Source organism: Miniopterus schreibersii (assembly GCF_964146895.1).
Source record: "Miniopterus schreibersii genome assembly, chromosome: 2".
In the NCBI taxonomy this organism is placed as follows: Eukaryota; Metazoa; Chordata; class Mammalia; order Chiroptera; family Miniopteridae; genus Miniopterus; species Miniopterus schreibersii.
In genome coordinates, this window is record NC_138102.1 from 141,867,571 (window position 1) to 142,009,753 (window position 142,183).

The 142,183-nt window shown below is 43.3% G+C and overlaps 5 protein-coding genes and 2 pseudogenes across 17 annotated transcripts; 5 read left to right on the forward strand and 2 right to left on the reverse strand.

Annotated features, from left to right (window-relative positions):
* The first annotated feature begins 4,395 nt into the window (after positions 1-4,395).
* Positions 4,396-33,561, forward strand: BIN2 (bridging integrator 2). Its single transcript, XM_081128855.1, has 13 exons — positions 4,396-4,577; positions 11,375-11,455; positions 19,284-19,338; positions 19,622-19,716; positions 20,500-20,595; positions 21,837-21,944; positions 22,205-22,290; positions 23,492-23,567; positions 24,394-24,476; positions 28,210-28,966; positions 30,579-30,659; positions 32,225-32,299; positions 33,083-33,561. Exons 1-13 carry the CDS (start codon positions 4,398-4,400, stop codon positions 33,110-33,112), a joined length of 1,803 nt encoding a protein of 600 aa, XP_080984981.1. The 5' UTR covers positions 4,396-4,397; the 3' UTR covers positions 33,113-33,561.
* On the forward strand, positions 16,608-17,160 carry LOC308553356 (large ribosomal subunit protein uL22 pseudogene; annotated as a pseudogene). The gene has a single exon. The product of its transcript is annotated as a large ribosomal subunit protein uL22 pseudogene (transcript).
* Positions 33,562-37,489: 3,928 nt separating the features above from the next.
* On the forward strand, positions 37,490-50,912 carry SMAGP (small cell adhesion glycoprotein). Of its 3 annotated transcripts, none has more exons than XM_081125776.1 (4): positions 37,490-38,302; positions 39,296-39,426; positions 49,334-49,408; positions 50,149-50,912. In XM_081125776.1, exons 2-4 carry the CDS (start codon positions 39,333-39,335, stop codon positions 50,325-50,327), a joined length of 348 nt encoding a protein of 115 aa, XP_080981902.1. In that variant the 5' UTR covers positions 37,490-38,302; positions 39,296-39,332; the 3' UTR covers positions 50,328-50,912. The 3 variants fall into 3 exon arrangements, with proteins under 3 accessions (XP_080981902.1, XP_080981901.1, XP_080981903.1); XM_081125775.1 differs by having other exon boundaries at positions 37,495-38,307; XM_081125777.1 differs by lacking the exon at positions 37,490-38,302 and adding an exon at positions 38,373-38,524.
* A 15-nt stretch (positions 50,913-50,927) lies between these two features.
* On the reverse strand, positions 50,928-51,250 carry LOC308551324 (small ribosomal subunit protein eS27 pseudogene; annotated as a pseudogene). The gene has a single exon. The product of its transcript is annotated as a small ribosomal subunit protein eS27 pseudogene (transcript).
* Positions 51,251-52,519: 1,269 nt separating this feature from the next.
* DAZAP2 (DAZ associated protein 2) lies at positions 52,520-57,583 on the reverse strand. The gene is made up of 4 exons (XM_081125767.1): positions 56,902-57,583; positions 55,783-55,901; positions 55,125-55,370; positions 52,520-53,963 (listed from the first exon to the last, which is right to left on the reverse strand). The coding sequence occupies exons 1-4, from the start codon at positions 56,912-56,914 to the stop codon at positions 53,835-53,837; spliced, it is 507 nt and encodes a 168-aa protein (XP_080981893.1). The 5' UTR covers positions 56,915-57,583; the 3' UTR covers positions 52,520-53,834.
* A 12,550-nt stretch (positions 57,584-70,133) lies between these two features.
* On the forward strand, positions 70,134-95,761 carry POU6F1 (POU class 6 homeobox 1). 5 transcript variants are annotated; one of them, XM_081129200.1, is made up of 12 exons: positions 73,350-73,706; positions 75,893-76,000; positions 78,316-78,410; positions 80,593-80,788; positions 84,796-84,917; positions 85,902-86,038; positions 86,566-86,819; positions 87,474-87,602; positions 88,221-88,424; positions 90,467-90,608; positions 91,135-91,303; positions 92,268-95,761. In XM_081129200.1, the coding sequence occupies exons 7-12, from the start codon at positions 86,688-86,690 to the stop codon at positions 92,611-92,613; spliced, it is 1,122 nt and encodes a 373-aa protein (XP_080985326.1). In that variant the 5' UTR covers positions 73,350-73,706; positions 75,893-76,000; positions 78,316-78,410; positions 80,593-80,788; positions 84,796-84,917; positions 85,902-86,038; positions 86,566-86,687; the 3' UTR covers positions 92,614-95,761. The 5 variants fall into 5 exon arrangements, with proteins under 5 accessions (XP_080985322.1, XP_080985324.1, XP_080985325.1 ...); XM_081129197.1 differs by having other exon boundaries at positions 73,516-73,706; positions 85,813-86,038; XM_081129196.1 differs by lacking the exons at positions 73,350-73,706; positions 75,893-76,000 and adding an exon at positions 70,134-70,366 and having other exon boundaries at positions 85,813-86,038.
* An 11,206-nt stretch (positions 95,762-106,967) lies between these two features.
* TFCP2 (transcription factor CP2) lies at positions 106,968-141,838 on the forward strand. 5 transcript variants are annotated; one of them, XM_081130791.1, is made up of 16 exons: positions 106,968-107,106; positions 107,637-107,786; positions 123,626-123,777; positions 125,612-125,688; positions 126,944-127,049; positions 128,300-128,406; positions 130,232-130,384; positions 131,112-131,222; positions 131,582-131,670; positions 133,600-133,648; positions 134,061-134,154; positions 134,916-135,006; positions 136,935-137,059; positions 137,486-137,628; positions 139,889-139,940; positions 140,352-141,838. In XM_081130791.1, the coding sequence occupies exons 1-16, from the start codon at positions 106,994-106,996 to the stop codon at positions 140,387-140,389; spliced, it is 1,650 nt and encodes a 549-aa protein (XP_080986917.1). In that variant the 5' UTR covers positions 106,968-106,993; the 3' UTR covers positions 140,390-141,838. The 5 variants fall into 5 exon arrangements, with proteins under 5 accessions (XP_080986917.1, XP_080986918.1, XP_080986916.1 ...); XM_081130792.1 differs by having other exon boundaries at positions 107,605-107,786; positions 140,355-141,836; XM_081130790.1 differs by having other exon boundaries at positions 107,631-107,786; positions 140,355-141,836.
* The last annotated feature ends 345 nt before the right edge of the window (positions 141,839-142,183 follow it).

A 142,183-nucleotide genomic window follows, 5' to 3' on the forward strand; every position in this document is an offset into this window, starting at 1 on the left:
GAACAAAGAAAAGAAAGAATTAAGTGGAAGAAGCAGAACAAAAAGGGAGAGGAGACAATAATATGGGGCCTCACATTTAGCCATGGCCACAGCCACAGCCACAAGCACCAGCAGCACTCAGGAGGCCAAGGTAATGCTGGTGGCATGCGCCATCACAGGATCAACTTCGACAACTATCAACCAGGTTACTAGGGGAAAGTTGGTATGAGGAATTACCACTTGAAGAGGAACCAGAGCTTCTGCCCAACTGTCAATCTTGATAAACTGTGGACCCTCGTCAGTGAGTAGACATGGGTAAATGCTGCCAAAAACAAGACTGGAGCTGCTATCATTGATGTGGTGGGACCTGGTTACTACAAAGTTCTGGGGAAGGGAAAGCTCCCAAAGCAGCCTGTCATCATGAAAGCCATATTTTTCAGCAGAAGAGCTGAGAAGATTAAGGGTGTTGGGAGTCCTGTGTCCTGGTAGCTTTAAGCCACACAGAGGGAAGTTCATTAAATGCTCACAAGTGCTTTTCAAAAAGAAAAATATATATATATCCTCAATCTAAGTATGAGTCAGCACTTCAAGGCTGGGACTAAAATAGGCAACCTAATCCAGGGTTCTATAAACCACAGAGAACTGGGAAGCTGATAATTTGCCTCATCCTGGCCAGGGCTCAGTCAGTTAGAGTGGTCTATGATAGAGTGGAGAAGAAACTGAGAGGAGAAGGCTAAGAGGAAGAAAAGCAACTATCTTTTTTTTTTTTTATGCCAGTCTTAAGTTTTATTGGCTGATAAAGAGCTGCCACAATTTCTTCCCAACTCATACTGCTATTGCTGAATTTAATTTGCAAAGGGAAGCAGAGACTAAAAACTTTATTTAACAAAATTTAAACAAGTGGGGGAAAATGCTTATGGTTAGAAAATAAAACTTATCTCTCAGAGAAAGTGTTTCTTTGTACATCATATTTTAAAATACAGTTTTGTTTTCTATTTAGGAACTGTGAAAAACACATATTTAAAATGTCTTTGGCCCTGGCCATTGTGGCTCAGTTGGTTGGAGCATTGTCCTGTACACTGAAAGGTGACAGGTTCAATTCCTGGTCAGGGCACATACCTAGGTTGCAGGTTCTATCCCAGGTTGAGTCGTGTTTGGGAAGTAACAGACTGATGTTTCTTTCTCTTTCTCTCTCTCTCCCCCTCACCCTTCTTCTCTCTCTAAAACCAATAAAAAGTATGTCCTCCATGAGGATTAAAATGTCTTTGGAAGGATGCCCTATCTTGCAATATGTGCTCTTCCAGATTCTTTTGGGCTACTGATGTTGAGAGATATTCATGTTCTCATTTCTTATGTCTATGATGCTTGGTAGAGTCTTCCATTATTCAGCTTTCTGACACCTTATCAAGAATTAGTGGAGGGAAAAGAATTCCTGCCCAATTTGATTCTACAATGCGGCCATTTAACACCAACCCATCTAAAATGATGTGTCTTTTATCCAAATTAAACAGTATATCAAATTCACTCAGCTGAAGTACTCATCTAAAACTTCCACAAAGTTATGGATGAATTCATAAATCGTCATCTCATTCTCAGTGTCCTTTAACTCCAACCACAATGAAGAGAGCTGCATACTGCCAATATATTAGCTTAAAACCCTTGTATTTGATGGAAGAGCACTGTGCGGCTCAGGGTGGCATTGGTCCTGGTCATGGTTCTTCCTAGAATACTCCTCCCCCTTTCCCACAGAAGTTTGTTCCTCAACCCTCACTAGCTGGTGGGGTTGTGTAGGCTTCCTTGGGGCATCCATTTTGAGAAGCAACTTTCCATAGCAGTCACTGAGGACCAGACAAGAGGGGCCAGGGTAGTTAACATATTAGCAGGAGAAACCAGCTAAGCCAGGTCCTGGAATTTGTAGGCTGCTATGTCAGCAGAGGCCTCTTGAACAGTGTACATACTATAAGAAGCTGGGCTGGAATCAGGATGCCTACATTCCCAATCTCAGTTCCACACTGAGGAATGGGTAACCTTGGGCAAGCCACCAGCCTTTCCTGTGATTCGATTTCCCTATCTAGTTAACTTCTAAAGACTGTTTGTGCTCTAATATTACATGATTTAGTGACCACCAATTTCAGTTCCTAAGAGATTATTACAGAAGAGAGAGTTTCCTAGGAGGCAGTGGCTGGACTGCATTGCTGAGGATGCTGTGGATTCCTGTGACACAGGTACTAGCCTCCTTCTGCTAGTGACACACCTGTTATCATCACCATCTTCTCTCAGGTATCCCCATAGCACCACTATTCTCTGGGCTTCTTCCCCACTTCTCCCCATCCAACATCAAGCCCTTCCATTTTCTTCATTCTGCTCCTTCTAGACCACCCTCACAACTAACATTCAGAATAAACTCTATTGATCTATTACCTGAAAATATTGTACCTATCTCTATAAATGAGTAACATATATAACATTATAATCATCTGATTACCAATCTTTCTCCATCTGCAGACATTAAGCATCTGAGATTAAAGATCACACATATATATATATATTTTATACCTTTATTGATTTCAGAGAGAGGAAGGGAGAGGGAGAGAGAGAGAGAAACATCAATGATGAGAGTCATTGATCAGCTGCCTCCTGCACGCCCCCCACTGGGGATCAAGTCCGAAACCCGGGCGGGTGCCCTGACTGGGAATTGAACAGTCTCCTGGATCATAGGTCGATGCTCAACCACTGAGCCACGCCCAGCTGGGCAAAAATCACATATTTTTCATTCATCTTTGGCTTCCCAACACTCAGCAATGCCTGTCACACAGCTGATCATCCATGCGGTACGTTTACTTTGAGGAATGACCTGGAAAAGATACTAGACAAGGGCCTCTAATTTTGTCTCAGGCCTCCAGCTTCCCTCTCCATTCCTTAGGAAGTGTATTTTGACCCTCTTCCCTTCCTTAAGGGAATTTTATCTGCACTGAAATATCCTTGAATAGCCCCGTTGGGCGTGGCTCAGCGGTTGAGCCTCAACCTAGGATCCAGGAGACTGTTCAATTCCCAGTCAGGGCACATGCCCGGGTTTCGGACTTGATCCCCAGTGGGGGGTGTGCAGGAGGCAGCCGATCAATGACTCTCATCATTGATGTTTCTCTCTCTCTCTCTCTCCCCTTTCCTCTCTCTGAAATCAATAAAGATATATTTAAAAAAGAAAGAAAGAAAGAAAGAAAGAAAGAAAGAAAGAAAGAAAGAAAGAAAGAAAGAAAGAAAGAAAGAAAGAAAGATCCTTGAATAAATGCTTCCTACAAACCTAGTGTCCTAATTTCCAGCTACCCCCTCAAACAGGTCAGAAAGTAACTTCCTTTTGGAGACCTTCTACCTAGAGAAGCAGCAGTTGTAATAGCAGCGTTCCACCCCAACTTTCACAATCTGTGTCTGCCTTCACATTCTGCTTCCTTCTAGTACACTGTACTAGTTTATCAAGCTAGAAAGGTTTGCTCTCCATCCCCGCCCAGCACAGGCTTCCATAGTCCCCTCATTCTTCTTTCAGCAAGATCCTCTCCTTTCCTAAGGACCCCCATTTCTATCTCAGTTGCTTGTCCCTTTCAAGTTCAGGTGTGGACTCCATCCCTTCCACTTCTAGGCTTGGAGCCAACCTCTCTGATAGAGGCTTTCCATTTTTAAAAACTGGAACCTGAGGTAAGAAGTACATTTTACTTGGCCACCCAGTATAAACACCCATATAACTGAAACGAGATTTCCTATACAATAAATACTCTTGCTGAGTGAAAATCACAATGTCTCCTACCCCACTGTTTCTGTGACTTTCCAGCGTGGATCGCTGTGGCTAACTGGCGTTCGGGGATGAGTGAGTCTGGGCCCGCATTTGCAAACTCTGTTCAGTGGCGCTGGTGCTCCTACACCTTAGGGCTGGAGAACTTTGAAGGCGGCCTTGAGCGAGCGGCGCCGAGCGCAGGCCCGAGCTTCCGGCCTCCCAACAGGAACAGCCAATACCCGGCGCTCCGGGAGTCCGCGCTTGGCCCCTCGGCCGCTGCTCTGGGCCGCACCCCCGGGCTGGGCCGTGGGGAGGGCCTCGGGGGTCAGTGCCGTCTGGGCTCAAGTGGGCCTCCACGTGAACCTCGCCGTGGGTCTCAGGCTCGCTGCACTGGATTTCGGGGTGGTCTGGGGGTGATCTTGGGGCGACCTCGGGATGGTCCTGAGGTGGCCTGGGGTGGTTTCGGGGCGACCTTGGGGTGGTCCTGGGGAAGCCAGGGGTGGTCCTGAGGTAGCCTCAGGATGGTCCTGGGACAGCCCCCGGTGCCCTCGGGCTGGCCTCGGGGCGGTCCTGAGGTGGCCTCTGGGCGGACAGGCCGAGGCTCGCAGGGGCAGCGGCGAGGGGAAGTAGGAGGCCCGCCCCCCGGGGCCGGATGCGAGGCATGCTGGGAAGGGCACTTCCTCCTCAGGAGGCTCCAGAAAACCACAGGTCTCTCTCGGTCAGGGTCTGCGACCCCCAGGGAACTGACAGGATGGCTGAGGGCAAGGCTGGGGGTGCCGCTGGCCTCTTTGCCAAGCAGATGCAGAAGAAGTTCAGCAGAGCCCAGGAGAAGGTAAGCGCCCGCCTCGCCGCCTGCCGCCCGCCGCCCGCCGCCCACCGGCCAGGAGCGGAGGCCCCGGGCAGGATGCTTCGAGAGGGGCTTACCGGGTGCTCAGGGGCCCCCCGAGGCCTGGGCTGGGCTGAAGAGAAGGGTCTCTGGCTTCCTCTGGGAAACGGGAGCGGGGAGTGAGTGTCCATGAAAACAGGCAGACGTGAATGGGAGAGCATCACCCGATCTTGGGTGAGGATGAGGGAAGCTGAGGAGACAGCAGCCTCCCTCAGGAACCCTAACGCTTGGACTCACCCAGAAAAGACGAAAGAAAGGAACTAACTTCGGCAATTGCCTCGCAGCAGTTTTGGTCCTAGCAAAACAGCAAGGATGGTGTTTTACAGATGGTGGCATGGAGAGTTCAAAGTAGGTAATTCCCCCAAAGTTATAAGACCGAAGTGCCCAGATGTGCTGCCCCCGAGTGCCGCCGGTTGGCTTGGACAGGGAGTCCAAGGACTGGAGTCATCCTGCATGATTCTCTGTACCTAACCCTGCCTGGCCTCTGGGTGTTGTTCAGCTGATGTAAGAGTAGCCCGTATCTGCTTCCTGTACCGATCCTGGGCGATGAAGGCGCTTCTCTCGTTACCTCATGCCCTTAGTTAGCTCTTGGTGGTCCTACTCTAGCACTAGCATTTAGGTAGACTGTCCATAACTTGCCTACCTATGTAGAATGTGTGGACACTTCTCTACATGTTTAATGACATTCTTGTTTCTACCTCTCCAGAGTATTTTCTTTGCCTCTAACCTGAACTTCTCTCTCCCTGTCAACATGCCAGTAGGTGAGAGGGTACAGGAAGATGGTTAAGCCAAAAGAAAAGGAGGAGGGAGAAATAAGAAGGACCTTACGTAGAATTGTGCTTTTCTAAGGGTTCATGGTCTTAGGAGCATTTGGATGGATACCACATGCTTAAGAATTGAAATATTTGTGTCATCTTCTAAAAGCAGAGCACTCCCCTAGCCGGTTTGGCTCAGTGATGAGAGCATCGACCTGCAGACGGAAGGGTCATGGGTCCCATTCTTGCCAAGGACACATACGTCAGTTGCAGGCTCCATCCCCAGCCCCTGTTGGGGTGTGTGTGGGAAGCAAGCAATCCATGTGTCTTTCTCACATTGATGTTTCTCTCTCTCTCTCCCCCTCCCTCCCTTTCTCTTCCCCTCTTCCACTCTCTCTGAAAAAAAAGCAAGGGAAAAATATCCTCAGGTCAGGATTAAATAAATAAATAAATAAATAAGTAAGTAAATGCAGAACACTGGCTTGGGTCCTGGAAGGATTAAAGGCAACCAGCTCTCCCAAGTGAGATTATCAACAGAGAACTGATATAGTTACGATCTTTAAGAGGCTCACAGTGGAAGAGAGGTGGAGGAGGGGGAAGAAGCCAGGTCACGTGAACAAGCAAAGGAAAAGGGACTTTGTGTGGCTAGACTTTGTTACTTCACCTTACCCTAACTTCACCTTGATCCTGGTTTCAGCCTTTCAAAAGCCTCTCTTGTTATAGATCTGATATGTAGATACTAGAGTCTATACTAGGCCCAGTTAGCAGCAGTGTGGAGAAACAGGAGGTACTAGAAAAGAGGGGAGGCTAACACTGTGGGTTAGAAAAACAAAGAAGAAACCCAAAAGATAAAACTTATAGATAATAGTTCTTTTTAAAAGACATAGAAATTGATTTTAACTCACTCTGTCACATTTTATCATCATCTAGCCTATCATCAACACGATGCCCTTGCTTTGGGATTTCTCTCCTTTTTTAAGCATGGACCCCTAAGCCTTGGCTAAATAACGTCCCTGCTCCACGCTTCAGATTCTGCATTTGTAAAATGAGAGATTGGGTGTTCAGGGATTTGGAAACTCGACATGGTAAGGACATGACACCAAAGTGAAAAGGGGAGAGGGCTCCTTGAAGCACAGAGTCAAATACTTCCCAAAGGGAGAACTAGCTGCCCTGGTACACCCTGTTTTTCCTGGTCTGAACCCTGAGAAGGCAAAGCAAGGAACAAACTCAAATCTGCCCTGGGGAATTCCCAAGTTGTTGTAGAAAACAAGAAAATACTCTGAACTCAGACTTAGACACAAGGGCAGGCAGAAGTTGAACCTGGATAGTTCAGCTGGCACCTTAAAGATAGTGGATGCTGCATGGATAGAGTGTGAATGGCCTAGGTTGTGGGGAGGAGCTCAGCTCAGCCTGCCAGAGTTCTTGAGTCTTGGGAAGTTTTTTTATTGTTGAATGGGAAGTTATTGAAGGCAAGATAAAGATGGTGAAAGTTATAGTCATAAGAAAGGACTCCCTGGGAAACTGCAATTTTTCCATAAGCAGTTGGCTATAATCTTCTGAGTAGTATGTAATAACTAATATGTCAAATAGTCAGATGTGTGAAATATCAAGTGCCCACTAAGAAAGACATGATTTTTCCCTTTATGGAGCCAACATACTCATGATATGATCTCACTTCATCTTTTCAATCCTTAAGCATGTTATTAGTATCCAATTTTGGAAATGAGGAAACAAGGCTCAAAAGAGATTGGTATGTGGCAGAACTATCACTGGAACCCAGGTGTCTTGCCTTTGAATGCCAAACTCAGGCTGCTCTCTTTACAAGGTTCCTGATAAACCACTTTGACATCTGTGCCTCTCCACTTCCTGCTCGCCTGCCCACTTCCTTCTGATCTTTTCTCAGGAGCAAAGCTGGGAGTGGGAACACCTTTTGCTCAGGCTGCCTCTGAAAAGCTAGGAGTGAAGGTTTGGTGACTGTTAAACACAATGGAGATGAAGCATTCTTGTTTTATCTTCCAGTTGCCACCCAGGCTCAACATGAGACAGTTCAAAGTGGCTTTATTGTGTTTTTACAATATGATACATTTTCACATTTCAAACTAATGCTTTCACCAACTGTTTGCCATAACTCTGTGGCAAACCTCTTAGATCTCTACACCCCCCCCCCCCCAAGAAAGGGCACTGTTTACCACTCCTATTTTGGTCTTTTGCTTTGTTGACTTTTATTCAACTTATTACCCAGATGGTTCAGTCAACAATATTTAGAGAAAACTCTTTTGTCCAGGATACCTGGCTGGACCCAGGATGGAATTTAGAGATGAGTAAGAAGCATTCTTGCCTGTCAGAAGCTTACAATCTAGTTTTGTTTTTTTATTAAAAAAAAAAAAAAAAAGGTAAAATAAGTGACCTGAGAGAGCTGCACCTCTCTGGGAATTCAGAGGACAGAAAGATTAAGGAGAATTGAGGGAGGTTTTGTAGTGGAGGCTGAATTTGAAGTAGGAATTATGGCTAATTAGCAGTTCCTCAGGCAAGGGGTGAGAGCATTCCAGCTGAGGAATGCCAGCATGAGCCAGGCATGGCATCTGGAAACCCTTTTAGGTAAGAAGTGGTGGGAGAAAAGGCTGAAAAGTATATTAGGGCCATATTAAGGAGAGCCTACTTTAGCATATATTATGAAACTAAAGATTTCTTACGTAACTACGGTATTTTTATCTCACCTAGAAAAAATTTTAACAAAATTTCACAGCATCTAATGCACAGGCCCTATTCAGGTTACCCCAATTGAAAGAATTAACTGAGATATAAATGATTATGGGGAAGGGTCATGGTGAGGAACTCTAAGTACCAAATATGTCTGCAGTGATTTTTTTTTTAAAGCTTTACCCTCCCACCTCAACCTACACAAAAGTTAAATCAATGAACACTGGAATATTCTTTACCTATTCACTAAGTGTTAACATTTTGCCACATTTACTTTATCTCTTTCCCCTACTCTTTCTCCCTAAATATCTATATTCTAATTTTCCAGCTGCTAAACCAGGCAAACTGGGTCAGAATTCTCAGTGCAGGACTTCAGGGATTAGCATTATGTGGGCCTTCAGTAGGAAGTGATCCTAAGGTAGAACTTACTCGTTCAACAAACATCTATGGAGCATCTGTACATCCTCTTCCCTCAAGGAACTCTAGTTGAGAAAGAACATCTACAGCATAGTATAAATGCTGGACACCTGGCCCCGTTGTTTATGGCAATAAATGACTTTGGGGCCAGGGCACTGGGTTATGTTTCCAGGGTGATAATACTCATCTTTTCAGTTTCAGAATTGAAGGTGGAGTGTTACCTCAGCACACACGCTCCCACACCTTCCAAGCCTTTTGGAGATTGGGAATATAAATCTGCTTTGGGGTATGCCACATTGATTCTAGACCCAGTTGACTTCTCTATCTTTTTGAGCCCCCTCTACCTAAGAAGAACTACGCCCCAAGCAAAGGAAGGGAGGGGTAGCAGGAAGGAAGTGAGAGCTGTGTTAACCACTGAACAAGGTGGTTTTGCAACTTTCTTGGTAGAAGACAGTGTTTCCATGGGGGAGAGGGTGGAGCCAAGGAAGATGGCAGACTCTGCACACCCAGGGCTAGATATTAAATAAAGTGGAGTTAGAGACACAGACAAACACATATGGTTAAACTGAAAAGGAAATAGGGGAGGGGTAGAACTAGACATAGTGATAGTGGGTTTGTATTGAAGTACTCACCTTAAGGCAGCACTGTGAAAGCAATTTACATGTATAATATCATTTAATTCTACCAACAACCCTAGGAGATACTATTGTCTTAATGGGGAGAAAGGAGTTTACAGAAACTGAGGCTCAAGAGTTTAAGTGATTTGCCCAAAGGCTTATAGCCAGTAAGTGGAAAGGCCAAGATGGGGGAATATATCTATCTCTCTGACTCCAGAGTCCTTGATCTTAACCATTATAGAGAGAGCTCCAGAAGTGAGAGATACTAACACCAGGATTAAGAATGGAGTCTTTCTCACTCCCAAGACCTGGGCAGTCTTGCATGCAATTCAAAGCCCAATCTCCCTCTCTAGCTTCCTTACACACATTCCCCATAACATACCCTAAACCAGCCATGCTGAACTATCTCATGAAGCTGCTGTAAACTTATATTCCCCCCCTGACTTTACTGATTTTGTCTGCATAGAAGCCTCTTTCCACCCTCACTGTTTATACTCTATTCTAATCTATCAAAATATTAATTCAAGGCCCAGCATTGGTCCTCTCCTGTATCAGTCCTATTCTCCTTCCTGTTATAAGTATTAAGTATCTATTTGCTGGATTCTGAGAAATCTAAATGAGTAAGGCAAGTACCCAATCCAAGGGACTCACAATTTAGAAAGAGACATGGATAGATAAATACAAATAATAAAACAGTAACAGAAGTGCATATAAGGTACAGAAGTTGTGCTTAGGAGGGAGTGATTAACTTGATAAATAAGATGAAGTAGGTGTAATTAAGTGTCACAAAGGATATAGATTATGAATTGGGGGTTTTTAGATAGTGGCCTGACAGCCAAGGTGGGGAAGAACATTCCAGAAACAGGGCACAGCATCTACAACAACCAGAAGTATAGCTTATTCAGGAAGCGAATAAAGTGTTGGGGGCGAGACCTACAGGAAGGAGGAACTATGAGAGCTGAGGCTAAATGAATAGTCAGATATTGAAACCTGTATGCATTCTAGAGCTTGCACTATAATTTACAGATACATAATGGGAATGTAATAAAAATTTGTTGAAAAGATAAATGGAGAATCATTAGGTTTTAAGTAGCAGCATGATAGGCCTATTATAGCAGACCAGGGCCTGGGCTGAAGCTATGGCAATGAGACTAGAAAGCATAGGATGATTTTCAGAGATGGACATAGTGAGGGATTCATTGAAGGAGGTGAGAGAGAAGGAATTGAGGGCAGGAAACTCCTGAGATTCCAACTTGGACCTGGGGGATGATGGTACCTCCTTCCAAAATGGGTTACAGATAGAAGAGGCAAGACTTCCTTATTTGTTGATGAGTGAATCTCCCCTGTGAAAACAGGTACTCTACCTTTTTCATTTCCATACCCTTTGCATTAGCACTGAGACTGGTATAATGTTTAGCTCTCGGGTTCCCAGTGGAAAGGAAATAGACATGGATAGCATTAATTTGTAGAGGAGTTTTAAATGCATTTTATCAGGGCTTCTTAAAGTTTTCCATAAGGGCCCTTATGAGAGAAGAGTCTCCTGCCCACCTCTCTAACCTCATCTATCTACAGGAACCTGCAGCTATGGCTGAAAGAGAGTCTCTCAAGTGAAAAATGTCTTTAAGGCTCATGTTATATCTTTTTTTAATTTTTAATATATCCTTATTGATTTCAGAAAGAGAAAGGGAGAGAGAGAGATAGAAACATCAATGATGAGAGAGTGATTGATCGGCTGCCTCCCGCACACCCCCGACTGGGGGGTCGAGCCCACAATCCAGGCATGTGCCCTGACCAGGAATCGAACCACGATCTCCTGGATCCTAGGTCAATGTTACACCACTGAGCCACGCCTAGCCGGGCCATGTTATATCTTTAAAAACCGTACACATTTTACATTCTTTTTATTAATTCTTGTTTTAATATAATGCTCTCCCCACTCCATCCCCACGAAAAAACACTGTAAATAACAATGTCATTCCAGGAATATATACCTTATTTATTATGGACTTTATATATATCATCTAGCACACTGCTGCATACCCCCAAGAGTACCCGATTTCAAAAGAGCCACAAAACATGATTGCTTATTCAGCAATGTGTTGTATTTCTAATTCTGTTGGGCTGATATGAGTACAGTGGCCCTTTAGTTGCATCTGAAACTCTGAGAGAAGCCAGAGTCATATGAAGCCAACAGATAAGAGAGACTTGACTATATGTGTATAACCTTATTGACCTCTCTGATTTATATCCCCAGGTACTGCAGAAGTTGGGGAAAACTGTGGAAACCAAAGATGAACGGTTTGAACAAAATGCCAACAACTTTTACCATCAACAGGTAATCTGGAGGGTGGGGAAGGGAAGCTTGGAGGAAGAAAGAAGACATGAGGGCTGAGTGGCAGAGGAATAGCACATTCTTCAAACCAGCAAGCATTCCTAGTAACCCATCTCCCCCCAGGGGTGAGGGCCTCCAGTGACCGCTGCTTATCCTTCCCCTGGAACCAGAGAAACTTACCTTTCCTGTTCCTGCTGACATGGGGGAGGCTGGGGGGTGCAGACAAGTGTTCTTTTCTCTTCCTGGTTCCTCCAGGATACAATGACATCACCAGGTCCTTGGACAAAATCAAACTGAGCCCCTGCAACCTTATTCACTTCCCAGGGTGCCTCTCTCCCACCCTAGGGCTCTTCTTATCTCAATAGGCCCATCTTTTCCTTGTGGCCTCTTCGTTCACTACATCTATATACCCCACCTAAGCCCTTTATTCTAAAGTATTACCTCCATCTTTTCCCCTGTCATTCTCACCAACATCTCCTATTCTCACTGTTCCTTCTGACCTCACTGGATAGTATGGGTAATTTTATGTACAAAATTTACATTAAGAAATGGATAACAGAGGTTTAACCTTCCATGGGATATTTGACTTTCCATCTCCATGTGCCAAACATTATACTCAGTGCTTTACATACATCCCATTTAATTCTTTTTTTTCATTTTTCTTTTTTAATATATCTTTATTTCAGAGAGAGGAAGAGAGAGGGAGAGAGAGAGAAAAACATCAAGGATGAGAGAGTCATTGATCAGCTGCCCCCTGCATGCCCCCAACTGGGGATCAAGCCCACAACCCGGGCATGTGCCCTGACCAGGAATCGAACCGTGATTCCCTGGATCCTACGTCGATGCTCAACCACTGAGCCATGCCCAGCTAGGCCCATTTAATTCTTACATAGGTCTTGGAGATTGTGATCCGCTCTTTATAATAATGGGAGTTGTTAACTTAAATGAATATCCAGTTGCATTGCAATTCTGACACAGACTACCCACAGTTAGGTCAAATTTCACAGGTTAAGTGCATAGTCCCCTACTACATTGCCTTACTCCAGACACCAGGCACAAACTCCAGAGTTCCCAGGCCACCTGCGTTCCTGACAAATTGGCTCTAAATTTGGGGCTTCCTACTAGCTGCTCAGCTTATGTAATTTGCTAGAATGACTCACAGAACTCAGGAAAGTGTTCTACGTACAATTACACTTTTATTATAAAGGATACAAGTCAAGACCAGCCAAATGAAGACATATAAGGAGGGTCCCAGATGTGAAACTTCTGTGTCCACAAGATATGTCACCCTCCCAGCACACTGATCTAGTATTACCAACCAAGGATGCTCACCTGAGCTTCAGGTGTCTAGAGTTTTTAATGTGATTTCATTGCATAGTGAATCATTGGCCACGTAATTGAACTTAATCTCTAGCTCCCCTTCCCTTCTCTCCCCTGGATGTTAGTTGGGCTGATATCACCTGTCTCAGAGCCATAATCCTCTAATCCCATGGTTCATCTTTTCAACCTGAACTGCCACCATCCTGAGGTATGGTCTGAGGGGTCCACCAGTAATAACAAAGACATTCCCATCACTTGGGAAATCCCAAATATCTGGGGCTTACTTCCCAGGAACCAGGGACAAAAACCAGCCAAAATCTTTATTGTTCAACATCAGTTAGTTGAATTATATGCAAAATAATTCTTTAGAATTATATTAAAAAGATATTAGCTATTATCTAACGCAGTAGTAGACTGTATCAAAATCATTTGGAAATTTTTAAAAATATATATCTTTATTGATTTCAGAGAGAGGAGGGGAAAGGGAGAGAGAGAGATAGAAACATCAATGATGTGAGAGTTGTCATTGATCGGCTGCCTCCTGCACGCCCCCAGCTGGGGATCGAGCCCACAACCGGGGCATGTGCCACAACCCGGAATCGAACCACGATCTCCTGGATCCTAGGTCGATGCTCAATCGCTGAGCCATGCCTGGCTGAGCAATATTATTATTATTTTTTTTTTTCTTAATCCATACCCAAGGATATTTTTTCCATTGCTTTTCAGAAAGAGAGAGGAAGAGAAACAATGATGTGAGAGAGACACATTGATTGGTTGCCTCCAGCACACACCCTGAGCAGGGCGGGGGATGGAGCCTGCAACAGAGATACATGCCTTTGGCCAGAATCAAACCCGGGACACTTCAGTCCTCAGACCGATGTTCCAACCACTGAGCAAAACTGGCTAGGGCTGGAAATATTTTTAAATGCAAGTTGATTGGTAGGAGGGCCTGGAAATTTTCCATTAAACTTGTGTAATGGAAAAACTTATATAATGAATCCATATATACCTATCACTCAGCTTCGATAATTTATCAACTCCTGGGAATCTTGTTTCATCTTTGTCTCCACTCACTTTCCTCATCCTTGATTATTATGAAGCTAATTCTAGGTGTCATATTATTTTGTCCATAAAAATTTCATTATCAATCCCTAAAGATAAGGCCTCTTTTAAAATATAATCACAAAACCATTATTGCACCTAAAAATATATTTCTAAAAAAAAAAATTTACTCATAACAAATCAAAAAATACATCAAGAGAAAAATTAAAAATAATTATTTTATGCCCTCCCATGCTACAACCACTGTGTTTTATATCCTGCAATTACTTTGTTATATATGTGCATCATCTTTAAATATATCCACTATAAATAATAGAGGTTTACAAAAGTGAAATTATTCATTCATAGGGTTTTATAACTTGTATTTTTCACTTAACAGAATAATACAAATATCTTTTCAGATATTTCATGTTAACTATCCCACTAAGACACATTTTAGTGATATCTAAAAATATTAGCAATAATTTCTTAATATAAAATATCCAGTCAATATTCACACACTCTTAATTGTGTCTTTTTTTATATACAGTTTGTTTACATCAGCAACTGGCTGACATGTTTAAATCTCGTAGAGTTAAGGCTAAATCTCTTCTTAATCTGTATGTTTCTAATCCTTCCTTTTGTAGTTTATTTGTTGATGATACTAGATTGTTTTCCTGCAGTTTCATGCAGTCTAAATTTTGCTGATTGGATCTCTGATATAATTTAACATGTTCCTCTATCTCTTGTATTTCCTGAAAATTAATAGTTAGATTTAGAGCCTTGATGAGATTCATATTTTTGTTTTTGTTTCTTTTGGCACAGAGAATATTTATTATGATAGGTGTTCTGTCCTTCCAGCTGGAGGCACATAATATCTGGTTGTCTCCTTTTTTGTGTGATATTAACAGCCATAGGTGATGATTAACTAGGGAATCTTTGTTTTACATTAAGCTTTCTAGGTAATTATGATGTAGCAGCTAGTCTGAAAACAACATTTGGCAAACACTGATCTAGTCTAACTCCTTTGAGGGGAAATAGGATCTGGTTGAGAGGGAAATTATTTCATCAAGTTAACATAGAGTAAGAGTTGCAGAGCTAGGATTCAGACTTAAACCCTATGCTTTGTTCCCTGTACCTCAATAGGAGGCCTCCCTGGGCCTTTTCTCAACTCTAGTTACTGTTCTACTTTCAACTCCAGTATAAAAAGAACAGGAATGAGTAAGCTGACACCCAGTTTGAAAGGTTTCCAGCTCTTGGCCCATTCTGTCCCTCAGTCCTTTCTCTCCCTCTCTGCCTTACAGGATGGCTCTACAATGGCAGGTGTGTGGCTAGAAAGGGTAAGAGATGGGGTCATCAAGAAGAAAAAGAGGATTAGATGGGACTGTTCCCTCAGAATTCTCTGTGTGAGCCCACCAACTAAACGTCACTTGATGGGGGGAAATATATTTGCTAAATGAAATGGAGTTAGATTAGGAACAAGGGAAAACTTTTCTCCTGAGAGAATGCTGCATCTGTAGTAACCCATGTTTGAACATGCTTGGAAAGTTCACTTATCAAACATTTCATGGTCGCCTGCTGCATGCGGGCACTGTGCTAGATGCTGGAACTTCACGAATAAGATAGCATACCTGCCCTCAAGCCTCTCAACAGTTTAAGAAGAAAGACGGTGATAATACAGTCAGGTCTGCGGCTGGACCTGGGGTGGCTAAGACGAACAGAAGGAAAAAGAACAAGGTCAGAGATTGAAAGTTGAGTATTTCAGAAATTGAACCAGTTAGTCATGTGTCCTATTCCTTACCCACAGTCAACTTGTAGGTAACCTTTTTGTTAATAAATAAATATTACTCCAGAACTTTCCAGCCTGATTTCAAGGCCTTGCACTTGCCTAGGTTCCTAATCCAATTTCCATAGGTAATTTTTCTGTGAGGGCTCTACTTACTCCCCTCTTTCTCTCTCTCCAAAACATATTACATAGGAAGAATTCTTTTTCTCAAGCAGTACTTTAATCTATTATTTCTGGTAGCGACAGCTGCTTCCAAATCATTGCCTTTAAAATCCAATGTTAACAATCTAGCTGCATCTTTCCTTTCTGGACCTCCATTAGATCAAACACATTTAGCACTTGCTCAAGGTTGGTAATGATATTTGTTTTGCTGAATGTTGGGTTTCTCTGAGTCTGTTTTTCTCCAGCAAGTGGGGTACCCCAAGACAGGGACCCTCTTCATCCCCTCTACCCCTGTCTCTTAGGACATAGCTCTGTCTACCTCCCTGAGTGCTTAGGATAAGCTTCCAGAGTGAGTGGTTCATGAACTGAGGGCTAGGACTGTTTGCGTAAGGGATGGGAGGGACTAACTCAGACTCTTTATAGTGCTGCCAAGAATCTGACAAGGCTTCAGAGAGCAGAAGTGACACAAAGATTTAGAGCTAGAAGTCGTCTTACCCGGCATTTATAGATGAAGGAATTAAAGCCAGAGAAGCGGAATAACTTGCTAGTTGGTGGCAAAGACAAGTGTTTGACTCCCAGACAAGTGGGAACCTAAGACTGTGAGAGTCACATCTGTCAGGAAAGAAGAAATGTTCTGGGGTGATTTAGCCTGGAGACATTTCAGGGAAGACAGGTCAGAGAAGTAAAATGACACCCAGTGTTTTTCCACCACCCCACGTCCCACTACCACCAGTTCATGTCCTCAAAGGAAAGAACAAGAGTATAAAAGAACTTTGACCAGGAAGCTTGATTCTAAAACATAGAAATGGAGCTCTTCCCAAAAGCGGCCAGAGGTGCCCTCTGAAAATGGTTCGTTATTCACTTGACCCAGAAAACCCCACAAAATCATGCAAATCAAGAGATTCAAATCTTCGTGTTAACTTTAAGAACACTCATGAAACTGCCCAGCCATCAAGGGTAGGCATATTCGAAAAGCTACCAAGCATCTGAAGGATGTCACTTTACAGAAGCAATGTGTGCCATTCCGTCGTTACAATGGTGGAGTTGGTAGGTGTGCCCAGGCCAAACAGTGGGGCTGGACACGGGGTCAGTGGCCCAAAAAGAGTGCTGATTTCTTGCTGCACATGCTTAAAAACACAGAGAGCAATGCTGAACTTAAGGGTTTAGATGTAGATTCTCTGGTCATTGAGCACATCCAGGTGAACAAAGCTCCCAAGATGCGATGTAAAACTTACAGAGCTCATTGGCCGATTAACCCAGACATGAGTTCTCCCTGCCCCACTGAGAGGATCCTACTAAAAAAGAGCAGATTTTTCCTAAGCCAGAAGAGGAGGTCGCACAGAAGAAAAAGATATCCCAGGAGAAACTGAAGAAACAAGAACTTGTGGCCTGGGAGTAAATTCAACATAAAATAAATACTAATAAAAGTATAAATAAATAAATAAATAAATACACAGAAATGGATCTGGACTTCTGTGAGGTGTAATGGAGGGCAGAAGGGATTCACATTTTATGGACTATGGTATAAATAGTTCCCATTCGTTTTGAACAGTGTACATACAACCTGCACCATCATACATAGTAGCCTTGATTATTGATCTGTTTTTTCAGGCCATATAATAGGATAAAATATTAAAATTTTTATTTCTAGAAATTATTAAAGACAGTTTAACAGCTTTTGTTCCTCAGATATGAATTTTTGAGACCAAATCTTCACAGTGAAGTAAAAAGTTGAGTCTGAGTTATTGTCTGTCAAAAAATAAATTGAAATCCTTGTTAATTTCTATAATCCCTAAAAGTCTTTCAAAACTCTTTAAAACCTTGGTTATTACATTTGCAAAACTCTCAAACTTATACCTACCTACCGTAGACACGTTTTAAAGATATTATGTACATTTAACATGTTAGACTATTTAAACTTTTTTTCTGTTAGTGAAAAAGCAAGGAGGAAGTGAGACATCATTTCTGGTGAATGCTGAGTGTTTCTGATGTTTTTTAACTGACTGAATTTGTCTCCATTACGCTATTGAAACACTTTCTCACGGTCAACAGTGACCTCCCACTACCAAGTCCAGTGACTTTTACTGACTCTTCCTGCAGTCTCACTTCTCTGTAGCATCCTACTCTTCTTTGGCCATTTCTCTGATGCTGCCTTGATTCTCACTCGCTGGGACACACTGGCTAAGCCCAGTCCTTCCCCTCTGCCAGTGCAGTAGACTACCTTGAGGCTATCTGTCTTCATGTTCCTTGAGCCCTGGTATTCAGCCCCTTGAGAAGGACTTTTAACATGAAGTATGGTCAGAAGTTTGCACTGGCTTAGAGGAGAGCTCTGGAGGCAAGAAGATGAATGAAATAATCAGTAAAAAGTTGAGTCAGGGTTATTTTCTGTCAAAAAATAAATTGAAATCCTTGTTAATTTCTATAATGCCTAAAAGTCTTTCAAAACTCTTTAAAACCTTGGTTATTACATTTGCAAAACTCTCAAACTCACACCTGCCTACCATAACCTCAAACTTCCTTCTCATCCAATCCCTAGAAGCTGGAGCACAGAGGAAATATACCAGAAGGGAAAGGGGCCTTAAACAACACCCTAAGGAACAACTGAGGAGGCCTGTGAAAAAGACTTGGTACAGGGCATGTGAAAGATGTCTTCAAACATAAATGCAAGAGAAATTATATCTGCTATGAGTATAGATGGCCAGACTAAGGCCAGTGTGCTAAAGTTCTGATAGAGCTATTTTAAAATGAAGTTCAGCCTCAACAAGAGGTCATGAGTTTCTGGTTGCTGGAGGCAGAGGCTAAATGAACATTTGTCAGAGTTATAGAAAAAGTGGCTCATCTATTGAGTAGAGATTTGAACTGCCAAAATCTAAATGATACCTCCTCTCCTTCCTCCCTTCTTCTTTTTTAGAGGGAAGAGACCTAATTTGTGCTTGGAAGTCTTAGTATAAAAAATGAGAATTCAGACACAGGAGCAAAGATAGAATCAGGTAGATAGATGGAACTATAAGTGAGGACACTGGAGTTGGAACAGGAGAGTCAATGATGAGGCTCCTTGGAAGAGAAGTATAAAGCAGGTAGCTGACGGAAGGGAAGGGTAAAATGGGGCAAGGCAGAGAAGGACATTAGGGGAGGAGAATAGCCTGTGAGAGGGAGCAGAGAAGGAAGAGGGTATAGTATCTGTAGAAGGTGGTAGTAGTTTACCCAGGGAGGAAGGCATAAGCCAGAGGATCATTAGATTTTAACAGAGAAACTTAGGTATAGGCTCTTGTTCACTGGAAGGAAGAACAGACAGAGGAAAAACATGCCAATGCAGTGGGAGCAATTTCCCAACTTAAAAATTGCCCCAGAGAGACAGCCTTCAACTTTTTGGTAGAGAGTAATAGCTAATTTACAACATTTGCAAATGTTTGAAGAAATTCCAGGATTGATTTCTGCTTTGAAGCTACTTTTATACTGGGACCTCTGGAGCATCTTTCCAAATATATATCTTTAATCACCAAAGGCATTTCTTCCTTTCAGGCAGAGGGCCTCAAGCTATACAAGGAGTTGAAGAACTTCCTTAGTGCAGTCAAAGGTGGGTATTATAGCATGGGAGAAAATCCAGAGGGCGTTTGTGCAGCTCTTAGGTCTGGGGAATGGGTGGGGACCAGGGTTTTATCACTTGCCTGCCCCAACTCATGGAACTTGTGGGCCAAGCAAGAGTAACTTTTCCTATCCTGGCCCCATCCAGCTTCCATCACTGATAACTCAAAACTTCTCAGTTTCTCCTCCTTAATTGGACCCACTGATTAGCCTGTCGCCCATATGATTATACCAAAGTACTTTTCGGGAAACTTTGTGGAGTTCTCTCCTTTCAGTGATGCATGAAAGTTCAAAGAGAGTGTCAGAAACCCTGCAGGAGATCTACAGCAGTGAGTGGGACGGTCATGAGGAGCTGAAGGCCATCGTAGGGGTAAGAGTGTTCTGGGCTTTACAACTCTTCACAACTCATTCCTGCCATCATTTCAACATTACCTTAGCTTCTCCATCTAAGCAAATAGGAAACCAAAGGAGCCAATTCACACTGTTCATTTGTATAGCCTCAGTCACAGGTGGAAGAAAAAAGCTGCAACTACGAAGGTAAAAACAAGTGTTCCCTAATCTGTGGACTCCTCCATTTTTTACGCTGTTTCCCTCTTTAAAACCTTATGGAAACTTTACCTACTTCAAACCTAATTGGTTGTTTTTAGAAACTAATTTCATGCAATTATTTACTCCCAAACTTCCCTGCCCTTCAAGCACTAGGATCCAATACTCTGACCATCTGTACCTGTTCTTTTTTTCTTTTCATTTTTTTAAATACATTTTTATTAATTTCAGAGAGAGGAAGGGAGAGGGAGAGAAACATCAATGATGAGAGAGAATCATTGATCGGCTGCCTCCTGCACGCCCCTTTCTGGGGATCGAGTCCGCAACCCAGGCATGTGCCCTGATATGGAATCAAACCCTGACCTCCTGGTTCATAGGTCGACTCTCAACTACTGAGCCATGACAGCTGGGCTGTTCCTATTCTTAATCCCTGAATGTATGTCCAACCTTTGTCAGGGCAGTTCCTTGGTGAAGGGCTGTTTCTTCATCTGATTCTTCCCAGTGCTCAAAAAAGGAAGTCTATTGCAGGAAGACTTTGGGTATTTCCCTGGCATGCAGTTGTTGAGAAGTGGAGCCCTCACCACTCCCCTTCACCTCTGTCCCACAGAATAATGATCTTCTTTGGGAAGACTATGAAGAGAAACTAGCTGACCAGGCTTTGAGGACCATGGAAAACTATGTAGCCCAGTTTGGCGAGATTAAGGTACTCACTCGCTTTATAGAATCAATAATGGGTTATAAGTGGCCCATATAAGTAGAGACCATATTGGGTTAAACTTATAAGTAGAGTTAGAGCCCATGGTTAGGAACAAAGTTGGGTGGGTTGGGCGAAGGATTAAAGTTGAGGGTTAGACAAGAGGTTTTAGGGTGGTGGGTTGAGGATGGTGTGGAGGTCATGTTTAGACGTAGATTTCAGTGAACTAGATTTGGGCTGGTTTTAAATTAGATCCAGGTTAGAGCATCCCTTTTAGTTGTTTGAAACAGCTGATGGGACTAAAAGCTTTTTATTGTAGAGAAGCGAAGGAGTCATAATATTTATCTTCAAATACTTGGAAACCTGTTAGGTTAAAGAGGAAGTGAACCTGTTCTAAACAGTTCCAGAAAGCAGAATTAGAATTCATTCAATTCATACTTATTAAACACCTAGTGTGTTTGGCATTGATTTTAGATTAGTGGAAAGAAATGAGAGCGTTAACTTTCTAATAGTTAACGCTTTCCCAAAATGAAATATACTATGAGATAGTGGGTTGCCTATTCTCTGTTCAAACAGAAGTCAAACTACTTCTTATCTTGGATATTGTAGAAATGGTTCATGTATTGCATAGGAAGTTGGACCAGATAATCTCTAAGATCCTTTTGAATTCTGTGATTGAGAGAATGAGACCAGTCAATAACATAGTTTACTTCTCCCTGGTATAATTTGTAGTTTGGATAAGATTGAGGAGAATTTCTGTCAGTGGTCATAATATTTTTATTGTGCTTTAAGATTTTCAAAGCACTTTTTATTCAGCATTTGATCTTTAAAATAACACCAAAAGGCAGCTGAGGCTTCTGAGGCTTCCAAAGAGATGGGCCTTGCCCTAGGTCACAAGGCTAATAAATGGCAGCATTGGGAGTAAAACCCAAAACTCCTGCCTTTCCATTTCATAGGATTCTCAAGACCATTTATCCTGGAGGCTGAACTAGTTTATAGTGAGTTCATAGGAAATATTAATATTTAATGCAGGCTTTCAAGTGCTCTGTAGGATTGCTCTTTACTCTGTCTCCCCCCTGAGAATTCCCATTCTTTCCAGATAGTAAGGGAGATCCCTTGAGCACAAAACCGTGTTAGAACTTGAAATTTTATAATAGGATCCAGGAATCTTGCCTCTCTATTTGATACTATGTTACCTACGTCCTGGTCACTGAAGAATATCAAGGCTCTTTCTCATGACTCTGGGTTAGGAAAGAATTGCCAAGCGGGGTCGGAAACTTGTGGACTATGACAGTGCCCGACACCACCTGGAGGCGGTGCAAAATGCCAAGAAGAAAGATGAAGCCAAGATTGCCAAGGTAAAAAAGTTAAACCTCCCTGGCCACACTAGGTTTAGGAAATGATAAATTCATCATCCAGTGTCCTGAAGGAAGTCGTGTTTTCTCTGACACAGATGCTCTAAGGATAGCAAAAGAGTCAAGGCTGGGGAGGGCATGGGTCTTGAGACGCATGGTTCCGAGTAAGCCTAGTTCCTGAAAAAATGCAGAGGATTAAAGAAGCAGCTTCTATCCTGGGGTTCAGGATTGAGGAGAATTGTCCTGTCTCTTTTACCACTTAGGCAGATGAAGAGTTCAGCAAAGCCCAGCTTGTGTTTGAAGATCTGAACCAGGAACTACTAGAGGAGCTGCCTGTTCTTTATAATAGGTAATGACTGAAATTCGGGGAAGTGCTGGACTCCTGGGCCACTGGAGGCCCAGGCATCCTGGTAGCCCAAACATGTCACCTCATGAAAAAAAGCGTCCAAGAGTGGGAATGTAGCCTCAGCCCAGCTACTAACTTGCCATGTAATATTAGGCAAGCCACCTTATCTTTCTAGACTAGACCCTGGTTTCTTCATCTGAAATACAGAGATAACCATTCTTGCCCTGCCAGCTTTTCCGGTTTCATGACAAGATGTTTGTTGGATAGGGGAGAGCTTGGCAAATAAAGTGCTGTCATCATGCATACTAGGAGTATCTGGGTTCATGCCACAAGGGTGTATTGTTTTAAACAAGCTTGGTTTGTGACCATCCAGATTTACATAGCTTTACGCAGGTAAACCATGGGATGATTTCCATTAATGAAGATGTCTTTGCTTCACAGTAGGTAAAAGTGTTTTAGAGGTTAATTTTTTACATTGGAAGAGGAATCTGAGTAGAAATTCTATTTGTATTCTATTCTACTTTCTTTTCACTATACAAGATATGCTTTAATGCAATTGTAGCCAGCATATTTCATATTGTCACTTAATATTAGTCTACATATGATGGAGCCTTTTTAATAACTACATGTATTCTAAAACATTATGTGACTTAATTTAAATAGAAGTGAAATTTAATAGTTTCTTGAAATGTAAACTTTCCCAATTCATTTCCAGTAGAATTCCATTAATGTACATATAGCTTCATAGAAGTCCAATATGCATAATGAGAAAGAATAATTACTTATAATAATTATAATCATACGGCCTTATATTTATTTTTTAATTTGCCTAGTTTCCTTATTTTTATGGCCTTATATTTATATAGCATTTAAAAAATTCTTCAAAGCCCTTTAATGTCTGCCTCAATACCTAAAGAGCCTGAATCAGATGACTAACTTCATGCAGCTAGAGATCTGTTATACTTTGGTGTCAGCCTGGGCTGAGTGTCTCCTCTGGCCGCCTCACTCCTGAAAGTCAGGTGTGCTCCTGGACTGGTTGTGATGAATCAGCTTGCAGAACAGCCTGAGTCTTGGGATGTGGGTGTTTTTCTTTGAGGAGTCTTGGTGATCGCTGGCTTTGGCTAAAGCTCCTACCTTGTATTTTCAAACAAAGACTTTCTTTACCAACCCTTACCTGTATGTTTGTTGTTTTGCCTCCTGATAGTCGTATTGGCTGTTATGTGACCATCTTTCAAAACATTTCCAACTTGAAGGATGTCTTCTACAGGGAAATGAGCAAGGTGAGACACAGCTGGTCAATTTAGACACCTCAGGAGGTTTTCTAGTAAATATGAAAGTAGTCCTAATTTACATAATCATTAAGTATCCATATCAGCACCACAGATTTTTACCCTTTTCTCATGATGAAACAAAAGCACTTGATGAACTGTGTTGACCGTATTAAAGCATATACATACTTGTCAGAGGGCCCTTTCCATCGCCATTAACAACTGAATAATAGCATCCAAATTTCAACTTCAGATGAATGAAGGAGGTTAGGCCTATGGAAGGAACAGCTGAAATGGAGAACCAAGTTGTGAAATCTCTATCTTTGGTTGCTACAGAGCAGAGAGGGCAGTGTTTAAGCACAAGTCAGTTTCTCTGGTAAGCTAGTCTTAAATAGAGCCAATCCTATTCAGTGACAGGCAGCCACAGAACCTGACCTCATGGGGTCTTTTCTAATCCTGGGATTCCAAGACTCTGGCTATTATTAACTATATTTTCATCCACACCCACACATGTTCCTCTCTGCAGTTACTTTGGCTAAATTATGACTTGCCTAGTTAATATTGCAGTGAGTTTTCATTCCCTGGGTCACCTAAGAGAAGCTAGAACCTCAAATCAAGCATTAAGGACCCAGCTTTAAAAGCTGCCAGTCTGATGGAAGAGGCAGAACTTAACAAGGAAGTCAGGGAAGAAGGGGTGGTGGTATAAGACCTTGCAAAAGAAATGAGGGGGAATTTTATAGTTAAGGGTGGGAAGGTTTTATTTGGGGGAGCTGTCTGAAAGTAGAGAAGGGATATGCCAGTTTCCATCTGGTTAGCATCCCCTTCTCTCTTGCTTTAGCTGAACCACAATCTCTACGAAGTGATGAGCAAACTGGAGAAGCAACATTCCAGCAAAGTCTTTGTGGTGAAGGGACTATCGAGGTGAGCAACTCCTGAGACTCTTTTCTGTTTCACGTGTCCTGTGTGTCAACAGTCTCATCTCCCATCCCAAATCCTGGCCATTCCTGTGTGCTTATGTGCATGATATTGTTTGTTGTTACGCCTCTATATAAATTCTTTTTCCTTTTGTGAAATACTTCAGCTATAACTACAGGTATAAAAAGTAATACAACAAATAGCCATATACCTATCACCAAATTTAAGAAAACTATTATATATATAATTGAAGCTACCAGTATCCCTTCCCCACTCACTGTCCACTAAAGGTAATCACTGTCTTAAATTTAGTATTTATTATCCCACTGCATATCTTTTTACTTTTTATTATACACATATATACACACAGAAAACATTGTTTTGCATGTTTTCAAACTCTATAAATAGAATTATACACTATGTATTCTTGTGCAACTTCTTTTGTGCTCTTAATATTGTTTGTGAGATTTATTTATTCTTGTTACTCTGTGTTGCTAGTTTTGTTCCTTCAGTACTGTTATGCTATTGTATGGCTAGTTCACAATTTATCTGTTCTCCCGCTAATGGACATTTGGATTGTTTTCCAGTTTTTGCTATTACAAATAATGTTACAGTGAATGAACACATTTTACATTTCTCCTTGTGAATATTATCAGGAGTTTTCTTAGGGTGTGTACAGGGAGTGGGGTTGCTGAGTCATAGAATCTGTGGATACTGCCATTGCCAAATTGTTCTTCAGAGTGATTGTTTCCATTTAAAACCCACCAAGAGTGAATAAAATAAAAGTCCCCATTGCTCCATATTCTTGCTACATGTAACATTGTCAGACTTCTTAACTTTCAACCTAATGGGTATGAAATGTAATTTTTTACAGTTTTAATTCACATCTCCACAATTGCTAATGAGCTTGAACATCTTTTCTTGTTATTAGCCAGTTAAGATTCCTGTTCTGTAACTCTACTGTTTACCCTTTTTTCAAATTTTTCATTTGGATTGTTTACCCTTTTTAAAAATGTTCTATTTATATGAAGTTTTGGGGGTTTTTTTGGTATATTCTGGATATTCTTTAATATGCATTGCAAATATCCTTTCTCAATCTGTTATGGGTTGATTTTCCACTTTTTGTGTGTGTGTGGTGTCTATTGCCTTCATACATCCTTTATGCTGGTAAGTGTAAGCAATTCATGGGTCCTTTAGAATGTGATTATGTTTTTATTCTGAAGCCTTTATTCAGGAAGTTTTATTAACTTCCTTCTTTGTGCAAGTTTTATGCCTAGAATTAGGGATCCAAAGACATAGGGATTTCTCCTTTCCCTGAAGTGATTTACAAAAAGTTGAAAGGATAGAAAATGTGCATAGGAGACAAGGAACAATATAAACTTTTGCACATACAAAGTGCCTAATGAGCCTGGCCGGCATGGCTCAGCGGTTGAGCCTCGACCTGGGATCCAGGCGATCGGGGTTCGATTCCCGGTCAGGGCACATGCCCGGTTGTGGGCTTGATCAATGACTCTCTCATCATTGATGTTTCTGTCTCTCTCTCTCCCTCTCCTTTCCTCTCTCTGGAATCAATAAAGATATATTTTAAAAAAAACAACAAAACAAAGTGCCTAATGAAACCAAAGAGCCTAATGAGACTGGTAGGAATTCCAGAAAGATAAGTAATTACCAATGTACAGATGGCCCGGGAAGACTTCAAGGCAAGTAGGTGGTAAAATTGAACTTGGGACTTGAAGGAAGAATAGGGCTCACATCTGTTGCTTATACTACTCATTTAGCAATTAGTTACAGACTATTAAAAGGAATCACTAATGAGCCAAAGTAGACTTCGTATGAGAAGTCCCTTTTGCTCCAAAAACTCTCTCTCTTTCCAATATTGAAAACCATAGTTCTCTCTAAGTGTTCATTCATCTGAAACTTACCATTACTTACACCAAGATATCTCAGAACCTTGTAGGGAAACCTGTGTTTTCTTGCTGTGTCCTGGGCCTCCTGAAGCTACTAACCTCTAGAATTGTAGTGCTAGAAAGAACCGTATATCATTCAGCTTATGCCATATCAGAAACTCCCTTAGAAGGAACTTTTTTTTAAATCTCTTTCCCTTCCTATCTCCATCTCCCATCCTTGTGCCCAGGACACAACACATAGTTGGTACCTGTCAAGTAAATATCTGTGAATTGCTTAATCAGCTGGTTGACAGTACATAGGAGGCACTTAGGAGGCAAGGAGTTAAGCTGATGTTGGCCATAGAAGCACTCAGCATACTTGATCAGTGTTACAGTTGATTTTTGTTATTCGTGGTAGTTATGTTCTATAAAGTCACCATGAGCACTGAATTAGTGAATACTGAGCCCCTCTGTTCCCAGGGGAATCACAGGGTTTGGTTTCTGTGAGCCCCTGGTCCCAACATTTTCATCAACTGATCAATACATAACCTTGTCTTCCGTGTGTTTCTGTTTAAGGACAGCTTATTTAATATATATTGTTGATTCATTAATATTGAATTCACAGCCAACAGCACTATATAACTCATGCCTGAACAAAGCCTGTATAACATACATATTTTCTCTGTAAGGCACATCACAGTCTTTTTGCTCTTAGCACTACACTTGGAGATCATTTTAAACAGCAAAAGCACTAACAAAAGTATAGCAATGTGCCCAACCGGCATGGCTCAGCAGTTGAACATTGACCTTTGATCCAGGAGATTGCAGTTCAATTTCCCAGTCAGGGCACATGGCCAGGTTGTGGACTTGATCCCCAGTAGGGGGCGTGCAGGAGGCAGCCAATCAATGACTCTTTCATCATTGATGTTTCCCTCCCTCTCCCTCTCTCTCTCTGTCTCTCTCTCTCTCTCCTTCTCTTCCTTTCTCTCCCCTTCTCCCTTCTTCTCTTGGAAATCAATAAAGATACATTTTAAATAAATAAATCAATAAAAATTTAAAATATAATATGCTGTTATTTTAAAAAGTACAGCAATGTAAAAAACATGTCAAAAGGACATGTTTACAGGGTGAGAGCTGAAACAAGAAAGCGGAAGATTTCCTTGTTATACCTCAGTTGAGAAAGTGCTGTCAGGTACCGATTTTTCACAACTTGCACATGTCCGTGAATGACCATGAAAGCATCATAAGTATTTTTTTTTTAAATATATCTTTATTGATTTCAGAGAGAGGAAAGGAGAGAGAGAGAGAGAGATAGAAACATCAATGATGAGAGTCATTGATTGACTGCCTCCTGCACGCTCCCGACTGGGTATTGAGCCCTCAACCCGGGCATGTGCCCCGACCGGGAATCGAACCCCGATCGCCTGCATCCTAGGTCAATGCTCAACCGCTGAGCCACGCCCAGCCGGGCAAAGCATCACAAGTATTGATTTTGGGTTACAAGTAAATTTTAGGGAGTCGGTGAGTTTGCACATGCGGAATCCATGAAGATCAACTGTGTATGACCCATGAATCTTTTACCCAGAGAAAATATTTTGTTAGTATGTTGCTGTTACTCTCCAGCCTCTCTTTCTTTATATATTTTTACATAGTTGAGATTATGATATAGCCTTTTACACTCCACTTGATAACATAAGAATTACTGCAAGTTCTACAGACTTTCTGGTATTTTAAATTACTTTATTCTGTTTTATTATTCTGTAACATGGAACATTATTTTGGGGTGTTTAACAATGCCCAGTAAAACTTCCAGTTTTTAGCTCTTCTGAATCTGAATGTCCTTTAATTTTTAGCAGCAGCAGACGCTCTTTAGTCATCTCTTCCCCAGTTCGAACATCTACGGTCTCCAGCCCTCCTACCTCACCTACCAGTCCCTCTACACTTTCCTTGACAAGTGAGAGGGACTCCATCTCAGCAAGTGAAGAAGAGCTAACATCTGATCCAGCCCAGGGAGAAGACAACTCTGAGATTAAAGAAGAGCCCTTAAAAGAAAAGGAAATAGAGAAAGAAGAGGCTGAAGCAAGCTCCTTTGAGGAGGAAGAGCCTCTGCTAGCCTGCAATGGCCCTTCCGAGGCCCAGCCCTCTTCCACCACTGAGAGTGGCGAGGCCCAGGAAGAAGTTCCCCCTGGCTCCCCAGCTCCATCCCCAGGCAGAGCCCTAACCCCTTCAGAGCAGCCTTCATCTCTCCCAGAAGTTGTCCTCCGAACCCGAACCTCAAGTGAAGGGTCTGAACAACCAAGGAAGAGAGCCCCTATCCAGAGGACCTCAGCACCCCCTAATAGGCCTCCTCCACCCAGAACCACTCCCAGCCCTAGGACCTCCTCAGGGAACATACCCTCCAGTCCTACAGCCTCTGAACAGGGTTCACCCACTAGCCCCAGGGCCTCCTTGGGGGCTAGGACTCCAAGTCCTAGTCCTAAGGCCACTTTGGAGGTTTCTCTTGATCCACAGCCACCAGAGAAGCCAGCAAGAACTTCTGAGGACAGAGAAAAGGAAAACACTGACAATCTGAACCCAGAACTTTGTACTTCCCCCACCTCGATCTCTCAGGTGAGAATGCATCTGATTAAGTCTTTATTCTCTTTTCTAACCTCCATGTAGATCATCTTTACTATGGCCAGGTTGTCCCACAGTTGATCAGATTTCATGTCATCATATTGTAGTCACAGGGATACTCTTGACCACCTTTTTTTTGTTCTGGGGATTGTTTCACATCTTCAAAACAATTGATTTAGTGATCTGCACTCTCAGGGTAATTAACTTCTGCACAGGGCTCTAATACTATTATGAGAAGATTTCTACTAATTTCCTTTTTTTTTTCTCTAAGTGCTGGGAGTTCCAATAAAGAATCTATAACTGGCATCCCGAGCTTTACCTTTTTGAATAGGGGATGGGGAACAGGTTCTCACTTCAGTTTGTCATACTTGTGACTGTGGTAAATAGACCTCAACCAAAATGGCATCAGCAAATTTCCAAAGTATCATTTCATTGAAAAGAAACCTAGAAGGAGGAGCTCACAAAGGAAGGAAAGGAAAAGAGATGGTCTTTTGAAAGATGAGAATATGGATGAGAAAAGAATGGTATTAAAATAGACACACAGCCCCTCTGTAGAGTAACCAGTTCTATGAAGAATCTGGAAATCAAGTCACATTCCATTCAAATTATGTGGTAAGGCTGTCCGAGAGATTTGGCATGTTCCCTGAGATTCCTGAGTGCAGGATTACGCCTGTGTATAAAGATATTTTTTAAATATATCTTTATTGATTTCAGAGAGAAGAAGGGAGAGGGAGAGAGAGATAGAAACATCAATGATGAGAGAGGCATTGATTGGCTGCCTCCTACATGCTCTCCATTAGGGATCAAGCCCGCAACCCAGGCATGTGCCCTGACAGGGAATTGAACCTCGGTCTCCTGGATCATAGGTCAATGCTCAAACGCTGAGACATACTGGCCGGGCAATTAGCTCTGTTTTTAAATGGTATGGAAAAAATTTTTTTAGTATATGGGAAATGGGACACAAGGGGCTTCCAAACACCAAAGTGGAATAGGCCACCTTGAGAAACAGTTCTCCTTCTTTGATGTTAAAAGCTAAGATATATGATCATCTGTTGGTACATTATAGAGAGGGTTTTGGTGAGACTCCTGACTAGATGGTACCAAGATTCATTCATTCATTCCACAATTACTTATTGAGCCCTTACTGTGTACCAGGTACTTTTCTAGGAAGTGAGATATTACATTGAACATGCAGGAAGGCATCTTATATACTAGTGGAGGAGGGGAGAAGATAAACACAAAACAGAATAAATAAGTAAAATAATAATTAGTGGTGATAAGAGATATGGAGAAAAATTAAGTAGGGGAAAGCACAGGGAATAGGGGCTGAATTGCAATTTTAAACAGGGAGTGCCCAGAGAAGGTGACATTGGGGCAATGAAGGAGGCCAGGGCATGAGCCATGTGGCTCCCTGGGAGTATGAGATTTCTGGTACCCCTCAGACTGTACCACCCCACTACTGCCTGTGCCTAACTGAAGGTTGACCACGCTCCCTAAGGAGCCTCCTGCTATCTGAGAGGAGTTAACATGGACAAAGGGTAACAGGGTGGCATCCAGGGTGTGAAGGTGAAGAACTTTCTTCTACATTGTCCTTTTTGATCCACAGGTTTTTTCAGAGTCTGACAAGGCAAGTAAGATGGAAGACAAGGAAGAAAACAACAAGCTTATCTCGGCCGACTCCCCCGAGGTACTAAAATCTAAGTTATCAATATTATTATGCCCTGAGACTTGATTCACATGAAGGTCCTACCAGAGCAAGATATAAAACTTTCCCTTGGCTGGTTTCTGGTCTGAGGTCACTATACTGATTGAGGGATGTGGGGCATGTGGATAGGGAAAAAGCACAGGATAAATGTGTCAAGTGTAGCCACTTCTCACATTTCTGCGCTGAAAAGAGTAACTTGACAGTATGGAAAATTCAATATTAACTTATATTTGACTTTGTAATATATGATTTTATTATGGAGACAGCAGTAATGTGAGCTGTTTGGCTCTGGTGAATAATAACAAACTTTCATTCCTGGAGTAATGTTATTGAAAGGGAGATTATGGGAACCAAGATGCTGTCTATTTTGAGAAACAGGCTAGTAACACTGTTTTCCTTTGGAAAGAGGTACAGGACACAACCTCCTTATATTTGAGAACTATATAGTGTTTTTTATTCACAGCCTCTCCTGTGGGATTGCTTTGGTCATCAGCTAAGGAGACATATTTTTCCTATGGAATTAAGCAACTAGAGCATAAAAAGATCCGTGTGAGAACATTTGTTCTTGCTTAGCATTTGAACTACTTGAGAGAGAATGATAACTTTCTGGGAGGTGGTATTACCTTTGAGGTAACGCATAGCCTGAAATCAGAGGAGGGAGTGAGAAGAAGAAAATTTTCCTAAAAGGAAAAATCAGAGAATTTCAAGTAGCTGTCATATTGATAGAAACTGGTTCTACTTTTTTTTTAAAAAAAAATATGTCTTTATTGATTTCTGAGAGAGGAAAGGAGAGGGAGAGAGAGAGATAGAAACATCAATGATAAGAGAGTCATTGATCAAGCCCGCAACCTGGGCATGTGCCCTGACCGGGAATCGAACCCTGATCGCCTGGATTCCAGGTCGATGCTCAACTGCAGAGCCACGCCCGGCTGGGCCTGGTTCTACTTTAAAAGGGTGACTTTTACAGTGTATGAATTAAATTTCAATTAAAAATAAATTCTCTCTTAATTGTAGAGCTCTAAGGTCTTCTGGCTTAGCAGCTCCTAGACAGAGCTTTCCATACCTTGGGTTCCTATCGTAGAACCTAGAACTTTTCCCAAAGAAACCATTTACTACTTGCCTCTCCTAACTGCCATAGGTTAGGATTATCTACGTGTGAGAGCTGCAGTGCATTCTTGAGGAGGGTTAGTCTAAAAGTGGTAGGTAGTGTTCTTAAGACCTATATTTATACTCTCACAAACTCCCACATAGATAAACATACTGATGCATGTCACACAAATTATAGTGTCTGATCATGGAAACAACTCTGGAGCCCAAAGACCTGGTTATCTGTGCCAGCAAGTCATTTCACCCTCTGAATCTTGGTTTCTTGACCTGTGAAAGAGGATGACAGTAAAGCCTTCCCTGATGCCATCAGGCTGTAGTGAAACAACATTATATGTTTGCCCTTTGTATTGTCTATTACCCTGTAGAGTATAAGGTACAGAAGACCCATCTAAGCTGAGAGGTTGAACCCCCTCTCACTGGCAGAACTCTTCTTTTTATAGAGCCAAGGTGTCCAACTTCATGTCTCTGCAGTTCCAGAAGACAGCAATGTCACAGCACCTGAGCCTCAAGAAGAGGTAAGGTGACCAAGATACACAGAGACCAGGATGGGTGGCAAGATTGGTCATTGGGAGTGGACGGAAGTTTGACTATAGACTAGAATCTTCACTGTGGGCTACAAGGGGAAGCCAGCAGTGAACAATATCCTTTGAGCAAAGTGAAGCTGGCGAGAACAGGGGAACCAAGAGAAAACTGAGACTGTGGTTTTTTGGTGCACATTTCCCAACACTTGGCCTTGAACCTCTTGACCTCTCACCGTAGCCCTGTCTCCTAAGTACTTATTTAGGAGTTACATCTGAACTTATTTTAAAAATGAGTTAAGATACAAAAGGGTAAATACATATACACACACAAGATATAGCAAACTAACTCAGAAGGCTGTTAGGGACAGTGACATAAAATGGAGCTATGAATTAGGCAAATACAAAAATACATCCTATAAAATAAAATTACTAAGGTTGGATCACAAAATTGGTTCCAGACTTTCTAAACATCCAAGAAGAGAAAAATCTGATCAGTTCACCCAATTCATGATGCTATTCCTTCAGACAACAACTCCTGCTACTAAGATGAAAAAAAAAAATTTCTCCTGTGAATTCTCATAAAGAAATGGTGGAAGATGTACTGAACAGTAACTGCAACAAGTCTTGACAATAATCCCAACAATCAGTTTCACTTCCCTCAACAACGCATGACATGAAATATAGTTCGACAGAAGCAAATTGAGTTTTTACCCTCCTTGAGTGGTTGATGGGAGGGCAGGTGAGCATCTGTCTAATAGAGTCATGTTTATTTTCCAGGTATCTACAATTCAAAGTGCACAACTCTGAAGAGGAACTGCCAAGATCTCCCACATATACACACCTCCCAGAGAAACTCCTCAGCTAGAGGGTGTATAAGTTACAGGGACTTAAGACCTAGCATTCATTTCTAGGTTTTCAAACAGTATGGATGCTGGTGGTCTCTAAAGACCTAGCATTAATGAAGGCTGAGGAGCAGACTTAGGGGAGGGAGAGAGACAGGCAGGCTTGGGAGAAGAGATTGTTAGACTCAGGGAATATTTAATTCAGGTTTTAGCATTGTTAGAATAAGACTTTATATATTAATTAAAGTGGGGCTTAAAATGACTATAACAAGCAAAAGCATCTATAGATGCACACACATAACCACACATACTCAGGGAACAGGAAACAAATCTTTGATTTACCACTCATTTTTTAAGACTTAAAGCCAAAAGAACGTATCTTCCGACTGTTAAATAAAGCATTATTCTATGTATGGACTCTTTGTTTGACAGAGGGAGGTTGTCCCAGCCCAGCACACTGTTTTCCACTTGGGCAAGGTTATTGATTCTATCCCAGATACAGAAAGCTTTAGTCACATCCCTGACTTCCAGCTCACCGGACCTCCTGGCTGTAACTATTTGGGCCACAGGCTCCTCAATCTAGATACTATACTGCATGCCCCTGCCCCCTACCCTAGTTAATAAGCAAATACCCTTGGAAAGAGGTTACATTTTAGAGCTATATCTAATGTTTATAGTCTGGTACTTGGTGTAAATAAGGATAAGAGCAGGATGGAAGAAGAAATGGAATTCAAGTGAAGGGAAAGGGTACAGAATATAATAATATAATGGGAATGGCATGGAATTAGGAATCAGAAGTGCTGGATTCAAGCTGTATCATTTGCTTCTGTGAAAACATAAAAAAGCTACTCTGAAGTCCTGCCATCCTGATAAATGTGGATACACACAAATACTCATCCATCCATCTTTGCTTTTGTTTCTAAGGGTGATGGACAATATCACCTTTTGTTCAATCACTTGGCAAGCATTTATTGAGTACCTGCTCTGTGCCAACTACTGTACTAGGTACTAGAGAAATGATGAGTGAAAAAGTAAGAACTTTATAGAGACAATATTGAGCAGGGAGAAGAATGGGCAAGATTTAGCAATGTGTTAGAAGAGGACACGTGATAAAGACTCAAGTTTTAAGGGATTATTCTAGGTTAGGCTTGAGAGACTAGAATTTGATTGTGCTTTCTCTGAAATGGTGACTATAGGAGGAAGTGCATTGTGTGTGGGTTCTCTGTTTGCAAGCAACAAACTGACACAATTAAGCAATAAAGGATATGTTTGAAGGATATTAGGCAGCTCATAAAACTGAAAGAGCAACCAGGCTGCAGAAAGGGCGAGAACCAGGCCACAGATGTCTGTAGCAGGAATGTGTGGATTGCCCCTCTAGGCAGCTGTCATTGGAAGACTTAGCTTCATCCACCATCTGCCACTGGGTCCTTTCCAGATCCAGATTCCCTGGCGAAGGAACCTGACCGGCCCAGTTTGGGGGGAGGCATGTTAAGTGTCTACAATAATAGGAAGAAGACCAGTAGTGCGGGTGGTAGTAAGGAGGGTGTGTTACAAAGAAGTACAAGGAAACTTTTGAGGTGATGAAAATGTTCTTAATTTTTATTGTGGTGATAGCCTACTGGATGTATATGTGTCAAAACTGGTCAAATTGTATGCTTTATATGCATATTTTTTGGTATCTCCTACAAACATTGGACAGGAGTTTGAGAACTTTAAGACTTTCCAGTAGATGTGTCTGTTAAGGAACTGGAAATGTTTGTATTTAGAAGTCATTTTTCTAAGATCTAATCCTGCTACTCTTTTATTTAAAAACCTTCAGAGGATCTCTTCTGTTATAATGGAAAGGAGATTGCATGCCCCGGCTAAAAGGCCTATTGCCTATCTCCTAGAAAGCATCCCAGTGCTTTGACACTCAGAATCACTTCTGGGAGTGATTCTCCAGGGGTATTGGAAGGGTGGGGGAAATGCTGGGAATACAGGCTTGGAATGCCCCACCCATTCATCTGGCAAAACCCAGGTCAAGCCTTTTCTCTGCAAGGCTTTCTCCTAGAAAATTGATTCTCTTTGGGAAGTGTGCCAGAGACAATTTCTAGGGACTGACAGTCTTGCAAGGGAGACAAGCATGCAAACTAAGTGCTACAACAGAGGAACAACTGAAGTAGAAAATTTTACTAAATTCTGAAATGGACACATCATTGGTATATGGCGCTACTGGAGGTCCTACAAAGGCAGGAGAAAGGGCCAGTATGTTGGGCATGAGTAATAATTTTGCTTATCTAGACTAGTACTCCCAGGTAGGAACCAAACTGTTTACCAAGATATACAGAATAGTAAAACTGTCCAGGGGGAAAAGACCAGGACTCAGAAGACTGCCATCTTGGCAGCAGCACAAGAAGGGGCTGAAATCCAATAAAATTGGGCAGAGATGAACATCTCTTATCCCCTGTCCTGAGGCCCCTGGAGGTCTGACAAAAGGATGGCTGCTCTGGTTTCTGAGGTTTAGCATTTAGTCCTTGGAGAACACTGGTAGGTCACCACATGAAGCTTCATTCATCATCTATCTGTATGCATCTCTGTGTAGAATTAATTGCAAGAACATCACCCAGTCCCTGCCTTCTAGCAGTTTTTTAAGGGCAATAGTGATAGACTAGGTAATATATCCAGAGTACACTAAAAACATCCAGGACATCTAGGATACACCAAAGAGCAGAGTACACATGCTGCTCACAGTATTGTTTATTATATACTAAATTGGTGCTGAGTGTGTGCATATTGGGTCCTGTTTTTCTGCATGTTTACACTTTTTTTAAAAATATATATTGATTTCAGAGAGAGGAAAGGAGAGGGAGAGACAAACAGAAACATCAATGATGAGAGAGTCATTGGGGATCGAGCCCACAGCCCGGGCATGTGCCCTGACCGGGAATCGAACTTCAATCTCCTAGATCCTAGGTGGAGGCTCAACCTCTGAGCCAAGCCCGGCAGGGCTTTGTTTACACTTTTAAAATGAATGGTATGTGCCTACAGGGATCAAATCACATATCAGCAAAAAAACTTTTAAGGTTACATTTTACAGAGAAAAAAGATGCTTGTGAGAAACTATTAACCTTTAAATTGTGAAAGTAATATAGCAAATCAGTAGAGTCAATTCAGCTGGATGGCCTCTGAGAGTTTGTGGTTCTAACAATTTTCAATACATAATGAAATATATGCTATGAGAGAGACCAACAAGAAAATTTCAACCTTAACTGGAATTCATGGTCAGCTTGTCAATAAAAGCAAGCAACTGTCCCCCTTTGGAATTTAACCCTTAGGATCTAAATTTCCTTTTCTCTTGAATATTCTTTTATCTGAGGACTGACCCAGCTGACCTTTTTATTAGCTTACATACAGCTTGCCTATGTGTTACTTTCTTTGCCTTTCTTGGTTGGAGTAATAGTTTTCCCACACCTGGGCTTGCTTCTTCACTGATCACTGCTATGCCTTTAAAAATATATTTAAATAAAGCTAATTTCATCAACTTACTCTTTTATCCTCAGTTTTTACTAACCAAATAATATCTTTAGGAATGAAAGCAACTACCCTTGCTAATTTTATGTGTTTGCTTTATTTTCTAATGCTATGCCTCTACTCCCCGAGACTTTCTCTTTCAGTCTTTGTGTCCCAAATAAACACGCACAATCCCTTTCTATTGATCTATATAAATACTGATCCCCAAACCTAGAGAACTCTTTACGGGAATAAGAAGGAAGCACAGAAGTCTGTGCCACTGGGATGGAAGGCAAAATAACCACTGGAGCTCTAGCCCCAAGTAGGAAGCCAGGATGACAATAGCTAGCATTTGTTGAGGACTTACTGCGTGCCAGGAAAGGTTCTAATGCTGTATTTAATTCCGTGATTCTCACCCAGTGTGCCAGAATTGTTAAAGCATGCAGTACCCGACTATGCAGTCAGGGGCGCTCACTTCTTTTCCCTTAGATTGTCAAATTTAAAAAATGACAACAGTCAACACAATAGCTGTCTGCTGTGAATGAATCAACATCATACCTTTTTTTTTTTTTTTTGTCAGATTGGCAAAAAAAATACACTTTTTGGTGTGCCATAGAATTTTAGTAACTGGTTTACGTGTGCCAGGAGATGAAAAGGGTTGAAAATCTCTGCTTGAGATGTGCCAAGCCATTCCAGCCTCACAGTAACCAGGAGACAGTATTGCCCCAAAAACAGAAGTGAAACAGAAGTGATCTGTCCAAGATCGCGCAGCAGAGCAGGTTCCAGGGCCTGCGCTTACACCGGCCCATCCTTAGTCACTGAGCTCATCATTAATTTGGTCACATTTCCTGCCACACAGGAGTGAGTCAGGAGGTGGCTCAAGAATGGCATCGATTATATCGAGGTCCTTACCACGTGCAGGAACCACGTCCATGAAATGAAACGGCTTTACAGGCATTACCAGGTTCAGTCCCCCGTTTCGGGGCTGAGGGAAGAGATTTCAGAGGGGTTAAGTAACTTGCTCGGAGTCCCGCAACTAACAAGCAGCGGGGCTGGGACTTGGAATCCAAAGTCCACGCGGCTCCACCACCTCGGACGAACACCGGCCGGGGAGGACCCGCGGGCAGCGACGTCCCCTGCCCGCCTCGCCCCCGCTTGCCCGCCCGCGGGGCGTCGCTAAGTCACCTTACGCTCCACTTTTCGGGACACAGACCTATTTACGTAAACGACACGGAAACGCAAGTAAATATAATTTTCCACATTTCTTGAAAATTCAAATGGCGGGGAAAGCGGCGGATCCCAGCTAGCCCGGGGTTCAGCTCCCACGCCCCCCACCCCCGGGCCCTGGGCGAGGGAGGAAGCGGCTCCGGAGGGAGCGCACAGTGACAATCGGAGAAGGAAAAGCAGCCTTTCCTCCCGGGGAGCAGGGGCCGGCGAGCGCGGGGAACCTGCAGAGGGCGGTTTCTCTCCTCTTTTCCTGTCCCACCCATCGGCCGGCCCCCGCCCCCCTCGCCGGCCTCCCCAGCTGACTCGGCGCGTCTCTCCGGGGCTTCCTGCCCGCGTGTCCCTCGGTGGGTCCGCGCGAATCTCTGCGGCTCCCGCCCCCGTCGAGTTCAAAAGGACGCGCGGAGCGGCGCCGGCCCCTCCCGGGCGGCCCGTCCGACCGGTAAGGTGAGCACGCGGGGGAGGGGCGGGAGGGGCGGCGGGGCCGGCAGCCGGGCGAGCCGGGTCCCCGCACTCACGCGGAGCCACCTCGGCGCGGCCGCCGCTGAGAGCGAGCGCACGGACCTCGGCGCTGGACCTCGGAGCCCGGCGCCCGGCGCTCGGCCGGAGCCTCCCGGCGCGGCTGCCGGGCACCGTCGGAGCGCGGCGAGCACGCGGGGCGCGGGTAACGCGGGAGGGCCGGGGCCGGGGGCGGGGCCGCGGGGCGAGACCCGACGTCCGCGGAGGTGGCGAGGGTCCCCGGGCGCCCGAGGCGCGGGCTCTGTCTCGCGGGGTTCGGTCCCAGGGGCTGGCTAGTGGGGTTCGCTAGACTGTGCGCGGACGGTGCCGGTGGACAGTGAAGGGAGGACTGGGGAGCTGGCCAAGCCCGGTGGGCCGGACGTCTCAGGCCAAAAGGCGACCGGGGACCCTCGCCTCCAGTTCCCTTCGCTGACTCACCCACCACCACTGCCCCCCCAGCGCGCGTCCCAGCCCCCCGCGGCCCGAGCCTGGGCGCGGGGCCTGCGCACCCCCTGCCCCCCGAGGCCGGGGGGATGGCTCCGCCCAAGCTGCCGGCAGTGTAGGAGCTCGGTACCCGTGACCGCGATTTAGAGAAACTGGGGCCACTGCTAATTTGCATCCCGGTGCCTAACTTTATCGGGCGTTGCGAAATCTCGTAGGTAAATGTGACCCGGTGAAAGGGTCTCCGGAAAGGACATTCGGAGACACTGCGCCCCTGGTACCGGTGGTCTCACGGGTCTGCCCTTGATCACTGCAGCCTGGGGAGATGCTCAGGGAGACGAAACAAGGGTTCAGGACTAGCTCCCCGGGGAAAGCAGGGCTTGGGGAAGGGACTCGGGAAAATCTGGCATCAACGGCTTTTCTGGGATTTCCAGTTGTCTCCAGCCCCGGGCAGTAGCCCACCCACCTCAGTCCCGTGTTTTCCATCTTCCTACAGAACTGCTCCTTCCTCAAGGTGCCCATCGCTTGCTGCAATGGCCAGCCTCCCAGTCACACCTTCTCCGGTTCCTCAAGGTGCCCACTCACTTCCTGCAGGGACTGGCCTCCCAGCCACGCCTTCTCCAGGAGGTAGGTGAAGGCCTTTTCCAGGTGGAACAGTGGACACTTGTTCATCATCCTCGCCCCTAGCCCACCCTTGAATCCCTGAGGCCTCAGACCAGGTGAGAAGACCTCCCGCCTCTCTCTGGCTGCCTCACCCCCGAAAGGTGATGGGAGAAGGCAGAAGGCAACTAGTGTGCCCTTTAGTGCAGTTTGCATCTAAGGCTCATGGGCCTGGGCCAGTTCCTGGCACTACCACTTACAGCTTTGTGACCCTGAGTGAGCTATCTAACCTCTAAGCTCCAGTTCCCTCATTTGTAAAATGGGGGAAATAGTATTTGTGAGGATTAAAAAAGACAACCTTTATAAAAGTAAAGTGTTTCAGATCTAGTAAACATTCAATAACATTGGTTGTTATTATTATTATTATTGGATGTTTGTTAGAAACTCACCTTTTCCTAGAAAGGAATTCTACCTGCTTTCTAATTCCACTCAGATGATACACTCCGGTGTCAAAAACCCATTGTTCCTCATCACATAGAAGATGGATTCCCACCTTTCGTTTCATAACCAAGCTGAGCTGGTTATAAAATAATACATTCATCTATTATTTTCATTATGTGCTAGTTAGGCGAAGGAAGGAACAAAAACTTGGTTGGTCCACACACCTTTGTTTTCGTATACATAGTTTCATTTGTCATTAGGATAGACATTCTCTGTTTTACTGATGTGGAAACAGGGGAGTGACAACCCCAGAGAAAGCTAAGACACTGTCCTCTATGACTAGTGATGCACACAATTCAGACTGTTAGTTGTCTGGTAAGAGAAAAGGGAGAAACGGGTAGAAGTTTAGATTGGTCAGCAAAGGTTTCATGAGTGGGGAAGGTGTGGAGCCCTTACCCTCGAAAGATGACTGAGGGGTGTCCAGACAAAGCAGGGTGTAGTGGTGTTCCCGATAAAGGTAGCACCAGATGTGAAGCTGCAGAGGTCGCGTTTCCCCTGGAGAGTGTTGAAACGAGGGGATGCTTCGGCAGCTAGCTGAGGAATTAGCACTTGGGCAAAAGAGGAACTATTTACATTCTTCCCCCCCCCCTTTTTTAAAATTTGTGGTAAATTATACATAATGTGTTACCATTTTAACAATTTTTTTGTGAACAGTTTAGTAATATTAAGAATTAACATTCCCAGCGCTGTGCGGCCGTCACCACCATCCATCTCCAGAACTTTTTCATCTGTATTTATTAAACAATAGTTCCCCATTCCCTCTTCCCCCAGCCCTTGGTAACCACCACCATTATACCTTCTGTCTTAGTATAAATTTGACTAAGTACTTCATTTAAGTGGAATCATATGATATTTGTCCTTTTGTGTCTAACTTATTTCACTTTAGCATAATATTTCCAGGGTTCATCCATGTTGTAGCATGTGTCAGAATTTCTTTCCTTTTTTAAGGCTGAATACTATATTATTTATATATGTTTATATATACATATAATAGATATCATTTTGTTTATCCATTCATCCATTGATAGATACTTGGGTTGTTTCTATCTTTTGGCTATTGTGAATAATGCTGCTATGAATATGAGTGTACAAATATCTCTTCAATTCCCCGCTTTCAATTCTTTTGGGTATATATACCCAGAAGGGGAATTGTTGAATCATGTGGTAAATCTATGTTTAATTTTTTGAGGAACTACCGTACTGTTTTTCACAACGGCTACACCATTTTACATTCCCACCAGCAGTGCACAAGGGTTCCCATTTCTCTATATTCTCATTGTTTTCTCTTTTTATATAGTAGCTATTTTAATGGGTGTGTAGTGGTATCTCATTGTGGTTTTGATTTACATTTCCCTAATGGTTAGTAATGTTGAGCATCTGTATCTCTTCTTTGGAGAAATGTCTATTCAAACCCCTTGCCCATTTTTTAATTGGCTAGTTTTGTTGTTGAGTTGTATATTTACATTCTTGACCCACCTAGTGACGTGAGTGATGTGGTATTTTAGGACGTACCATACAGTCCCCTACCCACGTCGAGGCAAATATTAAGTTCAGAGACAGGAAGAGAGAAATCACTAACAGGGTAAGATCATTGAGGGTCTTGCACGTCTCTTCCCCATCTCCCCACCTCCGACCCCTCATACCCTTTCCCCCCATCAGCCCATGAAGATTTCCTAAAGGAGATAACCTCTTGGAGTGCTGGAAGTGAGAGCCACATTGTGACTTTCATGGGCCTTGGTACTTTTACCCTTGTGGACTCGTTCCTCCATTAAAAAATACACATATTAAATATTATATTTTACAACTGTGTTGGTGTAAGGAAGAATATATATAATCATTAACAGTTGCATTTATAATTAATGATTGACAATATTATCACTTCCTTGACCTAAACATTCTGTTTTTTCTTGTGATTTTAAAATAAGTTAAAATCATTAAAAAGCATTTTCATGGGCCACTAGAAGTATTGTGGGCCCTAGGCACTGTGCCTGCTGTGCCTAGGGCGTAGGTCGCCCTGTTGGAAGTAGGACGGAGTGGAACCTGCCATTGTGGGCTCTGCCTGCCCGAAAGTAAAGCCCATCCCTTCCTACTTAATCACACTAGCTGCCTCCTAGGTTTTCCTCACTCTGTGTTAGTATTTTTCATCTTGCTTATTTTTCACCACAACCCTGTGAGCAGGTTTTATTCTCATTTTACAGAAGCAAAAACTGAGGTTCAGGAAAGTTAAGAAATTTTCAGGGGTTAAGAAATTCTCCCAAGGTCATGGGGCTAATAATGGCAGAGGCAGGATTTTGTGCCAAGTCTGATTTACTCCAGGGCCTGTGTTCTTTCTGTCATGGTATACTGCTTTTAAAATGCCACTCCACCCCACTGGCCCGGCCACATGAAAGCGAAAGAAGGAGAAAAGGAGCAGAATTCCAGGGCGCTTCCCGTGGGAAGGAGGGTTGGGGGAACCGCCCTTGTTGGGCAGCTCTAGAGCAAATAAGTAGGTTGGCAGACTCAGGTGGCAAAGGATCTGATGCCTTAGTGATAAGAGATTTAGGGGAACAAGGGCCACAAAGAAACCAACCTGTATCTGGGTTAACAAAAAAAAGGGGGGGGGTAAGCAAAGGAGATCTTGAAGTTTCTTTGCTGTTGGGTAGGATTTGGGTGGAGCCTCAAATCTTGGTGTGGTCCTGGGCCCCAGGCCTCCCACCTGAAAGAAAAGCCGGTGCTACAGTCCTGCCAAGCATGAGAAGGGAAGGGAGTAACATTATTATGCCTTTTTTGGCCAGCAGATAGGAGAGAAATGGGGTAGCAATGTGAGATAAAGGGGGGAAGCTGTAAGCCATCACAACCCCCGTTTTATCCCAGGCTTTCTGAACTTTGTTTCCCTTTGTTGTTTTGTTATAAAGCTATTCCATGTCCCTCGGAATAGCCTCCTTGACCTTTTCTCTATGTGTGTGTGTGCGTGTGTGTCTATAATTTAATTTTAATTTACTTTTTTTACAAACATATAATCATATTACACATACTGCCCCAGCAATTTGCTTTTTTCATCTAACCACATGTCCTGTCCCAGTATCTGCAGATCTGCCACATTCTTCATAACAACTGTATAGTGTTTCCAGAATGAAGGACCTGTAATTTATTTAATCATTCCTCTGCTGACGGACATTCAGATATGTATCGCTCTTGCAAACAGTATGACAGTGAACACCCTTTCCATCTGCAATAAAACTCAGAGAACCAAACCCAGTGGACACATAACCAAAGTTTCACTGGAGGCAGAGTAGGATCTTTCCAGATCTTGGAGAGTTGATAGTTTGTGGTGGAAGGAACCTTAGAATGAAGAGACAGATTTAAAACCCAGCTCAGCCAACTGCTGAGTGACCCTGCACTTGCTGAGCCGCCTTGGTTTCTTGCCTTGTACAGAATGATAATACTAACCCTGTGTACGTCACGTTCTTGGGGTGGAGATAAAATAATGTATGTTTTATAAACTGTAAATCATAAGTATAGATTACAGTTCTGATACTTGAAGCCTGAAGGGCACTAGCTCATCAGCTCTCAGGACATTCCGTGACCTTTAATCTGAGAACAGTGCTTTTGTGTGAGTTCAAAAATGTAATTTTTTAAAACTAAACATTTTATTTTGGAATAATTTTAGATTTATAGAAAAGTTGCAAAAATAGTACAGAGACTTTCCATGTACCCTTCAGCCAGTTTCCCCTTAATGTCAGTATTTTACATCACCATGGTACATTTGTGGGGGGGAAACAACAACAAGAAGTTGGCATTGGTACAGTACTGTTAACTCAACTATAGACTTCATTGAGATTTCACCAGTTCGAAAATGTGATTTTGAAGTGAATTCTGATAGAACACTTTCAATTTCTAAAAATTCCAAAATTCAGGCTGAGGAAGGTGCTGAGGGCCAGCTAGTTCAGCTGCATGCCCTGTGTTAGAATTCCCTCCAGTACCTGAAGTATTTGCCCAGCTGTGTCCTTCCTTCTGTGGGGGTGGCATTGGTCTCCCGTCAGTTTCTGCCATTTGCACAGGTCATCCATTGGCATATTTGAAGGCAGCATTCAAGTTCTAGTCTCCATCTAAGCTTTCTCTGGGCTCTCTGTTACAAGCTTTCCCTATCTGGTGTGGTTTCCAAATCATTCACAATGTATTTGCTCACCTCAAAAATGACACCAGACACAACTCAGCAGTCAGAGCGGCGCAAAGGAGGGATGCACTGTTGCCTCCATTATTAGAGACCATATTAATGGTGCCTAAATAACAGAAAGTTTAAAATTTTTCTTGAGTAATTATCATCGTAAGAAATTTGGAAGATAAAGGAAAGCATATAGTAGAAGAAAATAAAAATTGTACCAAATTTTATAACGTACCTATCACCCTTGCTGCTGTTTTGGGGTATATCCTTCCAGTTTCAGTTGCTTTCTGGTCATTCCACTATAAGCCTTTTGTATATGCTGCCACTAAGCCGTGGCTTCTCCATTCTTCCCCACTCCCCATTTTATTTGTGAGTTCATTGGTTTCCTGGACCTAAGAGCAAGGAATCTGTTAAATTCTCATCTTGTTCAATTTGGCCCATCTCTCCAGTCATTTAAAATCTTTGTGTTGCCCAGCCGGGCGTGGCTCAGCGGTTGAGCATCCACCTAGGATCCAGGAGACCGCGGTTCGATTCCCGGTCAGGGCACATGCCCGGGTTGCAGGCACAATCCCCACTCGGGGGGCGTGCAGGAGGCAGCCGATCAATGACTCTCATCATTGATGTTTCTCTCTCATTCCCTCTCCCTTCCTCTCTCTGAAATCAATAAAGATATATTTAAATAAAATCTTTCTGTTCATCAGCTTACTAGTTCCTCCTCTAGCTTTGAGTATTCCACGAATTTTAATCCTCAGCTGAGGATATGTTTTTATTGATTTTAGAGAGAGGGGAAGGGAGAGAGAGAAACATCGATCAGCTGCCTCCCTTCCACGTGCCCTGACCTGGGATCAAACCCACAACCTTTTGTACGGGATGATGCTCCAACTAATTGCACCACCCGGCCAGAGCTAAAATTTTACAATTTTTAAGTATATAACTCTGTAGCATTAAGTCATTCACGTCACCACCATCCATCTCCAGAACTTTTCATCCCAAACTGAAACTCTACATATTAAACAGAAATTCTCTACCCTCTCCTCCTCCCGCCTCCTGATAATCACTATCCTACTTTCTGTCTCTGTGAATTTGAGCATTTCAGGTACCTCCTATATGTGGAATCATACAATTTTACCCCTTTGTGACGGGCTTATTCCATTTAGCATAATGTCTTCAAGGTGCATCCATTTTGTAGTACATGGAAGAGTTTCCTTCCTTTGTAAGGCTAATAGTTCATTGTGTGTGTGTATGGCATTGTGTTTGTCCCTTCATCCATTCATGGACACTGGAGTTGTTTCACTTTTTAGCTATGTGAATAGTGCTGCTGTGAACATGGGTGTACGAATTATCTGTCTGGGTTCCCGCTTTCATTTCTTTGGGGTATATATCCAGAAGTGGAATTGCTGGGTCATATGGGAATTGTGTTTAATTGTTTAAGAACAGTGAAGGCATGGGCTGCTGTTTGTTGTGTTCGCTGATCTATGGCCAGAGCCTAGAACAGAGCCTGGCACAGAGTACACAGTCAATAAATACTTGTTGAATTAGCGTTTCATTTCTCTATGAACTTAGACACTCTGTCTAAGAAGGCTGTGCGGCTTGTCTGAGCTGCTTGCTCGCAGTGGTCCCGTACTAGCCCCTAATGTGTGCTATTTCAAGATCAAGGCCCCCAAAGCAGGCCCCAATACCTTGTTCTAGAATTTGGCTGGGAAACAATGTCAAGATCACCAGCTGCTTACAGAATCCACCTTCTTTCTATGGCTCGTCCAGCTCCTGGCCCCTCTTTCTTTCTCAGAAGCTCCTACATCACCAGTAGTGACCCATTACGTGTTCTTTCAGTGCCCTTGGCTGTCATTTATCTGGATTCCTTTTAGATTAGTCTAGTGACTTCTGGCTCCTGTCCCTTCTCTTAAGCTCACTTCCCCCCATCAACAAGCTCCTGCTGCTGCTTCTGTGCAAAAATCATTCTCTTTGGTAGGAGACAGAGACAAAAAGGGCCAGAGGAATCCTGCTTTCTCTCTTACCTCCAACCTGACATCTTCAGGCCCAAACAGCACACTTAGCCTTTTCCCTGTTCTTGCTCCATATATAACACTTTTTAAATGTATTTGCCAACTTGAGCTATATAGAGCTCCCTGGCATTCTTCTTCTAAGTCTCTGGTAGGTATTTCTGCTATAAAATTTTATGTGCATTTTTTAAAAGACCCACATTCTGAAATTATACTACTGGAAATGGGCTTACAGTGGTCGGATTAGGGCCGACCGCTCAACACATATGAAGCTCTGTAATGAGAACCCTAAAAATACAACAACAATCTCAAAATATTTGACAGTTAAGTCCCCACCAGCATTTAACCCTCGAATCCCTGCCAGTCCTTTGCCCGCTGTGTGCTGGGTTGTGTGTTTCCTCCTCTTAGAAGTAGGTTCCAGCCCAGCCGGGCGTGGCTCAGCGGTTGAGCATCAACCTGGGATGCAGGAGTTCGCAGTTTGATTCTCGGTCAGGGCACATGCCTGGGTTGCAGCCTCGATCCCCAGTCAGGGGCGTGCAGGAGGCAGCCGATCAATGACAACTCTCTCATCATTGATGTTTCAACTCTCTCCCTCTCCCTTCTTCTCTCTGAGATCGATAAAAGTATATTTTTTTAAAAAAAAAAGAAGAGAAGAAACTGAGGCTCAGAGGTTTAGTTACTTCCTCAGTCACCTAATTATATCCTGGGGTAGGAGTCCAACACAGAGCAGCTTTCCCTTTTAATCACTAAGCACATAAACAGTCACCTTAATAATATTGTAAGCAGTTGCTACTATGTAATGCACATATGTTCTCTCATTTGATCTTCACAATAGCCCCACAAAGTTGGTTAATATAGTTTCCATCTGTAATGGATGAGAATCCATTAGTGAATTAAGAGATGTGACCATTTGCCCAAGGCCACAAAGTAGCTGAGTGTATCCCCCCATTCCTCAAGAAGAGAGGAGAACAGTGGAGAAGGGTTTGGCCTGGCCCAGCTGATGTTGCTCAGTGGTTGAGTGTCGACCCATGCACCAAGAGGTCACCAGTTCCATTCCCAGTCAGGGCGCATGCCCAGGCTGCAGGCTGGATCCCCAGCAGGGGGCATGCAGGAAGCAGCCCATCTATGTTGATGCATCATTGTTACTCTTTCTCTTCTTTCTCTTTTCCTCTACCTTCTTCTCACTCTAAAATCAATAAAAACATATTTTTTAAAAAAGAAGGGTTTGGCCTGGCTAAAAAACAACAACAACAACAGGGGAGGCACTTTCAGCAGCCTACCTCTGCCTTCGCTTGCAGAACCAGGACGGTTCGTCAGGCCTCCCCTTGGCCTGGGCAAAAAGACCCCTCAACAGCATTGCCCCCTCTTAGCACTGCTCCCAGGCTCACCAGACCACTGCGGGTCACTTAATTTCACTTGTCCTGGCTGGAAACCTGAGGGTGTCAGGCACTGGACAAGAATCACACTCATGCCCTATGCTCCAGCCGTACTGACCTTTGAGTCCTCTTGTCTCAGAGCTTTGACCCAGGCTCTTCCCTCTGCATAGAATGTGCCCCACCTCCCACTCCTTTTCCCTGTAAACTCCTACCCCTGCTTCTGCCAACACAAATCTTACTTCCTGGGGAGGCTGTCCCTTCTGGAAGACTAGACCAGACTCCTCTGTCACATGCTAAGTACCCGGATATTTCCTTTGCCGCATGCATCGTAGTTCTTAGTTGTGAACTGTGGTGTGGTGAAGGGTAAGCTCTGTGAAGGTAGCCACGTCTTTGCTCAGCGTTACATCCCCAGTGTGCCTAGCACAGTACCTGGCACACAGTAGACAGTTAATGAGTGTTGCTGTTATCATCTGTTGAATGAATATTGAGATGCCTCCTGTGGATCATTGCAGGATCAGCCAGCCAGTTTTTCCCTAGGGTACTTCTGTCCTGTAGTAACCTTAACTTAATTGTTACCTTTTCAAACATTCATGCTAAAATGCTAACTAGAGAACTGAAGGGCTTCCTGACTTCCCACTGAAAACATTTAAAAGGGATTTCTGGAGACCACTGGTTCTGTAGTGTTCCCACCCAGGGTAATGACTTTCGGGGTGGGACGTTCAGGCTCTGAGGGATGGATAGACCAAGAGCAGAGGGGAGTGTAGGATATATTTTAGGTCAGAACCTTTCAAATTGCAGGGCCTACTCTAGAAGTGTAGAAAGGGTTTTTAATGAGGGAAGAACTTTATCTCGTTATTTAAAAATAGTGTTTATGCCCTGGCCGGTGTTGCTCAGTGGTTAGAGCGTCGCCCTCACACCAAAGGGTCACGGGTTCGATTCCCAGTTAAGGGCGCATACCTGGGTTGCAGGTTTGATCCCTGACCTGGTTAGGTCTTGTGTGGGAGGCAGCTAAAGGATGTGTTTCTCACATGGATGTCTCTCTCTCTCTCTCTTCCTCTCTCTCTTTCTCCCCCTCCCTCCCTCCCTTCCACTCTCTCTAAAAATCAATGGAAAGAGTATCCTCAGGTGAGGATTAATAATAATAATAATAATAATAATAATAATAATGCTTACGTACCTTGGCCGCTGTGGCTCAGTTGGAGCATCGTCCCATACAGCAAAAAGTTGCAGGTTTGATTCCAGGTTTTGGGTTCGATCGCCATCAGGGCACTTACCAGAGGCAACCAGTCTGTGTTTTTCTCTCACATTGATAGGTCTCCCTCTCTCTCTCTCTTTCTTCCTCCCTCTCTAAAGTCAATAAACATATCCTTGGATGAAGATTTAAAAAAAATTTTTTTAAATAATGTTTACAAAGAGTCTGTAAGAACGTTGAAGATATGCATGTGCCATATAATATAAATATCTATATATGTATATGTACTCATAACTTGATTTCATTTATGCAAAAATATGCACTCCTAGTTAATAACAGCTTAGTCTTATTGAGTTACTACATGTCACAACAACCCTATACAGTAGGCACTATCATCTCCATTTTTCAGATGAGGAAGCTGAGGCACAGAAGGATTAGGTAATTTTCCCAAGATTCCACAGCCAGTAAAGGACAGCTCAGATTTGAACCTTGTCAGTCGGCCTCTAGAGCCCATACTCTTAGCTCCTATATTAGGCAGAGAGAAATCCATGAAAATATCCGCTGTCTTTGGGTGGTGGTTTATTTTCGCCTCTATCCCCGGGTTTTCTGTGCGGACTGAATGGGGAAGAAGGGTGGGGTGGTGAACTTTGAAAGACAAACATATGCTTCAGAACAAAAAAATTCACCCTATTTCCCTTTTCCACTTTTCTGAATCTTCCAGGACTGATCACCACAATTCGGCAGGTCACTGAGTCCCTGTCCCCAGAAGCTGAAGCCAGTACAGCACTCATTGCAGGTAACAGAGGCTCTAAGCCAAATCCAAGGGACGTGCCCAGTTCAGGGGCCATCTCGTTCCAGACAGCCAGGAACCCAATGTGATGGCCTAGGATTTCCCTGTACAGGAAAGCACTGCGAATCAAGAGACCAAATGCACGAAGGGGCTCGTTCTGGCACGTAGGTTGTCTCACACACACGCGCGCGCGCGCACACACACACACACACACACACACACACACACACCTCCGAAAGACTCTTCAAGGCTTCTGTCAGAGGCACTGCCAGTAAATGATAGGTTGGGAGCTGGCCACAAATAGATATAAGTGCATGTGGGCACGACATTTCAGTGGGTGGGTACGGAGAGGGATGTGTGTGGTTTGCCCAGTGGGTGAGGAAGAAGATGGGACGGAGCAGAGAACCCCCTGCAGGAGACTGGATTTAAACAACCCTTCCTGTTGGGATAAGCTGTTTCCTGTTTGCCTCTTTCCTGTTTCTATCCTAGTCATCAGGAACTGGTTGAGAGAGAGTTCAGCTTTATCAGAAGTCAAAAGCCTTGTGTCCTTAGCTCGAGATCCCAGAGATTGTGTCCCACGGAGTTGGGCTCAGTAGGGGAATATAGATTTGGAAGTGGACACCAGGTAACTAGGCCAGGGGGATCCTTATGAAAAGCGAGGGAATCGTCTAATTCAGGGGACCCCCATGAATACTGGGACATACTGGATCCTGAAACACCTCTGCCTTTTCCCTCTCCTTTCCAAGTTGTTATCACCGTGGTCTTCCTCACCCTGCTGTCAGTCGTGGTCTTGATCTTCTTTTACCTGTACAAGAACAAAGGCAGCTACGTCACCTACGAACCTGCAGAAGGAGAGCCCAGCACCATCCTTCAGATGGAGAGTGACTCGGCCAAGGGCAGGGAGAAGGAGGAATATTTCATCTAATGATTCCCTGGCTCCAAGGAGCTTATCCAGGCTCCAGTGCTAACACATTGACTATTTAATTTATTAGGTAAAAGTTTTATCTGAAGCCAGTGAGAAGCATTGATTGGTATGGGCAAACCTGAGCTCCTTCCGGGAGGAGGCCCAACTCCATCACTGACGCCAGCGACCAGGCACATGGAGAAAGCTGCTTACGGCGTCTTTAGCCGGGCCTTTGTAATATAGTGGTGTTTGTGGCTGACCAACAAGGTGGAGCTATGCCAGGCAACATCTGAGTATGTGCCCACTCATCTTCAAGTTTTTTCACAGGTCAAAGGGGAGGAGAGTTAGGGTCACTGGCTGCTCCTCTGTCCCCTACCTGGTCACCTGGTGACAGCCCCAGTGGAGGTAGTGTTCATAGAAGTTCTTCCCAGAGGCTGGATACCACAGTAAAAGGCCAGGCCAGGAGGGGTAGGAGACTATATAGAGACCTTACCTCCTAATGAATGTGCACATCCCTTAATCTGAGCCCTTCCTTTCTGTATTTCCCAACCTCATCCTTAATGCTATTTTTATCAGAATTAAATTTTTTCATTGATTAAGAAATCAGATTCTCATGTGCAAGAAATAAGTACCTTTACTGTTTTGTTTTAATCCAAAATGTGTTTATTGGGATGGTTCCTACTTGTCTTGATTCAGGGTGCTTTTAGTGCTGCTTCCTTGTGAAAGCATTTTCCTGTAAATCTTGCTTTTCCTCCTGTGGGCTGACAGAGGACGTGGAACAGCCAACACACAAAACTACCATTTGTGCATGGCCAAAGACGGTGTTGATTTCATAGCACCCTGGGCATTTCACACCCAGGAAGTAGGAATTGGGGTTGTCCCCCAGGCACTTCCTCCTGTGCTTCCTCTTCTGGAGAGGTACGGAGATCCTCAGCAAGAGGCATGTTGTCATGGGGAGGTCGTCACCGCTGGAAAGACTACCTTTACATTTTGACTTATCCCTGCTTAACTTTTTTGACATTTAACTCCTTTGTATATGTTCTTTCCCAAGCAGAAAGTACCCTAGGGAAGTTTCTGAAGTTCCCAGAACAGTCTGAGTTTTGAAACAAAACTGGTACTGGGAAGCTTGTCCCAGAAGAGTGTCATTACAAACATGCCCTGGGAGATGGATTGGTTCATTCTCCATCCTGGCAAAGGCCACCACTTCCCAGAATCCATTCCCTGTATACGCAGAGGGAATCAGGAACAGTCTACTTACCACTTTTCCCACTAGTGCTCTTGAGTGAAGCCCAGAGAAGCTGCTTGGATCTAACGTATCTTAAAATGAGGTTATGTTTAAAAGGCCCAATTGGCCCTGGCTGGTGTGGTTCAGTTGGTCAGAGCATCGTCCCATGCACCGAAGGATCCTGGGTTAGATTCCCATTCAGGACACATACCCAGGTTTGCGGGTCTATCCCTGGCAGGGACACATACGGGAGGCAGCTGATCAATGTTTCTCTTTCACATCAACGTCTCCCCCCCCCCCCAAAGTCAATTTTAAAAACACACAACATATCCTTGGGTGAAGATTAAAAGGCACAATTGTTTTGGTAGAAATCATTAGCTCCCCAGATATTTACTTTGGGATTAAGCTAGATTTTCTTTGAATTGCCCCCATTGTCCAAGTCCACCCAAAGTGTGGGTGGACACTTTGAGTTAAGGAATCAATCTTGGCAACCCAGATTCCAGTTTTCAGTATTTCTCCACACAGAAGTTTGGAGAAACTGAAGGTCACCCTGAACTTACATAAACTATTATACTAAAAACATCTTTCTCGAGTGAAACCTTAGGGCAAGTTAGGAGAGTCTATGTCTTTCCCTTATTTCGAAGTTTATGTTCTGAATTCCTCTGGCATAAAAGACTTTTAAGAGTCTGAATGGGGGGTGGGGGATGGAGGTGGAAGAGCGGATAGGGGGTATAAATGGTGATGGAAAAAAATAAAGGGAAAAAATCTCACACAATGGGAAAAAATAATCTGAAAGAGCTTAGGAAGTAAAATGAAGAAAAGTTAAACATCTAGGATGAACTCATGAAAATGGTCCAATCTGAACATTGTCTTCCCTCCTGCATTTACTTCAAAGGCTTCATTAAAAAAAAAAAAAATGGTAGCGGCACCTATCTGAATTCTTGGTGGGATCTAAAAACAAGCGGAGTAAAGAATCCTTGAAGTAAGGTGTAATGCAACTTCATCACTTTATTCAAATCTTCAAAATAGTCTTTATTCTACATTTTTAGTATAAAAAAATCCACAAGTTAAGTGCACCACAGTGTAGAGAGAGACATACAACGCTTAACTTCCATAACAGTCAATGGTACAGTCAAACATCACATGTACGGAACACAAAATTTAGATGAACTGAAATTATAAGATAAAATAAAATCCAATTGCCAAAAACAAAAATTAAAATATTAAGGATCCCTGAAATATTCTTAACCCTAATGAGATTTCACTGGACTCAAGTCATTTTGTAGTGAGGCATTCACAATATGACCCCATTAACCCAGCTTAGGAATTATTGGGAGCCATGAATGGCTGCATCAGACACTGGGACAATAAATGATAACCAATTTTTATCTGAAAACGCCCCTTAAATTTGGCTCTGGTCATGAGGCTTGTGAAGTGCATCCTCCTCCTGCCCTCTCCCACCACCACACACATTTTAAACTGTTGTTTACAGTGCAGTTTGTGTTGCTATCCTTTGTTCAAACAAGCTGTTTTTCTGGCACCAAAGCAAATGTGGGTTTGGTTCATGTATGAAGAGACAGCCTATGAAGAGGGTCCAAAAGGCACCCTCCCCTTTTGCCTGAGGAGATGCATTAAGCGGAAGTAATGGGGTCTGTGCTTGGGGCACAGGGGGGTTTCAGAGGATCCTTGTGAAAGACTAGTTAAAAGATGACAAGTGGGGAGAAGTGCAAGGAGAGAAGGAAATTAGTCTGACTGGCTTTCTGTCCTGCACCACTGATTCAATGGAGATTGGCGGGAGGGGAGGGAAGACGGGTAGAGGGTGGGATGTGGGACAGAGGATGGAAAAGAAAAGGCAGACAACTAATGCATTTCATTTATAACAAGCAATATAAATCGACTTAAAGGAGATTAAAGACCAATCAGAATAATTTGGCAACTTTAATTCTTAGGAAGATCAAAGTTCCCTCCAAACCTAATTTGATGTTTTATTACTAAAAGCAAAGACCAGTATGGTACAGTATTACTCCAGAGGAATTAAAGGAAGATCCTTAGGGCTGCTTCACCCACATTCATTTTATGAATGGATACCTCCCCTACCTCAAAATGCTTTAGGGAGGTACTGCTACCATTACATGGTTCCTTATTAAGTTTGAAAAGTGCCTGAAAGTTTGGGCACCAGAAAGACACCCCAACAACATGTGTCTTAAACTGCAACTTCAGGTTAATATGACTAAAGCAGTTACATTGTGAGAAGTGCTGAAGGTATGTGATGTCTTTCCCGGCACAGAGGTGGCCTTGGTTCTTCACCAGATGGTGTACCCACCATCTGTGCCACCCATGAAGAAGTTCCCCTTCCGCTGAGTTACGAGGACATTGGCTCCCTGCATGACTGCAAGCTGAGCAGCATTGGGAGGGCATCCAGGGGGTGGAGGCTGAAAGGAAAAGACAAGATTGATTGGGCACAAGGCAGCTGATACAAGGGAAGTGGGCACAGGTGAAACAGAGGACCTGTTAGGAAGATGGCAATGTGCTGACCAAAAGCATCTTTAAGAGCTAGTTCTGCCACCACTCTGGGTTCTAAAGCAGATCTGTGAACCCAAAGATACAAACAGGAAAGAGAGCACCACTTATTCAAAGGGTTCCAGCTCCAAGGTAAAGCCTATGGATACCTTCTGAATATGGGTGGTCCAGACCCAGTGATTTCCTACCCACATTCCAAAAACAGGGATGGGGTGCCAGCCCATGGCCCTATATCACAGGGTCCCTCAATAGTTTTCAAATGACAATGGGATAACCAAAAGGCTCTACCTAATGACACCATTCCCACCTCATTTCTAATATATGGTAAGTAAACAGGCCTCAAGACCTACCAAGGACGGTTTGGGCTCTAAATCCCATACATAGGGAAACTAAGCAGGAGACATAACTAAAGTCCCTAGGATCTTTCTAAAAGTTAATTAATAGAGATTATGCATTCTACTTTTTTTTCTTTTTTTAAATATATCTTTCTTGATTTCAGAGAGAGGAAAAGCAAGGGAGAGAGAGAGATAGAAACATCAATGATGAGAGAGTCATTGATCGGCTGCCTCCTGCACGCCCCCAACTGGGAATCGAGCCTGCAACCGGGGCACGTGCCCTGAACAGGGAATCGAACCCCGATCACCTGGATCCTGGGTCAATGCTCAGCCGCTGAGCCACGCCTGGCCGGGCTGCATTCTACTTTTTTAATCACCATGGCTCCTAATACAATGCCATGCTGATGGCAAATTTTAAGTAAATGCTATGGAATGAATAAAGAATGTTACTAGACCAGTTCATTGTACCAAAGTGAACTGCACAAGGAGCAGGCAAAACTCCTAAGCCAGGAAAACAAAGGAATCTGGTGAACTCAGACCCCAGTGAATGTCCCAGATGCTACTGCCCTGCCAGTTCTCCTGCCCTCTCCATTGCTTTCTGCCTGACCAGTGGCTGTGTCATTGGTTGCACTAATTCCAGCAACTATTAATCAGGGATGGTGAAAGGATGAATATGTAGTCATTTCAGAAAGTTAAAATATACAAGGGCTGAGTTTTTTCTGATAAAGTCATACTCACAGGAATGTTGCCAGCAGTAGCCCCAGCTCCAAATCTGGCACCTGCATCATACGCTCCTTCCACGAGCACTGTTGAACCAGGTGGATAGATGGGGCCAACTGGATAATAAGCCATAGGGATTGTGGAACCTAAAGGCCCAACAGCCACAGACTGGGCCATGGGAAGATACAGTGAGGCGCCAGGAAATGCAGCTGACATGGTGGGAACTGTGGCAGCCCCTGGGTGCACAAAGCTTGGGCGATAGAGCTAGAAAAGGCAGAAGGCAAATGTTACTTGATGACATTCCTATTTCAGATTCCATTTCCATTTCCTCCTCAATGAGTCATTCTTAATTCTCTTTGTGCAGATTACAATCTAGGAGTTATATACAGTTATATACAAATTGCCTTTCCCCTACCGCTCAGTATCCTCCTAGATCACTTCCTGCTACAGCTCAAGGAAAACAAACTCATCTTAACCTCAGCTGTGCCAAATAATGTAAAATAATCAGATAATGCATTCTGAACCCAACAAAAATTGATGAACTATATATTATTTTAAATTATTCATGTCAGCACTCTCTTCCGTTTGTGAATATATGGAGTCAGACTTAGCTAAGGACTGAAAATGTGATCCAAAAGTATTCCCAACCAGTTCAAGTCTAGTAAAATGGAAGCACCTCTGAGTAGGCAGGTGGAGCATCAGTATAGGGTGGAGCCTGAGGGAGATGCAAGGTTTGAGGGTACACTGGATTCCCAGGAGGCTGCACAGGGTAGGTTGGCTGCGTTGGATATTGACCTGGAAAACAAGAAAAAATGCATATTGCCTACCATACAGAGCCACCAAAATGAGTGGGGGGGAGCATACTGGGTAGCTAAACTAGTGGGAGCAAGAAGACGTGGATTGGCAAAAACAGATTGCGATGGAGGGCCTGATTCCAGGAGCCAAGAAAATAAGCATTCTCTTTGCACCCTATCACTAAAGATGCTAGATTATAACTGGATACGAAAGCTGCTCTTTCCACTTACTGGTGTAAGTGGAAAGTCTAGCTAGGTCCAAATTCCTTCCACAATGCAGGAAAGTTCTTGCCCATGTTTCAAGGGTGCATCCTGCCGCTGCTCTGGGTAGTCGCCACAGGCCTGGCTGTAATCAGCCAAGACCTCGTGAGAGTAATGGTGGTTATCTCACAGATGTCCACTCAAGGTCGACTTCAAATTAAAAGAAAGTGTGAGTGGTGGACGTAAACCTTGAGACTGGAGAGAGGGTGAAGGGGAAAATCCTGACTTGAAAAGCCGAGGACCGTGTTCTGCAGGAAGCATCACAGGAACCGGGATAAATTCTGGCAGCCAGCGAAGCGAAGGGGAAAGTGACCCTTCAGGAGCTGGCCCGCCCCCCGGCGCCCGCACCTTACTATTTATGCCCGGGGCCTGCCTGTGGTTCCGGAGCGCGGCGCCCCGCCTCCGCTGGCTCTCCATTGGCCTACCCAAATCCCTGCTCTAGCTCTCCATTTGCTTCAGCAGATGCCCATCATGACAAATCTCCCCTCCCAACCCCCCCACCCCTGGGTCCGCAGCGCCAAACTGCGCCACAAAGTTGAAGGGGGAAAGGGCCGGGAGGGAGCGAGCAGTCGTAATTCGGGGATGACGAAGGCGTCTGGCGCAGCCCCGGGGACTGCAGCCGGCCGAGGAGGGCGGTGCAGCTCGCCCCACGCTTGGCGCTGGGGGACCCTGAGCTCCAGGCCCCCTCGCTCCGGACAGCAGTACTCCCCCCGATGGCCTCAGCCGCCCCCTGTCCTTGCCTTTGCTGTTCATGGTGGCTGCTGGTCCGGTTCGGCTCGGCGTCGGGGACGGTTATTTTTTTCGTCCTCTTCCTGTTCGTAGTCACTTCCGTGTCACGTGCCGATTCGTCCTCTAGCGTCACCCGACGCCCTAGTGCCGCTGCCGGAAACCCCGCCCCTTTGCCAGGCCTCCAGTAGCTAAAGGGAGGGCCCGCGCGATCCCGCCCACTCGCGTTGGGCCCGCCCACTCGGTCCGGTCCTCCAGCCCCCACCCCTACCGTCAACTAGTGGAAAACCAAATGCTACATACGTGTGCAGGTATTGTCTCAAAACAGGACCTTTTCTCTGGGGTGCTCAGAGGCAGAACCATTAAACTATTTCCCGGAATCTTCTCCCACCTACACGCATCAGCTCAAGGTCACCCACCTCACCTTGACAGCCTTTCCACGAGGGGCAGAGATTGCAATAAATTATCTAACTGCCTGAAATCTGCTCCCTAAACCCTGATCCACCAACTTACGCCTCAGCCCCGTAAAGATTTATTTTGCCAGCCAGCTCACATCTAACCTTTTCTGAATTAGACCATCCCCCGGATCTCTGCCGTCTTGCCTGTTCCACCGACAGGCTGTCAGCCAGTATTTTCTTCTGTGTCGCCGTCTTTCGCACCAAAAGCACGTGCTGTGTGCTCCACAACAGCTGCACTGAAACGGGCACGCTCGCGGGACCCAAGTAATGCCTGTGGCCCCACCCTTCCTTTGGCACCTGTTACAGGTGACAGATACTGTGCCTTGTGTATATTTTCTCTGCGTATTGCTTCGCCTCTAACTTGATTGTCCTTAAGGGCAAAGATGCCATACTTTAGGGCAGCAATTACATTTTTCCGTCCATCCTTCCTATTAAAACACCTGCTGAATGCTTGTTATGTGCAAGTACAGAGACGAAGCTGAACAACACAGATCAATACTATTTCCTCACGGAGTTTACATTCTATATTGTATCTAGTTAGAATAGTATTAGAAGAGCATCTGAAAAGGAGAAGCTTTGGAAAGAAAATCCCTCAGTAAACATGAGAAGCCTGATAAATATTTGCTGATTAATTAATTAAACCAATAAAAAGACCCCTACTCACTTCAATTCTCACTTTTGTCTCCAGTATTGTATGAGCACCCTTAAAATGCATGATTTCAAGGGGTCTTTACAACAGCCCTGTGTGGCAAGCAAGGCTTCTTTGAGCATTCTTGTGTTTCAGATGAGAGAAATGATTAAAGAGATTTGTCCTAAGTCACACAGTGAACTGGTTACTGAATCAGGTCTTGTGTCCTGGCTCCCGGGTTCCTAAGTCAGTGTTTTTGTTTTGTTCTGTTTATTTGTTTGTGTGTGTTTTGTGTCTTTTTTTTCTTATACGGCTGCTCATAACTAAAATACTCTAAAAGTCCCATTTCCAAGAGTTTTTGTTTTGGGACTTCTTTAGGTATTTTTTTCCCCTTTCAGTATATTCACATTATTAATTTGGCTTAGACTAATATTGATATTATAAAGCCTCTAATATATACTTTTCCCTATATTTCTGCCTCTGTTCTTCTTGAAGGCAGGCACAGTATTAGACATTCATTCATTCAACATTTATTTGTAGAGCACTTAACCAGCACCAGGCACTGTCCCAAAAGAAAACAGAGCCCTTGCTCTCCCGAAGCTTACCTTCTAGGGCAGGAGCTTATAAAACTTTTTCACCAAAATCCACAGCAATTCATTCTAAATCATGATCCAGCATATACACATTTATAAATATCATGACCTTGTACTTATCCTTCTATGCACAATGAATGCACTATGGTATTTTGTGTTTTATTTCTTTCCTCCTCTGTCTCTCTCTGTCTCTCTCTGTCTCTCTCTCTCTCTCTCTCTCTCTCTCCCTCTCTCTCTCTCTCTTTCCAATTCTGATTGTGTTTTCACATCCCACTAGCAAGTCAAAACTCACAGTCTGAGAAGACTTTTTATTAGTGGACTGTTACCCCAGGGCCTTGGCAATCAGCAATTGGTGAGTAAATGAGTGAATAAATCCTTGGAGGTCAGATCAGGCAAATCTTTTCCCCTGTATCTTAACTTTTCCCCAAATCAGATCTTAAACTAATTTCAGCCTAAAGCCTGAAACTGGAGAAAGAGGTCAGTAATCTATCCCCACCCTTACCCTGTGCCCAGGGCCTCAGGAAATGAGTGAAACTAAGAAAGGAAACTTCCCTTCTTTCTCTTTGTGAGCCCTCGGTTAAGGACACTGGAATTGTGTTGACTATAGCGGCCCATGTCAACGAGAGTAGGAGGTGGATCCTAGTTCTGGTCCTACTCTGTCACCAGCTGTTGTCATCTATTCAGCTCCCTCGTATTCCCTACTATGTAAGAATCCGATATGTGCCTGTGACCTTACAGATATTATCCGTTTAATGTCCTTGGCAGACTCTGAGGAAAGATGCAGGTAAGGGAATTGTGTTTCAGAGAGGTTAAGCAGCTGAACTAAATTACACAGCTGCAGAGACAGTATTCAAACTCAGGTTTGCTTGACTTTATAAGTATTGTTTTTAACCTGTTTACATTGTTTAATCTGTTAATAGTGTTTTTAATCATTGCCTCCCAAGGATCTCAGTTTCATCATCTGCCCCTAAAATCACAAAATCCTTGTGTCACCTCCAGCTCTAAATCTAAACTGTATTTGAGGGAAGGAAAAGGGCAAAGGGCCTGAGAAGACAGAAGGGAAGTGGACAGAACTGATAATCAAATTGTAAATTCTGGTCAGGTCCTACCAGGTGTTAAAAATTCAGATACTTCTGCCCTGGCTGGTGTGGCTCAGTGGTTAGAGCATCGACCCAGGCACCAAAGGGTCTCAGGTTCAATTCCCAGTCAAGGGCACGTACTTGGGTTGCAGGTTGGCTCCTTGTCCCTGGTCAGGGCATGTGCAGGAGGCAACCAGTCGATGTGTCTCTCACATCGATGTTTCTCTGTCTCCCCCCTTTCTACTCTCTCTGAAAAAGCAGTGGAAAAAAATATCCTCAGGTGAGGATTCACACAAAAAAATTTCACATACTTCTACTGGATGGTAAACAGCCATTGTCCCATGCCTTCTCCCCAAGTACCTGCCCTTCTGCTCTAGCCCTAGCCCTCCCCTGGAATCCCCCACCCAGCCTCCCAGGACTTCTCCACGCTCCAGTGAATAAAGGATTAATTAACTCTTGGCACCCAGGAAGCCTCCAGGACCCAGCTAAGGCATCTGCCCTCAGATTGGTCAGTGCCTCCCCTACAAGATGTTAGACATTTTCCTTATTGCCCCGGGACTTGGGCATAGGGAGACCCAAGGCAGAGCCAAATGAGATTACCAACAGAAATGCACGGGTTGCAAGTCACGGCTTTCTCTGGCAGGTAGGATTAATTAGCAACTAGCTATTTTCTTGGACAGGAATCAAAAGCCTTTCTGTTCTCTTGGTTCTCCTGGGTCTCCCCAAAAGATGAAGATGTTCCTTTAGTCATTTATCAAACATCCTTTCTTGAATTAATTTAACAAGTATTTATTGAGCCCCTATTACATACCAGGCCCTTTGACAGGCATGAGGGAAACAGTAGTGAAGAAGGAGGCTTAATCCCTACCCCCATGGAACTTAGTCTACCGAATAGGAAAGACAGATAATCATAATATAGTGTGCTTAGTACTGATACTAGGACAGTATGGGATGTTATGAAAACACCCAGTCTCCTCTACTGTGGTCAGGGAAGGCTTCCTGCTGGCAGTGATGTCTGAGATGAAATCTAAAGGGAGAGTGGAAGGTAAGCAAGTGAAGGGGGTTCTTCAAAGAGGGAACAGCTTATTCAAAGGCCCAGAGGTGAGAGAGCTCATGGAGAGGGAGGACATGAAAACAGTTCAGTGTGGCTGGAGCAAGGACTGGGAGGTGAGGACTGGGCAGAGATGAAGCTGAAGAGGGATTCAGGAGCCAGACTGTGCCAGGGTGGGGGGGAGAAGGGGGGACATGGGAGATCCTATCTTAAGATATGGACTCTGTCCTACTGGCACTGGTTAGCCACTGAAGAGTTTTAAATAGAAAAATAATATGACCATGCTTTTACCCTATTTTATTTTTTAAATTTATTTTAAAGACAGTTGAGGGACACAAGGCTTTATTTATTTATTTATTTATTTATTTTTCATTTTTCAGAGAGAAAGGTAGAAATAGAGAAAAACTCAATGTTCGAGAGAGACACATCGATTGGTTGCCTCCACAACCAAGGTACATGCCCTTAGCTGGAATCAAACCCTGGACCCTTCAGTCCTTGGGCTGACACTCTAACCACTGAGCCAAACCAGCTAGGATGACCATGCTTTTATCTTTTAAAAAGTCTTTCTGGCTACAGAATGTAGAATAGATTAGAAAGGGGCAAGAATGGAGGTGTATCTGGGAGGCCAGTTGGAATAGCAATGTAGTAATTTAGGTGAGTGATGATGGTAGACTGGCCTAGGGAAGTGGCAGTAGGAAATATTGGGATTAATGTTCAGAATTAATAGGACTAATGTCAGGGACAAAAACTTTATAGATAAAATACAAATAACAAATTGGAAAAAGATATTTGTAATTCATATCACAAAGGGCTACACTCCCTGCATATAAAGAACCCTTAGAAATCAGTGTATGGCCAGCCATCAGAAAAAGTAGCAAATGCCCTAGCCAGTGTGGTTCGGTTGGCTGAGCATCATCGCGTGCAGGGAAAAGTCCTGTTTGGGGCACATGTTGGGGTGTCAGGCTAGATCCCCAGTGGGGGCGTGCAGGAGGCAGCTGATAGATGTTTTGTTCTCGAATCAATGTTTCTCTCCCTCTTCCTCTCCCTTCCTCTCTCTAAAAATCAATTTAAAAATTAAAAAGAAAGAAAAAGTAGTAAATGACACTTAGACAGTTCATTAAAAAGAAAATACAAATGACTTCTAAACAGATGAAAAGATGTACAGCCTCACTCTTAATAAGGAGGCAAATTAAAACCACACAGATACCATTATCAGATTGGCAAAACTCCAAACATTTGCAAACTTTATGTGCAGGGCTGTGGATAAGCAGACACTCTAATTTATTGATGGTGGGGGTGTAAATTGGTACAACTCCTATAGGGTTACTTTGACAAATATTTATCAATGTTACAAATTAGCATTCCCACTTCTAGGAATGATTTCTACAGATATATTTGCACTTATGAGAAACAGTGTATATGAGGCTGTTCACTGCAGCATTGTTTGTAATAGGAAAGGGTTAGAAATAGCCCATATATCCATCAATAGGGAACTAGTAACATAAATCTTAGTACATCCATACATTAAATACTGTGTAGCTGAACCAAAGAATGAGAAAGCTCTCCAAAATATTTTTTAAGTAAAAAGAAAAGGTTGAGAACAGTATACTTAGCATGATGTCTTTTGTGTAAAAAAACAGGATAACCAAGAATATTCATTAGTATTTGAGTAGAGAAGTTCTGGCCCGGCCAGGCGTGGCTCAGCGGTTGAGCGTCAATCTATGATCCAGGAGATTGCAGTTTGATTCTGGTCAGGGCACATGCCCGGGTTGTGGGCTTGATCCCCACCAGGGGGTGTGCAGGAGGTGGCTGATCAATGACTCTCTCTCATCATTAATATTTCTATCTCTCTCTCACTCTCCCTTCCTCTCTCTGAAATCAATAAAAATATATTTAAAAAAGAAACATCAATGATGAGAGAGAACCATTGATCTGCTGCCTCCTGCACGGCCCTACTGGGGATGGAGCCCTCAACTCCGGCACATGCTCTGACCGTGAATCGAACCATGACCTCCTGGTTCATAGGTTGATGCTCAATCACTGAACCATGCCAGCTAGGCTTGGGTGAGGATTTTTTTTTAAAAAAGGAATGAACTATGGATTCATACATCATGAATAATGCTGAGGGAAAGAAACCAGATTTTTTAAAGAGAGTACATACTGTAGGATTTCATTTATATAAAATTTTGGAAAATACTAATCTATAGTGATAAAGAACGAATCCATGTTTGCCTGTGTAAAGGGAGGGAAAGGGAAGGATGGACACTTCAAAACTTTTGGGGGTGATGGATATGTTCATTATCTTGATTGTGATGGTTTCAGGGGTGTGTACATGTCAAAACTTACAAAATTGTACATTTTAAATATGTGCAGTTTATTATATGTCAGTTACACCTCAGTAGAGGTGTTTAAAAGAATAATGTGGGGATGAAGAAGAGGGAAAAGCCAAGGATGATGGCTAATGAACTCTTTTAATGTGGTTGGGCAAGAAAGGAAAATTACAGCGGAATTTGGTAAGTGCTACAGAGGTGGGTAAGCTGTGCTCTGAGGGCTCAGAGAACAAACGTGCCTCTTCCTGCTGGGCACCCTAGTTCCAGTTAACAAGACTGAATATAGCCCAGTGGTGTAGCTTGCGGTTGAACATAGACCTAGGACCCAGGAGATGGTGGTTCGATTCCCGGTCAGGGCACACGCCCAGGCTGTGGGCTCCATCCCCAGTAGGGGGCGTGCAGGAGGCAGCTGCTCAGTGACCCTCTCATCACTGATGTTTCCATCCCTCTCTCTCCCTCTCCCTCCCTCTCTCTGAAAACAATATATATTTTTTAAAGACTGATTAGAGCTTTTTAGTGTACCTTTATTGAACACCTACTATGTGCTGTGCTCTTCACTTATGTAACTAGAAAAAAAACAAAACCACCTATTTCCCAGCCCAAATTAGGAGGGTGGAGGTTTGTGGAAGAGTCCAATTAGGCTCTCTGAAGCAGCCTTTCCAAAGTTTTGGCTGGCCTTTGTGTAACTAAGGGAACAAGGATTACAAGATATATGACTCAGAAATGGACCGTCCTTTCTTATTCCTGGCAAGCCTTTATAGGACGGGCACTAACACTGCTCTGCATAATAATGCATGAGGCTAACTCCACTGTAGCCCCGCAGCCTGGTAAATCCTAGGGCAGTGTCTCTTCTTTTGGGGGTTTGATTAGTTTTTCTCAATGTGAAATTCCAAACCACCTGCATCACTGCATCAGAATCATTTAATGCTTTTTAAGGATGCAAAGTAATGGCCCTGGCCAGGTGGTTTAGTTGGATGGAGTGTCATCCTGTACACCAAAAGCTGCAGGTTCGATTCCCGGTCAGCGCACATACCTAGGTTGCAGGTTTGATCCTGTAGCCCAGGAAGCAACTGATTGATGTTTCTCTCACACATTGATGTTTCTCTCTCTCCTTTCCTCTCTCTAAAATCAATAAAAACATATCCTCGGGTAAGGATTAAAAAAAAAAAAAGCAAAGGAATAGAGTGATATTAGCTAGCACACACCAACATTTGGAGGTTGAGATTTCATTTTCTTTGAGGTTGTGTGTGTGTGTGTGTGTGTGTGTGTGTGTGTGTGTTCCAAAGGTTACTTACTTTCCAAGGGCACTCAGAAGAATAGAGCCTCATTTGCATCTCAGGAGACTGGAAAGGGTCTGGAGTTGAGGTGCCAGCCTCCCCTAGACAATTCTGTTGGATGGGCTGTGTGCCGAAGCTCACTGGGACACACGCACTTTGGCGCCTTATCCCTGTTCCCCCCTCCACACACTCACCTCTTCCAGACTGAATATGTCAGATTTGAGAAAATGTACTTCTGGGAATAGCTAAGGAGCCAGAGGGAGGAAGGACCTGGGACTTCCCAGAAAGGAATGGAGGTTTGAAGGAAGAGTTCCTAGGGAGGGAAACAGACCTGAGGACAGGGAGCCAGGTTTCATATACATCATCTCATTTAACACTTAAAAAACCCTAAGAGCCCGGGCGGTGTGGCTCAGTTGGTTGAGCATTGTCCCATGCGCCAGGAGGTTGCCAGTTCTATTCCTGGTCAGGGCACATGCCCGGGTTTCGGGCTTGAGCCTCAGTAGGGGGCGTGCAGGAGGCAGCCGATCAATAACTCTCACCATTGATATTTCTGACTCTCTCCCTCTCCCTTCCTCTCTCTGAAATAAAAAAAACCCCAAACATATTTTTAAAAACCCCAAAACCCTAAGAGTGTTATCCCCATTTTATAAGTGGGAAACTATAGCTTAAAGAGGCTAACTTGCTCAAGGTTACACAGTCAGCAAGTGACCATGGCCAAATCTGAACCCAGATCTCTGGATCTGACTGGATTATAATGTCTCCTACTTGTTTTTGTGGCAATGGGGGTTGGCAGACATGGCAGTTAACAGCCTGTCCATGCACCAGGGACATTTGTTATTCTCTGTTCCATAGAACTTCATATTATCTGATGCTATCAAGCCTACATTGCTTCTGCAGTTCACGGAAATAATAAAGCTATGAAAAAGGGAAAACAATAAAATCAATGGTTCATGGAAAACATTGTGTAAATGCTTCTATCTTGGGAATGCTGGGTTTTATCATTCAGAGGACTTAGGAAGACAGACTATAAAGAACATGGAATTTGTGGAAGAAAATTTAGATTCTAGTCCTGGTCTGTTCCTCATCAGCTGTTTGGCCTTAGACAAGTCATTTAACCTCTCTGACCCTCAGTTTTCTCATCCTGAAACTTATTCCTATCTCACAGACTTGTGAAGGTCAAATAAGAAGACAAATGATTGCACTAGCGGGTTTGCTCAGTGGTTAGTGTCGGCCCGAGGACTGAAAGGTCCAGGGTTCAATTTTGGCAAAGTGCACATACCTCGGTTGCAGGCTCCGTCCCTGGCCCCGGTTGGGGTGCTTGCAGGAGGCAACCAATTGATGAGTCTCTCTCACGTTGATGTTACTCCCTCTCTCTCTCTCTCTCCCTTCCACTCTCTGAAAGCAATAGAAAAAATATCCTCGGGTAAGGATTAACAAAAAAGGACAAATGATAGATACTTTTTCAGCTGTAGAATGCAACCTGTGTCTTAGTTAATAGAAGCATTAACTCTATCATATTTGCTGAAGCTGCCCTTTGTTGCAAGAAAGGGGACCCCCTTTGGCTACTTCCTGAGCACAATGTCTGTGGAAGCAGGAGTCAGGGGCCTTTAGCCAAAGTTAAATGGATGGTGGTTGATTCTGCCAATGTATTTGCTACTCCGAGATTTCCTTCCCTCTTATCTACACATCTGCATGTCAGGAATAAATTTTTCCCCTACAATATCATTCTTTGATGGCTACTTCCAGACCAACTCAGATGGGAGGGAGGAGGGGGAAGGACAAAAGCCCACATTTCTTCAGCATTTCAGTCAACAACCTCATTTTCTTCTAACGGTTGAAGTGAACTTCTTATGAATAATGGATGACAGCCTGATGAATATGCACATAGCCTATTATGCCTGTGAGGTTTGGTAAATAATTTATGAGCTAAAATGTTCCTCACCTTGTTACTATACAAAAATCATGAAAAGAAAACCATATTTACTCTTTGAGCTGGTCAGGTGATCTGTCAGAGTGATAGCAGCCCAGCAATACACTTTCACATCATTGCTAAAATTAAATACAATAAAATATATGCATTTCGGGGTGGGAGGTCTATAAAACATGAGCATGCCCAGCCACACTCCCTGTGATGTACAAGTTTTCAGAAACTCTGGCTTCTCATCTTAAAAGATCCCTGGATTATTAACAGCACTCAGGGCCCTTCTCCTTCATGGCCTGTTCTCCTCACAAGGACGGTATGACCTATCAAGATGGACTACAGCTTCCTCGTTTTATGAAAACTGACTAATCACAACAAGCACAACATTATCAAACTGAAGTCACCAGAGATTTTTTTTTTTTTAATTCTAAAAGCTTTCAGAGAGAACAAGCAGATAAACACATAGCAGGTAAAGAAAAACCCAAAAAAAACAACAACAACAAAACCTGGCCCGAGAAGCACTTGGAAATGCATTGCTCTCTTTACTCTCCTCACAGCTGAGAGATTTTTCCTGCTGACCAACCTGACTCCCCGCTGCATCATCCTTCAGCTCACTCCCACCTGCCCAAGCCTCAGTCCCTTAGCAACAGCGATGATGCCTTAGTCTGGTGACTGGAGCAGGGGAGGGGCAAGATTAGCTATGAAGATAAGGAAGGTGTTTGGGAAAATATGCACAGAACCTTGGAGAAAGTGGGTTGCTCCACAAGTTTTGAAGACTTGGAACTGGGTCAGTTCTCCAGCCAGGGAAGTAAGGACCCCAGGGATTATCTGCTTACATTCCTAGAGTTTTCTAGGAATAAAAGTATGTGCCAAGGGACACTTGCTGTCAACAGAGCATCCCTGATAAGCTGGTTGCTTGGAGATCAGGCAAAAGAGGGAACAGAAGGCTGTCTCACACCTTGGGGGGGGGGGGGTAAACCAATAAATATATTCTCAGGAAACAGAATGAATGGCCTACAAATGACAAATTACATAATGGAGTTATTAGAACAATGACATAATTAAAATAATAATATTAATTAGAAAAAATGTATTATTCAAGAAGGCTTCTTGGAGGAGGTAAATCTTGGTAGAGTTTGTAAAGGAAGAAGGGAACTGATTAAATAGAAACATTAGAGGGTATGTATAGCCAGGCCTGCTTGATCTGGGCCCTGCCTATTTTTCCAGCCTTGCTTTATGCTGTCACTTGCTGTGTTCCAGCCACATTGTGCCAGCCTGTTTCTTGAACACCAAGTTCTTTCCTGCCTCGTTGCCTCATGTGCTGTTCCTTCCGCCTCCTGCTTATTCTTTCAAACTCTGCCCTACATGTACATGACTTCCCCAGAGGTTTCCCCTGCCTCCCAGTGTTAATCTCCCTCATGCCACCTTCTTGTTTCCTTAATTATCATGTCTAATTTATATTTATATGTGTATTATTTGTTTAATGCCTATTTTCCCAGCAGACTATAAATTCCACTGGACACCTAGCAGCCAGCCCAGTATCTGGCACATGGTAGATTAGGCTCAAAAGGCATGGGAAGTGGGAGTGAAGGAGAAAAAGAAATTGTACTGGGTTGAGGATATTGCTGAAGACTTTTATTTGGGATGAGAAGCAGAAGGAAGCCACTAATGAGTGACACCTTCTCCCTGCCTGACCCTGAAAATACTTATATTGTTCACTTTTTCCTGATTATAAAGTATATACTGTTCCAAAAAGATTATATTGCAATCTTTCAAAAAAAAAAAAAAAAGTATTGCAAGTATTGGTGAGGATGTGGAACAGCTAAAACTCTCAAATGTTACTAGTAAGGACATAAATTGGTTCAAACATTTGGAAGGCTATTTAGCAGTATCTACAAAAGTTAAACATAAACCCCAACCCTTGCAATTTTACTCCTCAGCATTTACCCAAGAGAAATAAATGCATATATTTACCAAAAAACTTGTACAAGAATGTTCATAGTAGTTTTATTCATAAAACAAAAACAGGAACAAACAAAATGCTCATCAATAGTAGAATGGATACATTATAGTATAATTATGCAATGGAATATATACAGCCAAAAAAAAAAAGAACAAATAATATTGCTAGACCCAACAATATGGATGAATCTGAAAAGCATCTGTTAAGTGACAGAAGCGAGGCACAAAAGAGTACATACTGTCTGATTCCATTTATATGAAGTTCAAGAACCAGCAGAACTAATCTGTGGTGATCAAAATTGGAATAGTAGTCACTGGGAGTTTATTAATTCACAAGGAGCGCAAGGGAGCCTTCTGAGGTGTTGGAAATGCTTTGTATCTTGTTGTGGGTGGTGATTACATATATAACATAAAAATTCATCAAGGTGTACATTCACGATTTGTGTACTTTACTGTGCGCATGCCATAACCCAATAAAAAAATTAAACCAAAAAGTAATATTCGAGCAACGCAGAAATGTATACAATATAAATTAAAGGTTTCCTTTTCCCAAAGGAAACCACAATTGCCCTAGCCGGTTTGGCTCAGTGTCTAAGAGCATCAGCCTGTGGACGAAGGGTCCTGGGCTGGATTACCACCAAGGGCATGTACCTGGTTGCAGGCTGGATCCGAGCTCTCATCAGGGCCCGTGGAGGGGCAAACCAATCCATGTGTTTCTCTCTCCCCCTTCCACTCTCTCTGAAAAGCAATGGAAAAAATATCCTCAGGTGAGGAAAAGGGAGGGAGGGAGGAAGGAAGGAAGGAGGGAAGGAAGGAGGGAAGGAAGGAAGGAAACCACAATTAGCACCTTATGTATGCCTCCCTGAACCCTTTTGATCACACCCACTTCTTTCTTCACACAATCCCTGATCCATGTCATCCAAGGCATGGGATCTTTGTCTAGCGCCAAACCAAGTCACATAGCCTAAGAGTTTCTGCCTCCATGGTGACAAAGTTCAATAGCAATACTGCACCCCTTCACACAGCGGTAGGAAATACAAAAATGAGTTAAGTCACAACCTGTGCTGTTGAGGAGTTTACAGTCTGTGGGGAAGAACTACAGGGAGGACAGACCAAACCACCCCCCCAAGAGCTATAATATCATGGCAGGCATTAGCGTTTCACAGGGCCATTAAGGCGGATTCCAGCTATTGCACGGGTAAGGATACCGGGACGCTTCCCACCACCCCAGCAGCGGGGACCTGGATCCCCTCCCTGGACGGAGCTGAGCGCGGCCGCGCGGAAGGTTCGGTGCCGGCTGAACGGCGCCTGGTTCCCTTTCCTTTCTCGCAGTGGGGTCCCGGCCTGGGGCTCGGGAATGGCCGTGAACTTGACTTTCAACTTTGAGAAGGGCAGATGACTAACCCAGGGAGGGAAAGGCGGCTGCTGAGAGCACCGCCTTTTTAACCACTCCAGCCCTAGGCTTGAGGGAACGTGGCTTGGGGTCCCCGTCCGGAACCCCCCGCTCCACTCTCCAAGCTTCCGAAATGAAACAGCCTCAGGCGGCACCTTGGGGCGGGCTGCGCGACCCGCCCCACCGACCCCGCACTCCCGCCCCAGGTGCGAGCCTCCGGGGCCTCAGGGCGCGGCCGGCGGCCGAGGGTCCCCTCCCCGCCCCCACCCCGGCTCCCGGCGCCCGGCTCCCTCCCTTCCCGGCCCGCCCCCGGCGGCGGCCGAGCGCGGTGCAGCGTGCGGCAAAGCTCTTTGCATAAATTATGCTCATGACGCAGCTTCTAAAAAAATCCAAGTAGCAGAAGGAGGGAAAAAAGCGGGGAGAGGGAAAAGGGGGGGGCCGTAGAAGGGGGAAAAGAAGAAAAATATATATACCTGACCGCCCGCGCCCCCACCCCCTCACCCCAGCTTTCCCTACCCGCTCCCCGGCCGTCCCGCCTCCGCCCAGCGCAGCCCGCGGAGTCCCCTTCGGCTCTGCCCATCCCGGGCTGGGGGCCCGGGGGCGGCGGTGCCGACCGGTTCCCGGGCCGAGCCGAGCCCAGCCAAGCCGCACTGGCTCCTTTGTCTGCCGGCGGCGGCCGCCCCGGCCCCGGCCCCGGCCCCCGACCCCCCGGCCCGGGCTGTGAGATGAATCTCTAATCCGCGGCCGCCGGGCACCCAGGACGGAGGCGGCTCGGTCTTGGGCTCGGGTAAGTAGCGGGGTCTGGGGCGGGGAGGGGTTTGCACGGAGGGGGAGGGGGCCGGGCAGGGGAGGTTTCGGGTTTGGTTAATATGCAATGCCCGTAATTAGCATAATTTATATATTTATGATAAAGAGAAAAAACGCCTGGGGCCGGGGCGCCTGGATGCTGGGCCGGGCGGCGGGGAGCCCCGGGAGCGGGGCAGCCGCCTCCGCCTGGGGCCGGAGAGCCGGAGGGCCGCGCCCTCGCCCGTCCGCCCGCCGCCGGGGACCCCGGGAGGGGAGGGAGGGGGCGGCCGCCAGGTGGACCCCGTAGGGAGCTTGCATCTGGCCCCTCCCGGTTTCTGCCCCTAGAGCCCAGGTTGGGTACAGACCATAGAGAACATTCTATGCACAAGACCCTGTGGCTACCAGGAGCGGATTCTCGCCCCCGGGGGGACCCAGACGCCTGGGTTCCCGGCGGTTAAGGTCTGCTGAGGCGGCCAGGGCGACCTGTCACAATTCTCCCCGATCACAATAGGCCGGGAGGACTGGTGGGACTCAGGGTTAGGGACCCGGCGTCGCTGGAAGGGCGAGGGAGTGGTGGGAGGGCCACCATCGAGCAGAGCAAGAGTGCTTCATAAATATTTAATAACAATATTATTATTAATAAATCGTCACAATAAGGGGCCCAATATGTGTTCCCTGGGCATTCTCACCTGGCAAGTCCAAGGGAGCCTCAAGATGCCTAGTAAAGCTCCACTTTAGCATTGAGATCCCTCACTCAGCTGTGATTGGAAGCTTAAAACCTGCACAGAATAGCCTCAGCTGCTGGGCAGGGGATCTCAGATGTGGTCAGGAAGCCTTCCTGGGCTAATGAAAGAAGTTCTTTGCAGAGATTTTAGCTTCATTTGCTGTTTCTGAGCCCTTGTTCCAAAAGTAGAGGCTAGTCTTCGATTGTTCATAGATATTTATCTCTCCTCCCCTTGTCTTGGTAGCCTAAGGCAGCCAACATTGACAAGCAGGGCCTTCTGAGGAATAATTCCATATAGTATTCCATTTTGGTTGAAGTACTGGTGCTCAGGGTGATATTTCTGTGACCTCGCTGGTACTTCTTTGCGTATCTGCAGTAGAACTTCATTCATTTGTTCACTGCTCCAACAAAAATACCTAGTATGTACCACACTCTGAACAATACAGATAGAACTTTCTCTGTCATGGAGTTTTCGTTTCAGTTTGGGGGACAGGCAGGTCTTTCTTCTCCTTCGTATTGATCCTCACCCAAGGATATTTTTCCATTGCTTTTCAGAGAAAGTGGAAGGGGGGGAGAGAGAGGGGAACATGGATGTGATAGAGACACATGGATTGGTTGCCTCCCTCACATGCCCTGACTGGGGCCTGGGATTGAGCCCGCAACCGAGGTACATGCCCTTGGCCAGAATTGAACTGGGACCCTTCAGTCCGCAGGCTGACACTCTAACCACTGAGCCAAACCTGCTAGGGCTGGACAGGCAGATCTTAAACAAGATAATATCATGTGATGTGTGTGTGAGACGGGCCTGTTTCTTCTGTTGGAGGTACTACTTGGCAATTAAGAAAAAGTGAGAGAAAAAATTTGCTTCTCTAAGGGTTCTCTGCATTATTAGGGAACACAGGATTAGATCATAGCCTCCTCCCCAAGAAACTCATGACAGTAATCTTTTACATTTTTTATAACACTTTACGATTAAAATATTTTATATGCATGCTTTACTTCAATTAAAAATATAGCAGTAGCCTGGCCGTCATGGCTTAGCAGTTGAGTGTCAACCTATGATCCAGGAGATGGAGGTTCAATTCCAGGTCAGGGCACATGCCAAGGTTGCTTGCTTGATCCCCAGTAGGAGGCGTGCAGGAGGTGGCCAATCAATGACTCTCTCATCATTGATGTTTCTATCTCCCTCTCCCTTCCTCTTGCTGAAATTAATAAAGATATATTTTAAAAATAATAATAGCAATAACAATTACATATTGTTTGCTGTGTGTCGGGCCCTGTTCTAAGGGCCTTACATAAATGTTATCAATTTAATCCTCACAATAATCCATGAGATGGGTATTGTAATTTAGCTCCATTTTACAGATAAGGAAACTGAGGCTTAGAGGGGGTTATCTGAGGCAGAAGCAGTACTCAACTTGGGTCTTCTGCCTTTAAACCCCAAACTCTTTCTGTGTCAAAATGAGGGTCAGTGAGGCCACAAAGGGAATGGTACCCAGGACCAATGTATGTAAATTTTTCTGAGCACTTATGTTCTGGGCATTGATCTAAATTTTTAACATGCATTAATTTATTCAATCCTCATAATAACCCTCTGAAGTAGGTGCTATTACTCTCATTTTTTTCTCCTCATTTAAAAAAATTTTTTTAATTGATTTTTAGAGGGAAAGGAAGGGAGAAAGGGAGAAACATCCATGTGGAAGGGGAACATGGATCAGCTGCCTCCTGCACGCCCCCTATTGAGGTTAAGCTCCGAAACCTGGGCATGTGCCCTGACTGAGAATCAAACCCCAACCTTTTGGTACATGAGATGATGCCCAACCAACTGAGCCACACTCGCCAAAGCTACTACTCTCATTTTTACAGATGAAGAAACCAAGGCACTTAAATCATCTGTCCCAATTCCCACAGCTAGTAAATATCAAAGCTGAGCGGATCCTTACTGTAATACTATGTGTAAAGGGCCTGGGTCCCAATTAATGATGATTCTTTTTCAGTAGGTGGGAGGGGAAATCTGTGTCCTGGGGCCAGAAATGGAGAAGGGTAGGAGGACGTACAGAAAGCCCATCAGGCAGTGACAACTTGAAAGAGGTAGCAGCCTGCCTGGAGTCTGAAGATTTAAGAGCAGGGCAAGTAATACTTGTGTGCAGAAGGGCATGTGGTGTTTCTTCACACTAGGTCCTAAAGCTGTGTGGACCAGGATCATTATGATAAGAAGTGGGGGGTTTCTGGGCTTATTAGAAGGGAGAGCCAACAGGATTTGCTGAAGGAGTAGACATGAGAGAAGAGAGAAGGCAAAGATGATGGCAAGGTTTTTGGCCTGAGCATCTGGAATGATAAAGCTGCATGCAGGTGGAACAGATTGGGATGGAAATCAGGAGTTTGGTTTTAAACTTGTTGAGTATGAGATGATATGAGCAATCAGTAGGCCGTTGGATGTGTGAGTCTAAAGTTCCCAGGTGAGGTCCAAACAAGATTTAGATTTGGTGGTTGTCAGACTGGGGAGGAGGGAAAGAGTGGATTGTCTGCCCTGTTCAGCTCAGCTCCAGCTACCAGTCTATACCTATTCTCCTGCTTCCTGGCCTTGTGGTCTACTTGAATGGCAACTCTGCAGAAGGTAAGTGGGTGCACAATTTAAATATAAAAGTGATGTAGAGCTGAAGATGCTGATGTCTACAAACAGCCTAGCCTGTGAGAATTATATCAAAAATGTGAAAGGTTCCCCAGGTGGGCGTGGCTCAGTGATTGAGGGTTGACCTAGGATCCAGGAGATCGAGGTTCAATCCCCAGTCGGGGCACATGCCCGGGTTGCGGGCTTGGTCCCCAGTCGGGGGCGTGCAGGAGGCAGCTGATCAATGACTCTCTCATCATTGATGTTTCTATCTCTCTCTCCCGTCCTCTTTCTGAAATCAATAAAAATATATAATAAATAAATAAATGTCAGTTGAGAAAAGATTTAAAAAAATGTAAAAGGTAATTTCCCTTAAAAAAAAAAAAAAGTGACTTTATACCAATTGAATACCAGTAAAACTAATTTCAGCTCAAGCAGCCATTCCTTGGGCTCACCTGACTTCATTCAGAGTACCTCCACCCCCCAAAAACGACTGGGTAGTGAGAAGGTGTTTTACACCTTGAAAACCTCAACCACATTAAGTGTTAAGGGAGTGAGTAAAACCACAGAAATGAGTCTGAATTAAGTTCTGTTTTCCTCTACTTGGCACAAGACTCTTCACACATAAAATTTCATGTCTGAAGCACATGCCACTCTAGAACAGGGGCAAAGGGACCACACAAACTTCATTGGGTATCCTGTCTGTGCATCCGCTACCACTCGTATCCATCTACCCTGACACCAAAACATACAGTATTATAGTTATCTTTTTATTGCCCTGACTCCCATATTAGACTGTAGACTTCTTCTTTTTTCTTTTAAGATTTTTTGTTTTGTTGTTGTTTTTGTTTGTTTTTTAGAGAGAGAAGGGAGAGTGAGAGAGAAACATTGATGTGAGAGCAAAACATCGATTGGCCGCCTCCCACACGCCCCCTACCAGGAATCGAACCCACAACCTTTTGATGCACAGGAGAGCGCCAGCCAGCTGAGCCACACCCAGCCAGGGCTTCTTCCTTTCTTTTTTAAATAAGAGAAAGTTTATTTAGAAAGTTACAGAGGTAGAAGTGAGTTGTAGAAGGAATGGGCTTAGGAGGCAAGTTACAGAGTCAAAAGAAGGACCCTTGGAGCTTAAGAGAGAGTAAGGTAACGTGTCTGGAACGTGTCTGGAGGAAAAGAGCGAGGGGAAAGGCCCAGGTGTGCTCTGGGGAGGGAGAGCCACTAGACTGTAGGCTTCTTGACAGAGCTGGGGAATGTGTTTTTCCCCTATTGTGTCCCCAACACCCAGCACATAGTAGCCACTAAAATATTTGTTCAATTAATGAAGGATAAAGCTTTTCAGGACTTTTTCTAATATGAGCTCAGGCTATTTTAGGGGGTTCTGATTTGGTTGGGATTTCCCAGTGCTCCTTTGGGTGTCTTGGAATGTTGTCCTAAGCCAAAAGCAGTTCCTAAAGGACAGATAAGTAGAACCAGGTCCTCTAACTCATCTCAGTCCTCTCCACTGAAAGTCCTGCATAGTCCTTGACCTTGTGAGTTTTAGGTGGTAGGCAAATGCCTCAGTACCATGCAGTTTGTTCTCCCCTCCCCGAGGTTGCCTGCATTTTTAGATCTTAGCACGAGGAAGCCAGGGATAAGTGAGCCATCTGTTAGCCAAGCCAGGTGCCCTGCAAGGTTTGCTTCGGGTGTTTTTCAAACTCAAATCACTGGAGAAAGAAGGCAAAGGAGGGGGCTCTGGGTGGACTCTAGCTAACCCTCCCAGCTTTAACCAGAATTGTCCAAATTATTTTTTAGTCATTATTTGAATTTTTAAAATATTTCTTTAAATGTTTTTTCCTTTGACACATTTATTCAAAATACTAAATTTTCATTTTAGAACTTGGTTTATATAACAGAGTGCCCTAAATTGATCATCAGGATACCTTTCTCTAAACCAGAGATTTTCAAACGGTATGCTACAAGAATTTTTAAAACACGTACTACCTGACTGTTTAGTCAAGGGCACTGACCTCTTTTTTCTGAGATTGTCAAATAAATAACAACATCCAACACAACAGCTGTCTAATGTGAAAGGATCAAAATTATACTTTGTCAGATGGGCAAAAAATATAATGTATTTTTTGTGTGGCGTAGAATTTTAGTAATTAGTTTATGTGATTTGAACACCTATAAATTTTTCTTCGTTTCTGTTATAGTGTAACAATTGATCAACCCTAGTGGCCTGAGTGAAGCTGAGTTTCCTGTCCTCCTCAGACCTAGCTACAACTTCTCCCCTTCTTTATCAGCAACCATAACTGAGACAGGTCATTCTCTGATCTATCCATTTTGACTATTGTAGATTTAGCCTCTGAAGAAGGTCTTCTTTCTCCCGAATCTGCTTCACCAATTTTGTTTTTTCTTTATTTAATTCTTGTTTTTATTCTTTTTCTTTTTTTTCTTCTTCTTCTTCTTATTATTTTTTCTTTTTCTTCAATTTTTTTTTTTTAAATTCTTGTTTTTAAACATTCTGATTCACAAAAATCATTTGGAGATGACTGCATGACCCAGTATCAAGTGATTGAGATTCACATGCATTGATGAAAATGTTCCAGAACTAAATAGTGATAATGGCTGCACAACACTGTGAATGTGTTAACATCTACTGAGTTGTACATTTTATTTTTTAATTTTTTAAAAATATATCTGCGTGGCTCAGTGGTTGAGCATCGACCTAGGATCCAGGAGATCGGGGTTCGATTCCTGGTGAGGGCACATGCCCTGGTTGCGGGCTAGGCAGCCGATCAACGACTCTCTCATCATTGATGTTTCTGTCTCTCTCTCTCCCCCCTCCTTTCCCCTCTCTGAAATCAATAAAGATACATTTAAATATATATATATACACACACACACACACGTATATATATATCTTTATTGATTTCAGGAAGAGGGAGGGAGAGGGAGAGAGAGAGATAGAAACATCAATGCTGAGAGAGTCATTGATCAGCTGCTTGCTGCACACCCCCTACTGGGGATCCAGCCTGCAACCCCGGGCCAAGAATCGAACCTCGATCTCCTGGGTCCTAGGTCGATCGATGCTCAACCACTGAGCCAGGCCCAGCTGGGCTGAGTTGTACATTTTAAAATGATGAATTTTATGTTATGTGGATTTTGTCTCACTCAATAAAAACACTCAAAAAAGTAAAACAAACAAATGATTCAGGGATGAAAGAGGAAGAAGGGAAAGATGAAGGATCCAGAACCCTTCTCTGAGCTTAGTTTCCTCATCTATATGGTGATAATAATTCCCCCAGCCCCCAGCTGGCACAAGTAATACATGAATTAGTTACATAAAATGCTTTGCACAGTAGGCACTCAAATGTTAATTGCCACCTTTTCTATATAAGTGTCCAAACCTATTTGTCCCCTTTATTACCTTTATTTCTTATGACTGTATGGTGTGTGGCTTCAGCCAGAAAACTTATTCTTACAAGGGCTTCTCCCACTCCTCACTGCATTTGGCAGGCTGTTCTACCATCTGGGATGTTGTCCTGCCTCCAGTGTGAAAGGCTAGTATGGTCCTTGGGCCACTGCCACAAGATTACCTGAGAGCTGATTCTGTGGGGCCCACCTGCTGGATCATAGTCTGGGGATTGTTCTGGGTGAATCTGGGAGTCTGTGTTTTTTAATAAGTGTTCCAGTGATGATCATGCATATTACAGTTTGAGACTAATGTGATTTTTTTGTTTGTTTTTGTTTTAAATATGTTTTTATTAATTTTTTAGAGAGAGAGGAAGGGAGAGGGAGAGACAGAAACATCAGTTGGCTGCCTCCTGCATGCCCCTTACTGAGGATTGAGCCCACAATCTGGGCATGTGCCCTGACCAGGAATCTAACTGGTGACCTCTTGGTGCATGGGACATTGATGCTCAATCTACTGAGCCACACCGGCAGGTCGAGACTAATGTTTTTTTGGTTTGTTTTTGAGGGTTTTCAAAATATGTCTTTATTGATTTCAGAGAGAGGAAAGGAGAGGGAGAGAGGGAGATAGAAACATCAATGATGAGAGAGTCATTGATCGGCTGCAGCCCGCAACCCGGGCATGTGCCCTGACTGGGAATCGAACCCTGATCGCCTGGATCCTAGGTCGACGCTCAACCACTGAGCCACGCCCGGCCGGGCAACTAATGTTTTAATTTATTCCTATTTTTACCATCTCTTCCAGGAAGTCTGCTCAGACTCCTTCCCTGAGAAGTACTCTGACACCCAGAGTGCTCCTTATCCAGGTCTGAGGTTCTGAGTGTCTGGATCAGAGTTACCTTGGGTTCCGCTGAGTCTTCTCTCTCCCAATGGATGGGAGAGTACCCAGGGACAATGCCTGGCCTCCTCTTGTCACCCTGGTTCTTCCTCTTTCCATCCTCCCCCCCCCCCCCCCCGTTTCTCCTGAGTGTAGGTTCTCCTGGGATGCTTTAGGAAACAAGACACTGTAAAGTCCTTAGAATCCTTTTCATCTGCAAATATTTGAAAGAACTTAGCTTCTCTCTCTTCCTCCCATTCTACTTCTGACTTTTTGAGATGATATGGAAATTGTACTACTGTGTCATATCAACCTTTGCTTTTCCCATCCCATTTCACCCCACAGGATGTGCTAAGTGTGGGCCTGCCGCCACCCCACCCTGACAGGCGACCATGGATCCAGGAGCTGGCCCAGAGTCATCTCTGACTGTCAATGAGCAGGTATCTTCTGGGGCAGGAAGAGGTGGGAGAGTGAGGGTGAGGGACCAAGTGGTGTGGGAAAGTAGGAAGACCCCATAGAGCCTCTCATTTTCTGTTTCTTTCTTTTCTTTTCTTTTTAAAATATGCTTTTATTGACTTCAGAGAGAGGAAGGGAGAGAGATAGAAGCATCAATGATGAGAGAGTCATTGATCGGCTGCCTCCTACATGCCCCCTGCTGGGGATGGAGCCCCCAACCCCGGCATGTGCCCTGACCAGGAATAGAACTGTGACCTGCTGGTTCATAGGCCGATGCTCAGCCACTGAGCAACACCAGCTGGGCCAGTTGTCTGTTTTTTACCAAAGTTCATGGTCACCTCACCTGTCCAGGTGTAGTTGCTAGCTAGGATTTCTCTGGGGCTGAGTTTGAGAATTTAAGCTGTGACTTTAAAAAGAGAAATTAAAATGTACAAATATGTATAAGCTTACATGGGGAAAGATTTGGACATTGGGTAATTTGCTCTTAATTTTTTCTTCTTGCTTATATATATTTTCTAATTTTTCTGCAATGACCATTTATTACTTATGTAATTTTAAAAAATTTTTTTTACTAATTTTGCTTTGTTTTGTTTTAGAGAAAGAGAAAGGAAGAGGGGGAGAGAGAGAGAGAGAGAGAGAGAGAGAGAGAGAGAGAGAGAAACATCGATGTGAGAGAGAGACATTGATTGATTGCCTCCCACATGCACCCTGACTGGGGATTCAACCCTTAACCTGGGTATGTGCCCTTACCAGGAATCAAACCTGTGACTTTTCTTTTTTTTTTCTTCTTTCTTTTTTAATATATCTTTATTGATTTCAGAGAGAGGAAGGGAGAGGGAGAGAGAGAGACAGAAACATCAATGATGAGAGAGTCATTGATCGGCTGCAGCCCGCAACCCGGGCATGTGCCCTGATCGGGAACCGAACCCTGATTGCCTGGATCCTAGGTCGACGCTCAACCGCTGAGCCACGCCCGGCTGGGCAAACCTGTGACCTTTCGGTGCATGGGATGACGCTCAACCAACTGAGCCACATGGGCCAGGGCACTTATGTAATTTTTAAAAGGAGAAAAAAGATTAACAACTCTTAAAATGTTAATTGGAGTGAAGTCCTTCATAGGGCAAGTTTGAGTCAGAAAGGCAACTGCCTTGGGGGGGTTATTTCACTCCAACTCCCCTGATGGGTCACATTGTCACTTTTTCCAGCAGAATCTCTGGCTGGATCCAATTTTCAGGCTTAAGGACTGTGTTATGGGAGTGGCTTCAGGCACAGGCCAAAAGCAGGGGAGGCTGGACACAGAGCTTTTCAATGTACAGAGTGTCCCTGACTTTTGAATGGCCCAGTTGGAAGCATTTTGGTGCCAGAGTTAAAAATCTGAGTTCTGGTTGTATGACCAGGGGAAGAAGATCGTGTTCTGAGGAGGCCCAGGGGCCTCCTGCATTGCTGAGGCATGGAGGTCCCCTTCAAGGTCAGAACAGCCCACAGCAGATGGCACAACTGTAGCCACAGGCCCACAGGGTATACAAACCCCAGTCCAGGGGGGTGGGGTGAGAGGCTACGTCTTCAGGATTCAGGAAGTTAGCTTGCAGGGAAATCTTGCCCTTTACCCCAGAGTTTTGGAAGTAAAGGAATCACGAGCTGAGAAAGTTACTCAACATGTGGAGCATTTGTTTTCCACTGCTTTATCTTTGAGGGAACTTTTGTAAGGTTTCAAGGGACGTCAAACAGGATTTGCTTCTTGGCCCAGCTTAAGCTTTGGATAATGTGTTGGGAGCCCTCATAGCCACACACCAATATCCTAGCAGCCGAGAGGACATCCTTGGAAGGCTGTGGAATAGACCTTTTACCACTCCCTGAACCAAGTCCACAAAAGGGAGCAAATAGAAATATCCTCAAGCGGTTTGGCTCTGGGGGACTTTTTCCAGCTTGTGTCAGGCCCTGCCCCCTGTCCCCAGGGCTAATTTGCCCTAGCTGCCCCTTCTTTGGAATCAGGGAGCTGCAGCCTCCCCCAGGTTCTGGAATTCTCACAGAGCACACAGTGCTCAGGACAGGAAGTCCGCCTCCTCAGGTGCCCTTCCTCTGTTCCCCTCATACCCAAAGCTTTGGTCCCTAGGGGGGTCTAAATCAGCCCCTCCTCCAGCAGTGTCCCCTGTCCTCTGTTTGCAGGTCATCGTGATGTCAGGCCATGAGACCATCCGTGTGCTGGAAGTTGGAGTGGATGCCCAGATCCCTGCTGAGGAGGAGGGCAAAGGACTGGAAGGTGTGGCCACCGAGGGCTCCCAGAGCGGAGGCCCTGCTGAAGCCGGTGAACCTGCTGGTGAAGCTGGGCCAGACAACCCAGACTCCTCTGCAGACGCAACTGGTACGAGGCCATTGGCCCCATCTGGCATTGTTCCACCTGGGTCCCTCTCTGTGGTTCCCTGGGGAGCCAGCACAAGTCCTTGAGGCCTAGGTGGCTTTTGGATCTTGTCTTCCTGTCCACTGGACAGCCTCTGGCTATGGCCTGTACTTCTGGTCAGCTGCTAGGGCTGTCCTGTACTTCTTGTCCCTGGAACTTTAGTTCTGGTTTCAGTCACTTCCAGGCCTAAACTGGGATGGGTCAGGGTGAGGGGGTGGAGAGTGGCAGGGCTCAGCTGAGGGGATTGAATAAACCTCAGAGAGGGCTCCTAGGTCTAAACCAGACCCTCAGGCAGAGAGAACTAGATCTTTAGGATCACAGCCCTTCCGACTCAGTACCTGCTGTGGTAAAGCCGGGAGATCCCAGAAACTGGGGATGGGAGTGCATCTTACGTACTTTGGACTAATGGTGTAGGTTAGGTATGACCTTGCAGAATTCCAGCTTCTTAGTCCCAGCTGGGCTTGTGTTGAGTCAAGCTTGGTGGACTTATTTCTGCTTGCTGCCCTCCAAAGATGACTTGAAGGCGTGAGGTTGATTCTCCTACACAGAAATGGATATGGCTGATCCTCCCACACTGTCTCCCCTCATTATCTGCAGTGGGGCTGTTCTAGAGGCTGGGGCTGGTACAGGCACTGCTCTCTGGCCACAGGGCACCATTTCATGGACTTTCCTCATTAACACCTTGCAGAACAGACGTCTCTTTTTGCCAGAGGCTTGAGGCCTCCCTTGTCAGTTTCCCCAGAACACCAGGATTCATCTCTTCTTGTCTTCTGCTTATCTTCCCTTCCCTAGATTGGAGATCTGGGCTGGTTGGAGTAGGCTAAGAGGGGGAGCCAAGAAGACAGCCAATGAGCATAGACAGGCTTCAGGGAAACAGCAACTACTTAACAAAGAAACCTCAAGACCTCACATCCTTTGCTCTACCTGCAAATTAGTGTGTAGATTCATTTGGGACCCTTGTAACTTGACTTATTTCCCTCCCTTTTGAATAAAGAAATGACAGGAGACATGACCATCTCCCCCTTGCCTGGAAATGTTCTGCTTCCACATCGAGGCCAGGATGGGGCATTTCCCCTTGTTCCTGTGGGCCAGTGCCCTAGAGATCAGGCAAGGAAGACAACTGTTTTTTGTCTCAGCCATCTTTCCCACCCCTTTCCATTGTGGGGCTGGAGGCCCTTTTCAGAAAAGTTGGGAGGAGTCCCAGGTTTATCCACAGTGCCTTGACTTCCCTTTTTACCCCGTAATGATATCCTGTATCTCATTTCCTCTGGTGCCTTCATTCTGCTCCTTATCCAGGCCTGCTCTCAGACGCAGATCCTAAGTCAATTATCTGCACCTTAGCATGAGTGTTTGTGGTCGGGTGCATCTTATTCCGGAGGTTCCTACACTTCAGCCTTTCACGAAATTTTTCTCTATAAAGGAATTTTAATCATTGTCAAGCAGATAAGGGAGGTATTTTGATGGTGCCTGCTGAGAAACTTCCAGCTTAGACTGTGGCCTTAATGGGACCTTTCTAGATATGCAGTATCAAGAAGCATTTCTTCTTAAAACAAAGTAATAGGAAACTTTTTCAGGGTGAAAAAAAATCTAGTAATTTATGGCACTCTAAATTACTACCCAGTCCTGTGACACATACATATGTTTATAGTTGTGACCACTGAGGGTAGACTGTGTAGTATGACACCATCGTATTATTTCAGATACACTTTTCCTTTACTGACTTAGATTCACAAACTTGTTCTGGTTTGGGCTATTGCCAGACTGTCTGGTTTTTTATTGTCATAACCAGTGCTGCTTTGAATGTCTTTGAACTGGTCCTTTGAAAAAATGTTTTCTTTGAGGTATATATAGTCCACTCAAATTCTTTTTGAAGAGAAATCAATTATTTGTATAGGAAGAAGTCATCACATGAAAAAAATACAAACTCTTCCTATCAATGAGAGAAAAAGTAATTGGCTATGAGGTACTACAGGCCTGTTAAGCCAGAAAAATCAGCAGTGATAAGCGCTAAACTGGATGATGCAGTGGAGAAACAGGTACATTGTTGATGTTTCTGTGAATTGGTTTAGTCTCTCTGAAAAGCAGTCTAGCAGGAGGTGACAAAAGCCCTAAATGTGTGCAAACCCTTGGACCCCTTGGTCCTACTTTGGAAATATATTCTAATAAAATGAATATTTCATTTCTCTGGATGGTAAGCTTTTATCATTTGTGTTTATCATATTCCTACTTTTCACTTTCCTTTTTATAATTCATTATATTTGTCAGGCAAAATATTTTTTAAATTTTCCTAGGTTTGGATTATTCTTTTTTTATTTTTCATTATTGATTTCAGAGAGAGAGAGAGAAACATCAATGATGAGAGTCATTGAAGTCATTGATCGGCTGCCTCCTGCACACCCCCTGCCTCGAGCCCACCACATGGGCATGTGCCCTGACTGGGAATCCAACCGCCATCTCCTGGATCCTAGGTCGATGTTCAACCGCTGAGCCACACCAGCTGGGCTGGATTATTTTCTTCACTGATATTTTTTTCAGTAGTTGGAAATGCATCTCCCCTCTGCAGTGGAGTTAAATTTGCCATTTTGTTTTCACTTAGTATTTTATAAGGCTTTTGTTGCTGCTTGCTTATCTCTTTAATTCCTTAAACAGCCTGAGTTTCTTTCTTATGTACTATGAGCAATACAGTCCTGAGTAAGGCCGGTGCCTTTCCAGATTAAAACATGGGCTGGGGAGTGCAGGGCTGGGTTATCTAATTCCGTGGTTCCCACTGTGGCTGTGTGCTGTATTGAAAGGGAGCTTTAAAAGATTAAGAAGTGTAAATTGCCAGTTATGAAAACAATCACGGGGATGTAAAATACAGCATAGGGAATGTAGTCAATAATATTGTAATAATTGTGTATGACATCAGAGGGGTATTAGACTTCTAGGGGTGATCACTTTATAAGTTATATAAATGTCTTAATCACTGTGATGTACACTTGAAATTAATAGTATTGATTGTCAACTATAATTGAAACATTAAAAAAATTTTTAAAAAAAAAGAGAAGAGAGGTTACTGGCCTCCACTCCCAGACATTCTAATTCAGTAAGCCTAGGTTAAGGCCTGGAAATCCATGCCCAGCCAGTGTTAAGAGGCCACTGATATGGTCTAATACCCATCACCCAATACCTAGGCTCCTTTTAATGTCTCGCCATATATAAATATATATATATAATAACCCTTTTCCTCATTGTGTGGCTTTGAAGAGGCTACCTGGTGGGGATCCCCAATACCTGACAAACCTAGGCAGCAAGAGGAAGCTATAATCTGGATGAAAAGCTTTGGTTCACAGGAAGTTCCTTTAGACGCTCACTGAAGCTGCTTCTCAGACTTCAGACCTCAGGGGCTGGCAGAGAAAAGCTACCTGGCCTGGAGAGCCGCTGTGACCCTGAGTGTGACAAAGACATGCCCAGTTCTCAGGGACTGTCATTTCAAGGACTTCACCCTGCAGAATCCTTGCCCCTTCCCCAAGCCAGCACCTGCATCCAAAAAGTAGCCTGAAGATGGGCTGAGCAATGGTCCGATTGCTGGATGAGCCAAGGGACGCCACTCCCGTTGATTCTATCTAGCTCCTTTTCTCCCAGAGACATGTTTACCTCAGGCCCCTTTACTGGTTAGGTGACAGGTGACAGGGTTCTGTAGAGCCAGGGAATGAAAAACATAGCCAGGCCTGCATTTTCTTCATCTAAATGTGGGAAGAAGAGCTCCTGTATTCTAGGTCTGGCACAGGGTTCTCCAGCCTCACTACCAGTAGCATTTGGGAAGCTGCCTTCTGGGCCAGGGAAAGGCAGTGATTGGCCTCGGGTTATGCAGAAATACAATGTAAGGCTGAGAGTTGCCACTTGAAGCTGTGGACAGGAAATTCTAGTCCGGTGACCCCTCTTCTCACACCAAGCTCACTCTTTGTCCTTTCTCTAAATGTCACATGAAGCAAAGTCACTCCCGGGAATCCCTTCGAGTCCTGCACCTGCTGTCGCCACCTTCAGCCAAGCCCCAAGCCAGCCTCAGGCATCGCAGACCCTGACGCCACTGGCTGTACAAGCTGCCCCCCAGGTAAGAGCCACCCCTGGGAGCTGGACAGAGAGTAGTGGGCAGAAGCAAGGCATGGGACCACCAAGATGAAGTGGCCATGGGATCTGGAAACTTCACGAGGCAGGACAGGGATGGGGCTGTGGCTTGAGGGAGGGAGTCCCCTACTAGGCACCCCCGGCCTCTCCCCTGCCCCAGATCAGGCTCACTGGGAAAAGTAGATTGTTTGACAATTTCCTTGGGTCCAGCAAGGATTGCAGAGATTACATTAACTCTTTCATGCCATAGGCTGTTCTGTTAATCTAATGACTGACTGAGTGAATATCCTGTCAGTCCTTCCAGTGGATGCCTGGAAGTTAACGCATTGTTGACAGTCCTTATTGGGGGGGGGGGGGGCCCAGCACAGTGAGCAGCCTCCAGGATCCTCCAGGTGTGCTAAGCTCCCTGTGACCTTTCCCTATAAGCACAGATTTTTGAGGTGTTCCTCAAGGGTAGCCTCCATCAGAGCTTCTCAGAAGCCTCTGTGGGCCCTTGACCACTTGGTTCCATCAGCTCCTGCCCCCTGCTTTCTGGCCACAAAGCGTTGGTCCTGTGGGTAAGGGCTCAAGGAAGGCTGGGGGCAGCTGTCTGTAGTGGAAGAGGCCTGTGCACCCTCTGCTGTCCTGTGAGCAGGGCCAGGTCTTGTCCTCGATTTGGGCTGCTGCTTTGAAGGCAGGCTAGTCTGGTCAGTCACCCCTCTCAAGGTTGAGCCTCTGGCTAGGGCTTGTCTCTTCCCCGCCCTCATTCGGCCTTTTCCCCACTGCCCTCAGAATGCTTTGTTTGTGCTCAACTGGGTCTGAGAGACCCAGTGTTTGCGCTGTCAATGTTGATTTTTTTTTTATTTTCTCTTTTCTTTTTGAAATCTTGTTTGCTTTTGCAGGTCTTGACTCAGGAAAACTTAGCCACAGTTCTGACAGGAGTTATGGTTCCAGCAGGGGCAGTTACTCAACCTCTTCTTATCCCCATCAGTATTGCAGGTCAAGTGGCTGGTCAGCAGGGGCTGGCCGTGTGGACAATTCCTACAGCAACCGTGGCTGCCCTCCCAGGACTGACCGCTGCTTCTCCTACGGGGGGAATTTTCAAGCCACCTTTAGCCAGTCTCCAAGGTAACGGCAACTCTCCCCAGGACTGCACCAGGCCCCCCACCACCTACCACTACCATTCCTGCACGCGGGCTTGCCATGTTGGACTCAGAACCCGCAGCCCACCCAGGGCGACAGCCCTGGATTCTGGATCCAGTGTCCCAGGCACCCAGCCACAGAGCTGCTGCAGCACCTCGGGACTATAGGACATGACACCATGCTGGCCCAGCAGGCCTCTCTTACTTCAGCCAACTGTCTGAGACCGCCCCCTCCCCCTACGCCAGAAGTCACCCCATGACCAGCCTCCTGAGAAGGACTGCAAGAAGATGCAACTTCTGGTTTTGAACCTACGCGTCTCCAGGCCCACGGGAGGGGGGATGAGAGATGTGGGCGTGTGCTGCCCCCTACAAGGATCAAGGGAATCACAGCTGCCTGTCCCCCTGCCCCACTGCCCCAGCCCCTCTCGTTCTTGTGCCAGATCCCTTGGGATTGGAGCTGCTCTGGGCTGCTGCTAGGCATTTGAGCACCTCTGTCTCTGCCTTGCTCCATAGCAGCGGCCGTGCTGAACACCGCTCTCCCGGCACCCGTACAAGCTGCCCCACCGGTACAGGCCTCCTCGCCCGCCCAGCCCCGGCCACCAGCTCAGCCCCAGACGCTGTTCCAGACCCCGCCGATGCTGCAGACCACGCCTGCAATCCTACCGCAGCCCACTGCTGCCACCGCTACTGCCCCCACCCCCAAGCCAGTGGACACCCCCCCGCAGATCACCATCCAGCCTGCAGGCTTCGCATTTAGCCCAGGAATCGTAAGCTGCTGCCGCCCTCACCCAGGGCTGACCAGGGATGGATCTAATCTTGGGCCAAGGGTGGAACTGACAGGGAGGAAGGAGGTGGAGGACCGGCCCCCTGAGGATACAGCTGTTTTACAGCACATCAGCAGAGATGGGCTCCCTCTGAAGCCTTCTCCTTGCAGTTGCCAGCCTGTCCATCCCAGATACAAGCAGACAACCTCTGCCAAGAACATGAACGACTGGACCAGCCTTGGAGGGTGGGATGATATCTGGGGATTGCAAATTTGTGAGCTGTCGCTAAGGTGGAGCTAGAGGCTCACAGCCCCATGCCAGCGTTTGTCCAGTGTGGCTCCTGGCTTAGCAGTGGAGCTGTTAGATGTGACTAGAATCACATCAGCCGCTCCAGTCTGGCACTTCTACCCTCCCAGGCCTGGCCTGAAAGATTAGCCAGAGTTACTCTTCCATGGCTTTGACCTCACCCTTCCTGGCTAACCCCCTGGCACCCCTAGCCCTGGATACTATTCAGCTGGTAGACATGGGCCTGCAGCCCACATTCATATCTGCCCCATATCCCTACCTCCCCACCCCAATGCCTTGAGCCCTCTTCCCCCTGCCTTGGGCTCTTTCTGTCCCCTCAGCCTCTGAGCAAGGCTCTTCCTCCACCCACAGATCAGTGCTGCTTCCCTCGGGGGACAAACCCAGATCCTGGGCTCCCTCACTACAACTCCGGTCATTGCCAACGCCATTCCCAGCATGCCAGGGATCAGCAGTCAGATCCTCACCAATGCTCAGGGACAGGCAAGTGGTTAAAGCCAGGGCTGAGGAATGGGGGCTGTGGAGAAGCTGGTGGGGGGACCAGGACTTGGGCTGAGGGTCATAGAAACTCAAACAGGGTGTCAGACTGCTGTTCATATCTCCTGTGTGGCAGCTCTCTGCTGATCCTGAGACCAGGCAAGGGCATAGCCACTGCCTTGCCCTCAAGGCACCCAGTCTAGTTGAGGTGAACACCCACTTTATTTGTGGCCACAGTCTGTGCTGGGTGCCTTCTCTCACATCATCTTGCTTTGTTTTGAGTATAGATCTATTAGGTAGAGATTTTTATTCCCATTTTACAGGGAAGAAGGCTGAGGTTCAGCAAAATTAAACCACACAGCTAAACTGTAGCAGAGCAGGGGTTCACATCCAGGTCTGTATACCTCCACATGCAGACCCGTTCCTGCTCCATCGCAGTTCTAGAGATAGAATAGAGGAAGCAGCCCCCAGACTGTGAATCCTTCACCTTATTGAGGTGGAAACTGAGGCCAACGGGCTAAGTGATTCGTCTAAGTCCCTTCCCCTGCCAGTGTGGGGATTTGGGTTGGAGGTGGAGCTGGACACTGCCCTCACACTTAGAGTCCCTGCTTTATTTCCTCCCAGGTTATTGGAACGCTTCCGTGGGTAGTGAACTCGGCTAGTGTGGCAGCACCAGCACCAGCCCAAAGCCTGCAGGTCCAGGCTGTGACCCCCCAGCTGCTGTTGAACGCCCAGGGCCAGGTGATTGCAACCCTGGCCAGCAGCCCCCTGCCTCCACCTGTGGCTATCCGGAAGCCAAGCACGCCTGAGTCCCCTGCTAAGAGTGAGGTACAAGGGCTGGGGTTGGGGATGGGGGCAGGCAGTGCTACCTGGCATGGGCTGCCTCTCTTCAGATTATGGGCAGGACAAGATTATTTTCTGAAACCCCTGGGAAAGCAGGGCACCTCCCCAAAGTGAGGGGAGGTCCAGGGTAGAAGGCTCACATGAGTCCCACATGCTATGCCCAGGGAAACAGCACCCCCCGCCCCTGACCCCTGACCCACACACACCACAAACTTGTCTATGTACCCTCAGAAGCTAATGCCATTCTAAGAAGGCCTGGGAGGAGGTGGTCAAAGTAAACTTGATCAGCTCCAGGGTGAACAAACCTCTGGAACAGTCCTGGGAGGTTAGTTCTGCATCCCTCCCTCTTCCCCCTTCATCCCTCCACCCCTCACTCTGTACCCTGGCTTTGATGATTCACTTATTTGTTCATTCGAGGAGCAGTTTTTGAGTGCCTGCTATATTCTAGGTGCTGGAGCTGTAGAAATGAATGAGATGCTCTCCCAGCCTTAGGTAGCCCAGCGCTGGGGACAAGTACAAGGCAGCCTGACAAAGACTATGATGGGGGCGTAATAAGGGGACCCAGAGAAGGGAGCTGTCAACAGACTGGGGAGTTCAACAAGGCTTCATAGAGAAGGGACATTGAACTAATCCAAAGGGATGAGTTGGATGAGAGAGTATTTTATCTTTAGGAAATTGCAAGAAGTATAGTGTGCAGGGGTTCTCAAACCTGAGTGTGTGTCAGAACCACCTGGAGGGCTTGTTGGGATGCAGGTTCCCAGGCCCCCCCCCCGCCCCGAGTTTCTTATTCAGGAGGTCTGGAGTGGGGCCCAGGAATTCCCCTTTCTAACAAGTTCCCAGGGGTTGAGCCCGTGGGTCTTAGATGTGGTGCACTGCTTGCCGGCTTTGTGAATAACCTCAGCCTTGTCTGTAGAATGGAGATTATAAGAAGGGTGTGAGGACTGAAGGACAGATTGCACCTAGGCAATTAACAGTCTGGTGCACAGGAAGCACTTGAAAAGCAGTGTTTTTATTGTTATCACTATTATTAGCTAGTGAGGGGTCATGGAAGGGTTTTTAGTAGGGAAATGGCTGACTAAATGTGCATTTAAAAAATTTCTGCTGTCGCCTGGGTAGAGGCAAGACTGGACTGTGATGAGACTTGAGTCCTTGTCGCCTGTTAGGAGGCAGCTTAAACAGCTCTAGCAAGAGACCAGGGACTCTGCACTAAGGCTGAGGCGCTGAGAAGCGTGAAGGAGTAGACCTGGGAGCTACCAAGAGGTAGAACCCGGGGAACAGGACCCATCCTAGAGAAATTTCAACTTTCCAGGAAGCTTTTAAAAAAACACTAATTTTATATAGTTATAGTTTCTTCTGATTATAAATGATACATGATTTTTATAAATATTCCAAGATTATGTGTAGTGTAAAAATGTAAAAATCCCTTCTAGTACACCTCCATTGTTTCCCCTGGAAATTTATATGTATTTTTAAAAACAAATATTCCATAAACCTGTTTTTCACCTGACTTTTTTTTTTTTCACTTAGCACTGTGACTCTGAGCTTTTTCCTTGTCAGTATTTAAGAAATATACCTTATTCTTTTAAATGGCTGCACAATATCTCATTGTAGGGAGGTCCTAGGTGTCATTTGACAGTTTCCTATTAATCGATGTTTGGACCTGGGAGACTCTAAAATCAGGTTAGATTTCTCCTCTGAGGGCAGAGATTTGAGAGAAGTTGTGTCAAGGGTGGACACTTGTGGGGCTTTGACCAAGTGTATTAAACCTTCCCGAGCCTCTGACCTGCCAGTGTCACAGGTGGCCATAGAGGCTCCAGCTGGGCGGGACATGTTGCTGTGCTTATTTCAGAGGTCATTATCACTGGGTGGGTGATAATAAGTAGCTTCTAGTCTTGCTTTTTGATGGGGCACAGGTAGGAGTGTAGACTTCATGCCCATTTTTGCCCCTGTCTCTGATCCATGCAGGGACTTCAACCCCCTGAGCTGGGCAGGTGGGCAACAGGGGCTTGTTGGCTCTCTTCTCATAGGTGCAGCCCATCCAGCCTACGCCAGCCGTGCCGCCACCTGCTGTGGTCATCGCCAGCCCAGCCCCAGCGGCCAAGCCATCTGCCTCTGCTCCCATCCCAATTACCTGCTCAGAGACGCCCACTGTCAGCCAGTTGGTGTCTAGTAAGTGGCTCTTGGAGGAGGTTGTGGAGAACAAGAGAGGCATTTATTTGGACACTCTGACCTTTTTGGATGCTGCTCTCCTTGATCAAGTTCCTGGAGTCCAGAGGGGAAAGGCAGATGCTTAATGCCGGGGACTGGCTTTATTATGCCTGTGGAGCTGGATTCTAGGCATGATGATAGTGGAGGCTGTTTCTCCGTTGCTTGTCTCTCCTGTGGATTTCACCTAGTATTTGAGGAATGTGGGTGGCCTTCAGGTGTGCTCTGGGGCCAGCGTAGAGAGAATGGGGAAGGTCAGCAGTTAGAGCTGAAAGAACTTAAAAATAAACCTCTACCTCTAGACAAGTTGGTCCAGCCCCCCCCCCCAGTCTTGTTTGTCTTGGGGACGAGGTTAATGAGGGTCTTAAGGGTGTGCAGGCCTTTGGCCATGTGTCCTCATCATTCTGCACCAGGCCAGGCCACTGAGCCAGATAAGCCGTGATGATTTTCTGTCCTCTGAACTCACCCCTGATCCCTTCCTCTGGCCTAGAGCCACATACGCCAAGTCTGGATGAGGACGGGATCAACTTAGAAGAGATCCGGGAGTTTGCCAAGAACTTTAAGATCCGGCGGCTGTCCCTGGGCCTCACACAGACCCAGGTGGGTCAGGCTCTGACTGCAACAGAAGGCCCAGCCTACAGCCAGTCAGCCATCTGCCGGTGAGTAAGGCTGCCTGGGCAAGGTCAGGGCCTGCTCGGGTGCCTGGTGCCACTAGGTATTCACAGGGCCCTCGGTATCTGACCCCTTTATACTCCCTTGCTCCTGCCTTCTTCCAAATAAGGAAGGAAGCTTTAAGGGTAAGATATGAATACCTAGAGTAGCTAAAGACTGATCAGGTCCTCTGAGGGGCCTCTGATGTTTGTCCTCTAATCCTGAGCATTTACATAGTCCTTTTCTGGGAACCCAAGACCCTAACTTGTTCAGGAATCCTAGAGGGAGGGAGTACAGCTTATGAAATGAGTCACAAAGGTGGGAACTTCAGTTCTGGCTTGGTCTCAACTGTACCCCACCATCACCCCTATCATGCTCCCGTCTCTCTGTCTTATAAAGCATGACTCTAAAGTGATGTAACTGGCTTCTGTGTGCAGCATATAAACTGGCTCTTGTGCCAGTATCATAGGAGGGGTAGCAGAGGATTTCAAACAAGAATGAGTGCATGGTTCAAGGATGGCCGAAAGGTTTCATCTTTCTTCCAATTCCATAGATAGACTACAGTGACTGTTAGACTCAGTGTCATGTTGGGAAGTCTGTAGTCACATGTGGGCTCTGACTTGGTGATGCTGCTATGAGTGTAGTTAGAGGAGGACAGCACTCATGATGTCCATTTGCTGTGTCTGGAGGCCTCTCAAGATAACACCTCAAAGGACCTCACTTATTTGGGTGTGAAAGTTCTAGAATGGTTGTTCATATAGCAGACTTACTGTTATCACTGCACTACTGAACTGAGGCCATGGGAATGGTCCCTGTGTTATGATCTGAGATACAGGACAATCTGAGAAGTCTGGGCTTAATCAAGCCAGGGGGTTCTTGGTGGGAGTGGTGAGGAGCAGCCCCTTGAGGACACATCTGGCGTGAGGAGTAAGACACTCTCACCGTCCCTTGCTGGGCTTGGGTCACCTACAGGTTTGAGAAGCTGGATATCACACCCAAGAGTGCCCAGAAGCTGAAGCCGGTGCTGGAGAAGTGGCTGAATGAAGCTGAACTCCGGAACCAGGAAGGCCAGCAGAACCTGATGGAGTTCGTGGGAGGTGAGCCATCCAAGAAACGCAAACGCCGCACCTCCTTCACCCCCCAAGCCATAGTGGCTCTCAATGCCTACTTCGAGAAGAACCCACTGCCTACTGGCCAGGAAATCACGGAGATTGCTAAGGAGCTCAACTATGACCGGGAGGTCGTGCGGGTCTGGTTCTGCAATCGGCGCCAGACACTCAAGAACACCAGCAAGCTGAACGTCTTTCAGATCCCTTAGGGCTCAGCCCCCAGCCCTGTGTTCCCGCACTTTGTACGTGTCCCTTGGCACTCGGCTGCAGCCACGGCCGTGACAGCACCTGTCATTCTGCTACATGTGGCTGTGCTTGTCCTGGGTCTTGAGACTCCACCATGTGCATGCCTGTCAGCTGCCTCTCTCCTGTTCCCCACATATTGCACATCGTGGGGAGGGCAGAGGGGCGCACTGAGAGCACCAGGCTATGGGCTGGTCATGCTGAGGGAGTGGATTTGTGGTGTCACTTAAAGAAGCACTTTGCGAATGTGGTTTTTGAAGGGTGAAGTCTGGTTGAGAACCAGAAACTCCCCGTCTTTGGGGTAGGGCTGCAGCAGCCCCTAAGGACTGGCCATTAGCTCCTATTTTCAATGGCATCTCTTTCCACCCTCTCTTCTTTGCTCCTCTGTGTAAGTGTGGCAGGTACGGCAGCTCGTCCAGTAGAACCACAGCCTCACCCCTCTGCAGGCACACTATCCCCTGAAAGGATCCAAGAGACACAGTTCTGAAAAGTGTGATGTGCTGCTCAGAAGGTCAGACTCAGTGTCTGTCTTGACCTCGAGGTCAGAAGGTTCCACAGCCCTGGGGCCAGAACATGTCACCTCCTCTCCCACCTCTCCCTGGTCCTTTGGAGGAAAATTGCACTAAAGCAGAACCTTTTCTTTTGTAATCCATGTGAACTCTAGCTGTCCTGGAGTTGACCTGGGCCTGTGGCAGGTTGGGAACTTAGTACATAAGGCCATTCTTCCAGATTTTAATCTAATATCTGACCATGACCATCTCCCCCCAAAACAGTGTGGGTTAAGAGAACTTGCAGCCTGGAAAATCCCCTTCCCAAGCAAGCAGGCACTTTGGAGAAAAATGAGGAAAGAAGTGCTGACTCTTTCTCTTGTCCTCATATTCTTCCCAACCCAGGACTCTGGCCCTCTCAGAAGGGGCAAATTAAACAAAAAAACAGGCAACAAGGCCTAGGGGAAAGGCCAACATCCAGAAAGAGCTGATGGCAGCCCACCCAGGAAGGTCTCTTGTGGAAAGTGACTTAACTCTAATTTTCTTTGTAGCTTTAAGCCTTGGATCCTGGAAGAGAAATCTTATTTTGTCCAGAGTCTTAGACCCTGTGTTTGTGTAAGTAATCTCCCCAGTGCTCCACTGAACCAAGAATACCCCTGGAAAAGGATGAATTTTGCCTCTAGAGAGGGTAACTATGACACATTGTGGGTTGGCGACTCATCCGAGCTCCTCAGTGAGTTTCCCAGCCTCACTGTGGCCAGATAACCCCTGGAACTCAGCACGTGACTCCAGGAAGTCTGGAGAGCGCTAAGAGCTTTGCTTAGATGATTCCAGCCTTGCTGTGTAGAGCATCCCTAAAGGGCCACAAGTCACAGGGGTCAGCCACCAGCTCTCTTCACTACTTCTGTACAGGTCTCTAGCAGCTGCCCTCACATGATACACCCCGAGGAAGTGACTGTCAGGCACGGGCACATCTCCAATTCTGCTGGTCACTGGCAACCATCTCCTAGCCTAGCTTCCTCTGGCATCCTGTTTCCTTTCCTGCCTACAACTGTCCCTTCTAGGCCCTGCAGTACCAGCATGGCCACCCTCTTGGTAGCCCTGCCAGTGGGAAGAAAGTTGTGTGTCAAATGGCCACACACACACTCCCACCCCACTGCACTGGGACCAACCAACCTGACAGAGTGAGGAAGCAGGTGTGCATCTTGCCTGTGCCAGCTTCCCAGGAGAAAATGTCTTCAAGGGGGAGGCTGCACACCCAAGTTCAGGGTTATCAACCTAGTCTCAATGAGATGAAGGGAGGGGCGTTGTAAATAAGTTTTCAGCACCAGTTAAAGTACTAGAGTTTGTTAAGGATTCAGTGATTTACACATCAATAAATTAGAGCAGCAATTTTCAACCTTTTTCATCTCATGGCACACGCTACTAAAATTTTGCACACCAAAAAATATGTTTTTTTCCAATCTGACAAAAAGGTATAATTTTGATTCAGTCACACCAAATGGCTATTGTGTTGGCTTTTGTCATTTTTTTATTTGACAGTCTAAGGGAAAAGAGGTCAGTGCCCCTGACTAAATAGTTAGGTATTGCATGTGTTAAAAATTCTTGTGGCACGCCATCTGAAAATCTCTGAATTACAGAGATACAGGTTTTTACCCTCAAACAGTTGTGTTCAGATATGCTATCTCCCAGGTGGATCATGGCTGGTACCCTTGGAGTAGCATATAATCTGGGGTGTGTCCATGGCAGTGGCTGTGCAGGACACCATCTGTCTGGTGTCAGGGCAGGAAAAAGATAATGAACTGCTGCTGGTCTAAATTAGGCATGGCCATGCTTTCTCTGCTCCTCCCTCATCTAAATCCGCCTTCCCAAGGCTAGGCTAGAGCTAAACCATTTTCTCCTCTGCAGAAAGGATGGGCAGATCTTTCAGAGGAACAATTACCAGGGGCAGAATATTCGCAGGCTGAATTCCCCAGGCAGGAGGGCGCAGGCTTTCCAGAAATGTCCCCAAAGTGGAGCTTACCAGCCTATGATGATCTCTTTCCTGCTTCCTCACTGTAACCTCCCCCCCACCCCCTCCGGGGAAGCAGCTATGACCCTGAGGCGGGTTTTCTGTTTTGTTTTTGATAGCATCAGACTCTAAAGGAGTTGATATAAATTTGCTTTGAAAGCACCTTTCTGGACTTAAAGCCAGAGCTCAGTGGCTCCTTTGCCTTGGAAAGGCAGGAGAAAGGGCAGAACATGTTTTACTGTTTGCTTGTGGTTTTGTTTGTTTTTGTTTTTAGTGAAAGAAAGACCAAAACTTTCTGTGGCCTGGTGAATTAGCCAAGGCCTTTGACCCTGCACTATGCATGGAATTTTATCCGGGTGGGGTCCAGGGAAAGAATTTGGCCAAATGGATTGGGGAACACACTTGAATTTGGAATGAGAGTCCCTGATGTTTGTGTCCTTGGAAACCTGATCACCTTCCTATGCCTAGATTCCCCTCCTGTCTCAGGCCAGGCTCTGACAGTGAGGTTCTGACTGTCCCCAACATGGTGCAAAACCTGCTGAGGGCTGGAGTGAGGGCTGGGGAGGGGAGAAACACTTGCTGTAGTTGTGTGGAATAAACAGTATTTTTCTTTTGTACTGGTCTGCTTGTTTCTCCTTCACCTCTGGGAGAAGGGAGAGATAAAAGGGAACTCATGTTAGAGGCCAGGGAAGTTATCAGTGAGCTAGCTGCCTTTGCTGTCAGAGCTCATGGCCTGGAAAATCCCATTGCAAGAGGGTGAAGGTCAGTGGATTCCCACTTCAGAAGGCCCTGCCCCTGGCCCTCCAGCCAAAACCCCCTCCATGGGGTACAGTGTCAAGGGAATGTGCCCTTTCTCTCTCTCTCTCTTTTTTTTTTTTTTTTTTTTTGCCCTTTCTCTTTCTAGACAGCCCTCCTGGTACCTTGTGTTTCCAGGGAGACAAAGAGACCTCAGTTCTTCTTCAAGGAAAGATTTCCATTAAGAGACAAAGTGTAGCAAAGTAAGAATTTATTGGCCACAGCAAAAATATACTTAGGACAGTGAAACAAGGAAGGGCATAGAAGAAACAGGAGAGCCTAGGCTGGGCTGCTTTGGTTCACTGAGAAGTCAGAGGAAAGGGGGCTTGAGACAGGTTCAGGGGGTTAGCAAGGGACAAGCTGCCACTGCCTACTGCTCCCCTGGTTGCAAGTCTCGTGGGGTCTCTTAGAGGGAAGAGGGGAGAAGGGAATGGTGAGGGCGTGTTCTCCTGGGGGAGAGTGCACACTGGGTCCTTCATCCTGCGCATCCTGAGTGTATTTATCTTTCTTGCAGGTGGAAATCTTAGGGAAGATCTCAGGGGAGGGTCTCAATAAAATATTCATCAGTTTTCCAGGTGTGCTCTTTCAGGATCATGGTCTCACTGATTGGTCAGTGCCAGGGCAGAGGGTCAATAGTCAATGTAGCTGGTCCTGAGGCAGCCACAGCATCACTTGTCTGGTTTTGCTGCTTTTCTGGGCCTGGAGCTGAAATACAACTGAGGCCTAGATGTTATCTTTAGGGAGGAAATGCTAAGGGAGTCTAAACCAGCAATCTGCTGTGGGAGGGTAGGTTGCCCTGGGGATAAGGTTCTTATTTTCCCAGTTTTGTCCCTTTCTAGGCATCTGGGGCTTTTTGCCCTGGCGAGTTTCTGTACCTGGCCCATCATCTTTGCTCTGCTTATTGTCTAACTGTCTATATAACACTTGGACACCAGAATACCTTGCCAAGCCCACTTTCTGGCCCCTTTTCTCTGGGTTCTAACAACAGACATGTTGTTGGTGTGTATACGCCTAAGCTCAAGGGATGATCAAGGGGCAGCTGTTTGTCAGAGACCTGGTGGACAGAGCCTGGATATGCAGGCTGGAGTGTCTGTACATATACATAAAGCCCTTTGCAGTATGAGATGGGGCTGCAGGGGGGAAGAGAAGGCAGGCTATAAGCTGGGGGCCAGGGCTGGGGAATATTCTAGCACAGAACCTCAAGGACTCTTGTGGTTAACCCTCACCGGAGGTTATTTTTCCATTGATTTTTTTTTTTTTTTTTTAAGAGAGAGAGTGGAAGGGAGGGAGAGAGAGAAATATCAATATGAGAGAGACACATGGACTGGTTGCCTCCTGAAAGTGCCCGACTGGGGCAGGGGACCAAACCTGAAACCCAGTTAAGTGCCTTTGACTGGAAATCGAACCCATGACCCTTCAGTGCATGGGTCAATGCTCTAACCACTGAGAACAGCAGCCAGGGCTTCAAGGACTCTTAAGTTTAAATTGGCCCAGCCAGCATAGCTCAGTGGTTCAGCATCAACCTATGAACCAGGCAATCATGGTTCAATTCCCAGGGCACATGCCCTGGTTGTGGGCTCAATCCTCGGTGGGGGGCATGCGGGAGGCAGCTAATCAATGACTCTCTTATTGATGTTTCTATCTCTTCCTCTCCCTTTCTCTCTGAAATCAATAAAAACACATTAAAATAAAACAATAAAATAAAATAAAATAGGTTAACATACTCTTAAAAAAAAAAAGTTTAAATTCAAACCTGGCCTAGGTCATTATGAAGGTACACTTGTCATTATCAGCTGCTAGATCTTCACAATTAGCTTAGTTTATACTTTATAAAATTTAGACATATGGTATGTGGGTCTTCATTTGTGCAGTTCCCCAGGCCTACAAATGTTAGGGGTAGGCCTGATACTTGAGCTTAGAGCTAGGAGAGTACAGCTATAATGAAGGTCTCTCTCTTTGCTTGTCTACCTCCTAGGAGTAGGGTTTATGCCATGCTCCCCTGTAGCCTTCCCTCTTCCCCCCTCCACCTACCTGGTATTGATGAGGTCTGGGCTACATAATCTAAAGTGGTGAGAGCAAGGCATCACCTTTGATTCTGACCCAACCAGAATTTCTGAGCCAGGCACTGTGCTGGGTTCTAGATTGTGCTCCATCACCCCACCTTTCCCCAAGGGACCATAGATGTCTAAGATTCTGATGAAATGCTTAAGGATCAGAGGATCTTTATAGCACTGTGAAATAATGGAACAACAAATTAAATAGAAGCCAACATTTACCTCTGCACAGATTTCACAACCCTAATACTAGCTATCCACACTAGGCTGTGACTCCTTAGTACCCAAACCAAGGGCACACAGTAGGTGCTTGATAAATTTCAGACATTACTGAAGTAATAAGAAAATAATAAGAGCTGAGACCCTGACTTCAGGCTACGGGAAGAAAGCAGGTAGAAAGAATTCTGCTTAGCTATGCAGGGTTTAGCCTGTGATACGTGGGAGTGAATGGAATCTGGGTAACAACTGGCCCCGTCTGGAGAGAGGCAGATCTCATCAGAAGAGTCAGTGGAAGCTGATATCTCTGGTTCAGAACAGCTGAGTGTGGTTTCTGGCAGTTGGCCCAGGAAGGTTTTAAAGCTATAGAGGTGGGTTTGTGGAGAAACTGTAGTTTCTATTCCCAGGTCTATCTAGGATGTTTTTTGGGTTCCTGGACCCAATTCCAATGTGTGTGTGTGTGTGTGTGTGTGTGTGTGTGTGTGTGTGTGTGTGTGTGTGTAGGTTTCCAACAAGCAATTCTTAGACACTAGCAGGGTGTCCAAGAACTCAACTCAATTCCGACACTACCCAGAGATAGCATTAGATTCCACAGATAAATGTCTCAGTTCCACAAACCACCCTCCACTTCAGATACCAATCCAGTACCCAGGTTATTTCCTGTGCTTCTGACCAACCTACTGCATATTGGAGGCTTCAACTATCTCCTCCAACTCAGAAAGCCAATTAAAAGTTCAGGTTGTTAACTGTGCTTCTGACCAACTGGCTATAAATCAGAGGTTCCTACAACCTCCTCCTTGCATTTGATTAATTTGCTAGAACTGTGCACAGAACTCAGGAAAACGTTTCACTCACTAGCTTCCCCATTTCTTACAAACAATACTAAGGATATGAACAACAGCCAGATTTAGATGTACATAGGGTGAGGTCCTGAACCAAGGGGCTTCTGTCCTCATAGACTTGGGGTCTGGCACAATGGCTCTAGGAAGTGTTCTGGTTCCCCAACCTGGAACTTCTCCAAACCCCTTCCTTTTGGGTTTTATTACATAGGTGTTATTGATTAACTCATTGGGCACTGGTGATTGATTTAACCTCAGTCCCTCTCCCCTCCCCTGATATCGGGACATGAACTTAAAGTTCCAACCTTCTATTCACAGTTGGTTCCCCTTGCAACCAGCCCCTACCCTTAGGTGCTTTCCAAAAGTCGCCTTCATTAACATAAACCTAGTTGTGGTGGAAAGGGGCATGTTATAAAAACAAGACCCATTTCACCTTTATGGCTCTGAAGGTTTTCAAGAACTGAGGACAAGAGACCAAACCATATAACAAAAGATGCTCCCAATGCTCTTAAGCTCAGAAATTCCAAGGGTTTGGGGAGCTGTGAGCCAGGAATTGTGGACAAAAGAAGACCAAGCATATATGAGAAATACATTTTGGTTATGCACATGACCAAATATATATGTTGGCAGCAATAATGGCACCAGGTGTTAGACCAGTGAAGTAAGACCAGACCTTGGTTCAGCAACCTTGGTACTTGAGTTCTGGCTAAGAAAGAATTCAGAGCAAAGACTCAAACTATAAGAGAAAGTTTATTTAGAAAGTCACAGAGGTAGAAGAAATAGGCTCAGGGAACAATTTACAGAGGCAAAAGAAGAGTCCTTGGAGCTTCCAAGAGAGACAAAAAAGCTCGGCTACGGAAAGGGGACGAGGAAAGGTGGGGTATTTACTTGGAGGTCTCAGGGGAGGATCCCAAGAGAATATTCATCAACTTTCCAGGTGTGTCCTTTCAGGGTCGTGGTCTCTACTTATTGGTCAGTACCAGGGCACGGGGTCATTAGTCAATGCAGCTGGTCCAGATGTCAGCCATGGTGTCACGTGTCTGGTTTTTCTGCTTTTCTGGGCCTGGAGCTGAAACAGAATTGAGGCCTAGCCCAGCCGGGCGTGGCTCAGCGGTTGAGCGTTGACCTAGGATCCAGGTGATCGGGGTTCGATTCCCAGTCAGGGCACATGCCTGATGTGTGGGCTCGATCAATGACTCTCTAATCATTGATGTTTCTATCTCTCTCTCTCCCTCTCCTTTCCTCTCTCTGAAATCAATAAAGATATATTTAAAAAAAACACAAAACAAAAAAAAACACTGAGGCCTAGATGTATTTGATACGGGTCAGTCAGAACCTCACTGTCCTTAATGCTTAAGGGCTATTCTCTGCCCATCCTGTTCATTCCTTTTCTATAGGGGTCGAACACACATGGCCAGCTATATGCTAGAGGAGGAAAGGTTACCCTGGGGGTGAGGTCCTTGTTTTGCCATTTTTGCCCATTGCTAGGTACCTGGTGCTTTCTGCTCTGGTGACCTTTTGTACCTGGCCCACTGTCCTTGCTCTGCTCATTATCTGTCTAAATGCCTACCACATATATGTTAAAAAGCAAAACTTCAACCAAGTAAATCTGAAGATCTAATTGGCTTTATTCACTTATTCATAGTGGGGCAGTATCCCATCTAGCACCTAGAAGGGCATTCCTAGGGGTTTACAAAATGGAGGGATTGTATAAGAAGATGGGTGCAGGGGAGCTGTTAGGGAAAGAAAAGAGGATTATCTGGAGGCCAGGTCGTTTTCTTCAGGGGAAGGGAAGTGGAAGGGCTTTATCATGTCAATTGTCCTGCCACTTCTTCCTCTGGGGAATGGAGAGAGCCTGTGGAACAGATGACCTTACTGGTGCTTGACCAGAAATTCCAGACTGGTTAAGGTTAATTAAGATTACATTTCTGGGAGAGGTTAAAACTGCAGTTAGATCAGGTATTAAATCTAGGTTTGGTATCATGGGCTTTTAGCACTAATAGTGCCATTTTTGGCTTTCAGTTTTCTCTTTAGCATATATATTTCTTATAAATCACAATATGACAGATGGCTAATGTCCTGTGGATGGCTGTGGAAGAGGAACTGACAGAAGATTTGGGCTGGTTTTGGGACTTGGGCTGAGAGTTGAAAGGAGCCTGAGGTTGCTTGAAATTTTGTGGGTGTAAAAATTTTTTATTTCCTTTTCCCTCGACTGCAGGGCCCTTCAAAGAAGACAGACTGGGCCTCACAGGCTGTCTGTGTGGGATGCAAGAAGATGTAAAGGGTTGAAGCTAGACGGTCAGTCCCTCAAAAATAGCCTGTCTAGGTAATGGTTTCTTTCTGTACCTGGAGGAAAATGCAGTGATTGACCCAGGAACCCAGCAACAGTGACTGACTTGAGTTAGTGAGTAAGAAGGGAAAGCCTGAGGTGCTGATCCAGGGAGCTTGAGCCTCAAGCCTCAGAGAGAATTGATTTTTCATAAGAGGTAGGCAGGACAGGTGCTAGGGTCCCCTTTTTGTCAATCATAATAATAGCTAACCCTCACTTAGCACTATGTGCTAGGCACTCTGCTAAACATTCAACATGCATTATTTCAGTTAATTCTCACTTAGTTTTATAAAGTAAGAACTATTATACCCATTTTACAGATATAAAATTGAGGCACAGAAGAAATGAGAAACCTACTCAAGGTTGCTTTGCTTGTGAGCAGCAGAACCAGGTCTTGAACCCAGGTGGGCTGTCTCTAAAGCCCACGTACTTAACCTTACCCCATACAGGATGGTGCCTGGGGATTGCTGTTTATCTTTTTGATAGGATTTCCACATATTTTCACACACCAGGGTAAACCCTGCTATGTTCCATCTCAACAGTCTAGTTTCAGGATCTAATCTAGGGAAAAGAACCCTTTAAATGAGCCTTAACTTCACCCAATGGTCTAGAATAAGGATTTTGGAGCTCTGTGCCACAGGTGCTCTGGTTAGTGATATTTATTATGTCTAACAGGAGCCATGATTTTTATTATGGAATGAATTTATGGGCACAAAAATTTGGCTTATTGATAGGTGTTGCTAGAATACTGGTGATTTTTTGTTGGAGGCAGAGCTCCCAGGGTTGTCCCTGGAATCCGTTTCCAGCCATGGCACTGGGATTTCACTTAGTTACACTGGGAAAGGGAGAGGAAGGAAAAAGTCCACTTCTCCCAGTCACAGAATTCCAAGGCTCTTCTCCCCTCAGGGGCAACTGGACTCAATGACATAAATTTCAAGGCTGATCTGCATTCCAGTTTGGGGGGGGGGGGGGTAAAGGTTTAGGAGCCATCTTTCACTTCACCTCAGTTTATTTTAGAATTTATTTTCCAGAGGACAGGACTCCATGAGATTTCTAGATATGGCACAGTTATCTTGTTACTGGAAAGGGGACATGGCCCTGAACCAGTCTGCCTAGGGCCAGCCTGTAGTGTGTGGGTTCTTGACTTCCTGCAGGAAAAATTTCACAACAGGAGCTCAGGTGAATTTTAGAGGGCGTTCATTAAAGCTGGGGACAGTGAAACAAGAAAGGGCTGGAGAAATGAGCCTATTTTGGTGTCCTTTGGCTTACTAAGAAGTTAGAGAAAAGGAGGCCTTGGGGACAGGTTCAGGGGATTTGCCTGGGGTGAACTGCCACTGCCCATTGCTGCCCCAGTTGCAAGCCTTATGGGGTCCCTTACAGTTTAGGAGATGCATGCCTGTGGGGTAAGAAGGAGGGGAGGCGACTCGGGCATGCTCCTGGGAGGGAGACCACCCACTAGACCTTGGGTTTTGAGGAGTTCTATTTTTATTTATTTATTTATTTTTAAATATCTCTTTATTGATTTCAGAGAGAGGAAAGGAGAGGGAGAGAGAGAGATAGAAACATCAATGATGAGTCATTGATCGGCTGCAGCCCACAACCTGGGCATGTGCCCTGACCGGGGAATTGAACCCTGATTGCCTGGATCCTAGGTCGGTGCTCAACTGCTGAGCCACGCCCGGCAGGGCGGGTTTTGAGGAGTTTTAAAGGCTGGGCATTTAGGGGAGGTTTTAGGGGAGGATCTCAATAGAATATTCATCAGCTTTATGCTTTTGTACCAAAATGAGATTTATTTCCTTAACCTTATCTGTCCTTGGGTGTGCTTGGCAAATGGCACCAATTGGATTTCTGTTATCTGTCTCCTTGAGTAGGGTTATTTAAGCTATTTACCCTCTTGTTGGGAGGAGAAGTGCAAACCATTTACTCTTAAGTGTCCCTTGTTTAGGGAAGATAGGATTTACTAAGTGGCTGCAAACTGCTTGTCATCTAGATTTTCTAGGTGGCTGCAAACTGCTGTTCAACTATCTCTGTTTCCTTATTCTGCTTGTCCTGGCTTACTGCCTGTTTCATTCTCTTCCAAACATCTAATATGAATATTCCTTGTTTTGTTTTATTTTTTAAAGGGATTATCTATCATCTATTTATATCTATCTATTTATTTATATATATACCTTTATTAATTTAAGGGAGAGGGAGAGAGAAAGATAGAAACCTCAATGAGAGTCATTGATCAGCTGCCTCCTGCATGTCCCGGACTGGGGATCGAGCCAGCAACCCAAGCACGTGCTTTGGCCGGGAATTGAACCTCGATCTCCTAGATCCTAGGTCGATGCTGAACCGATGAGCCACACCTGGCCAGGGCTCTTTGTTTTATTTTAAATTCATTCCCTTTGAGAAGTTTTTCTGCATATGAGAAAACATGCATCATTCAATATTCCTTCCTTTACTGAAAATTCAACATTCTCACCTCCACAAGCTTCAAACTCATCTCTAAAAAGAATAGGTAGGAAGCAGATCTTTTTTAGGTCATTAATACCCACAGGGACAAAAGTGCCATGATGGTTAGACGCCAGACTTTGAGGTCGGTCAGTCAGGCTTTAACACTCAAGTTGGGTGACCCTGAATAAACCAATTAACTTTTTTTTTTAATATATCTTTATTGATTTCAGAGAGAGAGATAAAAACATCAATGATGAGAGAGTCATTGATTGGCTGCCTCCTGCACGCCCCTGACTGGGGATAGAGCCCACAACCCGGGCATGTACCCTGACTGGGAATCGAACCCCGATCTCCTGGATCCTAGGTGGATGCTCAACCACTGAGCCATGCCCAATTAACTTTTCTAAGCTCGTTTTCTTATCTATGAAATTAATTTAGTAATGGTACTTTCCTTGCAAGGGTGACTTGAGGATGAAACGAGATTATATACATAAAGCACCTAGTCAAGGCTTGGTACTTAGGAAGGAGTTAGTAAATATGAAACTGTCATTTGCTCTATATCTGTGTGGTTCCAGGAACTTGTACCACCAGCAGGGAGGCATTGCTATATACAAAGCCCAGCTAAGAGAATCAGGAACCAGGATTGTAGTTCCTGGCTCAGCCGCTAATTTATGTAATATTTGCTACATATTCAAGAATACATTTTGTAAGTTATGAAGCATAATGATGAAACAATCACCCATGGACCTACCATTCAACTGAAGTAAACTATTACCACTACTGAAGCTACTTTTGAGTTCTTTCCCTAGACCACTCCTCTGCCTTTCTTTAATGTGACCATCATTTTTTTAATGTATATTTTATAGGACTACATACTTCCCTAAATGATGCATTGCTTAATTTGCTGGGTTTTGATCTTTATAAGTTGATGTTATACTGTCTGAGGACTTCTGTACGCAACCCCCCCCCCATTCTAGGATTGATTAATTCATGTGTCTTGTTGCTATAAATAATGCTGCCATGAATATTCTCTTACAAGTGTCCTGGTATGTATGTGCAAGAATTCTCTAGGGTATATAAGATGAGTGAATTTGCTGAATCAGAATAATTTTCAGGATAATTTCTAAAGAGGTTGTAGATTGCTTGAGTGATCTGCCTTCCCTTAGTCTCAGTTTCTTCATATTAAAAAACAAAACAAAAACTTTTATGAGGATTAAATAAGAATATATGTTAGAGTATTACTAAAACCATAATACATCATACAATGTAATTTAATGTTTTTAAATAGGATAATAATACTGACCCAATCTTAACAGAGAAGTGGAAATTGGCTAGTGGGAGACTTAAGTTACATTTATTGAATTATTATTTAATAACAATTATTGGCATCTTGGCACTTCATTTAATTCTCACAACAATTTTAGGAGGAGGTATTATTTTCACTAATTTATGAATTAAAATACTGAGGCACAGAGACGAAAAGTTACTTGCCCAAGATTATGTATCTAGTGATGGAGCTGTTGTTCAAACAAGGCGTGGTTCTACCTAATAGATGTTTAAAAATAATCTGGACACAATGCTTGAATACAAAGGATTTTGATTATGACATCTCTCTTTTGGTCTCTGAGCCTAGAACCCACCATTCCTTTCCTCACAGGCACATGTTTGTTGTTGTTTTTTAATCCTCACTCAAGGATGTTTTTTTCCATTGATTTTTAGAGAGAGTAGAAGAGAGGGGGAGGCCGGAAGAGAAACAGAGATAGAAACATCCATGTGAGAGAGACACATCCATTGGTTGCCTCCCACACCAATCTTACAGAAATGAAAGGGTGGGATCGAACCTGAAGCAGAGGTAGGTGCCCTTGACTGGGAATCAGATGGAAGGGTCCACGGGCCGATGCTCTAACCACTGAGCAAACCAGCCAGGGCAACCCACAGGCACACATTTTGAAATAAAAGCAACTCAAAGGAAGAAAAATGGCTTGAAGAGATACTGAATGCCACATGAATGAAGCAAGACTTACATACCAGGACTTATTAAGGTAAGAAGATGAGTAGGCCTAGGGCCCTCAAAAAAAGAAGCCAGTGGCTGAAATTGGGGGCATGCTGTCAACTTCATGTCAAAGTCTTTCCTCTAGTTCTTTCCCTTTTTAATTCAATAGGCATTTTAATTTTAAAAAGTCCAACTGAATGCAGGAACTATATTAGAAGATACTTAGAACACAAGTCTGAAAAAGGCGTATTCTTTATTCTTTAGGAGATCACGGCCTAGTGAAAAGGGCAGATATATGCAACATGTTAGCTCAAGAAAGACTGTAAAAAAAACCAATAATGGAATACAACAATGAACCAATACTTTCACATACAGCCAACGTCCTGTAGTGAAAAATGCCAGGCTCTGAAGTTGGCACATTAATCTATCTCTGGCCAATTTAAGCCCTTAGCCTCCTCTCTTTATCGATAAAATGAGGGTCACAATACTTACCTCTAGAATTATAATTCCAGTTACAAGATTGTCTTGAGGATTACTGATAAAGTAACAAAGTTCCCGGTGTATAGACGATGCTCAGTAAACAATGGACGTTATTATTTAATCCTCAAAAGGAGGAAGGTGGAGCAGGTATGGTTAGTCTCTCATTTCAAACGAGGAAGTTAAATCTCAGTGAGATTAAGCGATTACTCTGAAGTCACCAAACTAGTAAGTGAAGACGCCAGCCCAGATCCCGATCTTCACACCACCTTTTAAAAACCACAACACTTTCACTCTTGAAAGGGCAGTGGGACTTAAGCAGCGTCTCGACCTCCAGAGAGGTGAGCTTAAGGAGAGAGTATTCCAGGAGCACACCAGCGCACGTAGGTAGCGTCTGGGACACCACCGCGTCCTCCGGGGGGGGGGGTGGGTTCCGTAAAACTAGAAGGGCTGCTCCACCCACGCCTGAAGGAGCCGACTCGGTTCTAGGCGGATGCCAGAACGCAGGTAGCCACTGGGAGGCACTTTTAAACCAAGACACCTGACGCACGCCACGTCCCCTCCCAATTCGCCCAGCCCATTTTCGGGGCGGGAAGCCGTGGCGTAGCTGGCCTATCATCACTGCCGAGGCCAACGAAGTCTCTTTCTCATTGGTGATCGGTAGGGTGACGTCACGTCATCCGGACGGCAAAGGAAGAGGGCGCCATGATTGGTTGGCGTTGGGGCGGCGGGCGGTGGAGAAGCCTGGCGAGTCTGGGTTTCAAACCCGTGCTGGACTTTCCCCTCCCATGTTTCGAGGCCGTGGGGGTGCTGCAGAGGTCAGGGAGTCTGCTGGGCGGAAACCTGAATTTGGTCCTAAGAGCAGTGGGGTTGACCGGAAGTGATCTTGGGGCTGACCGGAAGCTAGGCCTGGAGGGGAAAGGGAGAGCGGGTCGCGGGAGGGAGGGAGTTCCTAGCGGTAGGGGGTGGGGGAATAGGTGCGAAAGCGACCTGGGAGCGCCGGGCAGGCAGTGGGGTCGCTGCTTCTGGTCTGTTTGGGAAGCAGCGAGAGACCACCACGAGCAAAAGGGGAGAGCCCAGAGAGTAGGAGTGTGGGAGTTGAGGTCTGCCTGTGGGCAGTCTGGAATAATTAAGCGAAAGGGCCCTCACGCGGCTCCGGAGAGCTGGTTGGGAGGGATTTTGGAAGTCGGGGCAGCCCAGAAGAAGGAGCCAAGGGTACCGGAGATTAGCGCGGGTCCGGCTTGGGGTTAGCTGGTGGGTACTGCGTGGGAGATCTTGGTTTGGAGTTTCCTACAGTCCTTGCCCCCACTGGGTAGAATCACACTGCTCACCTTTGTGCAAGAAACAGTGTCTCCTGGGGCAAGGAAGGAGCCAGGATGGCTTGGGCTCTGAAGCTGCCTCTAGCCGATGAAGTGATTGAATCCGGGCTGGTGCAGGACTTTGATGCTAGTCTGTCCGGGATCGGCCAGGAGCTGGGTGCTGGTGCCTATAGCATGAGGTGAGTGAGATTTTCCCAGACCCCGCACCTTCTGAATAACAAAGGCAGGATAGAGAATGGGGCTGGTGGTGGTAGTGTGCGGGAGTAGTGTATAAAGTTAAAGAACCAGCCTGCAGTTAGGGAAAAGGGATTTGTTTCTTTTGTTGCTTTGAGTTGTGAGTATGGTGGAAGAACTGGAACAAGAGATTGTGGGCATTGTCAAGTCTGCAGGGTCAGTAGAAGGAAGAATGGCCCTTGAGTAGCAAGCAGGTGAATGTTAAGAGGAGGTAGTGCCAGTGTGGGAGACTTGGAGACTGGTTGTGTGTGTGTGTGTGTGTGTGTGTGTGTATGTGTGTAGGGTAGACTGGACTTGTATGAAGAAGAGGCCATATTGAGCATGTGAGGGATGTGTAAGGAGTTGGGAGTTGGAAGCTGGGTCTTAGTGATGAATATTGGTTGATGTGAGACCTTCTTGGTGAAGAAGTCCACACATCTGTATCTTAGCCTGCTTTTTAATGCTTTGCTTAATTCTAGGGACTTTTGAAACATAGTTGTGAAATGGGAAAGGGTCAAAGAGGACTTTTAAATGCTTTTAGACCTTCATGTATCAAGCCAAATGTTGATAGTAAATAAAAGTACCCTTTGGAAGCAACATTACTTTCCTATGTAACTTATTTGCATGCATTACCTACCCCAGTATAGTTTGTTTCATGTGAAAGATGTGCAAGAATCATGTTTGGAAGTGTTGAAACATCTGCATCTTAGGGTTAGATGGAATATAATTGGGTTTCCAAATGTATTATAAGGCTTAATCTAAACAAGTAATTCAAAAGAGACTTATTTGTATTGAATTTATTGGGGTGATAGTGGTTAATAAAATTACAGGTTTCAGGTGTACAATTCTTTAATACATCATCTGTATATTGTGTGTTCACCATCCCAAGTCTTCTGTCACCATTTATCCCCCATTTACACTCTCCTACTTCCCCTGACCCCCCTTTCCCTCTCTTAACCACCATACTGTTGTCTATGGGGTTTTTTGTTGTTGTGTGTTTTTTTGCTTAATCCTTTCACCTTTTTCACTTAGCTCCCTCTCCCCTCAAAAGAGACTTTAGATTTAAACACCTTAATTGGGTTTAGGGGTTTATAGGGAAAAGATCCTTTTTATGGGGAAAGTGGACAAATTTTGCATTCTGATAGTGAGATCCTTTGAGAGTTACATAATCTAAACTTCTTTCTTTATCCCTATGAAACCAAAATGACCTTTCCTCACTGAAGTAAAATTATGAGTTAGAATTTACTAAATACTTCACCTTCAGGAATCTTTGCTTACAGTTAGAATAATAAAGGCTATCTGTATATACATATTTTTGTGACTTTTCAAGGAAATTTGAGTTCTATCATGTAATGCTCTTCATCTTGATAAATTTAACTCTAGTTTTGCCTGTCTTTGTTTACATAAGTCTGGCCATAAAAATAGAGATTAACTTGATCTGAAAGTAAATGTCTGGACCCCGAGCTTGCACGTCCGTATCTGACATAATATTTGACAATTTATGCTATTGTTAATGTAAGGATTACCACAGCAGAAGTTTGGTTCTTGTCTAGGTTATTAGAGTTTAGGATGAAGATAATTAAACATAACTGTACTTTTTATAAAAATAGTTAACATTGTCAGCAAACATTTGTGCTTCCACTGTGTACTACCCGACCTTGCATTGATGAGTGCTTTCTATGTCATACCCTGAGTAGTTTCCCCAGTTAGTAAGAATGGCTTGCATAGTAAGAATGGCTTTACATATTTAGAATTTTTTCCAACATCAAATTTACAAGAGTTTTCAAACATTTTATGTTCTCCCAATGTGCCAAATTTTTATTTTCTCATTTCTTTGCTTTTTTCACCTTTTTCATGCATTTTGCTCTTGTCACTGTTCTCTTGGCTCTTGCATACATATAATCATTTGCATTAATTTGTGTTACTTAGATATTAGTTCTCAAACTTTAGTGTTCATGAGAGTCATCTGGAGTACTTACTAAAAATAGTTTCCAGTGTCTCATCTTTAATGATTGTCTGGGACACAGACCAGAAATCTGATTTCTTAAAAACAAGTTTATAGATTATTTTGATGCAGGTAGTCCAAGGACCACATTTTAACAAACACTGACTAGAGAAGTTTTTATAAACAGAGGTAATGGTTTTTTGCTCTTCCTGTTTCTCCTTTTAATTTGGCCTCATGATTGCTTTTCCTACACCTTCATTAGGCAAAATGCTCTCTTTGACAAGCAATTTTTCTTGTAAAATTATTTCCCTAATATATTTGCTTACCCTAGTTTGCTTACTTTAATGATTTTGCTTCAAATTTATTGATTTATATTTTATAAAGATTCATTTTAACTGGATTCCTTTTTGATGCTTTTTTTTTTTTTTTTTTTTTGATGTTTGTATTGATTTCAGAGAGAAGGGTGAGGGGGAGAGAGAGAAACATCAATGATGAGAGAGAGTCATTGATCGGCTGCCTCCTGCATGCCCCACACCGAGGATTGAGCACACTGGGGATGGAGCCCGAAACCAGGGCTTGTGCCCTGACCTGGAATTGAACAGTGATCTCTTGGGTCATAGGTCCATACTCAACCACTGAGCCAAACTTGACTAGGGCTGGAACTTTTAAAAAGGGAAAGGATAGGTGGGAAGTATAATGAGAGGTAAGAGTGTATAGGTAAGCTGGTCCAGTTTGGAAGGGCCTTGGGAGTCCTGTTGAAGAACTATCGTGATTTCACTGAGAAGCTACTGAAGCATTGCAAACAGAGTAGTGATATTTTAGATTTACATTTTTAAAGGTTACTTTGGCTGCAGATTGGAGGATAATGATAGCTAGTTAGCATTCCTAAGAAGGACTGAAACTTAGGGAACTGGGTATCTTCTGTTTTGCATATTCTTAGAAATGTAACTGATTCTCTATAAAGAAAAGGGAGCAAATAACAGTGCTTTGATTACATCATCAGGCCTAATTGAGGGCATCTTGGAACGTGTTGGCCATTTTAGAAGAAAGAGCCTTCATCAAAAGTGTGGTCTGAAGGAGGGGAATTTTTTTAAGCCCTACCACTGTGAGCTTAGGGAGAAGGGATAGCTAAAGCCTTTTAGCATTACATAGCACTGGTGTCCTGGTACTTCCAGGATTTCCCCAGAAGTTATCATCAGTTAAAGTTTTGAAAAAAGTTTTGAAAGCACAGATAAATGTCTGTGCTTGTCTTTCACTACTGGGAGGAACTGAGGACTAGGGAGATTGTATGGCTTTGAAGCTAGGTTTGGTAGTGGGGATGCAATGGGCAAGGCAGAAGAACCCCAAAGGTGGTGATTTTGGACCTGAAAAGAAGCTTTGAGGCTCAGCACTAAAAGGGCCTAAGTGTGGTTTCCCTTAGTCATAGGAAAACAAAAACAAAAATGTTGTTTTCCCAGTTAGGTCATACTATGATGGTAGATATCAGATCTTTGAAGACTGAAATGGGAGTTCTTTCTATATCAAAATTGTCAGATTTCCAGAATATATAACCCATGAATATTGTTGCAGGTTGCCATTCATCAGCTTACCATAAATGAGAAGAGCCAGTAATTTCAGAAATTTAATCAAAGAGCCTGGTACTAATGATGCCACAGGTGTTTTCAATTAGCAGTGTTTTAATGAGATTTGTAGGCTGGTAAGAGCTAATCCTGTAATGTAGGAAAAAATCCGAGAAAGCAGGCCTATATCTGGCAAATCTCCTGAGGTAGGACTTTGCTGATTCAGAAGTATCTGATTAAACATTTAATATCTTACAAGTTCTCTGGAAGCATCTGACATTGGTCAGATACTTTTCCACTTCCAAAATAAGTAAGACTTACAGACATTTGAAATTAAAAGTTTTTAGTGACTTTCTTAGCTAAAGGAAAATAAAAAACACATTGCTTATAGAAGTAAATTAGTTATTTGGTCCCTGCTGGTGTTGCTCAGTGGTTAGAGCATTGACCTGCTGCCCAAAGGGTCTTGGGTACGATTCCCGGTCAAGGGCATGTACCTGGATTGCAGGCTCGATCCCTGGCGTGTGCAGGAGGCAACCAGCTAATGTGTGTCCCTCACATTGATATTTCTTTCACTCTCTCCCCCTCCCTCCTACTCCCTCTAAAAAAATTCAATGAAAAAAATATCCTAGGGTGAGGATTAACCAGAAAAATATAAAAAATGGTGACTTGGCAAATAGCAAAGTAGAGATGAGGGAGATTCAAACACTTGAGGGGTAGGGAACAAATTAGCTTCATTTTATTTGTAAACTTTGAGAAGTACATGATGACAACTATTCAAACCTCTGATCTCTCATAACTGTGCTGAAGAAATAGAATGGTTTATACCTAAAAGCACCTTAAAGTACTTAAAGAATATTAAGCCCATATTGAGATCTGGAAAAAAGTTCCAGAAACCGTATTACCTTTTAAAACAGCAAGTTGATGCTACAAAAACTACATTGCCAATATAGCATACTTATTTTCACTCTTCAGGTAAAGAAAGAGTAGTAAAGAATTTGAACAATATGGCCAGATCCAAAGAATATGCAACAGGGTAAAAAACAAACAAAAATCTGAGAGAAAAAATGTGCATAGTGATCATTCTGGCCTGTTGGGGAATGATAAGACAGCCACCTGTTTTCCTTCCTCTTCTCAAATGCTCTAGTCCTATGGCTTTCAAACTTCTTTGAATACTGTTCACATTAAGTCATCTTTTATTAAGGCTCAGGACACACATACATTTTTGTGTGTCTACAGAACTGAAACAGGTTTCAAAAACAATACTTTTTAACTTTTGAATTTTCCATTTGATTTCTCTTTTAAAATGTTGACCACAACCTGCAGTTTGAAAAACATTGCTCTACTTTCTCCCTTAGAACTTTGCGATAAATTAAGTCAAGTTTATTTACAGTCCCTTTATCAGTATTAAAAAAAAAAAAACTAACACAATAAAAGACAGGTCTTCCGCATCACACTGTAACTCAGCTACTTAAGAACAGGGATATTATCTACTTCAATAGATAATTCAACAAATACTTAGAGGCTCACAGAGAGTAAACACAGATGGTACTCAATAGAAAAGTGACTCTTCCTCCAACTTATCCTTATTGGATCCCTTCTGACTCTCATTTTTAAACTTATATAGTACATAACTCTCCATTGCAAAGCAACAAACGATGCTGCAAAACCTAACAGCCAACATATTCCTACCAAAGACTGTCTTAAGAAACTACAATCCAAATCCTGCTTTTTAAGTCAGCAAATACTTGGAAGTAAAATAGCTTTCAAGTCATCTTCTGTACTTACAGATGGCATTACTGAATTAAAGGAGTCAGGTCTGTATGGAAAGCATGTAAATACCAGTGGTTCTCCGCCTGTGACTGCATATTAAGAATCACTGGGGGAGTTTTTAAATATCCCTTCCAGACCATATCCCATGCCAATTAAATCAGAACTGAAAAGAAGAGGTTGGTGAGCTTAATTACTTAGAGTGCTGTGTCTTAATAAGCCAAGGTAATGGGTTTGATCTCTGTCATCTAGGATGACCTCCTTTCTATAGCAAGACCTGATTTTAGAGAGGTTCTCAGTGAACCATCTTGAAACATTACCCCTGAGGGCAAAGGATTTGTTCTATCACCACTACTGGGGGAAAACACTGAGCTTGACTTTGAATAAGTAAATCCCTTCTAAACCTTTTTACTTTTCTATCTGTTCAGCAAATAGTCTTTTTTTTTTTAATCCTCACTCAAGGATAGTTTTTCCATTGCTTTTCAGAGAGAGTGGAAGGGGGGTGAGAGAGAGAGAAAAAGAGAAGCATCAATGTGAGAGAGACACATAGATTGGTTGCTTCCTGCTCACACTCCGACCTGGGCTGGGGATAGAGCCTGCAATTGAGGTACGTGCCCTTGGCTGGAATCAAACTGGGAACACTTCAGTCCACAGGCTGACTCTAACCACTGAACAAAGCCAGCTAGGACAGCAAATAGTCTGAGCACCTACAATGTTCTGGGCCCTATTTTAGGTGGCAGGATATATTAATAAACAAGTTACAGATAAGGTCCCAATGAGCACAGCATCATTGTCATCTAAATTTCTAACTCTTCATAACAACAAATCATACTATTCTACAAACACCTATTTTTTCCTACATTCCAGTTCATTGTCCTTAAAGTATTACTGATAATCAGGGTAGCAGAAATGAATTATTTAAAGTATATAGTAAAAATGATGTGACTCAAAAAGGTCTAGTATGTTTCTAGTAGATATTTTATACAACTTTGCTCTGAGGAGCTTACTCTACTCCCCTCCAACTTTAAACCTGGAGCACAGATTTTTGAGTATGATGTCAAAACACGACTGAACAGCAGATAAAAACACCATATTTGAATTTTATAATGATGCTGCTCCTGATAGAAATATTGGTCATCTGATAGCCTTTCTTTAGGGATACCTCTGTTCTTGAATTTAATTCGTTCCAGAAGGCTGTTCGAGAAGTGATTTGTCTGAAAACCGAATCATTTTTTCCCATTAGAAATAATGTAAATTGAATCAATCTGTTCCAGACCCCCAAATGATTCTCTGTTTTGACCTTTCTTATATACAGTACATGTCTAATATACTCTTCAATCTGTAAATGCTTTAAAAACAAAAAGGACATGAAATGTAAATAAAAATTTAACAAAACAAATGAAATGCACAGTAAAAAAATGAAAATGTACACACACCCTGAAACTTACCTTTAATGCTGAGAGCTATTGGTGACAATGTGGAGAGGAGGGGTGGAGGGATGTTGTTTGGAAGGGGAGTCCCCTCCATAAAAACGTCAGGTCGCTGTTCTGGGTTCTTTCTCTTTTTTGTCTTTTTGCTCCACTAGAACTTGCTTCAGGCTCACTGGGCCTCTGTCTCACTAAAAACCTATCCAATGATGTTTGTTTTTGCCTGTGTTTTAACACTTGCCTGAAGTGAAACACTTGCACTGTCGCTGAACAAGTTTATCGCAAGGTTTGCTACTTCTTTGTCATGAAAAAATTTCTCACTAAATACGGCACAGTTCATGAGAGTTAACAAGAGGTTTAGCAGTAAGCTGACACATACTCACACATTCTCTCCTTTGTCACCTGAAAAACTCTTTAGACTCATACGGGTATCAGCATGAAAGGGTTGTTGGGTCCAGAACTGAACTGAGACATTTTTCCATAAACAACTTGGTCGAGAACTGAATTGTTAGAAATGGGAGACGTTTGAGAACCAAAGTTTGACTGTATAAAGTGAAGCGGTTCTGTGCTTTGTTGTTTATTTTTCCTTAATTGCCATACAGTGGCTTTTGGAATGGACTCCTTTTGTTTTTTGTATGTGAGAGAGAGATTTAATATCTTCCTTTACATATTCACCGCTATTGTTAAATTTTGTTGTAAAGAATTCTATAGAAACACTGGAACAGGAGCCTATTTCTCTATCTTATTACTTAACAAACTACCCCTAAAATGTAGTGTCTTGAAACAACAATTTGACTTCTCATGAATCCCTGTATTGATTGTGCAGATTTGCTTTATGTGGGACAATCTAGATGGCTCACTTTCATGTACAATGATGGGCTCTGTGGACACTAGGATGACTGGATTGATACCTATCTTGTCTACGTACCTACTTACTTACCTACCTACTTACCTACCTACCTACCTACCTACCTACCTACCTACCTAACCTGTGTCTGTCTCTCTCTTTCTCTTTCCATGTAGCCTCAGGGCCTCTCCTCCACATTAACACTCTATGTGGTCTCTCCAGCAGGGTAGCCAGACTTTTTACCTCTGAGGTCAGGGTTCTGAAAACAGAAGAGTGAAAGTTGACAATCCTTAAAGATTAGCTGTTGGGCCAGAAATGACACACTGCTATTTCCTTTACATTGTCTTAAAGCAGTTTACCAGCCCAGACTCCTCAGATTCAATGTGGGAGGGCCACATAAAGGTGTGAATACCAGGAGATGCTGATCATCAGTGACCGTCTTTGGAGATAAGCTTCCAAAGAAACCTAATTATGAAATCTCATGTAATTTTTCTGGCATATAAAACTTAAGGCTAAATTTGCATTGTCTAGATTTTATTTATTTTCATTTCTTTCCCAAGCCGTGTTTCAGCATGTGTCCTATTATAGTTAGGAACTGGCTAGCAACTATTTAGCTGTAAGTTAGGCATAAATGAAAAAGAATTAAGTAAATTAGAAATTGGTTAGGGAGAAGTGAGTACAGAATGAGGTATAGATGATGTCATAAACTGTTAAAAAATTAGTATGAACTAAAAAGATGTACCATTTATTGACTACTGCTGAAACACGGAAGACTAAAGGAAAGAAGGAAAAAAGATCAAAGTAAATGTAACCAGACAATGAGTTGGATTCCTTGCTCCTTTTAGTAAGGAGGTTCCTGAAATGATAAAAACAATTCCCCAGAAAGCACATCCTGTTTTGTAAGTTAGAGGTTCATATATCCCAAAGACTCCTTTAACCTGTTCTATATACAAATCCAGTAGGAAATACCACATGAGCGTATGAAAGATGCCAATCAAAATCTGGATAGCCCTTAACACAAGTGTGTCTGTTGCAGAGATTTTTGAACACTGACATGGAGCCATACTACCAGCATTTCTTCTAGACGATTGTGTCTCTAGTCTTTGGTGATATCTTTATTAGCAAACTTCCCTCGTTTTACTTGTTGAAGATCTCAAGGATTGAGTGTGTCCTTCTCAGGTCCAGGCTCAGGCTAAGGGCTCTCTACGCAGGCCTGGCTGAAGAGGCCGATCTCAGTTGGTGCCGCTCTCGGAGCCAGGCAAACATCAGTTAGGTGGTGAGGTGCCAGGAGCAGCAGGCCCCCCCCCGGCTCACCTTTCAGGGCTCTTGAGTGTCCAGTGTCGGAAGCTGTGTGGTCCCTGTGCGCATCTTTAGGTCCTTTTATTTTTTTATTATTTTTTATTTTTTAATTTTTTTATATATCTTTATTGATTTCATAGAGAGGAAAGGAGAGGGAGAGAGAGATAGAAACATCAATGATGAGAGAGTCATTGATCGGCTGCAGCCTGCAACCCGGGCATGTGCCCTGACCGGGAATCGAACCCTGATCGCCTGGATCCTAGGTTGACGCTCAACCGCTGAGCCACGCCCAGCCGAGCTTTAGGTCCTTTTAGAATAATAAAATACAGAATTATTTTGGAGGAAATTTTATTTTATTTTTATTTTGAGAGAATGTTTATTAAAGCTGGGGACAGTAAAACAAGGAAGGGCTTAGGATAGAAGAAGCAACAGGAGAGAGACTACTAGGCAGGGCTGCTTTGGCTCTCTAGAAGTTTATGGGAAAGAAATGAGCCAACGTGGGCTGCTGTCAGCTCTCTGGAAAGTCAGAGGAAGGGGGCCTTGGAGACAGGTTCAGGGGGCTAGCCTGGGAGGAGCTGCTGCTGCCCATTGCTCCCCTGTTTGCAATGGGAGTACCTTTAGAGTTTAGGAGATTCAGGCCTGAGGAGGAAGAAAGGTGTGGACATGCTTCCAAGAGGGAGAGCACCCCTCTGATTTGGAGGACATTCTGAATACGTGTTTTTTTCATTGATTTTATTTTTAATTTTTATTTTATTTATTTATTTATTTATTTATTTATTTTTAATTATATCTTTATTGATTTCAGAGAGAGGACAGGAGAGGGAGAGAGAGATAGAAACATCAATGATAAGAGAGTCATTGATCGAGCTCGCAACCTGGGCATGTGCCCTGACCCGGAATCGAACCCCAATCGCCTGGATCCTTGGTCGACGCTCAACCACTGAGCCACGCCTGGCCGGGCTGATTTTATTTTTTAGAGAGAGAGGGGGAGGGAGAGGAAAATAGAAACATCCATGAGAGAGAAACATAAACATGGGTTGGCTCCCTCCTTCATACCACCTGCTGGCAATCGAGCCCACAACCTCAGCATGTGCCTTTACCAGGAATCGATCCTGTGACTTCTTGGTGCATGGGTCTATGCTAAACCACTGAGCCACTCCAGCCAGGCTTGGAGGACATTTTAAAGCAGACAAATCTTTCAACCCTGAACTGGTAATTGATTTTCTTTATAGAGTGGATCTAACAAGACTTCTTTGCTTCAGACAAACATCCTCATTTCCATCACTTACTATTCAAATGGCATGTTAGGTCCCCTCACTTATTCTTACTTCTTTCCTTAGATTTTTAAAGTCCCACACTCAGAACTAAGCACGGAACTCAAGCATAGTGTGATTTGCATAGAGAAGAATGTCATTTCCCTCATCAGACTTTGTTTTTTTCAATAAATATATATATATTTATTTACTTAAAAAAATATTTTAATTCTCACCAAGGATATTTTTTCCATTGATTTTTTTTTTCATTTTAGAGAGAGTGGATGGCGGGGAGAGAAACATCGATGTGAGACAGACATGTCTATTGGTCGGTTGCCTCCTGCACGCGCCCCAACCAGGGCCTGGATTGAGCCTGCAACGGAGGTATCTGCCCTTGACCGAGAACAAAATCCTTGACCCTTTGGTCCATGGAGTGATGCTCTAACCACTGATCCAAACCAGCCAGGGCTTTAATATATATTTTTTAATTGATTTTAGAGAGAGAGGAAGGGAGAGGGAGAGAAAGAGAAAAACATTGATTGGCTGCCTCCTGCACACCCCTGACCAGGGATCAGGCCATGACTGGGAAATGAACCAGCTACCTCTTGGTGCATGCGACAACGCTCAACCAACAGAGCTACATGGCCCAGGGCCAGACTTTTGTTTTTAATCAAAGCTGATATCAGCATTTTTAAGCAGCCATAACACACTGTCTCATTGAAATAGATTTTTTTTTTAAAGCCCTAGTCTTTCTTACATATATTGGGCCATTTTGTTGTTTTTAGGTCTAAAGGCATGGCTTAATATTTATACCTATTAAATCTTATCCCATTAGATTTAGCCTCCTGTTCCAGCCAGATAGAATTATTTTAAAAGTTGATTCTATCATATGGGATATTTGCCTTTCCATCCCAGAGTCCTGTGATGTACATATTTGATCATCATCCTTTTCAGTGTCCTCATCAAGTCATTTATTTGTTAAAAATGTTGCAGAGGATGAGTTTTTCTGAGGTCCTGTGGCATACACCAAACCTTCTAGACTTATCTGCACTCTTTAGGTACAGTTGTATAGTTATCTGTGAAGCCACTTAACGGTAGCAAAATTCATATTTTTCACCTTGAGCAGGGATATCAAGAGAGAATTTGTATATTGTTTAAGTCCAGAAATATTTATGCTTCCAGTATTCCCTGGTCAAATCATATAAAAAAGAAAGTGAATTAGTTTGGTTATGGCTCCTAGTGATCCCTGATGCCCAGCCTAAATACTAAACTAATCTTTTAATAACCTATTCTACTGTCTTGCCCAGATTTCATGTCAGACCACTGTGGTGTCAGGTATAGAAACTATACTCTCCTCATTTTGAAAATTGCTACTACAGACATAGAAAGCTAATGTGACATTTGGTATTATCAGAATCATGAGATGTATCTGAGTTTATAGAGTGTCACTCATGGATCTCATCTGCACATTCTTTAATTCTCCTGGTATACAATTTCATCCAGGTATATAATTTCATTCCATCACTTTTTGGTAGTCACCTTACTTATCTTGATCATTAATCTACTTTTCCCGTAGTTGGTCTTCTCTTTCTACTCTCAAGATGGTTTTTCTTTACAGAAAAGGTAGAAGAAAGATAGAAGAAAAATAGGAATTGAGATGTTCTCCTGTCTCTGCTTCATATTAATTAATATGCCATTTACATCAAAGAGTGGACCTGCGCCTCCCTTATCTGTTTTGCAAGTCTCAGTACATTCTGGCTTCAGCTCAAGTTTGCTGCTTATATGTATCGGTACCACTTAAAAAATAGTTTCTTTCCTTTTATATCTATTTTTCTTGTGCATGTTTTAATTCTGAGTTGATCAGCGAGCTTTTCTAGTCTCTCTAGACACCTTCCCTCTCTTCCCCCTCCATCTTAGGTAATGTGAAATTGGCAGAATTTCATTTTTGAGAACCTCAGTCTTGTCTTCCTTTTTAGCACCTCAGACCCATGGGCTTGGGTCCTATCTTCACTGTTTGAAGTCTATTCTTTAAGAGTCCAGGATCACATCTGCTGTGTTGTTCTTCCTCTCTTGTTTGGCTGAGTTGCTTTCTTTTGAGGCTCCTACCACTTCCTCTTTTCTGATCAGTTTCTTCTTCTTGGTCAAATTAGGTTCAGAATATAATTCTATTTATTTCTTATGCTTCTTGGTGGTAGAATAATTAGCAAGGCAATTTTAAAAATTATATATGCTGCTTTTTAGTTGAATGAGATTTTTCACTAGACGTTCAGGTAGCAGAAATCTTTCATCATTTTGTGGCAGAAGGCTCATACCAAGAAAATAAGATAATTTCACCATTATTCAGTAGTCAGGACATCTCACTGGCTTCATGTTAAAACTTGCAGTGCCATCTCTCTTTGCCAGGTCTCCTCGCTGATCTGTCCACATATCCAAGGAAATCAGTTCTTTTCTCTCCTCTTTAAAGGTGTTATGACCAATTATTATTATTTTTAATGTCTTATCCAGCGTTCGTTGATGGTCTTATTTTTAAAAAAATTTTTATTGATTTTTGAGAGAGAGACATACCTCAGTTTGTCATTCCACTTATTTATGCATTCATTGATTGATTCTTGTATATGCCCTTACCAATGATCACCCTGACAACCTTGGCATATTGGGACAATGCTCTAACCAACTGAGCTACTCATATAGCCAGGGCCTTTATGACCAATTATTTACTGGATTTTTCTTTTCTTTTGAGGCTGACTTCAGAGTAGGGTGTGTAGTCTTTTCAGTCTTTGCCCTTTTACACTATAACTAACATAGGGGCTATTTGTATGTTTTTCAAATATTTTATTTTCATTATGGTGGAATCTAAATGAGAGTTATAAATAGGGAAGTTAGGAGCTCATGACATCTTAATGTCCCAAGTTAGTTTCTAGTTTCCTTAGATGCTATGGACACCTGTCTACTTGCCTCTCTCACTCAATATAGAGCTCATTGAACCTCTCCCTCTCTATGTTATAGGCTCTTTCTAGAAGAGGGCATTCCACAGCTGGGAGGCCTGAGGGAGAAGATCAAACCATAGTTGTGAATTAGTAGAGACTATTTAGAGAAGGCCTTGTCTCAGAAGGGTAATTTATACCCAAAACAACTCTTTAGGGAATCCCAGTTACATACAAGGAAAATCACTCCTGATAATGCTTTCTGCTATGCTTCTACTCCCAGATGTGGATTTCCACTTAGAAGTGCATATTTTATTTTATTTTATTTTATTTTATTATTTTATTTTATTTCTTTAAAATATATCTTTATTGATTTCAGAGAGAGGAAAGGAGAGGGAGAGAAAGAGTTGAAACATCAATGATGAGAGAGTTGTCATTGATCGGCTGCCTCCTGCACACCCCCGACTGGGGATTGAGCCCGCAACCTGGGCATGTGTCCTGACCAGGAGTCGAACCTCGATCTCCTGGGTCCTAGGTCGATACTCAACCACTGAGCTATGCCCGGCCAGGCTAGAGGTGCATATTTTAAAAACATACAGTACTGCCGTAGCTGGTTTTTCTTAGTGATTAGAGCGTCAGCCTGGGGACTGAAGGGTCTTGGGTTCAATTCTGGCCAGGGCATGTACCTTGATTGCAGGCTCGATCCTGGGCCCCAGTCAGGTTGCCTGTGGCAGGCAGCCAATTGAGTCTCTCCCTCCCTCCCTTCCACTCTCTGAAAAGCAATGGAAAAAATATCCTCAGGTGAGGATAAAAAAAAAAAATAATAAGTAAAGAAACAGTACTTAGCCCTGGCTGGTGTGGCTCAGTTGGTTGGAGCATTGTCCCATACACCAAAAGGTGGCAAGTTCGATTCCTGGTCAGGGCACATACCCAGGTTGCCAGAGAGAGGCAACCAATGGACGTTTCTCTCTCACATCAATGTTTCTCTTTCTCTTTCTCTCTCCCTCCTCCTCCCCCTCCTCCCCATCTCCCTTCCTTTCTCTAGAAATCAATTTTTAAGAAATTATGTATATATATACACACATATACATATACACACACACACACATACTCAACTTATCTTTTTAACAGGTGGGATTTCTGTATCCTTATCTTTGATCAGAGGTACTATGAGATGTTGAGAATTCCAAAATGATCACAGTGTATTAGGGCTGAGTATTTGGGAGAATGCAAACAAACAAAAATATAAATCATACCAACAAATATTTATTAAGCACATAAAAAAGAAGTTATTCCTTCAAATAATATGTGTTTCACTGAATGAATTAAATACATGAAGCAATCAGAGGATATAATAAAATGCCAAATTATACATTGGTAGCAACTACTTAGAGTCCACCAGAGTGGGTTTTCCTAATCTGCACTCAACTTACCTCTGAGAAGGAGCAGACTTCTCTGTATTTCCAAAATTGTTTCTTGTTGAATTTGTTATTGTTTTGGCACAAGCAGGGGCCTAGAACTGTAGTCACAGGTGACCTTTAACCTCCACTTCTAGGAATGTGGAACTGAATAATATTCTTGTTTCCACAGCAGAGTAAAAGAAAGTGTACAAAGAGCATGAGTAATTCAGGTATATTTGAGGTTTTCAGATCTTCAAACCTCTGATGAGAAAATACAGTTTTGTGTATTTGGTTTGGCTGTACTATTTTGAGTTAATTTTAGGGGTAACTTTAGAATCAGTTTTAGAGTTCCAGCCTCAAATGATAGTCTTTTGCTTAGTCATGAGGGGTTAGGTGTAATGCCACATTATATTGGGACAACTAGGAACTGTTGCTGTATATTAACCTTGCCAGCCACTGACATTTGAGAAGGAAGAAAAACACCCTATGTTCCTAAAGGTTGAGCTGTTGCTATGTTGCAAAATATGATTTTCCTTGATTCCTGGTAATCTTCACTAACCCTTCAAGGAATCATCAGATGTGATATATTTAAGAATGTATGGCAACAAAGTCTTCCCAAAACTAAAGTCTTTTATTATACTGTAATGAAAATTAAGTGAATGTGTGCTTTCCTCTCTCTCTCTCTCTCTCTCTCTCTCTCTTTCTCTCTCTTCTCTCTCTCTCTCTCTCTCTCTCTCTCTCTCTCTCTCTCTCTCTCTCTCTCTCTCTCTCTCTCTCGCTTGCTGTAAATATCTGGTCACTGAGATTGCTACTAAGTGACTAATAGGTGGGTAGTGTTTACGAAGTATATGCTGGACAAAGGGATGATTCATGTCTGGGGTGAGACCGAAGGACAGCGTGAGGTTTCATCATACTACTTAGAATGGTGTGCAACTTAAAACTTAGGAATTGTTTATTTCTGAAATTTTCCGTTTAATATTGTCAGACTGCAAGTGACTGAAACTGTGGGGAAACCGTGGATAAAAGGGGACTGCTCTATAAAGATACCTACAGTTGGTGCCTTTCAGAGAACATATATATTACTGAGTGTCCTAAATTGCGATTTTCAGAGCCCTTTTAGAAACACCTGCCTATGTTTCCTAGAAACGCAATCTTTGGGCACTTAGGTGGTTTTTAACAGTGAATATCTGTCATTGCTCACATTGTTGTGGTTAGAGGGATATCACAGCAGGTAATCTGAATTGAATAGTTGGGAAAAAACTTCACAGAAGTGAGTAATGTTTATGGTTTGCCAAAGCAATTGCAGTTAAATTGCATCCATAATAAATCTGCTCTTGCACCTTTGTCAGATGTTAACGAAAGTCATTAATTTGCTTTATTTCAGTGATGTCCTTGCATTGCCTATTTTTAAGCAAGAAGAATCAAGTTTGCCTCCTGATAATGAGAATAAAATCCTACCTTTTCAGTATGTGCTTTGTGCTGCCACCTCTCCAGCAGTGAAACTCCACGATGAAACCCTGACATATCTCAATCAAGGTTAGATGTGTCCTTATTTGTTAGTATTATTGCACACCTGCTGGATTCATGTTATTTAATTAGGTACACTTTCTGTAAAAAGTACATCTTTCTATTGTGGCCTGTCAAAGTCAGAGGCTTACTTCAGCTATTTGAGTTTTAATGTCATATATATTAATGGATTCTTTTGTTTACCTGCCCATTTTTACTTCCCATCTCCCTCTTTTTTTCTAATCCATGTTCCCTGAACATCCCCATTGGTTACTGTCTCAGAAATATTACCCCACCCAGCATTATTGTTTATCAGTTGTGTGATCTTGGACAAGTTACATAAACTCTTTACATGCCAGTTTCCTTATCTGTAAAATTGGGATTGATAATACCTTAGAGAGTTGTACCAGTCAAATGATATAATGTATGAAAACATTTAACACTGTGCCTAGCATATAGTAAAGGGTTATAGTTGTTGTTACTAATACTAATAATATTATACTCTTGTACATTCAGCCAACTGAATTTTATTATTTTTTGCTTCTAAGGCAATTTATGAAAGTTCCTGCTTTTAACAACTATCTGTCAGAAATCAATAAACAAGATATTGTGGGGAGATACAAACTTTCATAGGATTCTATCTCTACTCTTCTAAGACAGGGTTTTTACTAAGTTTTACTCTGTCCTTAAGTGATTTGAAAACCTTTTTCTACTGCGTGTCACTTCTAGATGACACTGGCAATATGGTGATAATGATGACAGCTGACATACATTGAGTCATTAAGTGCCAGGCATTGTTTTACATGCTTTATACATATAAAGTATTGAGACATTTGATCTATTCAACAACCCTATGAGATGAATTACTAAAATATTATTCCCGTTTTGAGGATGAGGCAACTGAGGCAAAGATTAAGAAACTTGAAAAGGGGGGGCCAGAAGATTTTCTCTTCTTCTCATCCCCACTCTGGGGACCGAGGGGCAAAGGCTTCCCCTCCTCCCCTCTTTAGTGAGGGACATTTTTTGGTAAACCTATTTTCATTTTTGGAAAATATTTATGAATAAATAGTTAAAAAAAAGAAAGAAATTTGAAAAGGTCATGCAAAGAACCAGATTTTAAACCCAGGGCATAGTTTGGCTTCCAGCTAGATTGAACTCCTGAGGAAAGGGATGTGGGCTTATGTATACTTTCATCCCACACAGAATCTAACATGACTTTCAGAGCTCCAAAAACATTGCTAAAATGCCTTTTTTGGGGGGTAGGAGTGTGGAGAAAGACGAATCTTTAATCGTTCACTAATTCCAATTCATGATTCTGTCCAAAAGAGGAATACTCCTCCAGGTATTGCAAGGGCAGTGGTGTACACATCTGTGCCTGGATCATTTTCTAGCCGCCCTAACGCCAGAGCTGATTGTAGACACGTGGGCCCATCTTTGGGCCCCTCATTCTACCTGCAGGTTAACCGTTGGGGGAGAGGGAAGCACATCACAGCCTGCGGTATCATGGGAGTAAGGGGCTTATCTCATTCCTCTTACAGCACACAGGTACCAGCTCCCTCCTGGTGCCCTGGAGCCCACCGCACACCACTCCTTCCCTGAGCCACCTGCCTAAGTCTAAACACCTGTATATGCCTGACAGTTCTTTCCTCCAGCCCCAGGACTCACACACCTCAGCCTCTCTTCATCTGACAAAAGCACGGTGGTCCCATGTTTAGATTCCTCAGAGAACACCGCTCTCCTAAAATTCAACTCGCTGCTGCCACAACGAACAACAGGGAAACTCTCCTCCCAAATGAATTTTTTCTTTCTGAATTTTAGAAAGTTAATTACGATGAATATAATACATAGTTACTTTTTCTTCTAGGACAGTCTTATGAAATTCGAATGCTAGACAATAGGAAACTTGGAGAACTTCCAGAAATTAATGGCAAGTTGGTGAAGGTAAAAGAAAATGAGTAAATCATTCCTCTAAACATCCTTTTTTTTTCTTTTTTTAAAAATATGTCTTTATTGATTTCAGAGAGAGGAAGGGAGAGGGAGAGAGAGAGAGTTAGAAATACCAATGATGAGAGTGTCATTGATTGGCTGCCTCCTGCATGCCCCCTCCTGGGGATCAAGCCAGAAACCCTGGCATTCTTTTTTTTTAAAAAATATGTTTATTGATTTTAGAGAAAGAGGAAGGGAGAGGAATAGAAACATTGATGAGAAAGGGACATCGATTGGCTGCCTCCTCAAGCCCCCTGTTGAGGATTGGACCTGCAACCTGGGCATGTGCCCTGACCGGGAATCGAACAGTGACCTATTGGTTCATGGACCAACACACAACCATTTAGCCACACTGACCAGGCTAAACATCCTTTTTCTGACCCTTTGTAATATTTTGCTTCCGTAAAGGGCTTGGTGATATCTTACCTGATACAATTTTCTGGCAGAGTGTGGGGTCAGAGTGAGCCCCCCTTTTCACATGGATTTTTCAGAGCTGCAGAAACAGAAGGCTTACCACTCCATGTCAGGACACTCTCCTGGCTCAGTGAAATTCTTTTCAGGTGAAATAAAGTAGCCTCCTTGAGATCTTGAGAGAAGTTCCGGTGTCTCTTTGGATCCTGGTCTAGTAATAAGGAAAACAGAAGCTAGTGTTGACGAATAGCAGTTTTCTTTGTCTAGACTGATAGTGATGGATTCACAGTAGAATTGGGACAGAGGAGTTTGGTCAACAGCTGTAAAAGTTGGTAAGAAGGATATTAATAGGCACCTCCGCAAAGTAAGAGTAACAAAAGGAAAGTTGATGGAAACAGTCGATACCTACTTTATATTTACAGTTTGTATGGTGGGTTAGCAAGCAGGGGACTGGGTGAGCTTTTCATATACCTCTAAAGAGCCAAGCCGAATATTACATGGTAACAATAGGGGCATGTAGAAATGCTTCCGAAAGGAGTCCTTTATACTCAGTTACCATCAGAACTGATGTTTCATCCAAATACAGTACTGTTTAACTATAAAGATTATATCTCAGCAATTATAAAATTCACCTGGAAACAGAGCTTAGTATGGAATGGGTTTTAGAGTGAAATAGGTCTTAAGGAAAACAATTTTAGCTTGTATCCAGAAACCAACTGGGGGTGACTCCTGCAACTTTTTGTCAGTCAGCATTGATTTTTAAGGGATCCTATTATTTGATTTTGTTGCTTTCTTTTAGAGTATATTCCGTGTAGTGTTCCATGATAGACGGCTACAATACACTGAACATCAGCAGCTAGAGGGCTGGAGGTGGAACCGACCTGGAGATAGAATTCTTGACATAGGTGAGTTCAGAGATTCTATTGCCCAGGAAATGCCTATAACTATGGTCTGAGAATTGACGTTTTTTTACTTGATGTTTACCTTGATTCAAAATGCTTCAGGGGCTCAATTAGCATGAATTTGGAAATGGTTATTAAGTATAAAAAACTTACTAGTATGATGATACCAAAAGTTAGGAAGTATAGACACTTCAGTTCCAGAACAATAGCATCCATTTCTTTAGGGTGATTTTATTTGTTTTTTGTATTTTTTGTGTGTTTTTTAAATTTAGTTGTGGTAAAATATACGTAACAAAATTTACCATTTTAACTATTTTTAATAAGTGAAATTATCCAGTATTTATCTTTTTGTGGCTGGCTTATTACATTTAGCATAATTCTCAAGTCTCTCTTCATAAACGTACTTTAAACACCAGCATCTGTGTCTTTGATCTCTTATTGGTTATTATCTCCTGTTGGTAACCATGGTTAAATGTAAGTACTGCTAGTTTTACCTGAGAAGTCACTGGTTCTCATAGAGATGTCCTGATATTCATATGATAAAGTTGTCTTTAGGATGAATCCAACACAACACTGTGGAGTGGGACCCACTTAACACTTTCTTGTTTGAATCATTGATACTAAAACAGTATAGTTAGAGCACAGTTATGATAATAAATATCAGCCTGGCCTTATCACCTAGTTTGAACATTAATAAGAGAAGTCAGGGAATGATATTTCAGTATATGCTATATGGAATGGAATGCAAGGTTCTACTAAAGCCCATTCATTTTTTGCTTGCTTCTTGAGTGTAAGATGTGTCACTCTGCTATAGGATTATTTGATGACTTTCCCACTTCTTTCTGTGATACAATGCTTTCTGCCTTTATTCAGACACTCTATCCTTCTACAGCAGTGCTCTTAGTGTACTTCTAGTGATTACACTAATCTTAAAACTAAGTGAAGCATATTATAAGTTATAATTTTCATGACACTAGAGCTAGTGTGTAGACTAAATCTATCTTTAAGTAGAATTTTAGGAAACTGCTTTTAAATTGTCTTACTTTTAAACTTTTTAAAGTAGAAAAAAGATACTCAGAAGGAAAGTACTTAGATCAATGTTACCTCCATTCAAACCCCTTTCACTGGCAAAAAGAGGTTCACACAAAAATCTTGATAAGTAAGGACCAACACTACCTGTATAAGAATCAGTGCTTTCTTACTTAAATCCAGTAGCACTCAGAATTGTTCAATGATTACCATTTGTTTCTCAGATATCCCAATGTCTGTGGGTATAATCGATCCTAGGGCTAATCCAAACCAACTAAATACAGTGGAGTTCCTGTGGGACCCTGCAAAGAGGACATCTGTGTTTATTCAGGTAAGGCTTTGCAAATGGGGTTCCAGTTATGAAGAGCATCTCTAACTACCAATTTGTGTGTTTTTTTTAAATATGTTTTTATTGATTTTTTTTTTAAAAATATATCTTTATTGATTTCAGAGAAAGGAAGGGAGAGGAAGAGACAGAGATAGAAACATAGAAACATCAGTGATGAGAGAGTCATTGATTGGCTGCAGCTCGCAACCTGGGCATGTGCCCTGACCAGGAATTGAACCCCCATCTCCTGGATCCTAGGTCAACGCTCAACCGCTGAGCCACACCCGGCTGGGCTTTATTGATTTTTATTTTATTTTTTTAGAGAGAGGAAGGGAGAGGAGGAGAGAGACACTTTGATGAGAGAGAAACATCAATCGGCTGCCTTCTGCATGCTCTCTACTGGGGATCGAACCCATAACCTGGCATGTGTTCTGACTGGGAATTGAACCACTGACTTCTTGGTGCATGGGATGACATTCAGTCAACTGAGCCACATCGGCCAGGGCCCAATTTGTTTCTTAAAGGATAAAACCTGTTAAATTGGAAATCTTTACAGGGCTCCAGTCTGACTATCAAGTGCAGACTCTTCAACATGTTCCTGAAAGCAATGAGGAGTTTCTTAATTGCTTTTCTAATTTCTCCAATTTATTCATTTGTTTCTCCCCCAAATATTTACTAATGGCTGCATAATACAAAATAGGTCAAAAGTAGGTTTACAATCTGGCTGGCATGGCTCAGTGGTTGAGCATCGATCTGTGATCCAGAAGATCCTGATTCAATTCCTGGTCAGGACACATGCCCCAGTTGCAGGCTCGATCCCCAGTCAGAGGCATGTAGGAGGCTTTCATCATTGATGTTTCTCTCTCTCTCTTCCTGTCCCTTCCTCTCTCTCTGAAATCAATAAAGACTTAAAAAAAAAGAAAGTAGGCTTACAGTTGTTCATATGGAAAATAATACAAGTTAATAAATAAAAATACAAGAATAAACTCTGTTTTGCATACTGACAACTGTAAACCTACTTTTGCCTCACTCTTATTTTATTCTGGATGTACCATAACTTACCTAATGATTATTTAGCACTGAGATTGTCCTAATTTTTCATTATTATCCATAAAGTTATTTTGAACATCTTTATACTTAAAATTTGATTTGCATATCTGATTATCTCCTTTGGGTGGAATATTCCTTGAAAATTCTTATTTGTCATAATGATAGCTAATAGTTTGTTGAGTAGTTCCCATGAGATAGTCACTGTGTTAAGTAAACACATTGTATACATAATTTTATTTAAAACTTTCTAGAATAATCCTGTGGAGTAGGAATAGTCCTTGACACTTAGAGAAGTTACCTTACCCAAGCTAGTATTTGGTCTGTTGAGGTTTCACTGTTCAGAATCACAGGTCGTAAACTTTGTGTAGTAGCCAAGCAAACCTTTTTCCCCCTATTGCCAGCTTTCATATTTATTATTTTCTCAGCACAGGTGGTGCCTCGTATTTCTAAAATCAATTTAAAAGTCCAGGAAACTTATACAAACAAATCATTTCTCTTTTATGTTAACTCTGTATCCTCTGAAGCAGTTAATGAATTTAATTTCTCAGAGTAGCTTTTAACATATCTGAACATTTACTCTGTTTGCATTTGTAAATCATTTAAGTTTTCCTCATTTCCACCATTAGAATGTAAATTCTTCAAGTTAAAAAAAGTAAACGTTATTTTGGTAGGTGTTCATAACTCTTTTTTAAAGGTTTAAGCGTTAGTAGTTGCTCAAAAAATGTCATCAGCTGGTTTGTCTAGCCGGCAGTACTGCAACCTGATGTATTGCCTTCAGGTGCACTGCATTAGCACAGAGTTCACCATGAGGAAGCACGGCGGGGAGAAGGGAGTGCCATTCCGAGTACAAATTGATACCTTCAAGGAGAACGAGAGCGGGGAATATACTGAGCACCTGCACTCAGCCAGCTGCCAGATCAAAGTCTTCAAGGTATTCCTGGGCATTGCGGTGGCCCTTAGAACTACTTTTCTCATCTTTCACTTGTAACGTTTAGTCACCAAGTCAAAAAGCCAGCTTGTCTTTTTTCAAAAACTATGAAAACTCATGGATTTTCATTGAATGCTCTTAAAGCCTGTTGAAGTTACAAGCTATTCTGAAAGCTCACAAAAATGATGAAAAGTTGACAGTTTTGGTTACATTCATACTTGATCGCCTTTCTTCATTTTGGTCAATATTTTTATCATGTGGATAGCTGTGTTCTCATTGCAGAAGATTCATTAATACAAAAATATTCAGAGCGCAACACTGATGTTCCCCTTTATCACACTCTTACCCTGACTCTCCAGCTTCTCCCCAGAGAAGTTAGTGTGTATGTATCCATCTAGTCCCTTTCTGTGCTTTTATATACACATGTACATAGGTATGTACACATTTTTTCTTTTCTTTCAAACCGAAATGGGATTATACTGTATGATCTGTTTCGAGGCTTGCTTTTTTTCAATTAACTATGTGCTTTAGAGATCTTTCCATGCCCATAGTTACAGATCTCTTATTTTTTTTTAACTTCATCAAACATTTAAATTTCCCATTTTCAGACTTACATGCAATGATAAATCTTGTCTTTATATCATTATATGTTTGTTTCACTTGTGACTAAGTTTTTAGAAGTAATGTTGGGTTGAAGGATGAGCTTAAAACAAAGTATTTCTCGTTTCAGCCCAAAGGAGCAGACAGAAAGCAAAAAACAGATAGAGAGAAAATGGAGAAACGAACACCTCATGAAAAGGAGAAATACCAACCTTCCTATGAGACAACTATACTCACAGAGGTAAAAGGATTTCTTTTGATGACAATTTTAATCAATACTTTTTACTCTTAAAAAAAAAAGTCATTTTACAGCATATACATATATCAAGTCATTATGTTGTGATTTGCCTAAAACTAATACAATGTTATATGTCATTTATATCTCAATTTTTAAAAATCGCTTCTCACCTGATCAAAACCTGCTGGTCCTCTTAGTTATGGGGGCTTCTGAGGAATTAAACTGGTCCTCTTAGTTATGGGGGCTTATGAGGAATTAAACTTTACTCTTACTAATCAAGATGTGCTATTCAAGTAACAATGTTTTGGTGGAACACTAGGGTCAATTATACTTTTTAGTATCTAAGTTATCCTTTGTTTTAGTGTTCTCCATGGCCTGAAATCACGTATGTCAATAATTCCCCATCACCTGGCTTCAACAGTTCGCATAGCAGTTTTTCTCTTGGGGAAGGGTAAGTCTGGGGAATGAAATTGGCTTGTGTTTGTCCTAAATGTGTATTTTTGCATTATTTTTCTATAAACAAGGTCTTTTCAAATCATAAGTACTTCTATTTGGTCAGTCTTTGATGGATTTATGTAGTAATTGAGATTTGGATTACCTTCAGAGAAACTGAAAGTGTTTTGTTTTTTATGCTAAGTCTATATAATGGTTTGTCTCCTAGAGGAGAGAGCACCGGACTAGGTTAGACTTTGTTGCCATAGCAAGCTCAAATTGCGTTAGACAGTTTTTTTTTGTGTGTGTGTTTTTAATATATCTTTATTGATTTCAGAGAGAGAAGGGGAGAGCGAGAGAGAGAGAGAGAGAGAGAAACATCAATGATGGGAGTCGTCATTGATCAGCTGCTTCCTGCACGCCCCCAATTGGGGATTGAGCCCTCAACCCGGGCATGTGCCCTGACCAGAAATCAAACCTCGATCTCCTGGATCCTAGGTTGATGCTCAACTGCTGAGCCAGGCCCGACCACATGCATCAAACAGTTTTGACCATCTGCCACAGTGTTGTTTGCAAGAGACTGAAAGAGTTTTATATACCCCTTTCTCTTTTTTTCTCCCATCAGAAAATCACATTGACAGTCAGTTTTTAGTGATCCAGGGACTGATTTTCTGGGCTTTTCGTTTCTCCCTATTATTGCTTACTTGTGGTTATTTCACTTCCTGATCATACTCTCACTAGAGAGTGGTCATTGGAATTGAAACATAGTTGTATAAACACTAATCTGTGTTTTGTTGCTTATTAAGAATGATCCTAACACCTAATTATCATGAATCTTTGCTAATCAGGGGAAGAAGGTTGAACATGATAATGATAGCTAAAGAGTGTCTTATCGCCCTAGCATTTAGCACGTATTCCACATAGACCGTATTGAAATTTTAAGTAGGCTATGAAATGTGTGAATATGTTGTTTGGTTGTAATATTTGACTTTTAATTTATTTAGGCTCTGTGTTCAACCTACTTCTGAAATATTTGATTAAGGTGGCATAAATATTAAATATGTAACAAGAATAAAAGTAGGTAGAAGTTGTAGAAAGAATAGATAACTAGGGCTTTTAGGTAAGTTATTCACTAAATTTGAAGACTGAATTTGAATTTTGCAGTTAAGGCAAAAAAAAAAAAAGGGAAGAAAAAGATCTTTTTTGAAAGAAAAATCTCTTATTACCCATGTGGATTATTCAGTCTACTTATAAGCAATTTTAAATATTATATAGGATTTAAGAGGTTTTTTCCCCTCTCTTTGTCATATACTACATTACGAGGCTCTAATTTCTTCTCATAAAAGAAGTAAACATTAGGGAAGAGCGACAATCTATAAAACAAAAGGAAGCACAGGGAAAAACCAAGGGTGTGAAAGTAGCCCTTGGATTACAAATTAAATAGCATTAATTTTTGAAGCTGTTTTAAAAATAATTATTGTTTTTATTATAAAAAGTATGTGATCACATTGCATTTCAAAAATTTTATTAATTTTTTCTGTATATGTTTGTACACATATATTTAATGCAGTAGTAATATGTTGATTACTTTTATATTCTGATATTTAGTTTATATTCCAATAAATTTATGTTAAATAGTGTTTATGCCATAATTTATCTAATAAGTACCAACTTACTGGAATCTTGATTTTTTGTTTTTTTTTCAGTTCCTCCATTAATAAAAAGAATGTTGTAAATGACATAGTTTCTCCCCTCCCAACCCCCCCCCCCAAATCTTTACAATACATTAGCAGATAATAGAAGTATTGGGTCCAAGAGTAAGAATGTTTTATAAGAGCACAGTTCCCTTTAAATCTCTAGTTTAGGACTTATTATGAGAGTGAAGAATGAGATGATGAACCCTAGTGTGTGTCATGGACTCACCCTTTCATTATAAATGTTTCTTTAGAAATGGTTCACCAAACCACCAGCCAGAGCCGCCCCCTCCAGTCACAGATGTAAGTCTAAAGTTAAATGTCAGTTATTTGCAATGTCTAATAATACTTTGATGACTGTGCAGTTTAGTAGAAGTGCCCAACTTTTAAGGAGTATTCATTCATTCATTAAAACACACACTTACTGAATTTTGACTATAAACAGATACTATGCTAGGAACTGGAGATAAAAAACAAGTAATGCAGGGCCCTTGTGTTTAAGGAACTGACAACCTAGTGGGGAAGATAAGGATGGCATTGCCAGGGTATCTTGCATGGTTAGAGAAAGAAGGCTGATGTATATAAACAGCTTCCCAAGCAAACTAGGCCTGTCTGAGTGTGGGTGTGTTTGGCTAGTGTTACCTAATAATGTAACATTTACCTTTTTGAACTTCAATCTATTTAGTTACCAAAAGAATTTCTTTCTCTCTTTCAGAACCTCTTGCCAACAACCACACCTCAGGAAGCTCAGCAGTGGTTGCATCGAAACCGGTTTTCTACATTCACAAGGCTTTTTACAAACTTCTCAGGTTAAATTTGCTTGTCCTTTTGTTTTCCCCAGCATGGGGTATTTTACATTCTAGGGCCTCCTGGTATCCATGTGTGTGTGTGTGCGCCCCCACGCGCGCTTGCTGTGAAATACTTAAAGATATCTTAGTTTAAACTCACTTTAATTTTTAAATATTATCCTTTACAACACTTTTAAAATGTATAATCTATGTAGTATTTTATCAAGGAGCATTTGCAGGTAGTCTGAAATTTTCCCCTTGATATCACTATGTTGTATTTTATTTGCACATTCCACTTTTGTTTCACACCTTCGGTGTGCCAGGTGTGGTAGAATACACAGATGGATAAGGCATACTTCCTGATCATTCATCATCTAGTATCAAAAATTCAAATCAAAATAACCCCCCAAAAAAGGGTAAACAAGTAGTTGTGATGTAATAGATACAAAGTTAGGCATTTAGGAGAGGGTCTGGAGTTAGGGAACGTGTGTGATACATGAAGAATGAGGAGTCTGTTGGTCAGACAGTGGAAGGTTATTTCAGGCAGGAGGAGCAGCTTCTCATTAGACGTCAGTATGATGAGAGCATAGGGGTAAGTGGAGAAGTAATTGGGTGGGAATTGAGATGGGAGAGGAAACGGGCCAGGTCATGGAGGGCCTTACATACCATGCAAAAAATTATGGGTTGTAACATAGTAGTAATGAGGTAACAGAGCCCATATTAATAGTCATTAACAAAGAGAATCTTTGCCTCTATCACCCATTTTCTTATATTTATTTCAGGGGCAGATTTATTGAAACTAACTAGAGATGATGTGATCCAAATCTGTGGCCCTGCAGATGGAATCAGACTTTTTAATGCATTAAAAGGCCGGTATGTGCTTAGTGTTAAAATACCAGTGAGGTTGGATTTCAAATGGATTTGGATTCAGGGACTCTTGTTGCACAACTAAATCCATCTTGTCAAAACATTCTATTTGAATGCTAACTATGTACTAAATAAACAAAGATGAAAAATATCCTTTCCCACACTTGATTCAAGGAATTCCTCATGATATCCCATTTTTTATTTTCAGGTAGTTTCTTTCATTCAATAAATATTCATTGTCCCTATTATGAGCCATTAGGCTCTGGGGATACATTGGTGAGCAGAATAAACAGGGTACCTGTTATCATGAAGACTACTTTCTAATGGGAAGAGAGATAAAGATATAGAGTATTTTGGTTAGTGATAATGCTTTGAAGGAAAACAAAAACAAAAACGAGGTTGTGACCTGTAGAGTACCCAGAATTTGGTTAAGAAAGATCCTTCTGAGGAGGGATTATTTATTATCTATGGCCATTCCACTCTGAACGCACCGAAGTCAGGCCTGGTTACTACTTGGATGGGAGGAGGGATCATTTAAACTGAGTTGTGAAAAGACTGGAAGCTGTGAGGTCATATGAGGGAAGAGCCCTCTAGGCAGAAGGAACAACAGATGTAAAGGCCCTGAATTCAGTTTGAACTAAAGGAGAGATCATTCTTAAGTTTGGGTAGTAATTGCTTAAATGTCTTGTTACAACTACTATTTGTAACATACAGAGTAATTTATAGACCAAATTTGTTATTTCCAGTTTCCATAGGTACCAGTAATTTTGATGGAAAAAATGTACAGGTCAATGCCATAGAACCAAATCAGTCACTAAATAATGAAACAGGTTGTGAAATATTTGTTGTTTTGTATATCACAAGAGTTATCAAGATTGGCTATAATCTTGAAAAATTTTAAGGAAAAGGTGAAATGCAGGGGTTAATGACTTGGGGGAAAAGAATGTATATTTCATTTTTAAATGTACTGTCTAAAGAGCATTTAGAAATAAGGAGCAATAAGATAATGAGGTCAGGAGGTAATTGAATATGGTTTTCAAAGAAGTAAGAACAGAAAGAAGGCTTAGACTATTTAGGAGAAGTTAATGAGGGAGATGAGACTCTCCAGTTTACTATATTGGCACTTTTAAATAAAAGGTATGTCTGAACCTGACTCACAGAACAGTGGCTCATACATTTTGAATACAGATGGTCCCTGACTGATGATGGCTTGACTTAAGATTGTTCAGCTTTATGGTGGTGTGAAAGTGATATGCAGTCAGTAGAAACTGTACTTCGAATTGTGACTTTTGATCTTTTCCTGTGCTCTAGTGATAAGTGGTAATGCTGAGCAGTGGCAGTGAGATGATTTTGCCCAACTGTAGGCTCGTGTAAGTGTTCTGCTCACATTTAAGGTAGAGTAGGCTATGCTGTGATGTTTGGTAGGTTAGGTGTATTAAATGCGTTTTCAATGTATGATATTTTCACTTATGATGGGTTTATCAGGACATAACCCCACCGTATATTGAGGAACATCTGTATTTCTAACCTTTATATCAAAAGTCACAAACTCAGATAATTACAGAGTCCATATGTAAATGAGTGACAGTCAAGCCTGGGGTGTACTGAAGAATGCACATCCCGTTCAAGGAGAACAGCTGATTGTTTTCTTGTAGAATAAGGGCTTTGGATTGCCAGATCTGATTTTTGAAGAAAAGCCAAAAATTCAGAGGTTTATATGATGCCTTCTGTTGGAAGAAACTCAGTTAAATGCATACACACATACAAAACACCCAGTGGGGAGTTAATAAAACATGGCAAATGAGCTGCATTGGCTCATGGGCTGCCAATTTTCAGCTCTTGCTCTATGGTATTAATGTAAGTACATAAGTTCTCCCTTAAAATGTGCTTGCCGTGAAAAATGTAAGACTAACAGCTTTTTTTTCCCTCCCTAGGATGGTGCGCCCAAGGCTAACCATTTATGTTTGTCAGGAATCCTTACAGTTGAGGGAGCAGCAGCAACAGCAGCAACAGCAGCAGCAGAAGCATGAGGATGGAGACTCAAATGGTACTTTCTTCGGTAGGTCATTCTGGACAGGCCAGGACAGATATGAAGAAAGGCAAAGAGATGACTTACAAGCATGTGTGATAGGAATTTATCAAACAGCAGATTTAGCATTTGCCTGAAATAATTGAATAGCTAACATTTATTGAGTTCCTAATATATGCCAGGCACTATTATCAGCACTTTTTTACATATTTTAACTTATACAACTAGTGTCTCCTCTTTGCAGTAGATTTTATTGTTATCACCCACATTTAAGTGAGGAAAATGAGGCTTATGGATGTTAAGTAACTTACCCCAGGCCACACACTAGCAAGTGGTTGAGTCAGGACTCAGGATTTGACTCTGAGTCCTTCAGAAAGTGGGCATTCCTAGTGATCAGATTACCTTTAAGAGCAGATAAACTTTGTGCTGACTGCCATTGCTCTCTTCCTTTTGCAGTGTACCATGCCATCTACCTAGAAGAACTGACAGCTGTTGAACTGACAGAAAAAATTGCTCAGCTTTTCAGCATTTCCCCTTGCCAGATCAGCCAGATCTACAAGCAGGGGCCAACAGGAATCCATGTGCTCATTAGTGATGAGGTAGATTTTCAGTATAGCTGAATCACCAAATGACAATGAATTTGTCAGGTTTAGGGCATGTGGTAGGAGCAAGAGCAGTTCTTTCGGGGCAGTGCTTTGTTTACTAGACCAGAGGTTCTCAAATGTGTTTGGTTGCTTACCTCCTAAAATAATTTTTAAAAAACATGTATCTCCTCACCTGGCCTGTTTGTCTAAGTGATTGAGCATCAACCCATGAACCAGGAGATCATGGTTCATGCCTGGGTTTCAGGCTCGATCCCCAGTAGGGTGCGTGCAGGAGGCAGCCCATCAATGACTCTCTCTCATCATTGATGTTGTTTTTTTAATACTTTTTTTTTTTTTTTTAATCTTTATTGATTTCAGAGAGAGGAAGGGAGAGGGGGAGAGAGAGATAGAAACATCAATGATGAGAGAGTCATTGATTGGCTGGGGACCGCACCCGCAACCCAGGCATGTGCCCTGACCGGAAATTGAACTGCAATCTCCTGGATCCTAGGTCGATGGTCAACTGCTGAGCCACTCCTGTCCAGGCCTCATCATTGATGTTTCTATCTCTCTCTCCCTCTCCCTTCCTTCCTCTTTTGCACATTTTTAGCGACTTAAATATTTTTTTCTCTTAAGTTAAGGAAAGTTGCAAAAGATGTTATTTCTGGGCATGTTATATGACATTTAAAAAATGAAATGGTTGGCCCTGGCCAGTGTGGGTCAGCTGGTTGAGCATCATCCCGTGCATCAAAAGGTCACTGGTTTGATTTCCAGTCAGGGCACATGCCTGGGTTATGGGCTCAACGGGAGGCAATCAATATATCTCTCATGTTAATCTTTCTCTCTCTTTTCCTCTCTTTCTCAAATCAATAAAAACATATTATTTTTTAAAAAATGGTTGTTTCACTATTCTGTGTTCTATGTAAACTAAATACAAGAGTGATTTAAACTATCATTTGTTTAAAAAATATATGAATATACTTTTTTTTTTAATCCTCACCCAGGGGCATGCTGAGAGAGAGGGCGGGGGGGCACATCAATTTGTTCAACCAGGGATCCAACCTGCAACTTGGGTATGTGCCCTGACCGAGAATCAAACCGGCAACCTTGTGGTGCATTTATGATGTTCAGCCAACTTAGCCACTCTGGCCAGACGTGAATATGCTTTTTAACAGAAATTTTACATAAATTCCTTGAAGTCATATTTCCATTCACTTCCCCCATAGAATTTTATCATAACATTTTTATGTTTGAACATTTTTTATTAGTATTCTACCATATTTCATTGAAACAAAAATTTGTTTCAACAAAAAAATGTTTCAGTAAAATTGATTATTTATTCTGAATAGAATTAACACTATAATTAGAGTTGATTAAAACAACGTAAATGTATTATATGTTTTTATGAGTTATTAAACATTAAGAAAAAATTTATTATAAGTGTATCCATTAATGAGATGGATGAGATTGCTTGATTCCTGACGCCCTATTCCTCACAGTTAATTCATCTATAGATGAATACTGCCTATAAAATGAAACAGATTTCAGCATCAATTCCACCTGGTTTTTTCCTCTAGATGTAAGTGCTGTGGAACCTGATTCACAGTTATTTACACCATTGTTATGACACCATTGCTGGATTTTTTTTTTTGAGCTCGAGTTATGTGCCCAAAAGTACATAGTAATATTGTCAAAAATTATTTTGAATTATCTGTTACTTGACAATTTGTGATTAGGTCAGTCCAATTCTGGTGAAAGAAAAGAATTGGTAACCATGTGACCCCCACAAAGAATTTGTTGCGCAGTTATTAGAGTTTACATTTGCAGTTATACTTGGGTATTCTGGAGGCTTTTATACCCCAGGGTAGTGCATTTTGGTAGGATTCCAGGACTGTGAAACTCATGCCTTTATTTTATAAAATGGGAAAAGGGAGTGTGAGAAGGGAAAATGGGAAAGGAAAACTGAAGAGGTTCTTGGCAGTTTTAGAAAAGAGGAGATACAGACATTGGAGAACTAGAAGTCAGTTTTCCCATATGGGCCTTTCAGTGTCTGTGTACCCCTTGCAAAGTCTTGGGATTAACCCAGGAAAATGCATACTCCAGTTTTAAGATCACTGTTGTAGACTACTTAGCTTTTAAAACTTAAAAACTAAACAGGAGAAAACAAAGCAAAGGATTATTTTTCACTTAAATCCAATATAATAAACAGCCACATATGCAAAATAAATACAGCAAACCAGTTTTTAATAATCAAATTTTCTTGATCTTTTTTCAGATGATACAGAATTTTCAGGAAGAAGCCTGTTTTATTCTGGACACAATGAAAGGTAATAAAATAGTAAGACAAACAGCTTTTTCTAAGGAGTTGAAGAGCCTTTTTCATATTTGACTTCTTTGAGGAGAGAGGGAAAATGTCAGCCACCACATCTGATGTAGAGAAAGTGACATTATTAGAGGTTGTTCCTTTGTATGAATTGGCTTCTTGTCATTAGCAGAATAGACAAAGTATAACTGATTCTCTGCCATTCTCTTTCACCTTCCATGCACAAATGAGGAAATTGAGGCATGTTGTTTTTATAATGCAAATTTATTATAAGTATTCTCTGACAATAAGTATGCTATTTGCCCTCCTCTGTTTTTTCTCTTTCTCAAAAGAACATAACTATACTTTTTTCTTCCTACTGTGTTTTAAAGGTGACTAAAGATTATTCTCTCTCTCTCTCTCTCTTTTTTTACAGCAGAAACCAATGATAGCTATCATATTATACTGAAGTAGGTGTGGGGCATTCCATCCTCAGTGGCTGCTGCTTCCTTCACCTCTTGGGAGCTCCCTTTTTGAAGGGGTTGAAAATGGAGATTTGAAGGTCTGCTGGAACCTGACCCATCTGACTGTGTGTGGGGGGGAGTCTAGGCCATGGAGGCAGAATCCCAGCCATCTGTGTTGGCCCCAGCTCTTGTGGCACACACAGATTACTGCCCAACATGCATTTCTGCAGCTGTTTCTTAGTTAAAATTTCTGGACCCTGCTATTGAATATCAATAGAAACTCCACATCATTTGGGTGTATCTAGGACATGATGATGAGAACTGTGTGATGTTTAATGGAAACATGTTAAATTTTGTGATATGGACCTGTATAATTTTTTCTAATATAAAAAAGTGAACATCTATATTCATAAGACTAGATCCTCAATCTCTTTTGCATCAAACATAAACTGCCTTTTTACCACAGTTGGCCCCTGAAAACCTCATCAAAGAGAAATACTGAGATAGACTAGAATTTTTCTTTTGGTTCCCCTGTTAAAACTGTGACTAAATAATTTCAGCTAACATTTATGGAGCATTTATTTGTGCCAGGCAGTGTGATAAATTCTTTTAATGGATTATCTTGTTTAAATCCTGTTAATAATCCTATATAAAGTAGGTAATAATGATCCCTAATTGAAGGTGAGGAAATGGTGACATGTAGTGGCTAAGCAGCTTGCTGAGTAGCCGGCAGCTAGCAGGCGGTGATGCTGAAATCCAAACCCAGGCAGTCTGACTCTTATTAATTGCCACCCATTAATGCCCCTTTGTAGTACCCTGTGCTTGCCATCATTTCTCACTGTGGCTCTTCTGGTGAATAGGACATAATACGGAATGAGAACTGAGTATTTAACCACTTGAAGGGACAAACCACACCTAAATAATGATGAACAAATCAAAGCCTACAAAAAGTAAAAACATAGGTGCTTTGTAAGCATCATCAGTTATCAGGTCACAGAATTTGAGGTGGTGAAAACTAGGGATTTTCTGTAACTCCCAAAATTCACTGTTCTTAAATGACCTTCTCAAACTATTTATTAATGAGATAAACTAACCCCTCCTTTCTCTTTCCCCTCTGCATTTTTTCTTGGTACAGGCAGTTCTTTTACTTGTGTAATATTCCTTTATTTAAGCTTTATAAGAAATTCCTTCTGATTCCATTCACATTCTTCCCATATATTTTTATTCCATCTTAAAGAATGATTGTGTGTGCATTTACATGTGTAAGACTATGGGTCTTTTTTCTTTCACATGTAAAATTTTATCCAGAAATCCCTTTACACATATGTTGGGGTGAAAAAAGATAATATTCAAAGATTATGTACTAGATTTGGATCTGTGTGTGTTTTTAAAACATTTGATAAAGTTTAAATGTTTTTATACAGAGATTTTTGTTCATTAAAATCAACCTGCAACATGGCCTGTTTCTTTTGGTTGGAAACACATTGAAAACTTTGAAACTGGGAAATTAAGTAAACTAACTTGTTTAGAACTGACCTGGGCAACTTGGTATCTTAGGCTCAAATCTTTTTTTTTTTAGTGAATGATTACCAGACGTCTCTGTTTTAGGGGGACATTTCTAGTTATACTATGTTCCTAGGACTGGCGGCTCTCAGCTTCAGGGAAATCAGCTCTCAGCAGGCTCCTATTGTGTTGGGGTTTTTTTTCCTGTTTTGTCTGAATAATGTTAAACTAGGAGGGTTGGATTAGATGACTTTTAAGATCCTTTCTAAATCTGAATCTGTGACTCTTGTTTACTGCAAAT

Excerpts from the sequence above, each read along its gene's own strand:
- TFCP2 (XM_081130790.1), top strand. The coding sequence starts at position 106,994 with ATGATTGGTTGGCGTTGGGGCGGCGGGCGGTGGAGAAGCCTGGCGAGT. Across the intron at positions 107,787-123,625 it reads GCTGGTGCCTATAGCATGAG|TGATGTCCTTGCATTGCCTA; the intron begins GTGAGTGAGATT and ends GCTTTATTTCAG. Across the intron at positions 131,671-133,599 it reads AGTTTTTCTCTTGGGGAAGG|AAATGGTTCACCAAACCACC; the intron begins GTAAGTCTGGGG and ends ATGTTTCTTTAG.
- SMAGP (XM_081125776.1), top strand. The coding sequence starts at position 39,333 with ATGGCCAGCCTCCCAGTCACACCTTCTCCGGTTCCTCAAGGTGCCCAC. Across the intron at positions 39,427-49,333 it reads AGCCACGCCTTCTCCAGGAG|GACTGATCACCACAATTCGG; the intron begins GTAGGTGAAGGC and ends TGAATCTTCCAG. Across the intron at positions 49,409-50,148 it reads CAGTACAGCACTCATTGCAG|TTGTTATCACCGTGGTCTTC; the intron begins GTAACAGAGGCT and ends CTCCTTTCCAAG.
- DAZAP2 (XM_081125767.1), bottom strand. Across the intron at positions 55,371-55,782 it reads CTCCACCTGCCTACTCAGAG|CTCTATCGCCCAAGCTTTGT; the intron begins GTGCTTCCATTT and ends TGCCTTTTCTAG. Across the intron at positions 53,964-55,124 it reads CTACTGCTGGCAACATTCCT|CCTCCACCCCCTGGATGCCC; the intron begins GTGAGTATGACT and ends TTTTCCTTTCAG.
- POU6F1 (XM_081129196.1), top strand. The coding sequence starts at position 78,363 with ATGGATCCAGGAGCTGGCCCAGAGTCATCTCTGACTGTCAATGAGCAG. Across the intron at positions 84,918-85,812 it reads CTGTACAAGCTGCCCCCCAG|GTCTTGACTCAGGAAAACTT; the intron begins GTAAGAGCCACC and ends TTGCTTTTGCAG. Across the intron at positions 88,425-90,466 it reads AGTCCCCTGCTAAGAGTGAG|GTGCAGCCCATCCAGCCTAC; the intron begins GTACAAGGGCTG and ends CTCTTCTCATAG.
- BIN2 (XM_081128855.1), top strand. The coding sequence starts at position 4,398 with ATGCGAGGCATGCTGGGAAGGGCACTTCCTCCTCAGGAGGCTCCAGAA. Across the intron at positions 23,568-24,393 it reads TCTACAGGGAAATGAGCAAG|CTGAACCACAATCTCTACGA; the intron begins GTGAGACACAGC and ends CTCTTGCTTTAG. Across the intron at positions 28,967-30,578 it reads CCCCCACCTCGATCTCTCAG|GTTTTTTCAGAGTCTGACAA; the intron begins GTGAGAATGCAT and ends TTTGATCCACAG.